At 46.1% G+C, this 106,764-nt stretch overlaps 1 protein-coding gene across 2 annotated transcripts; it reads right to left on the bottom strand.

Moving 5' to 3' along the window:
- Window positions 1-12,048: 12,048 nt before the first annotated feature.
- On the bottom strand, window positions 12,049-100,098 carry col6a2 (collagen, type VI, alpha 2). 2 transcript variants are annotated; one of them, XM_068036126.1, is made up of 29 exons: window positions 99,848-100,095; window positions 87,686-87,815; window positions 83,859-84,481; window positions 72,839-72,859; window positions 71,650-71,715; window positions 70,203-70,256; window positions 70,063-70,107; window positions 68,130-68,156; window positions 66,170-66,196; window positions 65,949-65,993; window positions 60,471-60,524; window positions 57,245-57,307; window positions 55,772-55,834; window positions 52,510-52,563; window positions 50,800-50,835; window positions 50,256-50,318; window positions 49,145-49,207; window positions 48,119-48,181; window positions 45,650-45,712; window positions 40,478-40,528; window positions 39,253-39,288; window positions 38,198-38,260; window positions 37,866-37,928; window positions 33,995-34,030; window positions 32,853-32,898; window positions 31,632-31,784; window positions 29,500-29,952; window positions 29,129-29,167; window positions 12,049-15,309 (listed from the first exon to the last, which is right to left on the bottom strand). In XM_068036126.1, the coding sequence occupies exons 2-29, from the start codon at window positions 87,786-87,788 to the stop codon at window positions 14,702-14,704; spliced, it is 3,081 nt and encodes a 1,026-aa protein (XP_067892227.1). In that variant the 5' UTR covers window positions 87,789-87,815; window positions 99,848-100,095; the 3' UTR covers window positions 12,049-14,701. The 2 variants fall into 2 exon arrangements, with proteins under 2 accessions (XP_067892227.1, XP_067892228.1); XM_068036127.1 differs by lacking the exon at window positions 12,049-15,309 and adding an exon at window positions 23,134-24,705 and having other exon boundaries at window positions 99,848-100,098.
- Between the last annotated feature and the right edge of the window lie 6,666 nt (window positions 100,099-106,764).

The raw sequence follows: 106,764 nt of genomic DNA, 5'->3' as shown, positions 1-106,764 counted from the left end.
CTCTAATCCAGGGCTGGCAACTTGATACTCTGAGGGGTCATCACTTCCACCCATCTCAGCCCACCCCTCCCCTCACAGGGTAACTGGCTACCATGGAATTTTCCAGGGTCCCAAAATTCCTGAATATTGACGGAATTTGCCCCCTGCTATGACCCTTGATTGATGAATCTAGAGCTCTGACCGTCTGAAGCTCAGCCTCTCACGGGTCTCCTCATCGCACGCCCTTCACTCCATGGGCTGTTCACTTCTGCAACTCCCTCCATCCATCTTACGCAAGCTCACTGCTCCTCCAATCACAGCTTCCCTCTCTCCTGTTCTTGCTGCTCCTCCAATCACAGGTTCCCTCTCTCCCTTTCTTGCTGCTCCAATCACAGGTTCCCTCTCTCCTGCACTCGCTACTCCTCCAATCACAGGTTCCCTCTCTCCTGCTCTCTCTCCAGATGCTTATGCTTTTGTCATTGTTACCAGTGACTGCGCACACATGTCAATCCAGGCACCCCCAAAACAACCAGGAGTATTCGTCAACCACAAGGACTCCCACTCCATCAATGTGTAGCTGGTGTGCAACCTTAAAAAGATATTTCTGCAAGTATGAGCAAGATTGCTGGGCAGCTGCCAAGATGATTTCGTCCTGCGGCAGTCCAAGTTCCCTGACGTCTTTGGACCTGGAAGCAGGCTTAAGGGGTGGCTGCTCGGAGACAAGGGATACCCACTGCCAACTTGGCTGCTGACATCTAGCAGAAACCCAACCACTGCAGTCCCACAGCATTACAATGGATGCTACATGGCCACCAGATGTGTGATCGGACAAGTGGTCCAGATGCTCAGAGTGGGCTTTAGGTGCCTGGAGAGACCTGGAGGCATTGTTCAGTATGAAGAAAGCAGGTTTGGACCTGCAGGAGGAACAAGGTGCAGAGCCCACGTCATCTTTTGATGAATCGGAGGAGGAGGAGGGCAATGAATATGCGAAGGAGGAAGGTGGTGACACCAGTGCAGCACCAGCTGCTCACATTGCTGCAAGGAACTCCAGAAATGCTGGCATCCAGAGTATGCAGGACAGTGGAGTCGGCCCACATGGACTCATTTGATTGCCACAATCAACGCTCCCCGCAGAAGACATCGTCGCAATATCTGCGACACCAACCGGCTCATGCTTGGGGTGGACGCGTCCATCTTCTGCAATTGTGGTCAATGTGCATGGAAGGCCTGTCAGTGCATCGCACGTTCTCTGCTGTTCCTCAATGATTCTCCTCTTCATCAACTGCCCCCGGGATACAGCATCTGTGTCCAGCGGAGCAGAATTCGGAGAGGGCTGCGCTTTCTGATGTGGACTCTCCACTGTTCTCCCTGCCACCCCTGTCTGTTCTCGCTCACTTGTGAAATGTGAGTCAACAGTGAAAACCCAACTATTTGTCTACCTGTTCCCAACGAAGTGCGAGTATCTGAGTTGGTGCATGGTAAGCATGAATCCTGTGATGGTGCACCCTCAGAAGGACTCAGCTCCTCTGAGGATTCATCATCCGGGAGGTCCATGGACTGTTGTTGCCAGTGTGAAGGCTCTGGCAGAGACAAAAGATATGAATTAGAACAGCAAATGTAAGTATGTCGCCAATTGTCATGCACAGAACGAACAGTGATGAAATAAACAATGAAATGGAAGAATTATGAATGAAAAAAGTCAACTATTAAACAAAGAACTTGGACACTTGTACCACAGTGAAAATGGCAGTCACAGTCACGTGACCCCTCCCGTACTGGAAATCCACAAACCTTTCTGAAAAGATGGAACTCCTTAACCTCATCTGAAATAATCCTGGGGAGAGCTCCTTTGAAATTGAAAGGAGCACAATTGCATATTAATGATTCTTATTGACATGAATGAACTAACAAAGGATTCTGGAGACAGACTGACTCATAGCCCAAACCACGATGAATGGGTGTGAAATAGTACTGTGTTACCAGAATGGTCCCCATTCAGACATTAAACAATACCATGGTTATCATTGCGTGGTCACACCTGGGGAGAGGGTCATGTGTCTCCTAATAGCAACTCTAACATGATGGATTTTTACCTGAAATAGGTAGCCCTCTGAAGAAAAAGGAGAGATCAAGCCAACACCTTCAGAAAGCAGTCTAGTCAGAGGCTGTGCAAGACATGCAGCAAAGCAAGAGAAACCCTGCTGAATAATAACTGAAGAACCACACAGCAGAGACATCACAAAGTGATTTTAACACTTGACATTTGTGAAGGTAATAAAATTCACACCACCAGCTTTGTGCTGAGTTGTAACCATTATATTTCTACAATACTTCAACAAGTTCAAGACTATAAGCACCCAGGCTTGCACCTTTAAAAGAGACTGTCTTCCTGAGAAGATTCAACAGGATGGAGAAAGACTGCAAAATACTGCAGCACAGAGGGATCTGGGTGTTCTTGTACATGAAACACAAAAGGTTAGTATGCGAGTGCAGCAAGTAATTAGGAAGGCAAATGGAATTTTGACCTTTATTGCTAAGGGGCTAGAGTTTAAAAATAGGGCAGTCTTGTTACAACTGTACAGGGTGTTGGTGAGGCCACACCAGGAGTACTGCATACAGTTTTGGTCCCCGGATTTAAGGAAGTATATACTAGCATTGGAGGCAGTTCAGAAAAGGTTCACTAGGTTGATTCCTGGGATGAAGGGGCTGTCTTATCAAGAATGGCTAAACAGGTTAGGCCTTTATTCAGTGGGGTTTAGAAGAATGAGAGGTGATCTTATTGAAACATATAAGATTTTAAGCGGGCTTGATAGGGTAAATGTTGAGAATATGTTTCCACTGGTGGTGGAATCTCGAACTAAGGGACATAGTTATAGAATAAGGGGGCACACATTTAAAACTGAGATGCGAAGGAATTTCTTCTCTCAGAGGGTGGTGAATCTCTGGAATTCTCTACCCCAGGGAATTGTGGAAGATAGGTCACTAAATGTATTTAAGGAGGAGGTAGATAGATTTTTGAAAACTCGGGGAGTCGAGGGGTATGCGGAGCAGGCCCGAAAGAGGAGTTGAGGCCTGGGACAGATCAGCCATGATCTTATTGAATGGCAGGGCAGGCTTGAGGGGCTGAATGGCCTACTCCTGCTCTTATTTCGTATGTTTTTATGCTTACTGTAAACCACGAAAGCTTATTTCACTTTGAATTACATCCTACTTTTTTCTCTCTATCTAGCTATCCTTGGTGTACGTTTGTGTGAGTGAATGTGTGTGTGGGTGAGGTTGCAACCATTTTGGGAATTGTGTAAAAATAGTTATTTTTTACCTACAAGAAAACCTGTCACTTGGCTGTTTATTTGACCTGAAAGACACTCAGGGACTAACTCATCATTTTTAACAAAACATGATGCTGGTCAATTGGGAGATGAACAGTGGGAACTACCCACACCCCTTACCACTTGTCCGTAACATCATTATAAAGATAAGTAGAAGATTCGCTGCTGAAATCAAGGCAGTGTGACTGAGTGATGTATGACATATGTGTGAATTATATTTAATTGTGCCACCAGGTAGCTGGGAGGTCTCCATCCCCCATTTTCAAAGGCTATTCATGCTAAAATGCCACTGATTTCCCACGATTCCTCCTCTGCAGTTTTCAATTGTGAGGTTCTTTCTCTCTCCCTGCTGCTCTGAGCTCTCCTCCTGTAACAAGGAAAATTACAGTAGGCCTGAGCAACACCTAAAACAGGTACAAAAGCAAAATACTGTGGAGGCTGGAAATCTGAAATTAAAACAGAAGATGCTGGGAATACTCAGCAGGTCTGGCAGCAGCTGTGGAGAGAGAAGCAGAGCTAACGTTTCAGGTTGATGATCCTTCATCAGAACTGGGAGAAGTTAGAAATGTAATAGGTTTTAAACAAGTGAAAGTGGGGGAGGATGGAGAAAGAACAAAAGTTAAGGTCAGTGATAGGGTGGAAGACAGGGGAAATTAAATGACAAAAGGATTACTGGTGCAAGACCAAAGGCAGTGGTAATGGGACAAGTAAAGAAACAAAAGATGTGCCGAGAGGAGGTGTGAATGACAGAGTGAAGAACAGCTGCCATCTGGAAGCAAAAAAAAAGAAAAATGAATGTAAAACCAAAACCTGCAAAGAGGAAGCAAAATGGGAGCAGTGGTTATGATGTGAAATTGTTGAACACAATGTTGAGTCCAGAAAGCTGTAAAGTGCCTCATCATTAGAGGAGGCGGTGTTCTTGGAGCTTATGATGAGCTTGATTGGAACACTGCAGGAGACCAAGGATAGAAAGATCAGTGCAAGAGTAAGGTCTGAATTAAAATGACAGGCAACCGAAAGATCGGGGTCACAAATATTCTGCAAAGCGTTCACTCAATCTGCGTTCGGTCTCCCCAGTGTAGAGGAGACCGCATCGTGAGCAGCAAATATAGTATATTAAATTTAAAGAGACACAAGTGAATTTCTGTTTAACATGGAAGGAGTATTTGGAGCCTTGGATAGTGAGAGGACGTGAAAGGGCAGGTGTTGCACTTTCTGTGCTTGCATGGAGAGGTGCTGTGGGAAGGGGAGGGGGTGTTGGGGATGACTGAGGAGTGGACCTGAGTATCGCAGAAGGAACAGCCCCTTTGGAACGCTGAAAGGGGAGGGGAGGACAAGATGTGTTGGGGGGGGGTGGTGTCACACAGGAGGTGGCGGAAATGGCGGAGGATAATCCGTTGCGAACGGTCCCACGGTTGTTCACAGCAGTGCCTGGGAGATCAATCTTTCCTTCCACAGACGACTGGGCAATCCAGGAGGATTGGCAATCCTAATGAGGGCCCAGGGAGCAGCGGAACAATTTACACTGATCCCTATAGTGGGTGTTGTGGGCAGCAACCCACCGGTTTGATATTCAATTTTGCCAGATTGGCAGCTTCCATTCGGTGGTGACAGAGAGTCTGTTCCCGGGGAGACCAAGCTGGGTTACTGCGGAAAGTGGGACTGGGAAAGGCAATGAGGAGTTGCTTCCTCTGTAATCTCCTCCAGCCCCACTACCCTCCAAGGTCTCTGCACTCCTCCAATTCTAGCCTCTTGTGAATCCCTGCTTTCCAGAAATTTCCAGGGGAGGTGGTGGAGTAGTGGTATTGTCACTGGACTGATAACCCAAAAGCCCAGGGTATTGCTCTGGGGACATGGGTTCAAACCTCATCACAGCAGAAGGTGGAATTTGAATTCAATTAATACATCTGATGGCCATGAAACCATTGTCAATTGTTGTAAAAACTCATCTGGTTCACTAATGTCCTTTAGAGAAGGAAATCTGCTGTCCTTACCTGGTCAGGCCTACATGGGACTCCAAACTCACAGCAATGTGGTTGATTCTTACATGCCCACTGAAATGACCTAGCAATCCACTCAGTTGTATCTAACCGCTACGAAGTCAATAAAAAAAATAATGAAACCGGACAGACCACCCAGCATCGACCTAGGCACTGGAAACGACAATGGCAAACCCAACCCTGCAAAGTCCTCCTTACTAACATCTGGGGGAATGTGCCAAAGTTGGGAAAGCTGTCCCACAGACTGGTCAAGCAACAGCCTGACTTTGTCATACTCACAGAATCATACCAGACACTGCCATCACCATACCCGGGTATGTTCTGTCCCACCGGCAGGACAGAACCAGCAGAGATGGAGGCACACTGCTATACAGTCGGGAGGGAGTTGCCCGGGAGTCCTCAACATCGACTCCGGACCCCATGAAGTCTCATGGCATCAGGTCAAAGATGGACAAGGAAACCTCCTGCTGATGAGTCAGTACTCCTCCATGTTGAACACCACTTGGAGGAAGGACTGAGGGTGGTAATGGCACAGAATGTACTCTGGGTGAGGGATTTCAATATCCATCACCAAGAGTGGCTCAGTAGCACCACTACTGACCGAGTTGGCCAAGTCCTAAAGCACATAGCTGCTAAACTGGGTATGTGGCAGGTGGAGAGGGAAAAACATACTTGACGTCGTCCTCACCAATCTGCCTGCTGCAGATGCATCTGTCCATGACAGTGTTGGTAGGAGTGACCACAACACAGTCCTTGTGAAGATGAAGTCCCATCTTCACATTGAGGATACCCTCCATCGTGTTGTGTGGCACTACTACCATGCTAAATGGGATAGATTTCGAACAGATCTGGCAATGCAAAACTGGGCATCCATGAGGTGCTGTGGGCCATCAGCAGCAGCAGAATTGTATTCAACCACAATCTGTAACCTCATGGCCTGGCATATCCCCACTCTACCATTACCATCAAGCCAGGAGACCAACCCTGGTTCAACGAAGAGTGCAGGAGGGCATGCCTCAAAATGAGTGGTCAACCTGATGAAGCTACAACATAGGACTATCTGCGTACCAAACTGCATAAGCAGCATGCAATAGACAGAGCTAAGCTCTTCCATCCTGCCACATCCAGCCATGAATGGTGGTGGACAATTAAACAACTAACTGGAGGAGGTGGCTCCACAAATATACCCATTCTCAATGATGGGGGAGCCCAGCACATCAGTGTGAAAGATAAGGCTGAAGCATTTGCAACAATCTTCAGCCAGAAGTGCCAAGTTGATGATCCATCTCGGCCTTCTCCTGAAGTCCCCAGCATCATAAATGCCAAACTTTAGCCAATTCGATTCACTCCGCGTGACATCAAGAAACGACAAGGCACTGGATACTGCAAAGGCTATGGGTCCTGACAATATTCTGGCAATAGTACTGAAGACCTGTGCTCCAGAACTTGTCATGCCCCTAGCCAAGCTGTTCCAGTACAGCTACAACACTGGCATCTACCCGGCAATGTGGAAAATTGCCCAGGTATGTCCTGTACACAAAAAGCAGGACAAGTCCAACCCGGCCAGTTACCGCCCCATCAGCCTACTCTCAATCATCAGTAAAGTGATGGAAGGTGTCATCAACGGTGCCATGAAGCAGCACTTACTTAGCAATAACCTGCTCAGTGATGCTCAGTTTGGGTTCCAACAGGGCCACTCAGCTCCTGACCTCATTACAGCCTTGGTTCAAACATGGACAAAAGAGCTGAACTCAAGAGGTGAGGTGAGAGTGACTGCCCTTGACATCGATGCAGCATTTGACCAAGCATGGCAAAAGGAGCCCCAGCAAAACTGAAGTCAATAGCAATCAGGGGGGAAACTTTCTGCTGGCTGGAGTCATACCCAACGAAAAAGAAGATGGTTGTGGCTGCTGGAGGTCAATCATCTGAGCTCCAGGACATCACTGCAGGAGTTCCTCAGGGTAGTGTCCTAGGCCCAACCATCTTCAGCTGCTTCATCAATGACCTTCCTTCAATCATAAGGTCAGAAGTGGGCATGTTCGCTGATGATTGCACAATGTTCAGCACCATTCGTGACTCCTCAAATACTGAAGCAGTCCGTGTAGAAATGCAGCAAGACCTGGACAATATCCAGGCTTGGGCTGATAAGTGGCAAGTAACATTCGCACCACACAAGTGCCAGGCAATGACCATCTCCAAAAAGAGAGAATCTAACCATCTCCCCTGGACATTCAATAGCATTACCATCGCTGAATGCCCCACTATCAACATCCTGGGGGCTACCGTTGACCAGAAACTGAACTGGAGTAGCCATATAAATACTGTGGCTACAAGAGCAGGTCAGAGGTTAGGACTCCTGTGGCGAGTAACTCACTTCCTGACTCCCCAAAGCCTATCCACCATCTACAAGGCAGAAGTCAGGAGTGTGATGGAATACTCTCCACTTGCCTGGATGGGTGCAGCTCCAACAACACTCAAGAAGCTTGACAAATTCCAGACAAAACAGCCCACTTGATTAGCATCCCATCCACAAATATTCACTCCCTTCACCACCGATGCACAGTGGCAGCAGTGTGCACCATCTACAAGATGCACTGCAGCAATGCACCAAGACTCCTCAGACAGCACCTTACAAACCTGCAACCTCTACCAACTAGAAGGACAAGGGCAGCAAATACATCTGAATGCCACCACCTGAAAGTTCCCCTCCAAGTCACTCACCGTCCTGAGTTGGAACTAAATCGCCGTTCCTTCACTGTCGCTGGGTCAAAATCCTGGAACTCCCTTCCTAACAGCACTGTTGTTGTACCTACCTCACATAGACTGCAGCGGTTCAAGAATGCAGCTCATCACCACCTTCTCAATGGCAATTAGGGTTGGGCAATAAATGCTGGCCTGGCCAGCGACGCCCACATCCCATGAATGAATAAAACAAAATCCTCCATCATTAGCAATCGTTTATTCAGCTTAAGACCTTAAGCACTGACATTCTTTCTCGAACCCTCTCCGCCTCGCTACTTCTCTGCCTCTCTACCTTTTTTTCCTCCTTCAGGACACTCCTGAAAACCTGCCTTTTTGACTAAGCTTTGGATCACCTGTCCCAATATCTCCTTATGTGGCTCGATGTCAGTTTTTGTTTGATAATGCTCTTGTGAAGCGCTTTGGATGTTCCACTATTTTAAAAGGCACTATATAAATGCAAGGTGCTGTTGCTTTAAAGTGGGGGAATAGCCTTGTAAAGCTGGGGGTGGTGGACTGGAGAGGCGATTCACATGTTCGCTGATGATTGCACAATGTTCAGCACCATTCGTGACTCCTCAGATACTGAAGCAGTCCGTGTAGAAATGCAGCAAGACCTGGACAATATCCAGGCTTGGGCTGATAATTGGCAAGTAACATTCGCGCCACACAAGTGCCAGGCAATGACCATCTCCAACAAGAGAGAATCTAACCATTTCCCCTTGGCATTCAACAGCATTACCATCGCTGAATCCCCCACTATCAACATCCTAGGGGCTACCATTGACCAGAAACTGAACTGGAGTAGCCATATAAATACCGTGGCTACAAGAGCAGGTCAGACGCTAGGAATCCTGAGGCGAGTAACTCACCTCCTGACTCCCCAAAGCCTGTCCACCATCTACAAGGCAGAAGTCAGGAGTGTGATGGAATACTCTGCACTTGCCTGGATGGGTGCAGCTCCAACAACACTCAAGAAGCTTGACAAATTCCAGACAAAACAGCCCACTTGATTAGCATCCCATCCACAAATATTCACTCCCTTCACCACCGACGCACAGTGGCAGCAGTGTGCACCATCTACAAGATGCACTGCAGCAATGCACCAAGACTCCTCAGACAGCACCTTACAAACCTGCAACCTCTACCAACTAGAAGGACAAGGGCAGCAAATACATCTGAATGCCACCACCTGCAAGTTCCCCTCCAAGTCACTCACCGTCCTGAGTTGGAACTAAATCGCCGTTCCTTCACTGTCGCTGGGTCAAAATCCTGGAACTCCCTTCCTAACAGCACTGTTGTTGTACCTACCTCACATAGACTGCAGCGGTTCAAGAATGCAGCTCATCACCACCTTCTCAATGGCAATTAGGGTTGGGCAATAAATGCTGGCCTGGCCAGCGACGCCCACATCCCATGAATGAATAAAACAAAATCCTCCATCATTAGCAATCGTTTATTCAGCTTAAGACCTTAAGCACTGACATTCTTTCTCGAACCCTCTCTGCCTCGCTACTTCTCTGCCTCTCTACCTTTTTTTCCTCCTTCAGGACACTCCTGAAAACCTGCCTTTTTGACTAAGCTTTGGATCACCTGTCCCAATATCTCCTTATGTGGCTCGATGTCAGTTTTTGTTTGATAATGCTCTTGTGAAGCGCTTTGGATGTTCCACTATTTTAAAAGGCACTATATAAATGCAAGGTGCTGTTGCTTTAAAGTGGGGGAATAGCCTTGTAAAGCTGGGGGTGGTGGACTGGAGAGGCGATTCACATGTTCGCTGATGATTGCACAATGTTCAGCACCATTCGTGACTCCTCAGATACTGAAGCAGTCCGTGTAGAAATGCAGCAAGACCTGGACAATATCCAGGCTTGGGCTGATAATTGGCAAGTAACATTCGCGCCACACAAGTGCCAGGCAATGACCATCTCCAACAAGAGAGAATCTAACCATTTCCCCTTGGCATTCAACAGCATTACCATCGCTGAATCCTCCACTATCAACATCCTAGGGGCTACCATTGACCAGAAACTGAACTGGAGTAGCCATATAAATACCGTGGCTACAAGAGCAGGTCAGACGCTAGGAATCCTGAGGCGAGTAACTCACCTCCTGACTCCCCAAAGCCTGTCCACCATCTACAAGGCAGAAGTCAGGAGTGTGATGGAATACTCTCCACTTGCCTGGATGGGTGCAGCTCCAACAACACTCAAGAAGCTTGACACCCTCCAGGAGAAAGCAACCCGCTTGATTGGCACCCCATCTACAAACATTCACTCCCTCCACCACCGATACACAGTGGCAGCAGTGTGTACCATCTACAAGATGCACTGCAGCAATGCACCAAGGCTCCTTAGATAACACCTTCCAAACCCGCGACCTGTACCAACTAGAAGGACAAGGGCAGCAAATGCATGGGAACACCACAAACTGCAAGTTCCCCAAGTCACACACCATCCTGACTTGGAACTATATCGCCATTCCTTCACTGTCGCTGGGTCAAAATCCTGGAACTCCCTTCCTAACAGCACTGTGGGTATACCTACCTCACATGGACTGCAGCGGTTCAAGAAGGCAGCTCATCACCACCTTCTCAAGGGCAATTAGGGACGGGCAATAAATGCTGGCCTGGCCAGCGACGCCCACATCCCATGAATGAATAAAATAAAAGTGGGAACATGGTTCCTCTGTGTGGGAAGGGCAAGTATGTTAGATTTAGGGTATGGAGACGGATGGGGGCCGGGCGGAGGTGAGTGCCCCTGTGAAAGGATAAGGGGAAGAATTCAAAAGAGGAAAAGTCATTGTTGGTGCAATGCCAATGGAGGAGATATTAGAGCTAGCTTTTAAGGAGTGTGTTAAATCAGGAAAGGTGGAGAAACAGAGGGGTTTAGGGAAGTAATTCCAGACTTTGGGGCTTAGGCAGCTGAAGGCACAGCCACCAGTGCTGGACCGAAGGAAGTGAGAGTGCGTGAGGGCAGAACTGGCGGAATGCAGAGATCTTGGTGGGCTGCAAAGCTGGAGGAGATTACAAAGATAGGGAGGAGATAAAGCACGAGAGGTATTTGAACATGAGGATGAAAATGTTAAAACCAAGGTACTGATGGCCCGGCAGTGTACACAAGAATAATGGTCGAGCAGGCCTTTACAGAAGGTGTAAAGCGGGCGGTGGCCCAGGAGAGCACTGGAATAGTCGAGTCTGGAGGTAACGAAAACACAGATGAATGTTTCAGCAGCAGATGAGTTGAGGCAGGGGGCGGAGGTGGATGATGTTATGGATGCAGAGGTGGGCACTCTTTGTGATGGGAGAGGATATGAGGCCAGAAGCTCAGTTCAGGGTGTGAACAGTTTGTCTCAACCTGCAAAAGTGGCCAAGGAGGGCTGGAGTCGGTGGTGAGGGAACAGAGAGTTTGATGGCAGGGGCTGAAGACAGTGGTTTCAGTCTTCCCAGTGTGTAACTGGAGGAGACAGCTGCCCACCCATGAGCCCGTTGTACTTGCTGTTTGGAGGTTAAGGGTGGAGGGGACAGGAGTTGTGCAGAAAGAAGTTCACTGCAGTGCGCTATCCTTGTTCCCCTGGCTAGTCCTGGAGCAGTGGGCAGTTTTGGCAGAGAACAGTGGGGCCCAATAGCACCCCATACGTTTAACTCTGCACCCTTTGGATTTGAGGAAACAAAGCTGGGGCATTGACAGGACGGAGAAAGAAAGTTGTTAAATGAGGACAAGGGCATCAAAAGGTGGAGGCAAAGGTGCGGTTGAACAGATCGACAGCTGCAGAAGGCGGTTGGGGATCTGTAAGGTGCAGTTGTTAACTGAGTTGGGCACAGTGCGGTGCCACTCACTGAGACAGTGGGGAAGTTGGCTCAACAATTAAACAAACAGCCCCCATAGCAACAAACAGCTCGAGACGAGGCTGTCGCACACCGTGAAGGAATACTCTGAGGCAATAATTCGCCAGCAAATATTCAGGAGGCAACTGCATAAATTATACAAAGTAGATCTGCAGAGATTTTGGAAAATCCATTTATTTTGTATTCAGTACAGATGGTTCAAACTTGGATGTAGCAAACCGTATGAAAAACACATTTGTAGAACGACTGACATGGACTACTTCATCGCAAGAACATTCACTAGAAATATATATTACAAAGCTTTGTGGTTTTCAATACAAGATAGGCACAATTCACCAGAAAGAGGTGACAAACCGTGACTGCTTGCTCTGAAAAGGCTGGACGAGCCTCAGGGTGCCGAGAGGGCCTCGCTGAGTCCAGCACCAGGGCGGAGAGCTGGCCCGCTGACCTTTGACTCTGGCGCCGTCACCTCACATTACAGAGGGTGATGGGAATGTGTGATCCTGTGGCTGATGTCTGGATTCACAACAATGGCTGTAAACACTGGCCACCAAGCTCTGCTGCTCTTCACCGGTGGCGCTGTGACAGCGGGAATGCGGCCCAAGTGTAGATTCAACACTTGACAGGACATCCAAGTGAGGCTCACTCCGGGACAGTGGCTCGCCAATATTTGCTTCGGAGCCGGCGTGGGCCCCATTTACCCTTGGCAAGTACAAGTGTCAATGCAAAGTCCCTGTGCACCGATATATAAACTGGTGTGTACTAAAAGTCAAAAAGAAACAGCAAGGACACTAGCAGGCCCACGGAAGATCCACCAGGGTCTGAAAGGGATAAATATTTAGGTCCAATTTTTCCGTGGAGCGGCTGCCCGGGGATGGTCACAGCCCGCACTTGAACCCCAGCTTTTGCTTTCAGATGCTGGCTGACCTGCTGTGCTCCCTGTTTTTAAGCGGGAGATTTCAAACATTCACCAGCTGTTAGAAAAAACATTTGTTTGAATCTCTTTTAACTGAACTTAAAGAGTCCACTCACTAGAGACAGTGGGTGATAGTGGCCTCTTGCTCCTCACTGTGCAACACCACCACCTGCTGGCAAGAAGGAAACATGTCACAGCATCCTCCCCACCTCCCAAAAAATGATCTCCAGCAAAGGAAAACAACCTCTACTTAGGCCTCCCAATGAAAGCGTGAACTTGGGAACACAGGTCAACCAATCGCCACGTTTAGGGGTCACTTTCCATTCTTTCTCCATCTTACTCAACAGGCCCCACCGCTATAAGCGATTATACACACAATTTGCCCACTGTACCCGATGGCTGGTGTAATGTGGTAGTGCTATTACAGTGCTCTGTTATACAAGAATATTATAGATCACAAATAAACTAGTTTTATTTAAATCATTGTTCAGTACAAACAATAACCCACTTAGAGAGGTTTAGAGGGTATATGTACACAAAAGGTGCACCTTATCAAGGGCAATTTACTTATCTTTATCCACGCATTCAGTGTGAACCACACAGGAAGTCCAGCCACCTCGGCACAAAATAAAACGGAGCAGTTTAAACGCCCCCAACTGGCAAATTTGAAACTGATGTCAATGCGATGGTTAATGGTTATCGCTTTTTGCTCGATGCATGCGACTGTCCGTTTTAAACATGGATGCATTAAGTGGTGGGAACTCTACCCACTTTCTCAGGCCACGCTGCCTGACAGATTGCAGAGCACTTGTTGATATGACATTAAGGCCTCTGTAGCGTGCATGTGGGCAGTGTTAACTATTAACAGCTAAATTCCTTTCTCGGGTCAGTGATTGGGGGTTAGGGGGGGAAGGAATAAGGCACTGGGTTTTGGTGTTGTGTGGTGCACATGTGTGTTTTGCAAGGAGGGTTTAAGGGGAGACAAAGACGAGGGGCAAGAGCAATTTGCTGGTACCTACCAGGAGTATTACTCTTTTACCACATTCCCGCTTGGCGGTGGGGGAGGGGCAGGAAGCTTTAATCCGAGGAGCTGGCCTCCATCCCAGCACTCGGTGTCAAGTGACGCTTCTCAGATCTTCTAGAAAAGACCGAGCATCGTGGCGTGCAAAAAAATTATCAGTGCACACTTCGAAACGATGGAGCTTACAAAACATTGAAAGTAACAAAATGGCCGAGACAGTACTGGCCTAAGCACAAGGGAAAGGAAATGTCTGGTTGTCTGGCAAGCTGGAGGGTTGCCAACTCTCTAGGATTATCCTGGGAGTCTCTAAGACGTCTAGATTTAATCTCCAGAACACTTTTGCAAGTGACCCAGGGGAAAAAATATTCTAGTGGCATTAAAAAAAGATAATTTTCTTTTAAAAGAAAGAAAAATATCCTTGACCACTTTCTATTACTATTTGGAGATGGGAAAAAAACGAAAAGATGTTTGACTGAAAGATCAAGTATCACCCAATCGGGTTATGAGCTGTCTGTTCGCTTTCCCAATTGGCAGGGGAAGGTGGTGCCCTGCCAGGATGAGCATATCCACTGACCAATGGGGTGAGGGTTTGGGAGGTGGGGGGGGGGGGGGGTGCGGGGTGTGGTGGTGGTGGGAAGGTGGGCAGGTCCACCTCCAGGAGCCCATCCAATCAGAGTTGGCAACCCAAGCAAGGCCAAGCAATCTAGAAATGCACAAAAGGAAAAGAAACAATGATTAAAAAATAATTCGATATATATATTAAAAAAGAAGCACCTTGTTTTACCTTTTCCTGAATAACATAGAACTAAAACAAAAAGATATTCAGGGATCGACTTTATGTCCCGGGGAAGAGAGCTGGATTTGAAGTCCTTAACAGATCCACCTGTACAATCTGTCGAAGAAGCCGGGATGCAGGATCTGGGAGTAGTCTGCAGCTCGATAGATGGCTGCCCTCTCCCCTAACCCTATCTGCAGCAGTATATCCATGTCCACTTCCGGCCCAACGGCAATCATTGTGGGTACAACGTTGTGCTTGCGCATGGAGTCCACCGCCTCACCGAGGCTCTTGTTGCCGCTGGTGCCGTCAGTGATGAAGACGAAGGAGAGCTCGGCGCCCCGCCGGGCGGCCTGGGGCGTTGATCCTGGCCTCTGGACCAGGTTGCGGATGCCGTAGATGATGGCGGAGCCCACGTTGGAGGCCGAGTCCAGGTACCTCATGTTGGCCAGGGAGTTGAGGATGGTGGTCAAGTTGCGGCTGAGACCGAAGACCAACTGCTGCTCGTCCTCGCTGCCGTACTGCAGGACGGAAATGCGGGCCCTCATGGGGTCGCTGTTGCTCTTGGCCAGGGGCAGGGTGGTTGCCACCTTCTCGATGAACTCCCGCACATGCCGGAAGTTGGTGTCGCCCATTCGCTCCGAGCCGTCGACCATGAAGACCAGGTCCACCGGGCGTTGCGTGCACGGTGCCACGGCAAGTTCTGGAAAAGACGCCAAGAGTACATTTTATTCAGCTCAGTCTGTCTGGCCTCCTCCTCCCCCCCACTTCTCCTACCATCCCTGCTAGGGAGAAAAAACGGTGACAGAAAATGGACCAGGAACCTTAAGTAAAGCCCAAAGAAATCCAGCCGAGCTCTTGAGGGCCCTAGTGGGTAAGAAAAAAAGACTTGCATTTCTATAGCGCCTTTCGTGACCTCAAGGCATCCCAAAGCGCTTTACAACCAATAAAACACTTTCTGAAATTTGGCCACTATGAAAATACAGGAGCCAATTTGTACACAGCAAGCAATGAGATAATGACCAGATAAGCTATTTTCATGGCCTAGCTCTAATTTTATGATATTTTCTTGTTTCTAGTTCCCCTCACCAGAGGAAATGGTTTCTCCATATCTACATGATCCAATCCAGCAAAACCTTGCTAGCCACTGATCCCAAAGTTTCTGTACATGCCAAAAGGAATTCTCCTCCTTCTGTTAGCTCGCCAAGGTCTGCCCTCGTTTCCCAGGCTAACAAAAATTTACCACGCAGTTCTGGCATTTTCAATTGACCCTCAACCTCAACAGCTTTTATGAGACAGTAAGTTTTAGATTTCCACTACCCTTTGTGTGAAAAAGTGCTTCCTGACATCACCCCTAAACGGTCTAGCTCTAATTTTAAGTTTATGCTCCCTTGTTCTGGGCTCCCTCACAAGAAGAAGTGATTCATCTCCATCTGCCCTATCAAATCCTCTCAAAATCATAAAAACCTCAAATAAGTCACTGCTGAACCTTCTGTATCCCAGGGAATACAAGACTAGTTAATGTAATCTCTTCTCATAATCTAACCCTTGGAGCCCTGGTAACATTCTGGTGAATCTCCACTGCACTCCATCCAAGGCCAATACATCCCTTCTAAGGTGTGGTGCCCAGATCCGTACACAGTACTCCAGATGTGGTCTAACCAGGGCTTTGTATAAATGTGGCAAAACCTCCTCCCCTTTATATTCTAACCCTCTAGTTATAAAGGCTAACATTCCATTAAACCTTTTGATTATTTTTTGTACCCGACTACAACATTCAGTGATCAATGTACACAGACTCCTAAATTTCTTTGGACCTCCACTACTCCTAGCTTTTTACCATTTATATAATACTCTCATCTATACTTTTTGTTGGGTCTGAAATGGATGAACTTACACTTTAACTGCTTTGACATCATCTGCCACAGTTTTGCCACTCACTTAATCTAGCACTGTCTCAATGTAATTTATCCTCCTGTCTGTTAACTATTTACTATGCCAACCTGTCTTTGTTCATTAGCAGACTTGGATATTCAGTTCTCTACTGTGTTATCTAAGACACTAATAAATGTAGTGAATAGTTGAGGCCTCAACACAGATCCTGTGGGATACCACTAGTCACTTCCTTCTAATTCAAGTACATACCCATTAGCCCTAATCTTTGTTTTCTACTGACTCCTAACCAGGTAATTAAGTTGCCTTCAATTCCATGAGCTTTAATTATAGCTAACAGTCTCTTTTGTGGAAACTTATCTACTGCCTTCTGGACATCCATATAAATGACATCCATATGCATTCCCCTGTCCACTACTTACATTACTTGCTCAAAAAATTCAATTAGGTTTGTTAGACATTGACCTGCCCATTTTAAATCCATCTTGGTTCTCTCCGATCAGCTCAAATTTTCTGCCACTTTATCCTTAATTATAGATTCCAATAATGTCCCCACAAGAGATGTTAGACTGACAGGTCTATCATATCCCAATTTCTCTTTCTCACCTTTCTTAAATAATGGAGTCACATTTGCAATTTTCGCAATCTAAAAGGGGCACTTCCTGATTTGAGAGTTTTCAAAGATGATGACTAAATAATGCATCTGCAAAATTCTACACTTATTTCCTTTCAAGCCCTGCTGCTATCGGATAAGGAAAAGCCTACAGATTGTACTGTATTATAACTCTGGGATGCACAACGAAGCAATGGGAAAGGAGATATGGGCCAAACATGAGGTCTTAGGAACATCTGGAAAATGGGCATTGGCTTCAACCGGATTGCATTACGTGCAATACAGTCTCTTCAGCAACTTGTACAAACAGGACCACAGTTCCCAGCATCTAGAAGAAATATATGTCCTCTGCAGGAATCCATACCACAGTTGACATAACCCAGTGACGGCCAGTCAAAGACATTGGATTTAGTCTCGAATAACAGAGCTCATGGAATCGGCCAGTTTGACATTAGGTTCTGAACGTCTCTTCCATTGGGAGAGCAGGTGAACAGCTCAGTGACTTCTCAATAATGGTCACTTTCCTCTGCCTCTCTTCCTCATGAAAGAAGGGCGGGGGCAGTGAGAACATGTCGGACTGTCCCCTCCCCACCATCTCACAAAGGACGTCCACAGTTGGGTTCCATTTGAATGTAGTTGATTTAATAAACAAGGAGGAGCTTTCTTTGCTCCTGGTCATTTCTTGCCTGTTGCTCTCATTTTAAAATAGAAAATATGAATGGACAAATGCAAGAAAGTTCCAGTTGAATCCATTAAGAGATCCAGCAGCATTAGAAGCAATCCCAGACTGGATTATCTCCTCACTCAAAGTCAGAGAATCGTGCCCACTCACTAATGGTTCCAACCATCGATTCAATACAACTCAATCCATTTCAGATGCATCCTTCTGAGCATGGGTTTATTTATTTATTAAACCGGTCTGTCATAGCATTGCTGAAATGACTTACCACTATCTTCCCTCTTCCTGCTTTCAGTGTGCCACAAGCCCTTTAACAGACTCACTGGAGAGCAAACAAGACGGAGGGTTGTTATCGGAGGCAGAGGCTACAGCTCCTTTCTGTTAGTGCAGATGGTGGCAGGGATGCCATTGTTGACAAATTCCCCAAATAAACCACCACCTGATTTGCATGGCTGGTGAATCTATGACATCCATATCAGCATACTAACATAGCGGAGGCGGTAGTGTAGTGGTAATGTCACTAGACTTGTAACCCAGAGCTCCAGGCTCGAATCACATGAGGGCAGAAGGTGGAATTTGAATTCAATTAATAAATCTGGAATTAAAAAGCAAGTCTAGTAGTGATCATGAAACGATTGTCGATTGTTGTAAAAACCTATCTGGTTCACTAATGTCCTATAGAGAAGGAAATCTGCCGTCCTGGCTTACATGGAACTCCAGACCCACAACAATGTGGCTACCTCTTAATGGCCTGTCAAGCCACTACAAAGCCTAGGAAAAGGAATAAAACCAGATGGACCACCCTGCATCGACCTGGGCACCGAAAACGGCAAGCCCAGCCCTGTCGACCCTGCAAAGTCCTCCTTACTAACATCTGGGGGCTTGTGCCAAAAGTGGGAGATCTGTCCCACAGACTAGTCAAGCAACAGCCTGATATAGTCTTACTCACAAAATAATACTTTGCAGACAAGGTCCCAGAGACCACCATCACAACTGGATGTGGCAGGACTACAGAGCTTGGATCTGATCTGTTGGTTGCGGCATCGCTTAGTCCTGTCTATTGCATGCTGCTTCTGCTGTGTATTCTGATGGTGTATTCAACCACCATCACCATACCCTGGGTATGTCCTGTCCCATCAGCAGAACAGACCCACCAGAGGTGGTGGCACAGTGTTATACAGCCAGGATGGAGTTGCCATGGGAGTCCTTAATATCAACTCCAGACCCCATGAAGTCTCATGGCATCAGGTCAAACATGGGCAAGGAAACCTCCTGCTAATTACCACCTACAGCCACCCCCCCTCGGCTGATGAATCTGTGCTTCTCCATGTTGAACACAAATTAGAAGAAGCACTGAGGGTGGCAAGGGCAAAAAATGTACTCTGGGTGGGGGACTTCAATGTCCATCACCAAGAGTGGCTCGGTAGCACAACTATTGACCGAGCCCTAAAGGACATAGCTGCTCGACTGGATCTGCAGCAGGTGGTGAGGGAACAAACAAGAGGGAGAAACCTACTTGCCCTCACCAATCTACCTGTCACAGATGCGTCTGTCTATGCCAGTATTGATAGGAGTGACCACCGCACAGTCCTTGTGAAGACAAAGTCCTGAGGGTACCACCATCGTGTTGTGTGGCACTACCACTGTGCTAAATGGGATAGATTTTGAACAGATCTAGCAACTCAAAACTGGGCATCCATGAGGCGCAGCGAGCCATCAGCAGCAGCAGAATTGCATTCAACCGCAATCTGTAACCTCAAGGTCCAGCATATCCCCCACTCTACCATTACCATCAAGCCAGGAGACCAACCCTGGTTCAATGAAGAGTGCAGGAGGGCATGTCAGGAGCAGCACCACACATATCTAAAAATGAGGTGTCAGCCGGACGAAGATACAACACAGGACTATTTGCATGCCAAACAGCATGCGATATACAGAGCTCAACAATCCCACAACCAATGGATCAGATCTACGCTCTGCAGTCCTGCCACATCCCAGTTGCGAATGGTGGTGGACAATTAAACAACTGACAGGAGACTCCACAAATATCCTCATCCTCAACGATGGGGGAGCCCAGCACATCAGTGCAAAAGACAAGGCTGAAGCATTTGCTACAAATATCAGCCAGAAGTGCTGAGTGGATGATCCATCTCAACCTCCTCCTGAGGTCCCCAGCAGTACAGATGCCAGTCTTCAGTCAATCCGATTCACTCCATGTGATATCAGGAAACGGCTGAAGGCACTGCAAAGGCTATGAGCCCTGAGAACATTCTGGCAATAGTATTGAAGACTATCGTGCTCCAGAACCAGCCATGCCCCTAGCTAAGCTGTTCCACTACAGCTACAACACTGGCATCTCCCAGCAAAGTGAAAAATTACCCAGGTATGTCCTGTGCACAAAAAGCAGGACAAATCCGACCTGGCCCTATCAGTCTACTCCCTATCATCAGCAAAGTGATAGAAGGGGTTGTCGACAGTGCTATCAAGCGGCACTTACCCAGCAATAACCTGCTCAGTGACGCTCAGTTTGGGTTCTGCCAGGGCCACTCAGCTCCTGACCTCATTACAATCTTGGTTCAAACATGGACAAAAGAGGTGAACACAAGAGGTGAGGTGAGAGTGACTGCCCTTGACATCAAGGCAGCATTTCACCAAGTATGGCATCAAGGAGCCCTAGCAAAACTGAAGTTGATGTGAATCGTGGGAAAACCCTCCGCTGGTTGGAGTCGTACCTAGCATAAAGGAAGATGGTTGTGGTTGTTGGAGGTCAATCATCTCATCGCAGGATATTACTGCAGGAGTTCCTCAGGGTAGTGTCATAGGCCCAACCATCTTCAGCTGTTTCATCAATGACCTTCCTTCCATCATAAGGTCAGAAGTGGGGATGTTCGCTGATGATTGCACAATGTTCAGTACAGTTTGCAGCTCCTCTGATACTGAAGCAGCCCGTGTCGATATGCAGCAAGACCTGGACAATATCCAGGCTCGGGTCGATACGTGACAGGTAATATATGCTCCACGCAAGTGCCAGACAATGACTATCTCAAATAAGAGAGAATCTAACCACCTCCGGATGACATTGAATGGCATTACCATTGCTGAATCCTCCACTATCAATATCCTGGGGGTCACCATTGACCAGAAACTGAACTGCACCAGCCACATAAAAGCTGTGGCTAAAACAGTAGGTCAGAGGCTGGGAATTCTGGGGCAAGTAACTCACCTCCTGACTCCCCAAAGCCTGTCCACCATCTACAAGGCACAAGTCAGGAGTGTGATGGAAGTGATGAAATATTCTCCAATGCCTGGATGGGTGCAGCTCCAACAACACTCAAAAAGTTTGACACCCTCCAGGACAAAGCAGCCCACTTGATTGTCACCCCATCCACAAATATTCACTCCCTCCACCACCGACACACTGGCAGCGGTGTGTACCATCTACAAGATGCACTTCAGCAACTCGCCAAGGCTCCTTCGACAGCACCTTCCAAACCTGCGACCTCGACCACCTAGAAGGACAAGGGCAGCAGATGCATGGGAACACCACCACCTGCATGTTCCCCTTCAAGCCACACACCATCCTGACTTGGAACAATATCACCATTCCTTCACTGTTGTTGAGTCACAATTCTGGAACTCCCTTCCTTACAGCACTGTGGGTGTACCTACACCCCAAGGACTGCAGCGGATCAAGAAGGCAGCTCACCACCAACTTCTCAAGGGCAATTAGGGATGGGTAATAAATGCTGGCATAGCCAACGATGCCCACATCCCCCAAACGAATAAGTAAAATATTGTACCATACACAGCCACCCATGACTTCCACCACCCCCCGCCCTCCCCACAACCCAGTGACATATTGTTGAGGCCCTTGAAGCCCGAGCAACTTATTTCTATTTGCGCTTCTGTCTCTTGTCCATTGGTTTGTCCTGTTTGAATTTTGTGGGCCGAGTTTGGACAAGGCCTTTTTCCTAGCACTGTGGTTTCACTGATGGATCAATCCTAGATCAGAATACCAAGATCGGTTAGTATCAGTAACTTCAGATATCTGCACATTGATTGGAACTTGGATTTAAGCTTTATTATACGAGTCTCCCCCACCCTACCCGCAGGCTCTATGGACACACTGCAGGCCCCAAAAACCTGAACACCCCCATCCACCCCGCTCCCCTCCAACGCTGCTCCTCGATGTCAAACAGATGAAGGTGGGGCTGAGTTCAATACGATGTGAAGAAAAAAAACTCAAACACTGGAAATACACACCAGGTCTAAAAGCCTTTCTAAGGTGCACGAGGGAAAGAGAGGTTGACCTTTTTGGTTCATACCCTTTGTCAGATCGGTTCCGATCAATCCTGACAAAACTCTGTGCACCAAAGCTTAACCACTCATTCCCCATTAAAGCTGCTGAGTGATCCACCATGTATTTCCAGCACATTTTGTTTTCTGCTTACACTGTTGTACCATGCAGATTAACAAATGAATGGCTTCTGTAATATTCACAAGGGCCCAATAGATCAGCCACGACCAATGGAGAATAGGGGTGGCGTTTGCACGTGCAATGTCATAGAGCACCAGATCTTGGGGGTTGGTGTCTCAGCCACTAAGGTCTTTGAATGAAAATGTTGCCAAGCTGTGCAGATGCAGATGGATTCACTGGTGTCTCAGCAGGGCAATGTTCGAAAACCTGTTGGCTGGGTCTACAAATGGGACGGCTACCAAATGGGCTGCCCTAAAACCAAAACCCTCCAACTCCGAAGCTTCAGTGGATTGTCAGAGGTTGGGGGCTCAAATCCCACTCCAGAGACTTAAACACATAATTTAGGCTGGCACTCCAGTGCAGTACTGAGGGAACACTGCACTGTCAGAGGTGCCATCTTTAGGATCAGATGTTAAACCTGTCTGCTGGTTCAGGTGGATGTAAAAGATCCCATGTCAGTATTTTGAGGGAGAGAAGGGGAGTTCTCCCCAGTGTCCAATATTTGCCCCTCAACCAACATCACTAAAAACAAAAGATCTGGTTATTATCATATTGCTGTTTGGGGGAACTTGCTCTGAGCAAATTGGCTGCTGCATTTCCTACATTACAACAGGGACTACACTGGCTGTAGTGTGTTTTGACATGCTGAGGTTGTGAATGTGGTTGACTGTTAACTGCCCTCTGAAATGGCCCAGCAAGCCACTCAGTTTTCAAGGGCAATTAGGGATGGGCAACAAATGCTGGCTTTGCCAGCGACGTCCACATCCCATGAAAGAGTAAAAAAAGGAAAAACAAAGAAAGGCGCTATCTAAATGCAAGTTTTTTCTTTCTTCTTTTCCATTAAGACATCAGCCAGCATCCGGGAATAAAATGAAACGTTTATTAAATGATACATGTACAAGTTGAAAACCGCATTAGAAAGGCAGAAGTGTGCGCCACCTAGGCAAGGCAGCAGCAGATACAGGCTCCTCCTCATAACAGCAGCTTGAGTGGGTGGAGAGATGGAGGGGTGAGGGAAAGCTGGAAATCTGAAACAAAATCAGGAAGTGCTGGGAACAAAACACGGATTATCGGCATCCGTGGAAGAGGAAAAGGCAGGTCAACATTCCAGGGGATCCCCTTCATCCCAACTCAACCTCCATTCGGGTTGTCAAACCTCCCATTAAAACTAAAGATCAAGCTCCAGGACATTGCAGCAAGCCACTCCCGGGCCCCCCGAGAAGGAAAATCATAGGGGTATTCAAACAATTTGTGCGCGATTGATTTTTTTCAAACTCTTTTTGAACATTAGTTATAAAAGTATCGAAGACGGGATAAAGAGGGTTGTTTGACTGACAGACAAGCGGGCATCCAATGGGATAAGTAAAAGCCTGCTCACTTTCCGAATGGCTGGGAAGGCAGTGCCCTGTAAGCATGGACGAGTTGGGAAATCAATGGCGGGAGCCTGGGGACGGGGCCGTCGGATGCGGGAGGAGGTCAGATGGATGAAATCTCCAGGAACACATCCAGACTTGGCGACCCCCAATATCCATATGGAGGGTCTCCACTCAGGTTCTTTAGATACCGATTGGCCTACTCTGTACTTCCAGCAATTTCTGCTTTTAGGAACAGTTTTTGTTTCACAGTCAGTCTAGTCAAGTATAGATTTCAGTTGCCCACCACCACCCCATCTCTCCGATTTCAGTTAAATGGACCCTTGTTTGGTCTGGATTCCAGGAGATCCATGAGAGAATTACAATGGCCTTTCCACTGCTACATCTCATTCCCCCTATCCCAGCAGCCGATTCATGGATCCAGATTTTTTTTTTGTTACGTGGATCATGATTCTATTGCTGGTATAAGTGAGCTGGATTAAGGAGTGCAAATGGCTCTGGGAATGGGTCCTGGAACCCGAGCTAAACAAGCGACAGTCTAAAAGCAGCTGCACAAACCTCAGCACTCGAATGGCCTTTCTCGACCCTTTTACACCCTCTAGTCTGCACCGTTAACCAGCTGCAAATGGCCTCTGGTGACACGATATAAGGCTCAGAACACAAAGCTGGGAGACAAGTTGGCTTTCCATCGCCCTTCAATAGCACAGGGCTGGTAGGGATTAGCGTGTTCCGTGAAGCATTAACTGCCACGGAAGCATCACTCAGCCAGTTCTCCTAGCATAGCTCCATTGCCCTGTCAACATTCCCCGTTATATCGCTATAAACCATTTTAAAAGTATCTATGAATAAATCTGTCCAATTTTTTCGCTCCTCTCCGGTGGAGAATTTGGCCATCCCTGCAGTGTAGGCCATAGTCGCTACCAGTTTGGTGTAGGTGTCTGGGTGCCGAGCAGTTTGCATGGCTGATTGAAATTCCTGGATTGTGTGAAACCAGTTATCAGTGTAGGTCTCAGACATGGGGAAGGATGGGAGAGCTGGGTATGCATCGTTACTGCTTAAGATATCTGAAAACGATTAAAAAGAAGAGTTTAGGCTCGCTGGCACTGGCTGACAGAGTGTACCATTCACTCAGTAACTTGTTAACCCACCCAGTCGCCCTCAAAATGCTTCTGACCATGGTTTGCAGTTAGAAGAGCACGTGGACAGGTATATGAGGTCAAGAATCAGCATTGTGACTTTTATAAATAGGAACACAGAATACCAAAGAGGGCCTCATTATGGAAAAGGACAAGAAAGCAAGCAAGAATGATATAGCACTTTCCACTACTTCAGTTTGTCCCAAAGTACTTTGTGAAGTGGGGTCACTGTTGTAAAGTAGGAAACGCGCAAAGCAAGATTCTACAAACAGCAATGAAAGAAATGGCGAGGTCATCTATTTTAGGTGTTGGTTGAGGGACAAATATTGGCTAGGACACTGGCAGAACTCCCCTATTCTTCTTCGAAATAGTGCCCAGGGAACCTTTCTGCCCACCTGAGAGGGCAGATGTCCCAACATCTCATTCAAAAGACAGCTCCTCTGACAGTGCAGCACTCCCTCAGTACTGCACTGGAGTGTTAGCCTGGATTTTGTGCTCAATTCCCTGGGCCTATAGCCTTCTGACTCAGAGGTAATTGTGCTACCACTGAGCCACAGCTGACACTGCATTTACATTCAAACAGAGAAGACTAAGAGGAGAATTAATTGATGTTTGTAAAATTACAAAGGGTTGAAATAGAGTGAAGAGGGAAAGCCTATTTCCTCTGGTCAGGGAGTCAGTGACAGAAGGCTGTCAGTTTAACATTGCCACTGAAGAGAGTCAGCAGAGAGGTTTGTGCTGTAATCAGAATGAAAAAAATAGTGAACATGGCTTTGTAGCACCTGTGCATGCACAAGATTCCTTTCAAAGCCACACTAGCGACTTCTGACTAACTTTCACTCAGTTCTTGTGCATAGGTGGATGTTCTTATGTTGCCTGATCCACTCTATAGTAAATAAATTCAGCCCCGTGACACAGTCTTATCCATTGGGAATGGTTCTATAATATAAACTGGGTGCTAGGCAGGAAAGACAGAAGCGCAAGGGGAGAGCCAACTGTGTAACAGCCCCGACAAACAAATTTTTCTGCAGCACCTGTGGAAGAGCCTGTCACTCTAGAATTGGCCTTTATAGCCACTCCAGACGCTGCTCCACACACCACTGACCACCTCCAGGCGCTTACCCATTGTCTCTCGAGATAAGGAGGCCAAAGAAAGGCAGGAAAGGTCCTTCTGCATAGTTCAATGTATATCTCCCTTCCTATTTCATGCAATCTGTGCTTTGGCCCATACATCTTTTATAATGCTTGGTTCAGACTATACAACCCTGTATTATAATGCACAGTTGTGCCATTGCATCCTTCGCCTTCACAAAGAATAGTTGAGTCCATACAGCATGCCTCTTTTGCTGAATGCATAGTTAGTTCCATTTTTAAACTCCCCTTTCATGCACAGTTCAACCCATCTTCCCATTACCCCAGTGGTCTCAGCTTGTTAAGTGCTTCTGTTTGCTCAGGGGATTGTGAGTGAAGTGATTCATCAGTGTCACCCAACCTGGTGCTGGTCAGTCAGGTTTACACACTGCCATGGCAACCATTCCATCTGTGTCCATGGGTTCATCTGTCCATTCCAATAATGCTCCTAAAGCTATATCCATCCTTGGCGTCCAATTCACTTAAGGTTCGAGGGGCATATCGATTCATAGTGGCCATTGCATTAAAGAAGTTGGTCCCCGTCCACCCCGCACCCCCTTGGTGTGTCTAAAGGAAAACAGGAGTGGGACTTTTGTGACCACGATCACTATCTCCCAGCTATTGCAAGCACACATCCAATGAGCAATTCCATCCAATGATAGAGGCAAGCCAAAAGAGATGTCATTCTGACCGCCAACCCAAAAAAGAAAAAGTAATTCCAAGTCAATGAAGTTGGCTAGCAATTTTCTACAGCCTGTGACCAGTCGACTTCAAGAATTTGGACTGAATTAAATATTGGGAAGACTGAAGCCCTCATCTTCAGTCCCCTCTATAAACTCCATTCCACAGTCACTGACTCCATCCTTCTCCCTGGCAACACGCTGACGTTGAACTAGACTGTTTGCAAAGTTGGTGTCATATTTGACCCTCAGCTGAGCTACCAACCACACATTTGCGCTATCACTAGGATGCCTAAATCCGCCCCTGTCTCAGCTCACCTGCCACTGAAATCCTCATTCATGCCTTCGCTACCTCTAGACTTGACTATTCCACCACGCTCCTGGCCGGCCTCCCACATTCTACCCTCTGTAACCTTGAGGTCATCCAGAACTCTACTGCCCTTGTCCCAACTCTCACTAAGTTCCATTCACCCATCACTCCTCTACTCGCTGACCTCCATTGTCTCCGAGTTAGGCAATACCTTGATTTTAAAATTCTCATCCTTGCTTTGAAATCCCTCCATGGCCTGGCCAGTCCCTATCTCTGTTATCTCCTCCAGCCCCAAAACCCTCTGAGATATCTGCACTCCTCTAATTCTGACCTCTTGAGCATCCCTGATTTTAATCACTCCACCATTGGTGGGCGTGCCTTCAGCTGTCTAGCCCTGAAGCACTGGAATTCCCTCCCTAGACACCTCCACCTCTCTACCTTGCGTTCCTCCTTTAAGACACTCCTTAAAACCTACCTCTTTGACCAAACTTTTGGTCATCCACCCTAATATTTCCTTATGTGGCTCGATGTCAAATTTTGCTTTATAACGCTCTGTGAAGCGCCTTGGGATATTATATTATGTTAAAGGTGCTATATGAAAACGAGTAGTTGTGGTTGATCAGAGTATCCAGTGATAGCTCCCAATTCTGTTATGGAAGGACAAATATACCGCTGTGTAACATGGGTTTGATCTGAGCCAGTCAGTATTCCGACAAGTGATGGCTCCTTGGGGTCAATTTTGACTACCTTGTCCACTGTTAACAGGTGAGGAATGGCCTCAGGAAGGGGCTAGTCTTACTGCCCTGGCAATACCATGGACACAGCTGGCTCCACTGTGAAAGGGGCCTACCGCCAAGTGTCCTAAAGCACCTGCCTCTTTCAGGTGATTGGCCTCTTTCAATATGGGAATTGGATCCTATGACTCAGATTGCTACTTCAGGATGGCACAGGTCAGAGCCTGTGCATTTACACTCTGACCAGTTCCGTGAGCGATGGAAGAGAAAAGGCCCAGCAAAGGTAAGGGTCAAATTATTTTTCTGGGCTCCCCCCCCACAAAGAGCAGTGTTCCTCCAGGGTCCACCAAAATAATCTGGGCCGCAAATTGAAGGCTGTGACCTACCTGAAGATCTTCAGGCTGTCACTATGGTCCCTTTAAGAGCTTCTAGTCAGTGGGGTTCAGGGGCAGACTGCAGAACCAACATTTTTCTGGGTGCCTCTGTGATTAGATGCCCAGAAAAATGGACTTGGGATCAGGAAACGCCCCACTCCTACCTCATTTACATCGCTCAGTCTGCCTTGTGCCACCTTGAGATTTCATAAATTTGCACCCAACTGGCTCATTGGGAGAAAATTTTGCTTTACATGAGATTTATGGGGAGGCAATGGTGTAGTGGTAATGTCACTGGACTAGTAATCCAGAGGCCCAGGCTAAAGCCTTGGTGACACGGGTTCAAATCCCACCACGGCAGACGGTGAAATTTGAATTAAACTAATTTTTAAAAAAAATCTGGAGTTAAAAAGCTGGTCTAATGGTGACCATGAAACCAATGTCGATTGTTGTAAAAACCCATCTGGTTCACTAATGTCCTTTAGGGAAGGAAATGTGCTGTCCTTACCTGGTCTGGTCTGCATGTGACTCCAGACCCACAGCAATGCGGTTATCTCCTACGTGCCCTCTGAAATAACCTAGCAAGCCACTCGGTTTCTCAAGGGCAATTCGGGATGGGCAATAAATGCTGGCCTAGCCAATGACGCCCATATCCCTTGAATGAAAAAAAAACTGGTGTTTCATCATAATTGATGGCCCTCCCACTTTGAATTGGCGGGTTTGACAATTCCAGGCTCCAGTACTCCGTTAGCAATTCCTTTGTTACACAGAAAGACATAGGCATTACCTCAGTTTTATTTTGGTTAAAAAAAGGAATTTCATGCTAAGCTTCTCTACAGTCCCCTATCAATAAGGGGCTTTAATGTTTATATTTCTAGAGTATTCTGCTATTATTTTTCTTCCGGACAAGGCACAGTGGAGAGAGGAGTGGGGGAGAGAAAGACATCCTGTTATTTTTCCTTTTAACAACAATTTTAAACTCTATGTACAATCTACAATATTCATTTTAAATGTGGTCTCTGTATGGGCTAGGTACAGTTTATATAATACAGTCTGCCTACAATGAAACAGCTCTCAGAGTGACCCTGCAGTTCAATGCGTTTTGATGTATTTGTAACCTACCTGTTTTACAGGGGAGATCAGGGCAGATAATCTCAGGGTCTGAAAGAAAAAGCAACAAGTTACACTTGTAGTAAGAAACTAAAAATAAATTTGAAAAAAAGACATATCCTCAGTTAAAGTCATTTGATCCCCACTTCAGGCTCCTCCCTGGAAAGCAGTACGCATCGTTCCCTAACCAGGAAACTCCCTGCTCCGAAGGCCCCACACTTTACCACACTTTATGAAGTTGCCTTGGCAGGGAATTCGGGCTGTGACCAAGATAGTTGGCATTTATGACATCCCCCCCCCCACACCCGTAGATTTGCGCAACGTTTTGAAGTAGAGTTTAAGACCTTTGGGAATGGAGGCCGTTTCCCGTTAGCTGGACCTACCGGGGCACAGCAGATCCTCCATCTGGTCAATGAACTCCTCGGCCACCAGGTCAGCAAAGAGGTTCATCTTCTGCACCCGCCCGTCCTGCTTGCAGGAGATCGACCTCAGCGTTTCGTCATCCTGAGCCCTGGCAAACATGTCCCCGATGCCAATGGCATTGACAATGACGTCGCCCTTGCACAGGGATGTGAGCAGTGAGTCATCATCCCGCGGGTCGTGCCGGCCGTCAGTAATCACCACGGCGAAGACCTTTGCCTTCTCGCGCTTGTTGGCTTTAATCAGCGTGTCGTATGCAAATTTGAGGGCAGAGGGTGTCCACGTCCCGCCTGCTATCCACTCCAGCTTTTTAACAGCCTCCTTGAAAGATGAGAGCGAGCTGATTTTTGGATCATTCAGCTGCACAGCTTCAAACGTTCCCTCATGACTGTATTGAACAACGCCAACACGGGCTCCTGCAAATCAAAGGTCTGCGTGAGTTCAATGCAAAACATGGTCAACTGGAGATTCCACAGATCAGTTCTCAGTGGGCGCTAAACAGAGTAACAGATACCACATATATCATAGAGCTATTGAGTACAAAAGCAGGGAGGTCATGCTGAATCTTTATAAAGCTCTGGTTAGGCCCCAACTAGATTATGGCATCCAGTTCTGGTCATCACACTTCAGGAAGGATGTGAGGGTCTTTGAGAGGATGCAGAGGAGATTTATCAGAATGGTTCCAGGGATGAGGGAATTTAGTTACAAGGTTGGGGAAGCTGGGGTTGTTCTCCCTGGAGCAAAGGAGATTGAGGGGAGATTTGATAGCGTGTACAAGATCATGACATGCTTAGATAAGTTAGACAAGGAAAAACTGTTCTCATTAATTAATGGTACAAGAACTAGGGGACACAGATTGAAAGGCTTGGGCAAGAGATGCAGGGGGAATGTGAGCAAGAATGTTTTTTTTACGCAGTGAGTGGTAATGACCTGGAACTCGCTGCCCATGAGGGTGGTGGAAGCGGAGACAATCAATGTTTTCAAAAGGAAATTGGATGGGTACTTGAAGAAAGTAAACTTTCAGGGCAATGGGGATCGAACGGGGGAATGGGACTGACTGGATTGCTGAGGGAGAGCCAGCAGAGAAACAATGGGCTGAATGGCCTCCTTCTGTGCCATAAATGATTCTGTGACGTATAGAACTGGGGAGGTACAGGGTTCAAAAGGGGTATCAGTATTCTACCTGCAGGGGCTGATCAAATCCCTTTTAAAGAATGGAGTTCACACTTGAGAAGGCACTGAAACAAAGGCTAGGGGGCTAATAGTTCACAAATGAAGGAGATAGACAAGATTGTATGGCACCCAGCAGGACTGAGAGGCTGGCCAATCATGGAGGGCCATGTAGGTCGACACCTGTAACCGGAGGGAGTATTAGCTGGGGATGGGATACGAGTGTGAGCAAGTTGTATGACATGAAATCAACATAAAGTCTGACTGGAGTGTGAGTGCCTGCAATGGTTTCAGGTGTGTGTTCATAGGAGTATGTACGTGAACATGTTGTAGGTCATGTGCAGCGCACCACTGTAGAATTTGAGGGCACACACGCCCAAGAGCAATTTGTAAGGTACAACTGGTTGTTTGCGCATATTTAAGGCAAGGGACGGGTTGTGACATGCTGATGTGGTGTGACTGTTAATAGGTTCTAGGCTGTACACTGCCAGCATACCTGCATGGTGCAGGGTACGGAGAATAGACAGCAATTCCAAAATCACAAAACAAATTCTAAACATGCATCATGTCAGAACAACCTAACTGCGCACAGTGGGTTTCTGCATCTGGGCCGCCATCTTGAAGCTGAGGGTCGTTGTGGCCGCGAGTCTCAGACCCAGGGTTGCCAGGCAACTGTTGCCCTACTTACACATCCTTCAGGGATAGGCCTAATTAGTTTAATAGTACATTATTTAAAATTTTAAAAGAAGAATGATCAAGCTGCATGTATCAAGGTGAAAAATAAAAAGGGGAGTATAAAAGTCCACTTACATCCAAATTATGGAGATGGGTTTCTTTTTTAAGGCATTTAGTGAAGAAAGTTTCCCATAACCCTGAACAGGAAGTAGGGTCATATAAAAGGTTGACCTCTTTCTGAACTGCTGACCTGTTTTAGATTTGGGATCCTTGGCTAATGTGCCCAATCGGCTGACAGTATTGATGACAAAATTCTTTTCCAGCGTAAAGTTGGTCAGTCCAATACTCTCTGAGCTGTCAATCACGAATACAATATCCAGCGGCCCACACTGCTTCTCACAGTCTGAAACAAATGGGAAAAGAGGAAATGGGGAATGGCATTGAAAATAAAGAGGGAGTTTAAGTTGTGCTTATCAATGCTGTTTAGTTTCATACATCGAATGAGGAATCCTGCAGAGCGCTTTGATCAGCTTAGACAATGCAAAATTCAGACTGATCCAAGACTAATTAATCCTCTCTCCTGACCACTTAACTAACGGACCAACTAGTAACTACAGGGATGTAGGTATGTAGCAATTTCTGGATGACAGAAGATTAAGGTTCATCTCATTGGCCTTCTACCATACAGGTAGTCGGAGAATTTGATAACATTGGAGTTGACCATGGCAATCAATCTCGATCAATTAGTCTACAGCAGACCCAGGCATGAAGTGAGGAAAACCATCAGTGACGGAAAGCTTTGGGAATCATAAGTCCAAAGTCACCCATTCCCCCCAAGCCTACTACATTTCCATATATCATGACTATCCTCTTGGGAGGTAGGGGAGACTATGAAGGGTCTCCTTGGGGTTGGATTGGCTCCAAGCTGAAACACCTGATAGTGAGAGTTTGGAAAAGAGTGGACAATCTATGACTGGCTCAGTAATCCAATCCCTGTTTCCACAGTTCTCAAGGGTGCTGTTGATAATTAACCAGCAGGCTGCTTCTTTCATGGGATCTCAGAGGCTACACCAGCCACTGGCAACTGGGATTCTTCTGAGTTGGCTCCAGGTAAAACTATAAGCCAATGCTCTGTGTAGGATCGACAAACAGGAAGCTAACCAGTACTCTAGGCTAGTAAGGCACATAATTCTGGGTGGTTACATTCAGTGGTGCCTTTACATGCCTAATTAGGAGGTTGCTAATCCTGGGGTGTCTGGGTTTAGATTATTGGGTGTCTTTCCAGGAAAAGAATGCGCAGTCCTAAGCAGTTAAACAGAAACTGCTGCACACCTCGCGATTTACTGATATACACTTCTACTGGGCATGGCTTCCTGCTGATATTTTCACTTTGTAGTCAATAAGATCCCTGAACAAAGGCCTCTGAATGTCATCATGTATTAAACGCTTTGACATTAACAAATGGACTTACCACAACATCCACACGTCTCTCTGACGTAAGTCATCACATCACAGTCCTAGGAAATGAAGAGCAGGAAAAGTAATAGAGGAGGGAGACATCACCCTAACCCCGAGCCATACCCAGCAACCCAACAGAGAATCAAGCAGAGGGAGCAAACTGTGAGAACTCACTGAAGAGAAAGACTTTTTGTGTACAGGATCTGGTTAATGGAGACAGCAAAGATGGTTTATTAACACTTTTTGATGCTTCTCCTTTCTGCCGCTGAAGGTGCTGACTCTAGGGTTGCCAACTCCAGTGGGCCGCATCTCTGGAGGTTTCATCGCATGATCTCCCGCCTCAGACCATCCCGGCCCAACACACCCGCCATTGGTCCGTCCTCCAGGCAGACCGTCTTCCCACGGCCAATTGGAAAGGGAACAGACTCTTTGCGGCCCAATCAGATTAATCTTGACTGGTAGTGAAACAGCAATTTCCCTCTTTTCCAATACTTTAACATCTAATAAATGAAAGTGTTCAAAACAAATTTAAAAAAAAATTTTGCTCATTGAGCCCTATGATTTTATCTCTTGGGTTGCTCACAGGGGTGTCCTGGAGATGATTTTTTTTTTAAATTCCTGCAGACTTCCAATCCTGGAGGGCTGGCAACCGTAAATCCTGACCTAAGATAACCCAGATGAGTAGCAAGTTGGACATGGCTCTGTATTAATACACTGAAACTGCTGAGCTTACCAGTTAGTGTTCAGGCTTATAAGTCCCCCCCCCACACAGTTACCCCCCTCTTCCCGGCCTAGCTAATCACACCCGAGCTTGCTTCCAGAGTCACAGAGGCCCGTTTTTCCAGCCGGCTTCGCTGGCGAGCTGCCTGTTACCATCCGCAGCTCCCCCACTCGATGGTAATGTGGCTGAACCCCAATATCGGGTGCACCTCAAGCCTCATTGTTCATCCAGGGTAGGGTTGTGGGACACTGCAAGGATGGACATGTTGGCTGATCAATGGTGGGAGGATGAGGGTGGTGTCATTGCAGTCAGAAGATCATGGGCTGAATCTTCCTGGAATACATACAATTAGAGTTGATGACCCTAGCGGAGGGACAGCTCCCTCGTCCCCGCATGCCCTAGGCCATGAAACATGCTCGACAGATGGCACTTACTGTTAGGCCAGCATCTCCTGGAGGCCCGTGAGTACCCTGAAACCAAACAAGAAGAAACACAATTAGTTCAAAACAATGCTCCTCATTCTTCCATTAATATGGACTCTCCTAATGCTACAATCTGACCGGTTTAATTAGCCTCGCAAAATGCACCCCCAGAGAGCCCCATCAGATTGTAGCTGTATGGCCCTTCTGGTAAACCAATCTTGTCCAATGAGGTTTGGTAACAGACTCAGTTAGATCCTTGGCAAATTTGGCATTTGAGTGTGTCCATCTATTTTCGCCCCTGCTCAGGGGAGGGCTGTAACCCACCATCTCCTACATGCTGAATTTGGAGAGGAGGCCTGAAATGCAACCTTCTGGCCAATGACTGGTTCACTGAATAAGGGCTCCACTGAGCTTTGGTGACCCTGCCGATGGTTAGATGTTGAGAATTTTCATCTGTTGCTTCAGTCCTTTATGATCACAATCCTTAGGGATCCAGGCCTGAAAAATCTGATGAGAACTACCAGGAGGGCTATGTGAGATCCGGAGGAATGGTTTCCCTCTGGAATCTGGGAATCCCTGGAAGTAGTATACTGAGGCTTTGGCCAACTCACACGAATGGCCTCTGTGTATTCGGAGTCTAATAATTAATGGATAATGGATGTTTTTTCGGGCTGGAGGAAGGTTTGTAGTGGAGTTCCCCAGGGCTCAGTGTTGGGACCCTTGCTTTGCCTCATATATATTAATGATCTGGACCTTGGTGTACAGGGCACAGTTTCAAAGTTTGCACCACCTTCTCAAAGGCAATTAGGGATGGGCAATAAATGCTGGCCTAGCCAGCGACGCCCACATCTGATGTATGAATAAAAGATACTAAACTTGGAAAGCACTGTGAACAGGAGGATAGTGTAGATTCAAAAGGACATCGACAAGTTGGTGGAATGGGTGGACAGATGGCAGATAAAATTCAATGCAGAGAAATGTGAAGTGATGCATTTTGGTAGGAAGAACATGGAGAGACAATATAAAATAAAGGGTACAATTCTAAACAGTGTGCAGGAGCAGAGGGATCTGGGTGTATATGGGCATAAGTCATTGAAGGTGACAGGACAGGTTGAGAGCGCGGTTAATAAAGCATACAGTATGCTGGGTTTTATATATAGGGGCATAGAGTACAAGAGCAAGGAGGTTATGTTGAACTTGCATAAGACACTAGTTCGGCTTCAGCTGGAGTATTGCGTCCAGTTCTGGGTGCCACACTTTAGGAAGAATGTGAAGGCATTAGAGAGGGTGCAGAAAAGATTCACGAGAATGATTCCAGGGATGAGGAAGTTCAGTTATGAGGATAGATTGGAGAAGTTGGGACTGTTTTCCTTGGAGAAGAGAAGGCTGAGAGGTGATTTGATAGAGGTATTCAAAATCATGAGGGGTCTGGACAGACTAGATAGAGGGAAACTGTTCCCACTCGTGAAAGGATCGAGAACGAGAGGGCACAGATTTAAAGTATTTGGTAAAAGAAGCAAAAGTGACATGAGGAAAATTTTTTTCATGCAGCCAGTGGTTAAGGTCTGGAATGCGCTGCCTGAGAGTGTGGTGGAGGCAGGTTCAACTGAAGCATTCAAACTGAAATTAGACTGTTACATGAAAAGGAAGAATGTGCAGGGTTATGGGGAGAATGCGGGGGAATGGCACTAGGAGAATTGCTCATTAGGAGAGCCAGTGTAGACACGATGGGCCAAATGGCCTCCTTCTGCATTGTAACAATTCTGTGATCCTGTGAATATTCACGCTCAAATTTGTCACAGTCTTTGTCCTCTTACCCTGCACCTTTATAGAATTCTTAGTCCCCAGTATCCACAGGTGGTTAGGATTGCAGCCCAGATTTTTGCTCCTGCATTCTATGCGAATGCAATTACCCTGCTAGGAGTGAGGACCATGGAATTGACCATCAGACATCCGCAAACTAAGATCTTAGTTTTGACAGATGGGGGTGGAAACAAGACCATGGCCGGAATTTTACGCCGCCCCAGCGGGTCGGTTGGTGGCATGGGGGCATTGTAAAATTGAGCGGCAGGCACTGGGAGGCCTACCCGCCCCGATTCCGCCTCCGGACAAGTTTACGGAGGTCAGGCGGGGGGGGTGGTGTGGGAAACAGCCCGCCCGCCCCGAGACCAATCAAGACCCTTAAGTGGCCACTTAACAGCCACTTAAGGGCCCTCGAATGCCTCCACGGGTATTTTACCCATGGCAATCAGGTGTGCTGGGGACGTGAAAGGCCGCCCAGCGATAGCTGCCGGCCTTTCTGCGCCTCGGGGGGTGGGCATGGCAGTCGGAGACAGGGTTCCCGATTGAGGGCTGCCCCCGCCTCCCACCCCACCCCCGGGACCCCCTCCTCCCAAACGACCCACCATAGCCTCACCAGGGCACGACCGATCCCCCTGGTGAGGCAACCCAAACTTACCCACTCTCTCGGGTCCATGGTGTCGGCTGGGCTGCAGTCCCAGCAGTGGCCACCACTCCCGGTGGCGCTGCTGAGACTAAGAGCTGATTGGCTGGCAGCTCACTGAGGCGGGACCTCCTCCTTCAAGTGGGTGGAAGTCCTGCCTCGGGCCAATTAAAGCCTGGGGATCTGTAAAATACGGGACGGATCCCCAGGCTGGGCCGGAGCGGGTTCATCACTGACATTTACGTCGGCGTCCCCGTCTGCCCACTGTATTATTCCGGCCCATATTTCTTGTCACTTATAGTTACGATTTCCCCAGTTTTCAGTGACCATTTCCTGCAAATATTCAGCATACAGTGGTGACAATTTTTTCTAGGGTGTGGGCCAACCATCTGAGTCACTAAAAGGACCTTGAGAGAAGATCCTGTATCTTCAACTCAACAACTGAAAACCAAACTCTCCTGATGGATTAGGAAGCCTACTCAGGCAGTGCTCAAGCCTTACAGGTCAGAAATGTCCCAGGTTTGATGTCTGGTCTGTGCTGGACAGCAGACCTCAGCTGGTGCAGTGTTAGGGGGATCAAATTTTGCCTTAGTTCTTTTGGAGTAGTGTGAGCCTCTGGTTTAGTGGTAGGATTCCCACCACTCAGTCAGAAGGTATAGGGTTGGAGCCACACTCCTGACACCCCAGAAAGTGGAGACTAGAGTATGGGGCGGAATTTTTCTGAGGCGGCAGAAGTCCCGCCGCCGGAGCCGAAAGCAATGGTGACCCCGCCTCCATGAGCGGCGGGACCCGGGACCACATTTTGCCGGCGGCAGCTACTTAATTGGCTGCCGCCAGGGATGCCGTCCAATCAGAGGGCTGGCAGATCAGCAGCGCCACTGTTAGCGGTGGTCAGCGCTGAGGATGCAGTTGCAGTATGCGGGCAGCTCAATGGTCGGGCACCTTTGAAGAAGGGTCGGTGGGGTTGGGGTAGGTGGGGCCTAGCAGGCAGGCCCCGGCAATCAGGGAGGTGGGTGGGGTGGGGTGGGGGGGCTCGGGGTCACTGAGTGCAAGGGGCACTGTTGCCACAGGGATGGCCACTGCCACCAGGGGCCCCCTCCGTGGGCATGGAGTACTGCTGAAGGAGGGGCTTCACCCTGGAGTCTGCTGGCAGGCTGCCAGGTTTCACTGGGGGTCTTCCACGGGGCGGTGGGCCCACCCGACACGGGCAAAATGCTTGTGGAGGCTGGAGTTGGCTCTTAATTGACCTATCTGCCAGCTTCCCCATGCTGGCAAAATAGCCTGGCGGCAGGAAGATGGCAGGCTCCCCCCACCGATGCTTTGCCATGCCATTTTGCCAGCCTTCCCGCCTTCCAGCTTGTCCCCAAAGTGCTGGTAAAATTCAGCCCATGGTCTGTGTGAATGCTGAACTGCAACATTACTCAGCTAAGTGGTACTTACATCCAGACCTGGGTCTCCTGAGGGCCCTCTCAGTCCTGGCTCGCCCACTGGTCCAGGATCACCCTGAAGGTAAGGAAATGAGCAACACTGTGATTTTTTTTTTTACATCAAAGATGTATCAATATACATGTGATTTATAGTATAATTGCTTCAACATGAAAAGGTATCAAACTGATGACTTGGCCAAGAACTGGCTACTGGCTAGCGATGATAAGGTCGCTAAATGTTGCAACTGATCCAGTGTCCGGGAGGAAGTGTGTTAAAACACTAGTCATCAGTTAACTGTATTCTGAGAAACAAAATTAAATAATAGAGATATGGAGAATACTTACTGGTTCACCAAGGGGACCCTTGGGACCCTGGTCTCCTTTGCGTCCCATTTCTCCTTTGATACCCTGTAGAGAAAAGGCCAGTCTTAATGTTGAACTGATTCAACTTTGCTCTTTATTAAACAGCTACTCTTCATCCCATCTTTCAACACGAAAGACCCCGGACACCCTTTGGGATCTTATCCAAGCAAAAAAATTCCAACAACCTGCTCATCATCACATTGCTGTTTGTGGGATCTTGCTGTGTGCAAATTGGCTGCTGCATTTCCTACGTTACAAGAGCGACTATACTTCCATTGCATAGACTTGTATTCCTTTGACCTTTCATCGACCTGAAACGTTAACTCTGTTTCTCTCTTCACAGATGCTGCCAGACCTGCTGAGTATTTCCAGCATTTTCTGTTTTTATTTCAGATTTCCAGCACCTGCAGTACTTGGCTTTGAGCTTTGAAAGATTATGGCTTAAACATCTGCGATTTCCTCATCTTCTTCCTTCAAAACGTGAATATTTGTGGTGGTGCAAGGGGAGGTTGCGAGAGGAGATTGGGTCCTGTAATGTGGGATTGTGAGGACCGCACCTGATCCTCACGTCTCAACATTCCGGGCAATTACTTGCCTTATTTTTTTTGCAGGCTTGGGTAGCCAATCTTGCAGGAAGGGGTCTCAAACTGGCGTTCAGGGCCTAACATCTGCTTTAGGTGTGGGTAAAGGATGCTTCCTGTTTGGCCTTAAGCAACATGGTGCACAGCGCACTTCCGGACCGAAATATGCACAGGAGTCCTGGGCTAAAGTGTTTGAATGGGTGCTAAAATCTTGCAATTTCAATCTGAGTGCAGCGGAAGCAATTGTCCCATCATGCTTTTTCATGGTTCCAATGAACTTACACCTGTCTTTTAGGTTTTACTGGATTACAATACCTGTTCCAAAGCAAGATCAACCAGAATGTTTGTCATGACCATTGTAGTTTCCTGAACCTTTTGCTTGCCATGTTTCACACTGAACCACATGGCCTCTACACTTGCACATTACCTTGCGCACTGTATCGAACCAGCACTCACCATATATCCATTTGGTCCGGCTGTTCCCTCATCACCCTGAAAAGCAAAGAGACACATAGTAATGCCTGTTTGTTCAGCCTTGGCCCTGCCAGAGATAACATAGTGAAGAAACAAATTGGAAGTGAAAGGCAATAGATTCAGCCAATTTCAGAAGAGAAATAGATTTGCCTGATTGTTAAGTAGTCACGAGGCTCAAGGAGAAAATGATGAATGTGGTTATTTAGGAATAAGGAAGAAATGGATTTGATTGGTTAGGAGCAAGTTGAGTAATGGATTTGTGACTATTTTAAGAAAAAGATACTGTGCTCAGAAATCTAAAACTATGGAAACAGTTAGGGGAATGGTGTGGGTCCAAATCAAATCTTCATGATATTCGATGGGCTGAAATTTTGCTGTGCGATATTTGTATCCAGTGATCAACATACTTGTATGAAGGTCCTATTTCAATGGAAGTGATAAGTGCCTTTGTTAAGCTAACAATCTCATCCAGATCAGTCAACATGCTCATCACAGAGCATTCTACTGATGAGCCCAAGGTCACTTGCCGCCCTGTAGAACAGGATCCATTTTGAGACCGGTTACTGTGCTGCCCGGTTTCGGGCCAAGTTTAAACATGCAGGTCAAGACAGACCAGTGTTCAAGCCCCAGGCCCTGCTGAATTAGCTGATCTCAATCAGGATTTCCTGTCTCCGAAAAATGCAAGGGCAAGGGAGTGGGAGTAATCCAACGGCTCTTTTAAAAAGCCAACACAGGCATGATGGGCTGAATGGCCTCCTGTGCTGCATCATACTATGATAAAGGAGGGATTGTCACGAGGAAGTCCCATTGTGCTACTGTTGGCTTTGTCACAGCAGAGGCATTAATCCATCTGCTATGAAAGGATTAAAAGTTTTCACACTTAGGACGAATGCAACTTGTGTTCATACACCATAATTAGGCAGCAGAATTTCTAATCTTTAAATGTACATTGCATGAGCTGTTAAAATGCCCTTGGATTACACCACTTAGTCTGTAGTTGGCCATATTTTGTTTGAAGAGTTTGTATATCGAGTCAAGGAGCTTTCTGTTTGAAATTATTTGTTCCAAATGGTTTGATTGCTCCAGCCTTGGGCTAAATAAGCAGCTTCCAAACATTCTGAAAATATCTTTTGCAAAAATGTGCAGAACACCACAAATGAGATAGGAAGGAGATGAAAAAAACAGCTGAACAAATAAAATTGTGTACCTGGTCACCTCTGGGTCCAGGGAAGCTGAATCCTTGCCTTCCTTTATCACCCTTAAAATAAATTCATGAAGGAAGTTACATCAACAGTTCAAAGCTATACACTTGAAAGATGGAAAGACTTCCATTTATATAGCACCTTTTGATCTCAGGCCAATGAAATAGGAACATAGGAGCAGGAGTAGGCCATTCAGCCCATCGAGCCTGCTTTGCCATTTAATATGATCATGGCTGATCATCCACTTCAATGCCTTTTTCCCCACACTATCCCCATATCCCTGGGGGTCTGCATGATACCATTCATAAATCCATGTTGGCTGCGCCCAATCAGATCATGATTATCCAAGTGTCCATTTATCACATCCTTTTGAATAGATTCTAGCATTTTCCCTACTACTGACGTAAGGTGAACAGGTCTATAATTCTCTGTTTTCTCTCTCCCTCCCTTCTTAAATAGTGGGGTGATATTTGCTACCTTCCAATCTGCAGAAAGCATTTCAGAATCTACAGAATTTTGGAAAATGATCACCAATGCATCCACTATCTCTTGTCTCTTTCAACACTCTGGGATGTAGAATTATAGGTCCTGGGGACTTATCAACCTTCAGCCCCATTCTCCAAAACAACTTTCTTGTTAATACTAATTTCCTTCAATTCCTCATTCTTCCTAATCCCTTGGATCTCTAATTCTGGGAGTATTCTTGTATTTTCCTCATTGAAGACAAAGTAATCATTTAGTTTCTCTGCCATTTCTCTATTCCCCATTATAAATTCTCCTGAGTCTGCCTGTGATGGACCCACATTTGTCTTAGCCAAACATTTCCTTTAAACATACCTATAGAAGCTTTTACAGTCCGTTTTTATATTTTTTGCTAGTTTACATTCATATTCTATTCTCCCTTTCTTCATCAGTTTCTTGGTCCTCCTTTGTTGCATTCTAAAATCCTCCCAATCCTCAGGCTTACTAATATTTCTGGTAACTTTATAGGCCTTTTCTTTTAATCTTATACAATCCTTCACTTCCTTTGTTAACCAGAGTTGACTGCCTTTATTTTTGGGGTTTTTTGTGACTTGAAGAAATGTATAGTTGCCGTAACCTATATAATAATTCTTTAAAGACTATCCATTGTCTATGCACTGTCATACCTTTTAATGAATTTTGACAATCCACTTCAGCCAATTTGCCCCTCATACCTTCATAATTTCCTTTGTTCAAATTTAACACCCCGGCTTCAGATTGAACTATCTCTCTTTCAAACATAATGTAAAAGTCACTCATCCCTAAAGGTTCTTTTCCAACAAGATTATTAATTAACCCTTTCTCATTACATAATACTAGATCTAAAATAGCCTGTTCTCTAGTAGGTTCCTCTAGAAAACCATCCCTACCACACTCCCGAAACTCATCCACCACAGCATGAGTGCTCATTAGGTTTACCCAGTCTATATGCAGATTGAAGTCACTCATGATTACTGTATTAACCATGCTACATGCTTCTCTGATCTCCTGATTAATACCATGCCCCACACTACCACTACTGTTTGGTGGCCTATAAACAACTCCGAACAATGTTTGCTGCCCCTTGCTGTTTCTTAGCTCCACCCAAACAGATTCCACATTTTGTTTTTCCGATCTGAGAGCCTCCCTTACTAATGTACTGATCCCATCCCATATTATCAGCGCAACACTACCTCCTTTTCCTTTTTGCCTGTCCTTCCTAAATGTCAAATATCCTTGAATATTCAGTTCCCAGTCTTGGTCACCCTGAAGCCAAGTTTCCGTAATGGCAATTGCATTATATCCATTTACCTTTATTTGTGCCTTTAAATCATCTACCTTGTTGCGAATGCTGTGTGCATTCAGGTAGAGTGCCCTTAACTTTGGGCTGAATTTTATGCCACTCCAAAGAGTGAGATGGTGGCGGGGGGGTGGCGTAAAATGGAGAGAGAGGCTCCGGGAGCCCTTCCTGACCTGCTCCCACCTCCACCACCACTTTATGCAGGGTAGCGGCAGCAGAAAATGGCCCTCCCACCCCAGGCCAATCAAAGCCCTTGAGTGGCCACTTAAGGGCCTTCACCCACCTCCACGCGGATTTTACATGTGGCAAGCGAGCGTTCTAGACCTGAGAGAAGCCGCCTGACAAAAGCAGGCGGCTCACGAATGTCCCCGGGAGGAGGGGGGAGCCCTCATGATTGGGCACCCTGTGCCCGATGGAGGGCTGCCCCCGCTACCCCAACCACCCCCAACGCTTCCCCCTCCCCCCAACCGACCACCCTTACTTCGCCAGGGCCCGACCAAATACCCCACAGCGAGGCAACCAAAACTTACCTTTGCTCCAGGCTCCCCGACATCGTCTCTTCACGCTGGGCTGTAGTCCCAGCAGTGGCCATCGCTCCCGGTGGCACTGCTGGGACTAAGAGCTGCCGGCCCGCTGATTGGTCGGCAGCTCTATTAGGCGGGACTTCCTGCCTCAAGCGGATGCAAGTCCTGCCTTACACCAATTGAAGCCCGGCGATCCGCAAAATATGGGTCAGATCCCCAGGTGAAGCGAAAGCGGGTTCACCACCAACTTTTTAGTTGGTGGCTGGCTCCCATCCACCTAAGATAAAATTCCGGTGCTTGTCTTCTTGACATTATTTGGCATTCTAAGCCTAGTTGATGATCGCCTTTGTTTCGCCTGCCTTCTAATGTCACTTGCTACTTTTCTACCTCCTGTTACCAGATTTACTTCCTTCCAATTTGAGCTACCCCTCAGGTTCCCATCTCCCTGACAAGCTCGTTTAGACCCTCCCCAAAAGCACTAGCAAATCTCCCTGCGAGGATATTAGTTCTGGTCCTGTTAAGGTGTAGCCTGTCCTTCTTGTACAGGTCCCACCTGCCCCAGAACCGATCCCAATGCCTCAGAAATTTGAAATACTTTAGAAGTGTAGTCACTTCAGGAAACATGGAGTGCGTGAGGTTTAACTTTAAGAGGGACTGCTGGAGGCCATCACCAAAACGATATGTTTTAAAATGTTCACTTATCTGAATGTAGAGCTGGCAGAATCAGGCGTGTATTTTTCAGCTTCACTGCGATACTGAACACCAAATGCCGATCATACTCGGCCCACTCCCATTGCTCCCTCACTCCCCTGATCGCTTTCCCTGTCTCTTGATTGACCGCATCTTTCCCAATCACTCCCCCCTCCTGATATCACACCCTCCCTTCAGATGCTTTCCCTCCCCACCCCTCCTGATTGCTTCAGGAGAAGGGGAAGCATCGGCCCCACCCGGCTCACCTCCCCAACTCATCCGTCCTTCCGGATCACATCCTCCCCTTTCCCAGGATCCACCTGAGGGCCGTTGCTCAAAACTGAAATCCTCTTCATCAGCAAGCTGCCTGGGGAGACCCAGTGGACTTCAACAGGTCGCCAGCCTCATGTAAATGATGCCTGTGGTCACTATTAAGTGGGCCTTGGTACTACCTGTTCCAATCCAGTGACTATTTCTTGCCTCCAGTGTATGTTGGCCTCTTGGTGTGAACTAATTTCTAGGAAGATGTTAACATCATGATGGGGAAAAGGCCAATTGGCCTATCATGCTTGCTCCCCTAGTATCCTCACCCAACCTCACATCCAATAGTATTTTGAACTCCCCTAACCTCTGACTCCACTACCTGGTAGATCAGTCCAAGATTCATTGCCCTTTGAGAAAGGGAATATTTCTGCAATTTGTTACCATCAATTTGTGTCTTCTTGTCTTGCTGGCATGAGATTTACTTTAATCTTTCCCTTTAGCACATCTCCTTGACTATTGGAATCATACCTAGCGCAAAGGAAGATGGTTGTGGTTGCTAGAGGTCAATCATCTCAGTCCCAGAACATCACTGCAGGAGTTCCTCAGGGTAGTGTCCTAGGCCCAACCATCTTCAGCTGCTTCATCAATGACCTTCTTTCCACCATAAGGTCAGACGTTTGCTGATGATTGCACAGTGTTCAGTACCATTCACAACCCCTCAGATACAGAAGCAGTCTGTGCCTGCATGCAGCAAGATCAGGACAACATTCAAACTTGGGCTGATAAGTGGCAAGTAACATTTGTGCTGGATAAGTTCCAGGCCATGACCATCTCCAATTTGAGAGAATCTAACCATCTCCTTCTGACATTCAATGGTATTACCATCGCTGAATCCCCTACTATCAACATCTGTGACTTACCAGTGACCAGAGACTAAACTGGACCAGTCACATAATTACAGTGACTACAACAGCAGCTCAGAGGTTGGGAGTTCTGTGGTGAATAACTCACCACAGTCCACCATCTACAAGGCACAAGTCAGGAGTGTGATGGAATACTCTCCACTTGCCTGGATGAGTGCAGCTCCAACAACACTCAAGAAGCCTGATACCATCCAAGACAAAACAGCCTGCTTGATTGGCACCCCTCCACAACCTTAAACATTCACTCCCTCCTCCACCGATGTACAGTGGCAGCAGTGTGTACCATATACAAGATGCACTGCAGCAACTCACCAAGGCGCCTTCGACAGCACCTTCCAAACCCAAGACCTCTTCCACCTAGAGGAACAAAGGCAGCAGATGCATGGGAACACCATCACCTGCAAGTTCGCCTCCAACTCTCATATCATCCTGACTTGGAACTATATTGCTGTTCCTTCACTGTTGCTGGGTCAAAATCCTGGAACTCCCTCCGTAACAGCACCGTGGGTGTACCTACCCCAAATGGACTGCAGCGATTCAAGAAGGCAGCTCACCACAACCTTCTCAAGGGCAATTAGGGATGGCAAAGAAATGCTGACCTTGCCAGCGTCGCCCACATCCCTTGAATGAATTAAAAAAAAGATTGGGATCAGTCTTATGGCTGTCCACTCCAATATATGCCCAGATGGTACATGAAACCAAGAGACTGGTAGGGAGAAATTTAACCTACAAAAAATAAACTGATGCCCTAAAGAAGGGCTTCTTTGCCTTATGTAATATAAACATCGAGGACTCCTACCCTTTCTCTTTGTACTTTGTCCAAATAAAATATTGCAACTGATGGCCACATATACAGTCTCTTGTTAGCCATCTTACTTTTCAATCAGTCATGGCGTCCTGCACAACTATTCATCTTTCCCTGTCTTTATTTCATTGCAGTACATAGCTGCAAATTAATGGTACCAGTTTGCCTACCTTAGGGCCTGGTGGCCCTGTATCACCCCTTGATCCAATCTCACCCGCATCTCCTCGTGATCCCTGGGGAAGATAAAAAACAAGTTTTAAACAGGTTGTGGAGTCCCCTGAACCATACAGCCCACGTAACTGCAGCACGCCCATCTGTTACTTATTTGCTGGATAAGGGGAGAACGGACAGCAGCCCAAATGAGATGAGACAACACCTGCAGACTGAGAAGGTTTTTCTTTGTTGCCAATGGCAAGCAATGTCAGTTAAGGCAGGACACGAGTGTAGTGCAGATACCTTCATTACTTCACTATGTGCCTCACCCTCAGAACAATAAGGTGCCACCACATCAGTGTAAATTTCTATTTCTCAATCAATGTTCAGGTGACCCTTCCAACTAACATTTCTGAAGGTGTGGAAGCCTGGCAACAGGTTTTCCACTGTGATAGCAACCTTCACTGGGAATGACAGAACCATAGATGTTTGCAGCACAGAAGGAGGCCATTCAGCCCATCGTGTCTATGATGGCTCTTTGTTAAAGCAATCCAAAATTAAGCCCCGTCCCCCCGGCCTTCTCCCTGCAGCCTTTTGCTTCAATATTTATCCTAGTTAAAGACGTAATGGTTCCTGCCTCAACAACTTCCTCTCACAACTGTGTACAGAAATTTCTCGAAACCGCTCTCCACAGTCTCTTCGTGACAAGTTATAAATTGATGTTCCATTGACATTAACTCCCAGAGATAATCTTTGCCTATCCCCTTTCCTATTACCCCTAATCCTTTGTTTCCTGTCTGTCAACCAATGTTCTATCCGTACTGCTGTTTTCTCTTACACCACATGCCTAAATTTTTGCCTTCTGTAAATTCATAGACACTGCAGCCGCTGCATTCCTATTCAATCTGTCATTTCTTCAAAAAAAAACTCCTTTAATTTGTCAAACATAACTTTCTGTGAGCAAATCCATTTTAGCTGTCCTTGATTAGGCCACAAATTTCTAAATGCTACACATTTAATTTTGAATTCTCTAAGTGTTTGCTCACCAGTGATGCTAGGCTATTGATCTAATAGTTAGCCACTTTGTCCTTCTGTCTCCGCTTGAACCTAGGTGTTACATTGGCCAGTTTCCAGTCTCAGTACAAATTGTATATCTAAGGGGTTCTATCTCTTTTGTTCTCTCCTTATTGATTTCCTCCAATGGCCTGGAATGCATGTCAGCAGGGACCAATGACCTTGCCTTCCTGATGTAGTAGCTGAAACCATGTCATCAGTCCTATCCCCCTCTCACCTTGACTTTTGATGACATTTCTCTGTGGAAATTTACTGTTTCTCCCCTTGTCTAATTCCATTATTGTACCTGTTTCCTCAGAATTGTGAATTATTGGCTGTTTTTTTTTGAGCAGCTGGGCAACTGATGCAGAAATGAAATAAATCAGCACATCGAAACAGTCTCCAAGCAAAATGCTAAGCAATGTAGAGAGTTATCGCCTGCCCAATATCTCAGGTGTACACCTATCATGTTATGCATACTTTCTAACTGGGCAATGAGCTTATCGCAAACTGGTTCTGGCTATTTGTGCAAGATAGAGTTAAGGGGGAGGTAAGCAATAGAATACTTCAGATTTATTGTACAAAAACCACAGCTGGCAAATGGATGAATTACACATGTCTATATTGAGAGGAGGGTGTTGTTCGCCTTTCTTTAGTGCACTTCTGACTGTATTACTGATACATACAGACCCAGAACATGTATGCACATCTAGAATCCATTCCAACCACCTCTTAAAGTAGTCTACAGGGATATACAAAATTCCCTCCCAATAAAGTGCTTGATGATCCAATCATTGGCAAAAGTAAATTGGAGTGAGAGAGAGAGCCTTTGATATATAGAATCACAGAATGTTACCATATTGATACAGTAACCTTTGACAATGGTTCTATTTCAGAGCTGAAGTGCATCGCTGAACAACCCCAATTACCATAGCCTCAATGAACTTCAGCTCTCGGAAGACCAGCATTCTACAAGTAAAAGGATTAGATACTTTGTAAAAGAAGTGTTCCCAAACCCTACTTGTAATGGCCACATTTGTTAAACACGCCAAAAAAGGACCACTAGGAATCAGGGCCACTGCTAGTTTTGTGCATTAATAATAAGATAGGTAAGGGTTGCCAAACTTCCAGGATTGCCCTGGAGTCTCCAGGAATTGATGACTGATTTCCTGAACTATGTTGTGAGGCACTCAGGAGAAAAATCGTAGGAACACTGAAAAATGTGTGAGTTTCTTTCCTAATTTTTTTTTGTGAACACTTTTTTTTAATCAGCTGTAAAAATATTGAAGATGGGGGAGTAAAGCTGAGTGGGCAGGCAGATGGAGTTGCAGGGTCATGTGATGAAACCTCCATGAAATGTCCAACAGGAGTTGGCAGCCCTAAGTTGGGCCATACAGCGCTTGGTACTTATAAGGTCAGAAACGGCAACTTACGTTCAAGCCTGGTCCTCCAGTCAAGCCAGGGGCTCCTCTTGGTCCTGGGAGGCCGATATCTCCCTGTGAACAAAGTGAAGATTTTGATGAATGAGCTGGAATTGGAAGGAAGGCTTTCCTGCACTGGCAAACACAAATCTCAGCACTGCTGGTGGAGGGACCACCTGCCAGTGTTGGCCAAACGGAGATGAAGGGGGCTTCCTTCCTCTTTAGGCCAAGATCTCTATTGCCAATCTTCAGCTTGGCATAGCAACACCATTTAAAAATTTTTTTTAGCTCTCCTCCTCCAATCCTGTGTCAAGCCCCTAATATTAGAATCAGGAGTAGCTTTCATTCATAATAACAGGAGGAGGCCAGTCAGCCCCACAAGCCTGTGCCACCATTTGATTAAATCATGGCTGGGTTGTATCTCAATTCTATTTACCCACCTTGGTGTCATTTTCCTTAATACCATTATCCAACAAAAATCTATCAATCTCAGCTTTAACATGTTCAATTGGCCCCCAGCCTCAACAGCTTTTTGGGGGAAGTGAGTTCCAGATTTCCACTACCTTTTGTGTGAGGAAATGCTTCCTGACATCACCCCTGAACAGTCCAGCTCAAATTAGATGCCTTAAACTTTTTACTCAAGGGAATACAAGCCTAGACTACTATGCAACCTGGCCTCATAATTTAACCTTTTTAGCCCAGTATCATTCTGGTGATTCTGCACTGCACCCCCTCCTAGGCCAATGTATCCTTCCTGAAGTGTGATGGCCAGAACTGAATGCCATACTCCAGATGTGATCTAACCAGAGTTCTGTACGGATGTAACATAACTTGTATTCCAGCTACCCAAGATAAAGGCCAACTTTCCAGTAGCCGTTTCAATTTTTTTTTTGTATATGCCATTTTTAGCGGTTCTGCACTTTGTTCCCTAAATCTGTCTGCTCATCCACAATTCCTTGCCGTTTAGAAAATATTGATTGGGTCAGTTATGAGACTATCATTGCACTCATTTTCTGACATCACAAAGTAGCTTGTTACCTTCTCGCCTTTCTGTCCGGCTTCACCTGGCAATCCTCGCACACCTTCATTTCCAACATCTCCCTTTAAATGGGAAAAGAGCATGGTGAGTAAAGACATCATCATTTCAGGTTTGAGCAGTGCTTGCCGCGATTGCAGCTATTCTGTCATGGATGGGTCAGAGAGCTACCTCTGAGTTAGACGCTCGCAAGAGCAAAACCACCCTGTTCAGTTCTTGCCAGAAATTCTATGCTTGTATCCATTCATGTGCCAAGAATAGCAAAGCAGAATGGCTTCAACTCCTCTAAGTCTTTCCTTACAACCTAAGGTTGCCAACTCTGGTTGGACATATTCCTGGAGGTTTTATCACCTGACCAACTGCCTTCAATTTCTACCCCCACCCACTGTCCAACTGTCCTTATTTCTGGTAGTTATAGAAATATGGGGAGGGGGGGGGGCGGGAAATCAAAGAAAATGGAAAGAAACATAATTTGTTCACAAGCCCCTATGACTTTTCTCCATGGTCACTTGCAGCAATGTCCAGGAGACACCAGGTTGGCAACCCAAAATAACCTTGCTTGACACAAACAATGCCCACCAGCCCCACTACATCATAGCACTGGCTCTGGGGGTGGGCAGTGACGCGATGTAAATGAGGAAGCACTGCCTGCGTCTGAGAACTACCACATGAGAGGGGGCAACACCACCAGCTGGCAAATACAAAGATTGCTGCCAGTGCCAAAGATGCCAATTATTCTGGGATAGCCAGGCTGAGTGAGTCAGTGATCCTGTCACTGGAAGTTTCCAAGCTCCTGGGACAGGATCAACGTGCTGAAAGCAAATGGCAGATTGCAGCCATCAAATATGCATGCACAACGTCACTGGAGCAAATTGGTGGGGTTGGGGAAGGGGTGGTAGGGGGGGGCGGTTGGGTGTAAAGGGTGAGGTGGTTTGAGCTGATTACGGCATCATATCCCCTTCAAAAGGGTTCTGCAATGTAAACGGGGTGTGACTGCTGAACTCTCCTCATGCAGAAAAGCACCTTGAGATTTTGGCAGCCCTTTTCTTTAAGCTCCTCTGCACATTTCACTTGTGTGTTGATAAGAAGGCTTTAAAAAAAACCCAAGCTCACCTTTTCTCCTACATTTCCTCTGGGTCCAGGACCACCTTTGGATCCAAGGTCACCTCTGCGACCCTAATATAAAGATTGAGGAAAAAATAAAGCAAGCTTAGAACTTCCCATTGCATAGGTGATAAGACGTTGCTGCCTCGGCCTAACAGGAAGCCTGCCTGCACTGTGCAAACAGGCTAATCGGTTTTTCTTTTAATTCCAGCAGAATTTATGTGTGTCGACGTACATACCTATATCTATGGTCCCGATTTTAATTCTGTCTAAGTGAATAGGTTTTGAGCGAGTTAAAATTGGGCCCATATTGTATGGGTGTGTCTGCATGTTTGCATGAGCGCAAAATCTCTCATTTACATATGTACGACTGCTCATGCACACAAATGCGTGACGTTTTATGCGTTTGCATCTCTGCTGCATCCCTGTGTAAACAATATTGGGCAACGTTCTATAAGAGCTCTTCGCTTTTGGCTCCATTTCTAAAGTGCACGAGTTTATGACAATGCCTGTAAATAAACTACATACATTTTACAAAGAGAATAAAAATTACCACATCTCCTTTGGGCCCAGAAATTCCTTTGACACCCTGTGGAGTAAAATAAACAAGACATCAATCAGTAAGAAGCTAATGAATGACAGCAATTGCTATTTATTTTATTCAATTTACTATATTGTATTCCCCACTGGCGATGCAATTTCCTTCTATGGTTGGTTGGAAACAAAGGGGGAATTTTATGCTCTCCCTGGTTGCGTAGTCTGGGGTAGACGCAACACGCCAGCAACACCAGCCTCCAACCAGTGGTTAAAGGGGGAACAGCACACAACCCCCCCAGCTAACATGAAGCACCCGGACCAAAGAAAAAGCAACCCCCAAAGGTTATTGGCTGCAATGGCAAGCATAACTCTGGCACACAGCAAGGTGAGAAGCCTTCTGCAACTAATTTCCTTATTCTTGGCAAGGCTTTTCTGGAGCCTCGATGAGAATCACACCAGCTGTTAGCTGGCATAAGCACTGCTGAGGGCCTTTTAAAGACCATAAAGTGAAGAGTTCCTGGAGTCAGGAAATCTCAGACATACCCTTATTGATGCAGTGGGTGTGGTCCACTCAAGGCCAGCCCTGAGGCAAAATGGCTGAAAAGAATAGAATGGGATGGATTTCCTGGTTCCTCCCTATCTTCTAGTCCACTGACTGCTGACCTGCTCGAGTTTCGCCCTGGCCTGAACTGGAATTTTGGAACCATTGGGGTAAAATTTCCATAGGGGCTCCCCCCACTACTGCTTTGACTCAATACATGAGGATTGGTCACATGGGTTTAATGGAAAGGGAGACTGGGCTAGAAAATATAACAGGTGGCCAATTCAAAACCCCTAGAGTTAGGTCCATGTCAACATTAAAATTCCAGCTCGGAGGTGGTAATGATTGAACGGTAACATGCTGTGATTGCCAACCACTGATGTTGCCTTTGAGTTATATTATATTAGATGTGCTCATTTCCAAGTCTTATGTGATGGCATGGAAACAATGAGTTGGAAGCAAGGTGCAAAAAGTAAGTGTTCACTTTAATTCAGAAGCTTTTTCCTTAATAAATTCTGAAATTAAACTTGAGGTAACATTTAAAAATAAACAATAATGGGCAGAGAAAATAAAAGACGAGACATTTTGAAGAAAAAGTAAACAGAAAGACAAATGGGAGAAAGAGAAAGCGAGGTGTAAAAAAGGGATGAAAGAGGGAGCTGGAGAAAGGTCGGGATGGTGCAGAAAGAGAGGAAGTAGAATGGAGATGGAGGGACACAAGAGAGACAGAAAAGGAAGATAGAGATAGAGAGAGGAGGAAGAAAAGCAAATAGAGAACAATTGATCAACAGTAGAGAGGTATGAGAATAAAATATCTAAAGATAATGCAGAATACAACAACAGGAAAGTAGGGAGACAGAAAGAGCGAAGCAAATAGGAAGAGAGGGAGAAAGACAGGAATGAAATAGAAAGGAAAAGGAAGAAATGATGAAAATAGAAAAGACTAGACAGTGAAACGTTCTAAGGAAATAAATATGGACTACAGCTTAATTGACAGTTACTGAATGAAGTTAGAAGAGAAAGAAACAAGAAAATAAAAGAGCAGTGAGAGAGTTTGTGAGAACAGCGGAGAATGGAGTAATAAATAAATTGAACCCAGGACCTAAGGTTCAACTACTAGTGTTGGAAGGCAGTGTAGCACTCTGATCCCTGAGCTATTTTTGTTTTGAAATGAAATAAAATTACCGTTGCACCCTTCTGACCCATTAGTCCCGGACGTCCGGCAGGTCCCAGTGGTCCCTAAGAAAAAAGAAAAACCGGTGATAAAATCACGAGAAGGGACAGCCCAAGAATGTAAACATTTACAATAACATGTTGACTCAATAAATTGCTCCCCATCTTCCTCCTCAGGATGCAGTTCCACTATCACTGTCAGAGGAGAGGAGCACACTTCTTCAGAATGCAGCAGATTTCGAGACAACACAGCACTCCAGTGAGCTGTTCCCTTTCAGAACGAAAGGCTTGTACTTATACAAGGTCTTTCAGGTCCTCAGAATGTCCCAGAGTGTTTTACAGCCAGTGAAGTACTTTTGAAGTGCAGTCACCATTGTAATGTAGGAAATGCAGCAGTCAATTTGCACACTGAAAGATCTCACAGCCATGTGTCAATGACCAAAATATCTGTTTTAGTGATGTCAGTTGAGAGATAAATATTGGCCAAGGCACGGGGAAGAACGCCCCTCCTCTTCTTCAAGTTATGCTACAGGATCTTTTACGCCCAGTGAGAGGGCAGACAGGGCGTTGGTTTAACGTCTCATCCTAAACACGACATTTTCGAGATTGCAGCACTCATCAGCCCAGATTATTTGCTCAAATCTTTGGATTGAGACCTGAACCCACAGCCTTCTGACTCAGAGGCTGCGAAATGAGCCGAAACAATTGGCAAAATGTGGCTAGGACCTTCAAGTGTCAGTTGGCACTCTAACCTACAACCACCAGGTAACAAAAACCACATAATATTAAAACAAAAACTGGGAGTAAGTTCCAACGCCCGGTTTCCTAGCATAAAAAAGACTGTCCGCACATTGTAGAATCTGCCCACTTTTCACTCCATTGAATTTGACAAGATGAAACTCTGGCAGATTATATAATGGTGAGCAATCCACTCTATCAAGACACTGCCCATACAGAAAAGCTGAAAATGACCCCCTCCCCCCGTCTTTATGTTATTTTATTGTTTTCTAATTGCTCTTGTTTTGTTGCAGAATGTACTTAGCTAAGTATCAACCAATCGTGTTACACCCAGATACTTTACACATAACAGCCATTGACGCTTTGGGCCTTGACTAAACCATGAGGATTTTAGTTCTAAGGTTAGGTTGGAAAAGCTGTGTTTGTTCTCTTTAGAACAAAGGAGATTGAGGTTAGATTTAGTAGAGGTGTACAAGATTATGACTGGCTTAGATAAGTTAGGCAAGAAAAAACTGTTCCCATTAACTAATGATAAAAGGACCAGGGGACACAGATTGAAGGTTTTGGGCATGAGAGGCAGGGGGAATATGAGGAAGATCTTTTTATTCAGCGGGTGGTAATGACCTGGAAGTCATTGCCACAAGGGTGGTGGAAGCGGAGATGATCAATGACTTCAAAAGGAAGTTGGATGGCCACCTGAGGGAAATAGACTTGCAGGGCTATGGGGATTGAGCAGAGAAGTGGGACTGACTGGATCACTCCGTGGACATGATGGGCCGAATGACCTCTGACTCTGAAATCCCACCTTGACTACCAGCAGAGGAGCCCACTCTCCAGTGTACTCAGGTTCAGCAGCTCTGAATGGAAACTGGTGAGCAGGTGCTGCAGATGTATGGTGCGCAGCATAATGGACGGTCAGGGTAACACAGCAATAGAAGGAGGCCATTTAGTTCCCCGAGCCGATTCCACCATTCAACTGGACCATGTCTGATTTGTTCCCCAACTCCATTTAGCTGCCTTTGATCTATATCAAAGTGTGAGGTGATTCACTTTGGAAGGAGTAACAGGAATGCAGAGTACTGGGCTAATGGGAAGATTCTTGGTAGTGTAGATGAGCAGAGAGATCTTGGTGTCCAGGTACATAAATCCCTGAAAGTTGCCACCCAGGTTAATAGGGCTGTTAAGGCATATTGTGTGTTAGCTTTTATTAGTAGGGGGATCGAGTTTAGGAGCCACGAGGTCATGCTGCAGCTGTACAGAACTCTGGTACGGCCGCACCTGGAGTATTGCATGCAGTTCTGGTCACCGCATTATAGGAAGGATATGGAAGCTTTGGAAAAGGTGCAGAGGAGATTTACTAGGATGTTGCCTGGTATGGAGGGAAGGTCTTACGAGGAAAGGCGGAGGGACTTGAGGTTGTTTTCGTTAGAGAGAAGGAGGAGAATAGGTGACTTAATAGAGACATATAAGATAATCAGAGGGTTGGACAGGGTGGATAGTGAGAGCCTTTGTCCTTGGATGGTGATGGCAAACACGAGGGGACATAGCTTTAAGTTGAGGGGTGATAGATATAGGACAGATGTCAGAGGTAGTTTCTTTACACAGAGAGTAGTAGGGGCGTGGAACGCCCTGCCTGCAACAGTAGTAGACTCGCCAACTTTAAGGGCATTTAAGTGGTCATTGGATAGACATATGGATGAAAATGGAATAGTGTAGGTCAGATGGTTTCACAGGTCGGCGCAACATCGAGGGCTGAAGGGCCTGTACTGCGCTGTAATGTTCTATGTTCTATGTTCTATCCCTGATACTCATACCTGACAAAGATACAGAAATGCTTGATGCAGAGCTGAAGCTCTCTCTCCTCTGCCCCAAATGAAGTGCCTCTGTCCCAACCAGATCAAGTTCCCCCGATTGCAAGAGTGTCAATTCTCTACTTCCCATACCAGTTATGCATCTCGGCTTCAGCCCATTACCAGGTTTAATGCCAATTTGCTCTCTTTATGCTGTTGATTCAGAGCCATTAGGAGCTAGCATAAGACTCCTCCAACTCAATTCACCACAAGACCTACAGAGAGGAACGTCGTACTCCATCAGTATGGGTTGTAGCTGAACCCAGATCCCAACGATATAAAGGTCAATGTTCTTTCCCAAAGCAGCTCATTCCAGGGACTGCTCTTCTTGGGGATTCCCTTGATGGTGTTGATCTTCTCAGGAGGTTCACTACATTCTAGGGAAAATCTACAACCTTGCATTTGACATCTAATGGGCCAAATGGCCTTTTCTTACTCCATGTTTACACATAGCTAACCCCTGCAGATTTCCAAATAATTCCTGAATGGGTTCAAGAGTTGCATTTACTGTTATGATACCTCTCCTCTAGAAGCAAGCACTTTAATCCATCAGCCTTTCTTCTGTAAAGAACCTAAAAACAGTTATCCCAGTGCCTTGCCTCCTGTACCTTTAGCCAATACTGTACAATACAGCGCTCAGTATCTAGAATGGCCATCCAACAGGTTAAAAATTCTATCACAATCACCTTAGAACCTTTGGCTCCTTGACCACCAGGAGGTCCACTTCTTCCTGGGCGACCAACATCTCCCTGAAAGAAAACACAGCATTACTCAAAGATTCTTCCACTGTGTGACCAACTGGCCCTGATATCAGCTACTGTTACATTTCTGGAAGATTGAATTGGCTCAAAACTTTGCATATAAACAGCTTTTCCAGTGAAAAGAGGCACCAAATTACATAGAATTATATCAAATTCACAGCAGAGAATAACCATTTGACCCAACTGCTACACACGAGCCTCCTCCCCCCCTACTTTATCCAACCCTACCTACATTTCATTCTCTTGGTGCAGTGTGGAGTCTGGGCCTGAAAACAGGCTCAGAGAAATTTACCACCCTATAAGCACCATAGTTTAATGACTGTTGGGGAGGATGCCTAAAGACACCAGCAGTAAGCTCAATTCCATCCTTGGCTGTTTTTCTGGTGATCATCAGGATAAAGGAATTGCTTTGCTGAGAAAGAATGGAATCTTTTCTATGGGTGAAAAACGGGCACAACGAGGCCCAAGTTTGGAGATCAAAATCCCCTGGCCCAAGGATATCTGAAAAATGTCTGAGCTCAAATTGGGTCAAGCTGCTTTTCAGGCATACCCGGAGGCTGCCTAAAAAGAGGCATTTAGGCTCCTTACATATATAAATGGGATGCCTACTGCCTGTTTCAGGTTCCCTCACAGCAATTGGACATGACGAGCAGAGCGGACATACGGACTAATCTGCTCGGGATTTTTCAGAGGCCGTTGCAGCCCGAGAAGCAAAAACGCTCCCCAGACTCCACATTCATTGTGATCAAACCCCCCTCCTTCGCAACATTGCCTGCTCCAAACCCCTCTTCAGGGACTTACCTTCAGTCTGATGCTAACAAGGCCAGTGACCTGATATTTAGCATCTTCAATGTGCAGGTTGCCCGCGGAGGCACGACAAGTAACAAGAACAAATTTCAGGCCGGCCTTGAACCTCTCAGTTGGGGCACACAGTGATTGTGAAGTGTGGAGTCTTCGTCCCGAAAACAGGCCCAGGCTCATTTACGCACCAATATGTTTTTGCTTTCTGCATGTAACATCAGCACCTATTTTCCCTTAGTCTCAGGGCAGCTTTGGCAAAAACTGTAGACACAGGGGTGAGGTGACTGTAGGTTTCAACTGAAGGATGAACCAAACAGTTGTCACCATCTGTGTCATCTTTGTGAGGCACTTGTAGCGTGATTAGACATTGAGTGGAGCTCCATCATCTCTGTATCTTAACCCTAACCTCGGGAGAGCCTGCTGCCACAGTGGGCATTTCTCTATTACTCACGCAGCTGACTTTTGGCCTTGATGTTAGAGGGCCAACTAACGTATTAGCCGCAGGTTAAGCATCTGTTGCTGGCGAATTAGGCTCTTCTTCTTATGTGAATGCTCATCGGTGAACTTAATAATAAAAAAACATGAATACACACAAACCTTAGGTCCAGGATCACCAGAAAATCCTCTGTCACCAGCTTGTCCAGGATAACCAGGGGGTCCCTATGGGCAATTGAATCACAGCCTCATTCGTGCACAGCACACAGGACAATTAATTAGAAGCATCAACCCTATCAATGCTAAATTTCCCACTGCTCTTCGATGAGTTACACCGTGCATCATTGGTTAGAAATTCACAGCTATCTGGTAAATCTTCGGCTACCAGTCAGCTGGGCTACATTTTGAAATGGCAGGAGGTCTTCTGGCCACATCTTTATTCAATAGGATTGTTAAATTATTAAGGTTCTGAGCCCAAAGCACTTTTGGTTGTGTGCTGAAAGAAAGACTTCTACGTCAACAGCGTCTTTCATGACCTCAGGATGTCCAAAGTGCTTTACAGCCAATAAAGTACTTTTGAAGTGTAGTCACTGTTGCATTGTAGGAAATGCAGCAACCAATTTGCACACAGCAAGATCCTTGGCTGCTGACACCTAATGCACTCGTGAAGGCCTCCATCAGATCTCCAATGTGAGTGGTTGCCCAAATATAGTCACCTTTCAGATATATATGTATATATATTAATGCACACACACACATGCAACAGCAACAACTTGCATTTATATAGTGCCTTTAATAAAGTAAAACAACCCAAAATGCTTCACCGGAGTGAAAAATATTGATATCAAGCTAAAGGAAATACTGGTCAGAATGGTTGGCTAAAAGCTGGCTCAAAGGGGTAAGTTTTAAGGAGCATCTAAAAGGAGGATAGAGAAATAGAGCTGTAGAGAAGTTTAGGGAGGAAATTACAGAGTTTAGGACCCAGTCGGCTGAACGGACAGCCACCAATGATTGCGAAAAAGGAGTGGGGAATGCACAAAGGACCACAATTGGAAGAATGCAGAGTTCTTGCAGGGTTGTAAAGTTGGAGGAGGTTACAGAGATAAGGAGGTACGAGGCGATGGAGGGATTTGAACACAAGGATGAGTATTTTTAAATCGAAGCATGATAGACTGGGAGCTAACGTAGATCAACGAGGGTGATGGATGAACAGGGCATAGTGCATGATAGGATATGGGTGAGCTGAAGGTTATGGAGGGTGGAATATTGGATACTGGCCAGGAGAGATATGGAATAGATGCCTCTAGAGATGACAAAAGCATGGATGAGGGTTTCAGCAGCATGTGGGCTGAGGCAGGGCTGTAGATGGGTGATGGGAAATATTAGAAGTGGAAGTAGGCTGTGTTGGTGATGGAGAGGATATGACGTCAGAAGCTCAGCTCAGGTTCAAATAAGATGGCGAGGTTGTGAACAGTCTGGTTCAGCCTCAGACTATGGCCAGAGTGAGGGAAAGGAGTCTGTGGCAGAGGCCAAAGACAATGGCTTTGGTTTTCCAAATGTTTAACTGGAGGAAATTGTGTCAGCGGTATAGATGTGGAACTTGCCATCATGTCCTTGAGGGGCAGTATATAGATTGGTATATTAAGACTCCTTTCCCTTTAGTAGCGTATAGCATGAGCAAATATTATCCCTACGCTGTACTTCAATTAGTTCACACATATTTTCCTCACAGTGTACTATAACTGCAATACATACTTGTTTATTCCTTGCCCTAAATTTGCTCACTTTTGATATATCTACATGATCTATCCTACCTTTAACGAACAGAGCTCTGCTTTTTTTTTTAGAAGATATATATAGACATCAAGGGGCAGCACAGTGGTGCAGTGGTTAGCACCACAGCCTCACAGCTCCAGCGACCCGGGTTCAATTCTGGGTACTGCCTGTGTGGAGTTTGCAAGTTCTCCCTGTGTCTGTGTGGGTTTTCTCCGGGTGCTCCGGTTTCCTCCCACAAGCCAAAAGACTTGCAGGTTGGTAGGTAAATTGGCCATTATAAATTGCCCCTAGTATAGGTAGGCGGTAGGGAAATATAGGGACAGGTCGGGATGTGGTAGGAATATGGGATTAGTATAGGAATAGTATAAATGGGTGGTTGATGGTCGGCACAGACTCGGTGGGCCGAAGGGCCTGTTTCAGTGCTGTATCTCTAAACTAAACAAGGTGAAGGGCCCAGGCCCATAGTACTGGGCTAAATGCCTTGGGACATATTACTACATTGAAGATGCTACTGAAATGCAAGTTGTTGTTGTTGGACACCAAGAATATTGAAAACAGTAAGAGGAGAGGAAGTAAATCAGGAAATAATGTTTGGCTCGGGTTTATAACCGCACAAGGGAGAAGGTCTTGGAAAAGTAATCTGGAGTGGGAGCTGTGATGAGTCTTAATTCCAACACACTAAGGATGCATTGAGGAGGAAATCATTTGCCATTTAGGAGGCACAAGAGGGAAATTTATAGAGTATCATTGGCCAAAGAGGATTTGACAAGCGTTTTTATTTATCCAGTCTTGGAATGTGAGAAAGGCACCAGATATTAGACATCCTGACATTGAACAGAGTTGAGCTTTAGAGAGATTAAGAGTTGGTGAGAAGCATTCAGCCTGGGGCACAAACCAAGCTTCTGGGAGAAATATTTAGTCATCGAAGATATATGGGAGTCCCATTTGAAGTCAGAGAAGCCAAGAACATCAATAGATTAAGGAGGATTGAGGGGAGAGTTCAGAAGGGAGGAGGTGGCGGCTGTTGGTTACACTGGTGAGCTATGAAGGAAATGTAATTTGAAGAAATGAAAGAAATAAGGTTTTAATTGTTCCATTGAATGACCTGAGGGGAATCAAGACACAGCCATGGGAATCAGAAGGCTGGAGCTTTGTCCGCACTGGAGGCATAAGGATCACTGACAAATTATTATAGAAACAAAGGCATCGCAACTCTGAGGAATGAGCCATTTTAAAGGAATATGGTCTGAGAGAAGTTGACTAATGTAAAGTTGAATCAACAGGAAGAATGGGTAGGATTGGACAATGAATGAATAAGGTCAGAGGCATGGAAAGACGGGAAAGGAAGGGTGAAGTTGAGAGGCTGTAAGGTGATCCCCTGTTCTATATTGCTGGATATAGCAGTAGCGTGATTTTAGAATATGTATTTAAAATGGAGGCCCACATTGCGTGCTGCTTTTCAAATTTCCAAAGCTAATCACAAACAGGCTCAAAACACATCTTGGATTAGGAGCAAAAGGTAAACACCCCTTCCCCCATTGTAATGCACTGCATTACTGAAGGTAATGAGCATCAACATGGTTCTACGAAGAACAGCTAATAATTAAGTTACCATGTCACCAGGGTCTCCTTTGCATCCTGGAGGTCCAATACGTCCAAGCTTTCCCTGAATTTAACAACACAGAGACATAACGTTTATCCTGATTCCTCTGAATGATCTAATCTTGTCAACAGCATTCACATTGACTGCGCTACTTGATCCAAATTTATACACAATAAACATTTTGTACTGCATTTTAAAGGTGTAACAACTGGATATATAGCATACACTTTTTCAATGATGCATAGCACAGTCATGATACATCGTACACATTGCGTCACATATAATACATGGGTATATTGTATGCGCTGACACACACTGTATAGCACAGTTATAATAAGAACATAAAAAAATTGGAGCAAGAGTAGACCATACAGCCCTTTAAACCTGCTCTGCCATTCAATAAGATCATGGCTGACCTTGTACCTCAACTCCACCTTCCTGTACTATCCCCATATGCTTTAATTCCCAGTACCCAAAAATCTATCAATCTCTGTCTTGAATATACTCAAAGACTAAGCATCCACAGCTCTCTGGGGTACAGAATTCCTAAGATTCAGTTGAGTGAAGACATTTCTCATCTGAGTCCGAAACGGCCCATCCCTTATTCTGAGACAGTGACTCCGTGTTCTAGATTCCCCAGTCAGGGGAAACATTTTCTCAGTAAGTACCCTGTCAATGCCCTTAAAACTTTTATATGTTTCACCTCCCATTGTTCTAAACTCCAGGGAATATAGACCTAGTGTACTAAATCTCTCCCGACAGGACAGTCCCCTCATCCCCAGAACCAGTCTAATGAATTTCACTGCGCTCTCTCTCTAGGGCAAGTACGCCAGGTGTGGTCTCACCAATACCCTGTATAATTGTAGTAAGTCTTCCTTACTCTTATACTCCAATCCCTTTGTAACAAAAGCTAACATACCATTCGCCTTCCTCATTGCTTGCTGTACCTGCATGCTAACTTTGTGATTTATGTACAAAGACACCCAAGTCTCTTTGAATGCAAACACATCCCAGTCTCTCACCATTCAAAAAATATTCTGTTTTTTTCATTTTTCCTACCAAAGTGGATAACTTCACACTTCGTCACATTGTACTCCATCAGCCATGTTCTTGCCCATTCACCCAACCTGTCTATATCCCTCTGCAGCCTCTTTGCTTCCTCCTCATTGCCTACTTTCCCACCTCACTTTGTAGCATCAGCAAACTTGGATACATTACATTCAGTCCCCTCATCTAAATCATTAAAGTAAATTGTAAATAGCTGAGGCCCAAGTACTGATCCTTGAGGTATCCTGCCAGTTACAACCTGCCAACGCAAAAATATCCCATTTATTCTGTTTGCTGTTCATTAACCAATCCTCAATCCATGCTAATATATTACCACCACTCCCATGAGTCCTAATTTTGTGGAATAACCCCTTCTGTGGCACCTTTTCAAATACTTTTCATAAATCCAAATACACTACATCCACTGGTTCCTCCTTATCCAGCCGACTAGTTACAACCTTAAATAACGCTAACAGATTTATTAAACATGATTTCCCGTTCATAACTCCCTATTGGTCTGCTTAATCATATTATGATTTTCTAAGTGCCCTGATACCACGTGACGAATAATAGATTCTAGCATTTTACCTCTTACTGATGTTAGCTAACGGGCCTATAGTTTCCCATTTTCTCTCTTCCTCCTATCTTAAATAGTAGGATTATGTCTGCTACCTTCCAATCTATGGCAACTGTTCTAGAATCTAAGGAATTCTGGAAGATCAAAACCAAAGCATCCACTATCTCTGCAGCTACTTTTAAATCTCCAGGATGCAGGATCCAGGGGATTTGTCACCACTTAGTCCCATTACTTTCTCCGGTACTATTTCTTTACTTGTACTGATTTCTTTAAGTTCCTGATTCTCGCTAGGCCCTTGGTTCCCCATTATTTGTTTTTTGTATCTTCTACCCGTGAAGACAGGTGCTAAGTACTTGTTTAATGTTTCTGCCATTTCCTTATTCCCCATTATAATTTCACCTGTCCCTGCCTCTAAAGGGCCCATGTTTAATTACACTAATCTTTTCCTATTTACATACCTATCGAAATGTTTACAATTTGTTTTTCTGTCTCTAGCTGGTCTACTCTCATACTTCCTTTTATTTTTCCTTATCAATAGCTTGGTCCTCCTTTGCTGAATTCTAAAATCCACTGAACCTTCAGGTTTATTATTCTTTTTGGTAACATTATGAACCTCTTCCTTTAATCTAATATTATCTTTAACTCCTCTTGTGAGCCACAGTAACCACTTTTTCTGTGAGGTTCTTGTGCCTTAATGGAATGTACATTTGTTGGAAATTATGTATTAATTCTTTAAATGATAGCCATTGCTTGTCTACTGTCATAACTTGTAATAAAAACAAGAAATGCTGGAAATACTCAGCAGGTCTGGCTGCATATGTGGAGAGAGAAACAGAGTTAACCTTCACCTCTGATGGTCACTGACCTGAAACGTTAACTCTGCTTCTCTCTCCACAGATGCTGCCAGACCTGCTGAGTATTTCCAGCATTTCTTGTTATTATTTCAGATTTCCAGCATCTGCAGTATTTTGTTTTTATTTTAGTGTCATATCTTGTAATGCAGTTTTCCAATCTACCTTAGCCAACTCGCCCATGTAGTTTGCTTTCTTTAGGTTTAAGACCCTACTCTCTGACTCAGTTAAATCACTTTCAAAATCAATATAAAATTCCATCATATCATGGTCACTCTTCCCCAGAGGTCTCCTTACTAAAAAGTCATCAATTAACCCTCTCTCATTGCACAATATTAGATCCAAAATAGCCTGTTTCCTGGTTTGTTCTTTGATATACCAATCTAGAAAACCAGTTTGTATACATTCTATGAGTTCGTCCTCCACACTATGGGCTGGATTTTGTGCAGCTGGCGGGGGGACCCCCACCTTGGCCTTTTCGAGGCCCCCCTCCCACCGCCCTGCGATCCTCCATTCTTCCAGAACCTAAGTGTCCGGCACCAGGATCCATGTCCCTTTAAAGACAGGGATCCCGCTGCCAAGAGCTGCTGGCCAATCACAGGGTCAGCAGCTCAACAGTATCAACAGCGCCATTGGGAGCGGTGACCACTGTCGGTACTGCAGAGGCCTTGGACCCAGGCCCAGCATTGGAGACCCAGACCTCAGGTTAGGCCGGTCTGGAAGGTCCCAGTAGCCGGGGGTGGAGGGTGGAGGGTGGTGGTGGTGGCGAGGTGGGGGTGGGACGATGGTTGTGAAGTACAGTAGGAGGATGGTCCAGGGAGATGGAAATTTTTCTGGCGGGGGTCCTCCATGGGCCACAGATTGCCCAGGGAGGTTGGTTCCTCCCCTCCCACTACAAGCCCACAGACAGGGTGCCTCATTTTACAAGTTGCCGTCCCCACATGGAAGAACCCCCCCCCTCCAACCACTGGTTAAATCCCAGCGGCAGGGTGAAGAAGTCCTTCAGCGGCCATTAATAGGCCACTTAAGGGCCTCAGTTGGCATCTGGGCAGGAAGGCCATCATTGGCCTATCCCGCCCCTGGCAAAATTGCTCGGCGACAGGTCCTCCACCTGCTCCTCCCCCCCCACCCCCGCAATTCTATGGGCGCAACCCGCCTCTAACCCCACCTCAGGAGGGCCCATAAATCCAGCCGTTACTGCAAATTTGGTTTGCTATGTCTATATGAAGATTAAAGTCCCCTATGATTACTGTATTACCCTTGTTATATGCACTTCTTAATTCCTGATTTATATTCTACACTCACTACAACTACTGTTAAGGGGTCGGTAAACAACTCTCACCAATGTTTTCTGCAACTTGCCGTTTCTTAGCACCACCCAAACTGATTGTATGTCTTGATTTTCTGAGCTAAGATCCTTTCTCTCTACTGTCTTTATCCAATCCTTTATTATCAGGGCTTCCCCTCCTCCTTTTCTCGTTACCCAATCTCTTCTAAAAGGTAAGTATCCTGGATTATTTATTTCCCAACTTTGGTCACTTTGCAGATAGTCTCTGTAATGGCTATTAGATCAAACCTATTTATTTGTGCTATTAATTCATCAAATTTGTTGGGAATGTTTTACACATTCAGGTATAGTGCCTTTCACTTTAATATTTTTCTCATGTTCCCTGACCTCACCCTAAGTCACTATGCCCTATTACCTTTGTTACTTCCTCTGTCCTTTCTCTGACCCGCTCTGCTTATTTTTACCCAAAACGCTGCTTTGCTCCTCAGCCTTGACATTTCCTTGGCTGCTTTTGAAATTACCCTTTCCTGAATCCTCCCACCCTCTCTTTATTAGTTTAAAAGCCCTGTCAAGCCCCCTAGTTATTCAATTTGCCAAGACAAAGGTTCCAGGCTGGTTTAAGTGGAGCCCGTCCCAACGGAACAGCTCCCTCTTCCCTGAGTACTGGTGCCAGTGGCTCATGAAGTGAAACCCCTGTCTCCCAGACTATTCCTTCAGCCATGCATTTAACCTTCCAAACTGTTTACCCCTATGCCAATTGCCAACAATACATGGGTGCATTGTAGCTATTGATTGTGACATTGCTGTCCTCCTTCTTAAATTGTTAAACATGGCGGGGAGAGTTTTTGACATGTTAGAGTGATTGGTTGCCATGTGGGAGAGTCTCCCAAAGGTGCATTTCATCCAATCAGAACTCTAGCTTCACAAACACCATCGCTATACAGGCAACAATTCTCTCTATGGGTGATCAGAAACAAATCTTCCTGTGTTCATTGAGGTGAAGGGTGTTAGTGCTTGGGGAAGTGGACCATGTCCTTTTCTGAATCTTCACAAGCTCTCATAAGGTGTAACTTAGTCATAAATATATTAAACCTCCAAATATTCTACGCCAGAGCTCTGCAGAGAACACCTCATGTACTAATGCAGCAAATAAACATGGCACTTATCCATTTCCTACACCCCATCAACCATCTTGCATGGTCTCTGAATATGATGGCCAATTTAGTGGTGAAGTTTTAGTGGAGGCTCATTATAACTGAGGTGAACCTGCCGAGACTCATTTCATACATCGCCTCTACAACCATCAAGAACACAGGAACAGGAGCAGGCCATTCGTGCCTTCGAGCCTGTCCTGCCATTCATTGAGCTCATGGCTGATCTGTACCCCTACTCCATTCTCCTACCTCTTCTCCATATCTCTCAATACTCATGGCTTTCAAAAATCTATCAATCTCAGATTTAAAATTACTCATTGAGCTAGCATCCACTGCATTTTGCGCCTAAATCCCCAAATAACAAAAAAAAAAGTCTCTCTCTATCCACCCAATCAAGAGAGCTTTTCAAGCTATTCGGTTCCTATTGGATTTGAATCCAGCTCCTGAAGGTGAGGTGAGTGTCTACCCCTCCCCAGTCAGTTCTCAACAACATTGTTTCACTCTGCACTGCAAACCACACATTCCTAAAACATGGCTGATCTTTACCCCATACGGGATCAAAGAGCTTACCTTCTGTCCGTTAATTCCATCTCGGCCTGGCAATCCAGCAATACCCTGAAGGATACAAGAGAAGTCATGGGATAGCATTAGGGATATGTAAACAGTACCACAATTTAAAAGAGGGAAAATATTAAGCTGAGCTAACGGGGGGGAAAAGAGAGAGAGCGCGCGAGAGTTGGAGAGCGCACGAGAGAGAGCGCACGAGAGAGTGTGGCACTAAGTGATCTTACCTTCTTACCTTCTGTTCCGATTTCACCCTACAATCATAAAAAAGGAACATGTTAGTGACAATATTTGTAATATATTGAAATTGAAGCCCCAGAAAGGATAGGAAGATTTGAAATGACATTGCCCCCGCTTCCCCCTTTCTGCAGTGTTATTTAGGCACCTTTCATTCAATGAAGGATCTTAGGCCATTACATGTAAGTGTGAACAACATGACTGTGGACAAGAACCTCTAAGGCAGGACTGTTGCCCCAAATTCATTCATTTCTGTAACTTTGGGCCAAAGCGGTTTTACTGGCCGGAGTTCAGCTCTGTGACGGGGTTCTTTTATTTTCCCCCAGAGCTCAGATTCCTCTGCATTGTTTCGAGATTTTGCATGCTCTCCTGTGCCTCCCAACTGCGTGATGCTCGCTCCCAACTTGGTGAAAGCAAGGTGCTAGCACCGAGAGCTGATGGGACTGGAATCAATGCTAAGGGGGTGGGCAAGGGCCTCAAACTGGAGTTGGTCAACCTGACGCTCCATTGTCGGCGATGCTTGGGCTGCTACCATTTTGTAATTGCCTGGACGTCTGCTGCACCCGGGTGAACCAGGTGGTAGGAGTCTTACCTTCATCAATCTGGGGTGCGAGTGGCGTGTTAGGACCCCAATTGCAATTTAATAGGATGTGTGCGCAGTAGATCTTAAAGGCAACTGCTGTAATGGCCACAAACACTTCTTTGGTACTTTTACACTGGTGGAGCTGAAGGAAGCAGACGTGTTCCCACCAAGTGCCACAAACGTAGCGTGGGCCCATGCTGACCTGGGCTCACCTCGCCTCTCTGCCCACCCCACCCCAGGTCTTACCTGCACCTGTTGCTCGCACCAAAACCATCGAGCTGTCTCTAGATGACCGTTTGCCCTCCGCAGCTATGCCAGTTGGATCCAAACAAGGACATGGGCCTCAAAACAGTGGCGGCCTTTTCCACCACTGGAAGGGGTGGCTTGCCAGTGCGCACTGGCAAATGGCTTCCCGGAATCTAGCCAAAGCTTTCTGTATGTGCCGGCACGCTGGCACGATATGCACCCCACTGTCAAAACTTTAAACCATTCATTGTCCATTTGAAACATGTAGGAGGGGGCTGGGGGAGGAATATTGTCCGTCAATGCACCTGTTTGTTAGGCCTGAAATCAGTGACATGGAACAGAAAAATTAGGGCCATGGTCTCACATGCCAGAATGACCAGGGAGTGTGTCTCAAGCAAAACAACTCTTAGTTGCATGGGCGTCTGCCTGATACAGGCTGATTCGGTCCCATACCGGCTGTTGGTGTGAAACTGGACAGTTCCTCCAGCTTTAGATTGGATTAAGCGGCCAGTCCCTGCTCTGGGAGGCAAAAATAGGCCTGAAACTGTCGTAAATTTTCATAATCTCTGGAGGAGGAAAGAGGAGTGCTCCCCCTGCTGGCCCCACAAAATAACTGCAGGCCACTGCCGGTCCCCGTCTCGCCCCCGCCCACCACCGCCACCCCCCAGCATTACCTTTCCCTGCCACCCGAATCCCACAACTGCCTCCCCACTTTAAAATTGGAAGGAAATTCAAGTTTCTGCTCCACGGTGAGTTGCTTTTGGGTGGCTGTCTTGTGGTGTTGGAGCCTCCCGCGATGGACCTGGAGCCACTGCTACCAATTGGTGCCCCATAACAGGCCCAACTTGCTCTCTGGATGTCCAGTTGGCATCCACAGCTTACCGGTGAAATGCAGATAAGGTATGCCGCCAAATCTGGCACAGACCACATGCTGCCAAGGCCCGTCGAGGGTTGCTGACTTGCCACCCTTTTTGGAACAGGGGTCTGATGTCCCCACCCAGGTTTCGGTCACCAAACCTTCGAAAATGTGTCAACAATGTCACCCAGCTTCGAATACGCCCTTCTTCATGTCAACACTTGTATTTGAACATAAGAGATGGAAATTTAAAAAGATGCCTCACCTTTTCACCCATCAAGCCTGGATAACCCTGGGAAAGGAAGAAAAAGGAAATGACATGAGCACAACCAATCAGAGCACAGGTTACTGGTATGTTTCAAATCGAGGGAGCGCAAAGTGTCCGACCCACGTGCGATAAGTTGCCAGCGTGATTTAAAGCATGATGCACTGATCGATTTGTAAGATGTTGTGCTGGGGGATGAAATGTTTTACATTTAGATACCTTACTCACCTGGGCACCAAGCCGGCAGAGTGAGTCACCCACCCATCGTAGAACCTGCCAGATTTTCACACCATTCAACTCAATGGAATGAAAAACCGGGCATGTTCTTCAACCAGATTACCACCCAGGCAGCAATGGTGGCAACCTTGCCCTCATCACCAGTGCCAGCATTTAGCCCCTCCCTGGTCAGATGCAACATACGTAAATGCCAAGTGTAGGGATGATCTTCCTTCTCTGGGCCTCTGACTGGCCCAACATACTGGAGTGGCGCTGTTCCCGTGAGGAGCAGCAGTCCCATAATTCACCGGGCCCGAGTCAGCTGCATGATGCAGGCACACACCTGAGCGGAGGTGGGGCCTTCCGCTGGGATTAGGGATAGAGGCCTGTAGCTGCTCTGCTGACCACCAGCCACAGGACCTTCCATCTGGTGGAGAGCAGAACTCAGAGACCCTGAAGCTTGAAATCCTACTTGAGTGGTCGGGCTCGAGTGGGGTGGGGTGGGGTGGGGGGGGGGGTGGTGGTGGAGGGTGGTGGTGGAGGGTGTCGTGGTGGGGAATGGTTAATACTGTCCAAGCGATGCCCTTCCGACCTGGTTAACATTTTGACACTGGGCATGTTCCTACTCCATGTCTGCGCTCAGTTACATGGTCCAGGGAAAGCTCAGAGAACATAAAAGCTTTAAGGGGAAGCTAAACAAACACATGAGGGAGAAAGGAAGGGAAGGACATGCTAACAGGGTGAGATGAAGTCGGGTGGGTGGAGATTTGTCTGGAGCATAGACCTGGTGGCAGAACGTCCTGTTGCTGTGCTGTAAATTATATTTGAAGAACTGCAGGGAAAATGTCCTGGGGCAGCACACCCTTTGTGTTTGCTTTCTGTCCAGCTTACCCTCTTTCCTGTAAGCGAGGAACTAAGCATTCCCCAATATGTATCAAAAAGAGCACAGCTCCCCTCTACTCTGCCTAGAATATGCCTCAGCACCCTTGGCTCAAGCCTCAAAGTAGCACTCCCTGCAGTAGCCACGTGAATTTTCTCGAACTTGCGTACCAGCTCTCTGGGTGAGACTGCCAGGGTAGGTTGGAACGAGGGGAGGTTTTTGGAGCTGTGAGCTCACATCCGCTGGGCCGAGACTAACTTGTATTTACATATTCCACGGTTGTGTTACTGGACTCGAAATTCAAAGGCCTGGACTAATAGTCCAGAAAAAAAAACGTGAGCTCACATTCCGCCATGGCAGTTTGAGAATTTGAATTCAGTTTAAAAATTAAAGTATTTTAGTGTAAAAAAAACCCATTTAGTAAACAGACAGGCCAACACCTCCATGAAATTTCAAGTATGTACACACGGCCATCACTAACATCTGACAGTGAGATTTCAACCTCAAAGCTGGCCATATAATTCATCTATATGATGTACAGTACATATGGCCTACATCCACTCAAGACTGTATTATCACCACTTCTCCCCACCCACTCACCTCCCCCCAAGCCAGGAAGTGGCAAAGGTACTGGGGCAGAGGACATATGTTTTTGCAACTGAAAAAAATTCATGGACAGAAAAGCTTAATAACTAATTCCCCAGGACTCGGAGGGATAAAAGGATTCGGCTCTCCTCGGGCCTGCCTGGATTTTTCAGGTTGGGAAATGGGAGTTGCTGAAATCCTGGAAGACCCGCCAAGCCAGCAAAGCAGCCAACCAGCAGATGTGCCTCTTACCTTAGGACCAGGGAATCCAATGGGGCCTTCGATACCAGGATCGCCCTACACCAAGAAGAAAAGGAAATTTTATTCACAAATGTGAAAAAAAAGTTAAAGCTGGTGTTTTAAAAAAGATCTCTTGATAAAATGACGCTTACTTGCCGTCCCATTAGGCCTGGATCACCGATGTCACCAGTTCTTCCCTTTTCTCCCTATAAAGACAAAGGTTATATATAGTATTGTTTCACATATCTCTACTTGAGAAAAGAAAGACTTGCATTTAGATGGAACTTATCATGTTTCTCAGACATGTCTCAGAGTGCTACACATACAGGAAATGACAGTGCAGTTATTGTCAGATAGGCAAAAACAACAGCCATTTGATATTAGCGGTGTGCCACAATCGTCAATGATAAACAACCAGTTATTCTGCTGCTGACTAAGGGATGAGTGTTGGCCAGGAGACCAGGGAGAACTAACTTCCCTTTCTTTGAGGAGTGCCTCGACTTCTATTACCTCCACCGAAGAGAGCAAATGGGACCTCTGTTTAATACCTCACCCAAGGAACGACTCCTCCGACAGTGCAGTACTCCGCCAGTACTGATGTGCCATCTAAAAACATGTCCTCAACGAGAATTGGAGTAGAACGTGAACCCATGACTTAATTTAGGAGGTAGGTGTGTCACCTACTGAATTAAGTTGGCAACCAAAATTTTCGAAGCTTGCTTGTAACAAGGCTCCTACTAGTTATCCGCTTTGCCCTCTCCTCTGCTCTGCTGAACCACTGACTCTCCCCTGGGACCTTGTCCAACGAGCCATTTAATCTGTGCGAGTTTAGACAGAGAGAGCGTACAGGCCATTAATCCATATGGGCATCAGAGCTGAACACAACCTCACACCAACAGCCACACTCAAGGCAAACTGCAGGGCCCTCTTGTTGGCCTGGGCGAGGTCAGTTTGCTCAGCATGGAGCTGAGTTCTTCTTGGCTTGTATGGCTCTGCAGCTGAAATTGGGGTAGACCCAGCAGTGGGGGGGGGGGGGGGGGTGTGGGGGGAGGAGGGGGTGGAATTCTGCTGAAGACTTTCCATGCAAACTAACAACATATTATTTCACTACCAGAGGCTGGAGGGCCTCCAGCATTTGTAGCTTTTCATTGACCACGCTTGTCCCTAGATGATCTTTTTGACACCAGGCACAAGCCGGCACAGGCAAGTGAGAGAGACACGTGCTTCCTCCCTCCCCCAGCCTCGTTGTTCCTGCTGACTACACTCCTGCAGGATTCATTCGACAGAAGTGGAAGTCCATGGAGAGGAAGTGCATTCCCTGCAGTGCACCATGCCACCTCACCACCATTCTCCTGGAGCAGGGAAAACTTTGCAAACCAAGACCAGGAGGTCAGTCAAGACAGCCAGCTCCACAGATATCACCAATGTTGAGGAGCAAACAACCCAGAGGACATTGAGTCCCACCCTTCCTTGATGACCAAGGGAGTCAACATACTAATGTCTAGTGCCATGAAGACACATGCTGAAGCCTCTTAGTCTGGAGTCTAAAGTTCCTGTATTGGTTTCAAATGAAATACAATAATGTTTGATTCTACTCACCTTCCGCCCTTTGAATCCCTTTAAGCCAATGCCACCTGGATATTCCAGACACTTCATCTTATAACACTGTAAGTCACAGAGTGTAATGGTTAATGAAGGAAATGTTTAATCATATATCAATATTCAAACAAAGGCTAAATTTTTATTTAATAGTTATTACTCAATCATAATAGGAGACAGAAAGCTCAGACTAAAAATATTAGTCTCTCCTGTCTTTCTTTCAATATAAATACTGTTAACTAAATTCTCTCAGTTACAGTGTACAAAAAGATTCTATAGGGTGTCAAATGGCAGCAACATTCAGATCCCCAGGCACCAAGTTCAGGAAACAGGGGCGTGGTCTCCATCACTTCTGCATTGCCGTGGCATCGTCCGATATCACGAGCAACAAAATTTAATAACAGTGCCAAGACATACTGTCACAATAACATTGGGATCACGGCATGCTAAAATTGACCAGTTCCTTCTTGCTTTCCCCATCTCACGCTCTTCCTACTCCCTTACCCCTCCGGGTTCCATTGACAGCACTCACCCAAACCACTCCAATCTTTGGCTCAATCTGGTACCCAAGGATGCCATTCAGCTGACTGCTCTGGTGCTAGCTCCACATCAAAGCCATCTGTGCTAATCCCATTTGCCCTACCCTTTAATATTTCTTTGTCAATATTTATTCAACCCCCTTTGTGACTGACACATGTTCAGTAGCCTGTTCCTTGCGAGGAACAATTCATATCATAAAACTACAGCAGAGTACTTGGAACTCTTAAAGGCCAAGTGTACCATGCTGTTGTGGAGATACAATTTTCTTTGCTAGTGGGGTGGGGGTGTTGGGTGGTGGGAAGGGGAAGAGTCTGGTGAACTGCCACAAGGTGGCAATGCAAACTGAGGGGGGCGGTGGCAGAATAACTGGTATAATGTGAATTCGCTAAACCCCTAAAGAGGTGGACAACCTCCCTCCCAGAGACCTTGCCTCCGTGCCCACCAAGTGCTGGATGAAACTAGGAATTGAGGTTGGCAAAAGGAATCCCATCCAAGTTGGACTTTTCAACCAATAAGCTGTGAGGTAACATGGCTTTAAGAGCCACTTCTCCCACCGAACGTGCAAGAATTAACTATTGCTTATGGATCAGACAGAAATATGGTTTAACTTGAGTAGAATGGTGTTAAACAGAAATGTAATCACACTCACCTCATTAAAGGCCTCTGTTTTCTGTAAAACATAAGTCAGAAGAAAACACAGTCAAAGGAGCTTACAATAAAACAGTTCCACAGACACACAGATCAGAATTGAACACGGCAGCACTGAAGGAAGCAGTCAGCACAATCGTAACTACCTACACATTGCAGTTCTGAAGCTGAGACTGAGTAAAGTCCCAACACCTCTCTTCATGCTCCCCCTCCCAACCCTAACAGAAAAGGGATGAGTGTTACACATGGTGGGCTGAATTGTATTCGGGCACCGTGTTCCGCAGTGGTGCCCTTTAAACTCAGCGGCCGCCGAAGAGCCCCCATGATATTTCATGCAGGGGCTCATTTATTTAGTGGGGGTGGACCGCCCGCCCCTGATGACATGTGGGGGCAGCCGCTGCGTCCCTGGCAACGGCGTCCGGCGCCACTGCGCAGGCACCGGTGACATTTTTAAAGGGCTTTGAGCCCTTACAATTAATTTTAATTTTTAAAGGCAAAACGTAAGTGAATGTTACTAAATAGAAAGGTAAGTAATGGCGGCCTTTCCCCAACCCCACAATGGTCATTTCATTGCCTGAAATGACCATCCATTGATTTTTCAAATACCCGAACTTTCCCCCCAACCTTCGATCTTTTGCCCTTCAACCCCTTCCCACCGTCACATCCAATAAAAATTGACTAGCCCGCTCCTCCACCCCCCCACCCAAAATTTTTATTACTCCCCCCCACCCCCTCCCCACCAGGTTCTCGCCTCGGAAATCCGTGCGGAGTTCTGAAGGTGCGCAAAGGCTGAACGGAGGCCATAAAATTGGCGTGTGACGGCAGGTCAGTTATTTTTAATATATTTATTGGCAATCTGCATATGGAGATGAAAGGCCCGTTGCCAGGCGTTGGGGGTGGGGGATGCACTGAGATCCCCCCGCTGCCGGCAATACATGGTGGGCCCTTCTCGACGTCGTGGGTCGAGGCAGGCTTCTCCCCGCAGAATTTTACTGGCCGCCGCACTTTGACCCACGGCATTGAGGGGCCGGTAGAATTCTGCCCGATATATCAAAACTTGGGAAATATTTTTAGGGCCTTTTGCTTCTATGAAAGTGGACTCCTTCTCTGTGAGTAGAGTATTATTTGCTTTTGGTCCAGGCACTGAAAAAGCTGGAAATATTGGCCTAGATTTTCCTGATCATCATTGATGCTGACCAAGCAGGGAAGGATTTAATCCCCTGCCTCATTAGCATTTGAGAATCACGTGGAGGCCTGAGCTCCTAATTCATGTTAAACTGCACCTGAGAATGCAGAAGCATCACTTTATCAGGGATTTCCCTGTCCCCTCTCTTTCACTGTGTTGTGATCTTCAAGTCACATTGGAGTTTCATGGACTAAAGTGTGGCTTTAAAATGGGTTAACAGTGTACTTTTAAGCTACCAAGCAGGACTGATGTGTTCCTCATTGACAATTCTAAAGTTACGCCTAGTGCCATCAGTCAGACTACTCTTGGGAGTCTCAGATTGCCACATCCCAAAAAGAGGACATGCAAAGGCTGGAGGCCACGGAGAACAGGGTCGCAAACCTGCCGGGACAACCCAGGAGAAAATTCATAGGGATATTAAAAAAAAATCATTTCCTTTATATGATGTTGTATATTAGTTAGAAAATTGTGGGGTTTGGGGAGGAAAAGGCTGTTTGGCTGACAGTTAAGAATCATCTATTTAGGTATCAAAGATTCTGTTTGCTTTCCAATTGCTGTGAGAATGGACATGTTGGACAACCAGTGGAGGGAGAGGGTCATGTGATGAAACCTCCAGGAATACATATGGAATCTTTTCCTTTATTAGCCGAGGTATAGAATACAAGAGCAGGGAGGTTATGCTGGAACTGTGTAACTCATTGGTTAGGCCACAACTTGAATACTGTGTGCAGTTCTGGTCACCTCATTACAGAAAGGATGTAATTGCACCAGAGAGGGTACAGAGGAGATTTATGAGGATGTTGCCAGGACTGGAAAAATGCAGCTATGAGGAAAGATTGGATAGGCTGGGGTTGTTCTCCTTGGAACAGAGAAGACTGGGGGGAGATCTAATTGAAATGTACAACATTTTGAAGGGCTTGGATAGAGTGGAGGTGAAGGGTCTATTTACCTTAGCAGAGGGGTCAGTGACGAGGGGGGCATAGATTTAAAGTGATTAGTAGAAAAATTAGAGGGGAGATGAGGAAAAGTTTTTTCACCCAGAGGGTGGTGAGGGTCTGGAACTCACTGCCTGAAAGGGTAGTTGAGGCAGAAACTCTCAACTCATTCAAAAGGAGTCTGGATATGCATCTCAAGTGCCGTAAACTGCAGGGCTACGGACCAAATGCTAGAAAGTGGGAGTAGAATGGGTAGATCGTTTTTCAGCCGGCACAGACACGATGGGCCAAGTGGCCTCTTTCTGTGCCTTAAACTTTCTATGATTCTTTGATTCTGATACATCAAAAACAGAGTTAGCAACCTTAGTGGAGAGAAGAGAAACAGGAGTGATTCCAAATGTAAAGGGGAGACAGAGGTACAGAGCGGCCTCTTATCTCAAATTACTCATATTCTGTATCCCAAAATGCTCTTTCCCGAAAGAGATCGAACTAATTTGAGTGAATGAGGACGAGCTTCTGCCACTGACTCCCTTGGCAGCCTGTTCTATCAAACAAACACTTAGGAAGTATGATCCCAAATTATCTGAAGAGCGGTGTATTACAATGAAAATTGAAAAGTACACAGGAGAATTAAAGAAGGGAACAAAAGGAGCAAAGCGAGGATATGAGAATAGATTATTAGTGAACATAATAGGGAACCCAAAAGTCCTTTATAAACATATAAATAGTAAATGCTAGTTAAAAGGAAGGGTGGGGCCAATTAGGGACCAAAAGGAGATCTTTTGGCGAGACAAAGGGCATGGCTGAGGCATTTTGTATCTGCCTTCATTAAAAAAGAAAATGCTTCCAATGTCACAGTAAAAGAGGAGGATGTAGAGAAATTGGACAGAGTAAACATAGATAAAAGGAGGTTCTTAAAAGCTTGGCAAAACTCAGAGTAGAAAAGTCATCCGGTCCATATGGGTTGCACCCTAGGTTGCGTAGGGAAGTAAGGGTGGAGATAGCAGAGGCTCTGACCGCAATCTTCCAATTCTCCCCAGATACGGGGGAGGTGCCAGAGGACCGGAGGATTGCAAATGTTACACCCCTGTTCAAAAAAGGGGAGAGTGAAAAACCCAGCAACTACAGGCCAACCAACCAGTGGGGAAACGTTTAGAGACATTAATCCAGGACAAAATTAATTGGCACTTGGAAAAATATGGGTTAATAAATGCGAGGCAGCATGGATTTGTGAAAAGTAAATCATGTTTGACTAACTTGATTGAGTTCTTTGAGGGAGTAACGGAGAAGGTTGATGAGGGCAATGTGGTTGATGCTGTGTATTTGAATTTTCAAAAGGCGTTTGATAAAATATCACATAATAGACTTGTTAGCAAAATTAAAGTCTATGGATTAAAGATGCAGTGGCTGCATGGATACAAAACAGGCTAAGGGACAGAAAGCAGAGTATTTTCAGACTGGAGGGAAAAGTGCAGTGGTGTTCCCAGGGAGTCAGTATTAGGGCCACTGCTCTTTTTGATACACATTGATGATCTGGACTTGAATATACAGGACATATTTCAAAATTTACAGATGACATGAAACTCAGAACTGTTGTAAACAGCATACCGAATCCTTAGCGTTATAAATAGGGGCATAAAAGCAAGGAAGTTATACTAAACTTTTGTAAAACACTGGTTAGGATGCTGCTGGAATAATGTGGTCAATTCTGGAGAGCTCCCTCCAGGGATGAAAGACTTCAGTTACAGATATGAGAGCAACTGTTCTCCTTAGGTCAGAGAAGGTTAAGGGGAAATTTGATAGAGGTGTTCAAAATCAGGAAGGGTTTTAATAGTGTAAATAGAAACTGTTTCCAGTAGCAGAAGGGTCAGTAACCAGAGGACACTGAGTAAAGGTAAAAAAAAACCCAGAGGAGACGCGAGGAATTTTTTTTTACATGGTAAGATGTTATAATCTGGAATGCACCGCCTGAAAGGCTTGTGGAAACATATTCAATAAAATCTTGCAAAAAGAAAATGGAAAAAGACTTGAAGAGGAAAAATTTGTAGGACTGCAGAAAAGAGCTGGGAGTGGGACCAATTGCAGAGTTCTTTCAAATAGCTGGCACAAGCACAATGGGATGTGTGATCTCCTCCTGTGCTATATCATTCCATGATTCAATGGACGGTATTTTATTTTAGCAATGGGAGTCTCGGCCACCGGCTGAAAAGCTGGCGAGAACCCCACATCGCCTCTTTGCGGAAAGGCCAAAAAACATTACGTGCCAATCAGGCACTTAACTGGGCAGCAGCAGGCCTTCCCTGGCATTAAGGACCCCAGCGACAGAAGTCCTGCCAGATTAAATGCTTTCACCACCTTCAAGCCCACCACGGGGGAGAGAAATGAAGAGGCATGTAGGAACAGGCGGGTCTTACATGGAATGTGAGGGATAGGAATAGGTGTGTACCACACTGAATGTGGGGGATATGAACAGAATGTAAGGGATAGGAATGTGTGTGCTACATTGGACATACTACTCATTCAGTAACTCTCTCTTTAGTGCCTGTCTATTTGATTCGAACAGGGAAAGCCAGATGCATGAATGAGGGGCAGATGATGCAATATTACTCCTTACAGGCCATTTTCTCCCGTCGCCTCCTGGATGTGACAGACCATCAGTGGGTTACCGTCCCACTCGCTCATCCCAGATCAGGTATACCTATTGTTGCCAATCCTCCAGGATTTCCCTGGAGTCTTCAGGAATTAAAAAATAATCTCTTTGATACTGCTGTGAGCAACTCAGGAGACAAATCATAGGGGTGTGTAATAATTGTGTGCTTTTATCATTTTCTTTGAACACTGTTTATTAATTATAAAGGTACTGGAGATTTAAAATGGGTCCTTTACTGGATTGGGCAGTAGGTGGAGGAAGGAGGTTGAGTGATGGAAGCTCCAGGAATATGGCTAGCAGAGTTGACAACTCTGGGTATAATAATGGTCAACATGCAGAGCAAAAGGTCCCTCTGTTCTGCCTCAACGTTATACAATATATGATTGGGGCTGTTTTCTCATTAGAACAACACAGATTAAAGGGATGTATGATAAAAGTTTTTAAAGTTGCGAAAGGAAGGGACAGGGTATAAAGAAACTGATTCCTGTAATTGAAGCCTCGAGAATAAGGGGCCATAGATACAGGATTAAATGTAAGAGCCTTGGAACAGAGAGCAGGAGAAACGTCTTCACACAGAGGGAGTTGAGAGGATGTGGAAATCACTCCCAGGGTTAGTGATTAAGACAGAAAGATTGTCAATATTCATGATTAGATAGGTGAATGCAGGAGGAGGGGTAATGAAGGGATATGGGAAGATGCCAGGAAAACATAACTGGAATTATTTGCTCACGTAAAGAGTAAACACAGAAAAACCTCTTGAGCGGAATGACCTACTTCCATACTTTATCTTCTGTGTATCGGTCATTAGGTCACTAAATTGCAAGATAAGTTAGTGTGAGGGTGGCCTGTGTGAGGGAGTTGGAGGCCCATTTGAGCTGTCTGATCCTAACCAGTGTTATCCACATTTCAATAGTAACCCACCCTCACCCAGCCTCCCCACCCTGCCAGCCATGGTTGGGTAAAGTGACAAATTTCGCTCCTCTTTGGTCCCAAGCTTGACAGTGCCCACAGAAATAAATTCAGCTCGCATGCTGGTCAGGTTCACTTCAAAACAACATTAAAAGGATGACAGTGTCCCAGGAACAAGTTTGGAAAATCCTAGTTACTGGGAAGCAGGAATACACTGAAGAAGTATTTTAATCATTAAACAGGAGTCCTTCCTTAACCTTGTGTGATTGTCAGTCATGACAGAAAAGCCATCAAAAACCTGAAACGTTGACTCTGTTGCTCTCTCCACAGATGCTGCCTGACCTGCTGAGTATTTCCACCATATTCTCTGTTTTTAATCTCAGACTTGCAGTATCTGGAGCATTTTGCTTTTGTGTCCTTCCGTTCCTAATCCTGTCAAACTGCCGATCCTTAACCTGTAGAACAGCAAGTGCTCTCACTGCAACAACAACTTACATTTATAGAACACCTTAACGTTGTAACGCCCCTGTGAAGTGCCTTGGGATGTCTTATCAAACAAAATTTGATACCGAGCCACATCAGCAGCCATTAGGGCAGGTGACCGAAAGCTTGGTCAAAGAGGTAGGTTTTAAGCCGTACCCGTCAATGGTGGAACAATTAAAATAGGTGATGCGCAAGAGGCCAGAATTGGAGGAGCACAGAGATCTTTGCAAGTTGTAGGGCAGTTGGAGGTTATAGGGATGGAAGGAGTGAGGCTATGGAAGGATTTGAAAACAAAGGATGAGAGTTTTATAATTGAAGCCAATGTAGGTCAGGGAGCACAGGGATGATGGAGGAACGGAACTCAGTGCGAGTTAGGGCACGGCAGCAGAGTTTTGGATAAGTTTAAGTTTGTGCAGGGTGGAAGATGGAAAGCCGACCCTCCAAGCATTGGCATAGTCAAGCCTACAGATAACAAACCATGGTTGAGGGCTGCGGCAGCAGATGAGTTGAGGCAGGGGCAAAGACATGGGGGAGGAAATAGGCGGTCTTAGTGATGACACAGATATATGGTTGGAAGCTCATATTGGGTTAAATATGACATCAGAGTTGCGAACAGTCTGGTTCAGCCTCAGACTATTGCCAGAGAGAGGGATGGAGTCGGTGACTAAGGAACAGAATTTGTAGCAGGGACCAAAGACAATGGCTTCAGTCTTCCCAGTACTTAATTGGAAGGAATTTCTGCTCATCTCGTACTGGATGTCGGACCAGGCAGACTGACAATTTGGGGAGTGTGGAAGGACTGATTGAGTTGATGTCGTCAGCACACCTCTGGAACTTGACACGTTTTTGGATACTGTTGCCGAGGGGCAACATGTAAATGAGAAATAGGAGGCGGCTTAGGATAGATCCTTGAGGGACACTAGAGGTAATGGTGTGGGAGCAGGAAGAGAAGCCACTGAAGGTAATTCTTGGGCTACGATTGGATAGATAAAAATGTAACCAGGCGAGTGCAGTTCCACTCAGCTGGATGACGGAGGAGAGGCGTTGGAGGAGGGTGGTGTGGACATCCATGTCAAAAGCTGCAGACAGGTGGAGAAGGACGAGGGGGAATAGTTAACCACAGTCACAGTCACACAGTATGTCATCTGTAACTTTGGTAAGAGCTTTTTTGGTACCTAGGCAGGGATGGAAACCCGGATTGGGGAGGGGGGGGATAGATTTGCCCGGATTTCAGAGGGGACAGCACGTTCAAGGGCTTTGGAGAGGCAAGCGAGCATGGAGATGGAGCAGTCATCTGCAAGGACAGAGGGGTCAAAAGTGATTTTTTTTTCAGGAGAATGGTGATGACAGCAGATTTGAAGGAGAGAGAGAACTGTTAACAATGTCAGCTAACGTGAGAGCCAGGAAGGAAAGTTGGGTCGTCAGCAGCTTAGTGGGAATAGGATCGAGGGAGCAGGGTCTCATGGTCAAATTGAGCTCGCCGAGGTCATGAGGAGAGAGAAACTAGAGAAAGATCAGAGTTCAAGGCTAAGGCAGCGGGTAGATTTAGAGGAAGTTTGGCCAGGTGGGTTAGGAGAAAGGAGGGAAGCAGCAGAGGCAGCTGATTGGATGGTCTCGATCTTAGTGACAAGGAAATCCATGAGCTCCTCACACTTGTTGGAGGTGAGAGTGGAGGGGACGGGGAGAGGAGTTTAAGAAAAACAGTTTGTAGTCGAGAAAAGAAGCCAGGGGTTAATCTTTGCACTCCAGGGTGATCCTGGAAATAGTGAGCAGGACACAGCAGTGCTTTATGTATCCAGCTAGATCTGGCTATGAATGGCTAAACCAGTTGTCCACCATATCCGTTCCCGTTTGTGTCCATTGGACTTAAGGGAGCGAAGAGAAAGGCCGTACCAGGCAGAAAAACCTGGGTGAAAGATTAACGTTTTAAAGAGACTCAGACATCAAAGATATAGGTGAGGATCTGGTTGAATGGATCAGTCGCTGCAGATATTCGTGGTGAATGAAAGACCAAAGGCTAGCCAGTTGGAATTTTTGAAGTGCAGTTGTAGTGAATCGGGAGAATGTTTTTTGCCAGCAGCCGACATAGAATGAAGTAGAATAAAAGCAAAATACTGCAGATGCTGGAAATCTGAAATAAAAACAGAAGTGCTGGAAATACTCAGCAGGTCAGGCAGCATCTGTGGAGAGAGAAGCAGAGTTAATGTTTCAGGTCAGTGACCTTTCATCAAAACTGGCAAAGGTTAGAAAAGAATTAGGTTTTAAGCGAGTGAAGAGTGGGGGGAGGGTGTTGATGTGGAAAAACAAAAGGGAAGGTGTGTGATAGGGCAGAGGGCAGGAGAGATTAAATAACAAAGCTGTCCTGGAACAAAGGTTCCTCCTAGGGTTGGAGGATGGGAGATGGGGTGGAGAGCGATATACAAAAGTGATCAGAGATGGCATTATGTGCGACTGGCACGATGGAAGTAACTAGCAATCCTTGACCCTGTAGAGTTGTCAATCCTCAACTCTGTAGAACTTTTAATCCTTAAACTTGTAGGACTCTCCATGCTTAACTTTGTAGAACTGTAAATCATTAACCCTGATGAGCTGTCAATCCATAACTCTGTAAAAACTTTCTATGCTTAAAATTGCAGAATGGCCAAACTTCAATGCTGAAGAGTTGTCCATCCTTAATCCTGTAAAATTATTAACACTGTAGGATTTCCATCCTTAAGCCTGTAGAACCATCAATCCTTAACCTTGCAGAACTGTCAATATTTAATCTGGATACATATCAATCTTTAACCTGTAGAGTTGTCAATCCTTAATCCTGAAAAACTCTCCATGCTTAAACCTATAGAACTCTCAATCCTTAACCCTTTATAATAGTCAATCCTTAACCTTGCAAAGCTGTCCATATTTAATCTGATACACATCAATCTTTAACTGGGTACAACTGTCAATTCTCATCCTTGTGGAACTAACAATCATGTGAATTTCCATCCTTAACACTGTAGAACTGTTAAACCAAAATCATGTCAACGTTTCCATCCTTAAGCCCGTAGAAGTGTCAATCATAAACTTTATGTTGAACTTTTTATGCTTAACCCTGTAGGACTGTCAATCCCCAACATTATAGAACTGTGAATCCTTAACCCTATAGAACATTCAATCAAAACCTTTTAGAATTGTCAAACTTTAAACCAGGTTAATCCTTAACTCTAATAATGTCTATCTTTGAAACTGTGGAACTGTCATGCCATAACTCTGTAGAAATGTCTTTATCCTCACAGAACAATTATTCTTTAACCTCATAGAATGGTCAATACTGATCTCTGTAGTACTTCCAAGCCTTAACTCTAGACAAATGCCAATCTTTAATGCTGTAGTGTTGCCAATCCTTAACCCTGTAGACCCATCCGTCCTGAACCCAGTAGAACTGTCAATTCTTAAAGCTTTACTATGGCCTGTCCTCCATCCCAGCTCCACGGCTCGCCCTCCACCTGCAGAACTCTTCATCCTTTATCTATGATTTGGGCCTTAGAGTGCAGTTACGGCCCCATTTATATCACTGTAAGTCATCTCCACTCTGGTAATGTGCAGGGGAGATTTGCTAAGTCTGCTCTTTCGGTCTGACATTATCTACAGAGAGCAGCAGACAGGACCAGAGTTATACCGTTGGCTGTGAATCTGCATTGCCACTAGGAGAAAGCTGTGCTCACATGAACGCACATAGTGAGATGCCTCACCCGTCAAAACTGCATGGGGTCTGTGCTGGTAATTTTCATTGTGTGACAACACTGGGCATTGTACTATTCTGTGGACTTACTCATATTGCAGAAGTTTGGTCCCATGTTGATAAAAAGAAAGGAGTTGCATTATTATAGTGCCTTTCAGGACCTCAGGATGGTCCATGGTGCTTTACAGCCAATGAAGTACTTGTTTGAAGTATAGTCATGTAAGAAATGCAGCAGCCAATTTGTGCACAGCAAGATTTGACAAAGAGGAATGTGATAATGACCAGATCATCTGTTTATGTGATGTTGGCTGATGAATAGATATTGACCAAGACACCATGAAGAACTCTCCTGCTCTTTTTCCAAACATACTGTGATACCTTCTACATCTACCTGAAGGGGACAGGCGGAGCTTCGGTCTAACATCTCATCCGAAAGATGGCATCTCTGACAGCGCAGTGCTCCCTCAGTGCTGCACTGGAGTGAGTATCAGCTGAGAGTTTTGCTTAAGTCTCTGGAGTGGGACTTGAACTCACAATCGTCTGACTCAGGAGTGTGGGCGCTCCCCACTGACACTCAACACAGAACACAGTGGTGTGCCTATCTCACACAGCTTGGGGTGGGCACTGCAGTAGCTTGTCTAATGGGGTTGCACCTCCTGGGCACTTTATAAAGTGTGAACCACAGAGCTTCTTTAAAGAATGGTTTCAAGAGTGAAGACCACCTGCAGTCTCAAAACCTGTGACATTTATTGGCCGGAAATAAAGCTCTGCCCAAGTGCAGGAATGCAGATTCATAGCACACAGTATAACTCTGGTGCTGCCAGCCTTCTGCAGTCACTACTCTCAAACTGATCGAGCAGCATATACAAGAACTTGCATTTATATAATGCTTTTGCGTAGCAAAATGTCCCCAGAATACGTGCAAAGTAAGACAGCACAATACTCATAACAGTAAATATCTGATGGTTTTAGGGCCCAGCACTGTACCCATAATGTAAGATGTCTGGTGATCATAAGACCCAGCTACACCTGAGAACAGGACAGCTCTACATAGATAAAACCTACAGTTTAATTATATGATGAAAATAAAAAAAAAGCAATTCAAAGAACAAATGCTTTAAACCAAAGAGCACTTACCATAACTTGTATGATTCGATCAATTGTTGTGGTTGGTAGTACGTTATCAACTGCAGATGTTGCTGCATAATGGTTCCGGTAGAGCTCGTGTGGGAAGTTGGCAATGGTCTTGAGGCCCTGCTCGTATCGCAGGTCCTGCTCGTTCCTGAGGTCATCAGCAGACACAGCGAACACCTTGATACCAGCGTCCCTGGCTCTCTCCGCCATGAGCTGCATGCCGCCGCAAGGGTTCCCCGTCACGTGACCATCGGTGATGACGATGGCAAAATGGATCCGGGAATCGTGCCGGGACTGCTGCTTTATATTGTCCGTCATTTCTTTCAGGGCACAGTCTGTGAAAGTGCCGCGGCCTATGTAACTAATACTTCTCAGGGCATCTAAGAAGTCACTTTTGCTGGAGGTTATCTGGCTGAATTCCACCACCCGGTCAGAGAAGTGTAAGCCCCCGAGCTCCCAGATGATTTTCACCCTGTTCTTGAATGCTCCATTCGCCAACTTATCTACAAAGTCCTTGGTGAAGCTTTTGATATTGGTGACCAGGTCGCCATGGATACGGGTCTGCAGGGCGACACTCTCCGAAGTGTCAAGGACAAAATACACGCTCACCGGACATTCCTGCTTCCCTGAAAGACAACCAAAAGCAGCACAAAAAGGACGTTCAGAGACATTTAAAAAATAAACATAATGAGTGATTAGGATCTGGAACGCACTGCCTGAGAGTGTGGTGGAGACAGATTCAATCGGGGCTTTCAAAGGGGAATTGGAGAATTATCTGAAGAGAAAAAAAAATTCAGCGCTATGGGGAAAAGGCAGGGGAGTGGGACTAGGTGAGTTGCTTGCACAGAGAGCTGGCATGGACACAACCAGCCAAATAGCCTGCTGTGCTGTGACCATTCTATGATTCCATAAAAGGTTTTGAACGTCTGAAGAAATACTTAAGAGCAGAGTCCTCTCCTACCACTTATAATGGGCACGGAGGCATTAATGTGATTTGCTCGCTATAAGTGGTGGATGCTAAAGGTAATTACCAATGCTGCAATCCCTTGCAGGCTCTTCTGCTCACTGGGCATGGGATGCAGTACCCATTCAGTTCCTGTTTCAACCAGGGAAGCAGCGACACAAAATGCCAGTCTGCCAGCCAAGGGGAGAATTGTGGGTTAGACACAGACATCAAAAACTGAGCACCGCACATGGGAAAGTTCAGTACAGGCTTAACGATGTGTGAAGAACTGGTCGCCAATAAGCAATATGTTTTACGCACTGCCTTTGTAATTGCCTTGAATGATACAGGAAAATGCTTAGCATTATTTGCCAAATATAGGGAACTGCGTAAGTGAGGATATCACATGCGGTGGGGGTTTGCAAACCCGTTGGGCTGCACACTAACTGTGGCCCAAGGGTGGGTGAGGACGGAGGTAGGATTTGCTGATCTACCTCATAGCTTTCCTCCAAGATACAGTAGAGTCAGGTTAGGAGAAAGGTTAGGAAGCTGACTACAATCAGAAGGAAAACCACAATACAGATCACAAACTCATTAATACACAAATATTATTCTCATTCATTCTTGGGACATTGGCACTGCTGGCTTGGCTGACATTTATTGCCCATCCCTAATTGCTCGAGATGGTGGTGGTGAGCTGCCTTCTGCAGTCCATGTGCGGTCGTTACACCCACAGTGCTGTTCGGGTCGGAGCTCCAGGATTTTCACCCAGTGAGGATGAAGAAATTGATAATATATGTCAGGATGGAGTGTGACGTGGAGGTGATGGTAGATTTATTTTATTTTTCTTTGAACACATTTATTTATTGGTTTAAAAAATCGGCTATGGGTTAAAAAAGTTGGAGATGAAAGGACATATGATGAAGCCTCCAAGGATACAAACAACCAGAGTCAGCAACCCTACTCCACCTGAAGAAGGATAGGCAACAAATTTATAAATCACACAGCTAACTACAGCCCATATCAGTCAACTGTAGGCTGCAGTTTCTAAAGCAGCTTGAGAAATGCCCCTTAAGAATGGGCTGTGGATGTGAGGGGGACCCTACTTTGGTTGCATGTGATTGGCCTAACAGGATTTCCCTTTAGCCTTCACCATAACAAGTGCTCCACCTAGTGGTCTGGAGAAGAACTGGAGCAGCCCATGCAATGGAGGGTAAAATTTGCTGCCAGGCCTAGGCTTTGTTTTTAAACCAAGGCACTTTTGGTTGGGAGTTCAGTACTCATGTCACCAGAATGACTAGAATTTATAGTTACCCCTGGGTGACTGTGTATGCACCAACCTGAAATGGCTCTTTGGCCATTGAAAGCAACTGTCCAATTCTAAACCATTTTATTTCAAACCTCTTCCCTCCCCACTCCACTTTTCTGAAGGCACTGGGGTGGATTTTCAACTTACTGTCCAGGTGCAAAACTGGGACTCTGGATCGCCCGACCATTATAGTAACTGTCCAATTATCATTCCCATTTGATTTTGATAGAATGAAGATTGGGTGATTTTCACGAGGGGAGGTCGATCCACACAGCACGTTTCGTATGCGAGTGACATGTTAACAATGACTCCACTGGCTGATGCTGGGGTTCAGTACGGTGGCCAACCTTCAATGATAGTCCTGGAGTCTCCAGGAATTAAAGATCAATATCCAGGTCACTGCTACGAGCAGCAATATAGGAACATCTTTAAAAACAATGGTGACGTTCTCAATTTCTTTGAATGCTTTCATTTATTAGTGATAAAAATATTGAGACAGGATAAAAAGTTTGTGTGTCATCCAATCAGGTAACTAAGAGCCTTTTTGCTTTCCAATTGGCTGGGAATTGGGGGGGGGGGGAAAGAGGTGGGCGGAGAGGTTTGATGCAGGAGGTCATATGATGAAACCTTCAGGAATACATCCAGAGTACACAAACCTAGTGTCGACCGCCGCAATCTTTAATCCAAAGGGCTATTCCCCGTGTGGATGGTTTCAGCCAATCTGACTCACTTGATGTGACATCCAGTAACCATTGAATGGACTGAATACAGCAAAGACTACCGGCTTCAATGTTCCCTCTAAGCTATGCGAGCGCACGGCCATCTGGAGAGCACTGCACAGGGAACAAACAGGCCATTCACAACCAGCAGTCCCTTTAAGATGTGACATGGGCAGCCTTGCGGCATTCTTAAAGGGACCACAACAAACAGGCCATGCATGGCAAAGGGAAATTAGAGGGAACATTGTGACCGGGTCCTAATGATATCCTGGATATAGTGCCAAAGACCTGAGCTCCATCACTAGGCAGAATCTACAGGATTCACAGCAGCAACTTGCTGAGGATTCTACAACAAGTCCTGTCCCACCTAGCATAAGGGCAGCAGGAGCATGAGAACACCATCACTTGCGAGTTCCCCTCCAAGACACACACCATGCCAACTTGGACATTTATCGCCGTTCCTTCGTAGTCACTGAGTCAAAGTCCTGGTACTCCCTCCCTGATAGCTCTGTGTGAGCAAGGCAGCTTATCACCACCTGCTCAAGAGCGACAGGGATGGACAACAAATTCCAGGGCCACACACACACACACACACACACACACACACACAATCAAGCACGAGTCACTGGATAGCTAGTGAGACGCTGACGACAAATCTAGTACCACAGAAAACTGCTGCTCTGGGTCTGGATCAGCTGTGCTGGGAATCGAACCTGGCATCTCCGAGTCAGTTGGTTTGGCACCACACAGGGCATTGCCTTCACCCCACTCTGTTGAAGCGTTCATGATTATGGTGGGAACGCCCAAGTGATCAAAATGCACTGAGAGCAGCAAACCTCAGGGGTTCCTCATGACCTACCTGTACACCCAGCTGGACTTGGAGTAGGTTCGATCAACTGTCCTCTCACAGGGTCAGTGAGTCCCCAGGTGATCAGCAGCAATGCGAGAAACGTTGGAAGCATTTTCGGTCTGTAGCTCAGCAACAACGCCTGGTGAACACAGCAAAATAAACCAGAGTGTAAGAGCCTGGAACCAGGAATATGCTTTACCATGCAACAACAACAAAACCAGACACTTGTCTTTATTCAAAGCCTTCAACGATAGTTCCAAGGCAATAATGCTTCATAGAGGCGTGAATGGAAAAAAATCAACCTTGAGCCAAAGGAGGAGAAATCAGGAGGGACGACCAAAAAGATGGCTTTTAAAGAGTGTCTTAAAAAGGAGCAGAGAGAGGTGAAGAGGTTTAAGAAGGGAATTCCAGAGCTTTGGTCTAGACAGCTGAAGGCAGGGCTGCCCATGGTGAAATGTACAAGACGCCAAAGGAGGAACTGAGACTTTGGAGTGGGAGAGAGGAGTTTTGCAGAGTTAGTGGAGGTTACAGCGATCAGGAGGGGAAAAGCCATGAGATAATTTAGACACAAGGATGAGAATTTTAAATTAGAGGCATTTGGGGACTAGGTGCCGATTTAGGCCAGCAAGCACAGTGGTGATGGGTGAATGCACAAGGACTCTATTCCATTCTCCCAATTTATCCATCTCCGTCACATCTGCTCTTATGATGCAACCTTCTAGCACTTTCGATATGCCTTCCTTTTCCCTCAGCTGAGCAATTCTGCCCCCTCCCCCACCACCACCGCGGGTGATAGGGCCCTCGATCATGTCAGTCCCATTTCCTGCACTTTTGCTGTCACCCCTTCCCCTCCCTCCCAGAACAATGATAGGGTTCCCCTTGTCCTCACCTTCCATCCCACCAGCCTCTGTATTTAACAGATCATCCTCCACCATTTCAGCTACCACCAAACATATCTTCCCCTCCTCTCCCCTCCTCAGCAATCTGAAAGGGCCAATCCCTCCGCGACACCCGGGTCCAATCCTTGTCATCCCCAATGCCTCCCTACTTTCCTATGACACCTTTCCATGCAAGTGCAGAAGATGCAAGACCTGCCATCCTCCTCCCTTCCCACTGTCCAAAACTCTCCTTCCAAGTGAAACAGCGATTTACTTGTACTTCTTTCAATTTAGTATAATGTATTTGCCACTCACAATGTGGTCTCCTCTACCCTGGGGAGACTAAACACACCTGGGTGACCACTTTGTGGAACACCTCCATTCAATCCGCAAGCGCCACCCCGAGCTTCCTGTCACCTGACCTTTTCATTCTCCACTGTGCTCCCACTCTGACCATTCTGTCCTTGGCCTGCTACAGTGTTCCAATGAAGCTCAATGCCAGCTCAAGGAAAAGCACCTCATTTTGTGAATGGGCCTTCTGGACTCAACACCGAGTTCAATAATTTTAGATCATAACCTCTGCCCCCAGTTCATTTTGTGTTTTCCTGCTGTTTGGTCTTTTCTCTCATTTCTTTCTTAATTCTCTTACTTTGCATTCAGACGGCTGCTATCCTGCCATTCACACCTCCTCGAGACACATCTGTTTCTTTACTTGGCCCATTACCACTTCCTTTGGCCTTGCACCATGAAACCTTTTGTCATTTAATCTCTCCTGCCCTCCACCCTATCACAGAACTCCCCTTTTGTTCTTTATCCCACCCTCCCTCCTTTTACTTGCTCAAAACCTATTAGATTTCTAACTAGACTCAGTTCCGGTGAAACGTTAACAGTTTCTCTCTCCACAGTTGCTGCCAAATCCAAGAACATAAGAAATCGGAGCAGAAGTAGGCCATTCGGCCCACCGAGCCTGCTCTGCCACTCAGTACTATCATGGCTGATCTTCTACCTCAACTCCACATTCTCACCCGCTCCACATATCCCTTGATTACCTAAGACACCAAAAATCTGAATATATTTAAGGCTGAGATGGGCACCGATGAAGCATCCACTACTCTCTGGGGTAGAGAATTCCAAAGAATCACAACCCTCTGAGTGAAGAAATTTCTCCTCATCTCAGTCCTAAATGATTGACCCCTTATCCCGAGACTGTCCCCCTGTGTACTAGATTCCCCAGTCAAGGGAAACAACCTCTCAGTGTCTACCCTGTCAAGCCCCTTCAGAATCTTGTATGTTTCAATGGGATCATCTCCCATTCTTCTAAACTCAGCCGCTCATCATAGCACAACCTCTCACCCCAGGAACTAATCTGGTGAACCTTTTGCTGTACCACCTCCATAGATATGGATACCAAAACTGCACAATACTCCTGGTGTGGTCTCATCAAAGCCCTGTACAACTGTCGCAAGACTTCCTTATTGCTGTACTTCAATCCATTTGCAATAAAAGCCAACATGCCATTTGCCTTCCTAATTGCTTGCTAACTTTGTGTTCTTTCTACGAGAACACCCAAGTTCCTCTGAACATCAGCATTGAGAAGTATTTCTAACATTTTCTGTTTTTATTTCAGATTTCCAGCATCTGCAGTATTTTACTTTTGTGCGGCTGAATGGGGCTTGGTCGGACATAGGAAACAGGCAGACAGTTTTGGATGAGTTGAAGTCCACAAATGGTGGAGGATGGGAGATCGGCCAGGAAAGCATGGGAATAATCGAGCCGGCAATGTGACAAAGGCATGGATGAGGGATATTTGCAGCAGTTGGGCTGAGGGAGGGGCGAAGACATGTGAAGTCAGAAGCTGGAAGTGGTCTTTCCGATAGAGAGGACACAGGGCTGGAAGCTTCGCTGAGATTGCGAAATGTCTGCTTCAACCAAGGGGGTGAAAGGTTATCAGGGGTAGGCGGGAATGTGGAGTTGAGGTTACAATCAGATTAGCCATGATCTTTTGAATGGTGGAACAGGCTGGAGGGGCCGAGTGGCCTACTCCTGCTCCTAATTCGTATGTTTGTATGTAACCCCACAGAGGGGGCAGGCAGGCAGATGGAGTTGGTGGCGAGTGGATGGAGTTTGTGGTAGGGTTTGAAGATGATGTCCTCAGTCTTACTAATTGACTGTTTCAGTGTCCTCCCGTGACTAGTTGTGGGTCAGTATTTCTTAACAAATTACTATTCTGAATGTATCTAACTCTTTGAATGGTACGAGACATCTTCAATAAGAAGCTACATGGTTTGATGCCCTGTCTCACTTGGCACCCTTGAAATATTGCCTACTTTGCAAAGTATGCGCTAAGGTCAAGATTGTGGCATCTTTATGTGTCTCACTGTGATACAGCAAGCATCCAGTCAATGACAACAACAACTTTCCATCGTCTAACAGCAGATCTCATCACAATACTGTGACGGGGCCCACCAATTCTCCCGCGCGCACTACTGCTCTGCAGGCTGGGTTAGCGCTGTCCTAATAGCCACTCAATTAATTACTTTAGAATTGCAGGAACTGTTAATATGTAAGGAAGTGCAGCAGCCAATGTGCAGCAACACCATCTCAAAGACTGCACCCACTTCCAGGTCACCTTCAGCAATAGACATATGCAGAGTGGAACTTGTGAGTGTATTGTCTCAAAGGACAGGGAGAGAAGGTCTATGGGGGACAGGGCTTACCCAGCATGCAGAGCAGTAGTGAAAGCCCTCTATCGGATCGCCTACAGGCCATTTCCTTAGCCTCTCTGGCTCTCTGTTGCTCCAGAAATGACAGCAATTACTACCACAACCCACGAGCCTGCGAGATCACCGTTTTTTGGCGAGACAGCAAACTTGTGGGCGAGTCTCGCATTGCATGCCGGAGAATTGGTGGGCCTGGGCACATCACGTTGGGACCTCCCATCAGAAGATAGGGACTGGTTGTTGTCACTAGCTAGATGCTTGCTGTGCTACAGAGAAAGAAAAGATGCCAGGGTCTTGACCTCACCACATAGCAAACAGCTCATAGCACCATTTCAACTAATGGTATTTAATCATGATTACAGTTTATATCTGCACTGGAACCAGAGCAATATGTGCACATTATTGTTGAGAAATTCCTCATGGCTTCACCTCCAGTTTCACAGTGGAAGCAGCTCCATTCAGCTCTTCTGTCCTGTATGCAAGTTAATATGGAGAATATACATTTATGCCGCACCTTTAATATGGAACAAATGTCTTACAGCACTTCATAGGCGCGTTCTCAGACTAAAACTGACACTGAGCCACTTAAGTGAGAATATAAGGGCAGATGACTCACAGAGGTAGGTTTTAAGGCAGGTCTTAAAGGAGAAGAGACAGGTAGAAAGGCAGAGAGGTTTAGGGAGGGAATTCCAGAGCTTGTGGCCCAGGCAGCTGAAGGCACGGCCACCAATGGTGGAGTGGTTAAAATGGCAGATGCTCAAGAGGTCAGAATTGGAAGAGCGCAGATATCACAGAAGGTTGAAGGGCTGGAGGTGATTTACAGAAATAAGGAGGGGGTGCGACCATGGAGAGAGTTGAAAACGAGGATGAGAAGTTTAAATTGGAGCCAGTGCTGTTCAGAAAGCACAGTAGTGACGGGTGGATGAGAACTGGTGCACGCTAGGATAAGGGCAGCAGAGTTTTGGATGAACATAAGTTTACAAAAAGGTGCAAGGTGGAAGGCTGGCCAGGAGATGGTTGGAATAATTTCATTTAGAAGGCATGGAAGAGGGTTTCGGCAGCAAATGAACAGAAGCAGGGGAATGTTAGAGGCGGAAGCAAAGCTTGGTTGCCTTTCATGTTCTGAGCTAGGTCCATGCCTGCTCTGCTTATTAACCTGACTGGCTAGGCCTGGGTCTCAAGTGTATCCTATCTCAGCTAGACAGTTCACTTCCTGACTTCCATGCTCCTTATAAATTTGCAGTCAGGATCCTTTGCTGCCCAGTATAGGATGACCAGCCAGCAGAAAGGCTTCATGAATGGGATCCTCCTGAGCTCTTTCATGTCCTTTCTGGATTTTAACAGAGAGAGAGACAGAGAGAGAGACAAAGGGTCTGACTTGCTAAGCACAATTAGGGGTCTGATCATGGGGCCCTACCTCCCATGGCTTATTACATATCTGACAGCTCGACTGAGAACAACAACTCTCTTTCACCACCCCCATCCCTATCCCCAGGGGAAGCCAGTTTCCACACAGGCTAAGCCTCCTGATCTGTGAACGGTCCAGGAGAGAAACACAGCGACAGCCAGCTTTCCCAAAAACTTCACATGGCATACGTCATGGGAATTTGCACCAAGTCCTATTCATCCATCATCCATGTCCTCACTGAACTACATTCACTCCCAGCCTAACAACGCCTAGAATTTTAGATTGTCTTCCTCGTGTTCAAATCCCTCCGTGTCCCCGCCCCTCCCTATCTCTGTAACCTCCTTCAGCACCACAACCCTCTGAGATCTCCCTGATCCTCTATATTGGCCTCTTGTGCATTCCCGATTCCCTTCGTCCCATTATTGCTGGCCGGTCTTTAACCGTCCAGGTCCTAAGATCTGGAATTCCCTTCCTAAACCCCTCTGCCTCTGTCTCTCTCCCTCTCCACAATTTTTTTGTTGCTCGTAGTAGATTACCCTGTAGACCAAGGTGAGCCACTCCTCCGGTGTTTAGGGAGAAGCGTGAAGTGTTGAGTAAAAGGGACTAGACAAACACTCATGTATTGTGATAATATTGTTTGCAGAGTGTTCCAAGTATCACTCAGGCTATTGCCCAGAACACGTGATTGTCTTTTGGACACCAGGCTCAACCTGTGACATAACATTAATGAAGATCCAAAACTGTACGGACAATTGTCGGCTGTTGCTCGTTGGTTGCTTGCTGGTGGTGCCAGATTCTCTCTTTTGGCTTGATTGGCAGGATTAGGAGCCAGCAGGAGTTGCCGAGTAACAGAAGAGGGGAAAGGCTGCTACTCTCAACAAGAAGGCTAGGATGAAGGAGGTAATGGATGGGGTATGCTCGGCCACTTGGATCCAACCAGTGTCTATGACCAAATGGCCAACCCCATCTGGTTCCCTCCTACCACCCAAGGACAGAGCCATCCACTGAAAATCAGGGGAATTGGCTTTTAAAGAGTGGCTGATGATAAGAAAGCACCAGTGAGTTCTAACCACCCAAAACCAGTAGACGGACATCTGGTTGCGGCACATCCTGAAAGGCAAGCAGATAATAAAGAAAGACTTGCATTTATGTAGTGCCTTGAAATGACTGTAGAGTGCGTTGAGACAAAGATGTAATATAGGAAATGCGTTAGCCAATTTGCACACAGCAAGCTCCCACATACAGCAATGAAATAATGACAAGATAATCTGATTTTTGTTTGTGACATTGTTTGAGGGGCAAAGACAGGTCAGGACTCCAAAGAGAACATCCCTTTGCTTGGGCAAGATAGCACCATGGGATCTTTCAGGTCTACCCGACAGGGCTTCAGTTTAATGTGTCGCATCTGAAAGACAGCGCCTCTGACAGTGCAGCATTCCTTCAGTACTGCACTGGGAGTGTCAGCCTAGATTTTGTGCTCAAGTCTCTGGAGGGAGACTTGAACTCATAACGTTCTGACTCGGAAGCAAGAGCATTACCACTGAGTCATGTCTGACACCTTCCTGAAGAAGAAAGGAACAAGCGCTGCTTCCGTTTGAAGATTTACAATGTGACAAGATTCAGACTGCACTGCTCCTTGGTTACATGGGGCTCATAGCATGCCCCATTCTTTGGGACTGTAGCAGCACCTAAATGCCTGGCTTGATGCAGAGTCAGTACTGACTGAAGTGTTCTTAAGTGCTCCTCCTGGTCTTCATAACGAGACAATTTGTCATGACCTGAAAATGAGCCAAAGGAATGGAATAAGCAGGGCAGCTCGTGCAAAGCTCTGTCCTTCGGCCTCGAATAAGTTGGGGTTATTTAGAAATTATAGCACAGAAACAAGCCCAACTAGTGTTTATGCTCTCATACTATCAACATATCCTTCAATTCCTTTCTCCCTCATGCACTTACCTAGCCGCCCCTTAAGTGCAGCTATACTATTTGCCTCAACTACTCCTTGGGGTCGCGAGTACCACATTCTAACCACTCAGTAAAGACATTTCTCCTGAATTCCCTATTGGATTTATAAGTGACTATCTTATAGTTATGGTCTTCCCCACAAGCAGGAACATCTTTTCTACGTCGACCAAGTCAAACCCGTTCATCGCTTTGAAAGACCTGTATCAAGTCACCGATCGGCCTTCTCATTCCTCAAGAAAAGAGCCCCAGCCTGTTCAATCTTTCCTGGCAGTTACAGCCTCTCAGTTCTGGAATCTTTTTTGCACTTTCTCCAGTGCTTCTAGATCCTTTTTTAAATATGGAGATCAATATGGGTTCAGCAGCAGTCAGAGGGCGGGAATTTTAAGGCTCTCAGTCAAAACGTATCCCAATATGCTTGTCACAGGAAATGGACGTCTGGCACATTCACCAGGAGCTTGGAGATACGATGGACTTCTTTGGAAATCATGAGGATCTATGTAAGTCTTGAGAACTGCATCCAGGAATTGGGGTCCAACACCATCTGGGCGGAGCCACAGAGGCAGACAGACTGGGGCGAGGACAGACCACCACTGAGCTGAACTGGAATTAAAGCAAGTCCAGCAGCTCTCACTGGCTGGACATGGCCAGGAATTGAAGGAAGTTCAAATCGAACACAAGTCCTTCCTCTATCCCCTGCTCTGACCCCAATCATGATTAGCAGAAACACCAAGGAATGGGGAGAACACCATCATGACCAGGCCCCAATAGGAGAGGATCCAAAGTGGGCGAAGAGCAGCAATACCCAGTCAGGGTGATGAAACAAGACAGTGTGCACTTCCATAGCATCCTTACAACAGCTGACAGGAGGATCCTTTGCAAAGGAACAAAGAGGGCCTTCCTGAGCAGCAGAACCCCTCCCATTCCACACTCCCCCGACCCCCACGGTTGATGGAAAAAGAAACAGTGAATCTTCCACCTGGTTCCAAAAACAAGGCCACTATTGCCCAGAATTGGCCCGAGAGGTGAGCCAAGAAGCACATTATTTGCAGCAGATGCTGGAATAGGCCAGACACTACTTCAGCCCAACCCACGACAACAGACTCAAACCACTGGCCCGTCTCCGGTTTGATAACAGCCTCAAAGTGGGCCAGAGTGCAGCAGAGAAATGGATTGATTAGAGGTTGCTCAAGGTGACAATTGGGATATGCGACGCATTCCTTGAGCGTGTCCTTTACACGAGGTCCCTGCCAGAAACCTACAATCGAGCCACAGTCGGACAGGGAGGCTTACGATCGTCTCTATCTGGTTGAAGCTGATTGTCAGGTGGTTCAAGGTTATTCTTAGGAAGGCGCAGTCCAGAAATGAAGGGATCTGCTTTTCGAGAATCAAGAAAGCTGATATGGTAAACACATTCCAGGATGGTCAGTGAGGGAGGGCTGGGGCAAACTCTCAGTGCTATTTACTAATGACCCTGATCAGGCACTGCAGAAGGTCACGTCAGTTACATGAAAGCCAATGACAACTCTGCAAGAATGGCGATTACATAGGAACATAGGAACAGGACGAGGCCATTCAGCCCTTTGAGCCTGCTCCGCCATTCAATTAGATCATGGCTGATCTGTATCTTAACTCCATTTACCCACCTTGGTTCCATATCCATTAATACCCATAACTAACAAAAATCTATCACTCTGATTTTTGAAATGTTTTATTGACCCCCAACAAATTTTGGGGGAAGAGAGTCCTAGATTTCCACTTCCCTTTGTGTGAATGCTTCCTGACAACACCCGAATGGCCCAACTCTAATTTTTAGGCTATGGTCCTTTGTTCTGGACTCCCTCACCAGAGGAAATAGGGTACTTGTTTTTTTATTTGTTCGTGGAATGTGGGCATCGCTGGCCAGGCCAGCATTTATTGCCCATCCCTAATTGCCCTTGAGAAGGTGGCGGTGAGCTGCCTTCTTGAACCACTGCAGTACAGTGCTGTTAGGAAGGGAGTTCCAGGATTTTGACCCAGCGACAGCGAAGGAACGGCGATATAGTTCCAAGTCAGGATGGTGTGTGACTTGGAGGGGAACTTGCAGGTGGTGGTGTTTCCATGCATTTGCTGCCTTTGTCCTTCTAGGTGGTAGAGGTTGTGGGTTTGGAAGGTGCTGTCTAAGGAGCCTTGGTGCATTGCTGCAGTGCATCTTGTAGAAGGTACACACTGCTGCCACTGTGCGTCAGTGGTGGAGGGAGTGAATGTTTGTGGATGGGGTGCCAATCAAGTGGGCTGCTTCGTCCTGGATGGTGTTGAGCTTCTTGAGTGTTGTTGGAACTGCATTCATCCAGGCAAGTGGAGAGTATTCCATCACACGCCTGACTTGTGGCTTTGGGAAGTCAGGAGTGAGTTACTCACTGCAGAAATCCTAGCCTCTGACCTGCTCTTGTAGCCACCGTATTTATATGGCTGCTCCAGTTCAGTTTCTGGTAGAGAAACTATCAATCGCGTTTTTTTTGTGGGATGTGGGCCAGCATTTATTGCCCATCCCTACTTGCCCTTGAACTCAAGAGGGCATTTCAAAAGTCAACCACATTGCTGTGAGTCTGGAGTCACATATAATCCAGACCAGGTAAGGATGGCAGATTTCCTTTGTCCCCAGAGCATTAGCCTGGGATCTGGATGATTCGACTAGTGACATTACCACTATGCCACCGCCTACCCATTTTAATCCCTTAATCTTCAATACTCAAAGGAATACAAGCCCACTCTTTTCAACCTGTCATCATAATTTAACCCTTTGAGTCCCAATTCAGAAGAGTCTGGCTGTCCGGGCTTTATCAAGTCAATGGCGATGCAGGGACACTTACGTGACCTCTTATGAATGTGCACAAGGGGTTGTGTATCTGAGTGACAGAGATTGCAGCAATGATCTGGAAAGGCTCCCTGCTAAGCTGTACTGTACTTGGTTAAAACTAGACCTGGAGACAGAGGTAGATGTTCCCTTCACACCCAGAGGTACGGGTGGGGTTGGAGTGAAAAAAAAATCAGTGTGGGAGCAAAAGGTGCGATCCAGAAATTGGAAGAGTGCCCGTTGCCCAGATACCCATCATGGGCACATCAGTGGTGGCTCATTGGCGCCACTCTCGCCTCTGAGTCAGAAGGTTGAGGGTTCAGGTCTCACTTCAGAGACCTGAACACGAAATCTCGGCTGCCACTCCCAGTGCAGTACTGAGGGAGTGCTGCCACATCAGAGATGTCATCCTTTGGATAAGACGTCAAAACGAGGGCCGAATAAAGGTGAACTTAACAGATCTCCAGGCACTATTCTGAAGACGAGCAGGGGGGTTCACCTCACTGTCCGGGACAATATTCATCCCTCAACCAAAAATCACTAAAAACAGATTATCTGTGCACTATCTCAGTGCTGTTTGTGGGATCTTGCTGTGTGCAAATTGGCTGCTACGATTCCTACATTACAACAGTAACTACACTTCTAAAAATGCTTCATTGGCTGTAAAGTACTTTGAGAGATTGTGACAGGTGCTATATAAGTGCAAGTTCTTTCTTTCATGCCAGCAGGGCTAACTAGGTGACATTAGAAGGGACAACCTGACCCCAGATCCCTGTACATGCTCATGTGGTTCCAACAGAACCAGACCTCACTTAGTACCCTGAGGACTGTGGGTACACCAATAGCCAATCACCTAACAACCATGGTGCCTGCTGGTATTGTTTTGTGTTAGCTGCAACCTCATACACGTCACCCACTGTACTTCTGAGTCAATGTAATGGCAGGACACACTGAGACTCCCACCAGGGAGTTACTGACCTGCTTTGTCTTCTAAATGTCTGCCCTTATGGATGAATATGTGGACGACCGGAGCAGTTTACAGATGCAAGACCTGCTTGAGGTGGGAGCTCATGCTGGGCCAAGGTCAGAGGCAAGAGACTAGGTGACACTGGAAGTGTCTCCTTGCAACCAACCACCAGGCCTCAAAACTGACAGTGCCTGGGGAAGGAGTTCTCTCCTCTCCAACTCTCCCATCTGGCAAAGAGACTGGCATTTATCACAGAGCTGCAATAGCATTGGTAATAACACAATACTGCGAATAAAGCTGAAGTCCTAAGATTCAGAATAATAGAAATATTTCAATAATCAATAGAATATTAAATTAACAACCCTCGTCCTTTTGCCCCTGCAGTTCATAATGAGTTAATAAAGTGCGGTAATAAATGACGTGCTTTAGAGCTGCACTGCACAGTGAAAACGCGAGGGGGCGCAGATCGCCAGGAAATGTCCCTTCTGCAGCCCAGAGTAATTATTTTAATATGAACCTAACTTTTTTAAAAATTGTTTCAAAAGGATGTGGGCCAGATCCACAGAACTGACTGAGTGGTTTGTTGGAATCATACATCGCGAATCTTCCCCTTCACTGTGGCATTAATTAAACCCATTCAGACACCTAAAGAACTTCAACAAGAAAGATGTAAAATGGTCCGGACGCGAAATGCAATAACCGTTCGTCACACTAACTCCTGAGAAACATTCTGAGAAGTTGTTTAATTGCTTTTCCAGATCCTGTATTTCAGCACTTAAAGAAGATTTTAAAGGGGCAGGCAAAACCTTCAATATGCTTTAGGGGGATGAAACTGTAAACTGGTATTTCTGTGTGATTTACACTTGAGCAGGACAAGTGCAGTTTGTATTCAACCCAAAAAGAATTGGGGCGTTTTGTGCCATTAATAATTGTGCCAATTATTGAAGGACGGAGTTACGGTACCGCTTGACGAGAGGGGCACTGTAACTGACATCTTCCAGTGGCCCTTAAAGGGTTAAGGCGACTGAAAAAGGGCAAATTTGTAACCGGTAAAAAAATAACGCAAATTCTTCAAACAAAATTACAGTATTTAACAAGACAAAAAAAAAAGCAAACTGTCAACATTTCGATTCTTCAAAAAAAGAGTAAAATTGGCCGCAAGGATCATTATGGAGGAATGAATTCGAACTGTGACAAAAATGATCAATTCGAGAGATAGAATCCTTCATTTATATCATAGATTCAATTTCATTCCACCCACCTTATAAATCTTCCTTTCCACTTCTGTAAAAATGTCTACAAACTGTTCCAGGTTTTGAAGCTGAAAACTTACTGTTTTTTTTAAAGTAACTTTCAGTAAAGTTTCGGAACTGCACACACACAGACAGAACAAGGTTTACTACCTGCCAACGGTCTCTCAAAAGGCGATGAAATCTTCAAAAGAAAAATCAATGTTCCTTCAGACGTCCGCCCTTGCTTTATTTTGACATGATCCACCAGCAGCTAAAAATGAGAAATGGGAACTGTACGATTTTTGGGGGGATTTTTTTTTTTTTTGCAAGCGAGGAGGAATGCATCCAGCGTGAAGTTGGGCGTCTCTAGACTGGGAGGACCTGAAAAAATAAAACTCAGCCCCCAACTTCTCTTGCAAAAGGAACTCAATGCTCCCAAACTTCCTTCCAGGTTCCATCCCCGATCCTCCCTCTCAAACCCCCCGTCCAGGGTCCCAATCCCTCCCTGGCGATCCTGTTTCCTCTCATCGGGCGGCGCTGTTTCTCCAGCCATTCGCCCCCATTTGTCAGCTCAAAATCTATTACTTTCCGTAAATTGGCTTCAACAGCACTCTGAACGTTGTCTTTCAAAACAGATACGACGAGAGCTGCTAAGAGAAAATGTCTTCTGCTGTTTCTCAAAGTCATGTGGTGTCAGTGTTCAGTACAGTACGGGAGGGTGTGCAAACAGCAAAAGACCCAAATTTGTTCGGCCAGCTTGCTTGACCTTAAATGATTTTTTCCCCTTAATATATTAAGAACTCACGAAAGTGTCACTGCAAACGGTTCTGGGGATCCAGTCCTGGTATCATAGAACAAAAAAAGGCCATTCAGCCCATCGTGCTTGTGCTGTCTCTGTGAAACAGCCAATTATGTCTCGTCTCACCACCCCACCCCGCCTGCTCTTCCCCCATATCTCTGCAAATGTTTCCTGTTCAAGTATTTATCCAATTCCCTTTTGAACGTTGCTATTGAATCTGGCTTCCACCGTCTTCAGGCAGCACATTCTAGATGGTAACAACTTGCTGAGTGAAAAAAGAACTTATCCCCTCTGGCTGTTTTACCAATTAGCTTAAATCTGTGTCCTCTGGTTACATTTTCTCCCCAGCTACTCGACAAAAACCCACTTCGTGATTTCAAACACCTCGATTAGCCGGGTTAGCATTTTTTAAAAGGTACCTGCTCATTATTTCTGACAGCCCAAGTTAAATTCCTTTGCATTCTGAGATATTTCCTGTTATCTTGGGAATTCCGTGGTTCCGCCCCCTTTGGGTGGAAACTATGGATCAGTCGGATCGGTAGACTATTTGCCTAAAACATACCATGCTGATTTCAGGAATTCACCTTCCCAGTTTCTCATTGAGGTCCCAGTCACTGCCCCTGAACTTCACTGAGTGGATAAGTGAATAAGTCATGCTATTAAAGACAGTAGACGTATCAGTAAGGTTGACAACCCTCTAGGATTGCCCTGGAATCTCTAAGAAGTAAAGACTATTCTGCCACACACTACCCAAATCAGCCCAGGGTGAGAAATCATCAAGGCATTAAAAAAGGTTTTGATTTTTGTATTTTAGTTATAAAAATATTGAAGGTGGAGTTGTGTGTGGGGGTGGGGGGGGGGGGAGGCTCGTTGATTGGCAGTCACGAATCAACTAATCAATAACAAAATGTCTCTTTGCTTTCCCAATCAGCATGGGAAGGTGGGCCACAGTGGGCATGGGCATGTTGGGTGACCAGTGGTGGGCTTGGTGGGGGCAGCTGCAATTGGAGGCAGGAGGTCATGTGATGAAACCTCCCAGAATGTATCCAACCAGCATTCAACCACACACTATCAGTCACTCCCAAGGTGGGTATGGATGAGCCAGGCCATTCAGCCCATCTATTTGGAAAATTTCCACCGTGGCATCCAAACATCTCTGAAATGAATCCAGGCTTCATGAATCTGTGATGCTGACCAAATCCCTATTCCCTGCACCGATCACTCCCCATGTTTGAAGAACCTCCTGACACCAATGCTAAATTTCCTTCAGGTTTCCTGGTAATGTGTGCATTTTTTTTTATTTGTTCATGGGATGTGGGCGTCGCTGGCCAGGCCAGCATTTATTGCCCATCTCTAATTGCCCTTGAGAAGGTGTTGGTGAGCTGCCTTCTTGAACCGCTGCAGTCTTTGGAGTGTAGGTACACCCACAGTGCTCGCCAGGGAGGGAGTTCCAGGATTCTGCCCAGTGACAGTGAAGGAATAGCGATATAGTTCCAAGTCAGGATGGTGTGCAGCTTGCAGGGGAACTTGCAGGTGGTGGTGTTCCCAAACATCTGCTGCCCTTGTCCTTCTAGGTGATAGAGGTCATGGGTTTGGAAGGTGCTGTCTAAGGACCCCTGGCGAGTTGCCGCAGTGCATCTTGTAGATCCCATGGCACTATTTCTGAAGAAGAAAAGGAGAGTTCTTCCTGGTGTATTGACCAACATTCATCTCTCAACCAATATCGTCAAAAACAGATTATCTGGTTGTTTATCTCTGTTCATTGTGTGCTGCATTTCCTACATAGCAACAGTGACTACACTTCAAAAGTACTTCATTGGCTCTGAAGACTCGGAGACATCCTGAGGTCAGAAAAAAAGTGCTGTAGACACAAGTTCTCTTTTCTTAGAATGGTGAGAATTCACCACACAGTGCAAACTTAACCAAAGGTAGCAATTAGTATACATGGTCTTACATAGAGCAGCTGGCACATAAAGTATTCACTTAGGTTAACCAGTCACGACCATTATATGGTTGAAATTGTCATTATAGCTTGGTGTAGGTGGAATATTCCCAAAGAGACACAACTATCATTCCTTTCTCTTGGTACATTTTTTCCTCCAATCTCATAAAGGGCTCATACCTCAATAGTCTCCTGGAACTGGAAGAAGAGCTAAGCAGCAGTTGGTCAAGAACTGCACGTGGGCCAGCCTGTGTCCTTTGCCCGGAGAGTGGCGGCAGCGGCCTCTGCCCAAGGGTGACTGTGCACGCCAACTCTGCACCGGGCATTTCTCTTCAAAGTGGCACGTTCCATTGGTCACTTGGTCCAAGAGCTGTTGAACGGAGGCACAGCGTTGAATGTGATTGGCTGACTTCAACAGATCGCCCAGCTTTAAAGGGCACCCATAAATAAATCATAAGCCTGCCTGGGAAACTTGTTCATTGTTCAATAGAACTGCATCTGCTACGTGATTCAGTGGGGTATCCTGTATTATATATACATTTGAGGCTGGGGTTAGCTGTGGCTCAGTGAGGCGCATGCCCACATTGGAGTCAGAACAGTTGTAGATTCATGTCCCACTCTGGAGACTCCAGTTCAACAGTCTAGGCTGACACTTCAGTGCAGTAGTGAGGGAATGCTACATTGTCAGAGATGCTGTCTTTCAGATGAAATGTTAAACCCAGGTCTTTTCTGCCTTCTTAGGCAGGCAAAACACATACAATTTTGAATTCAAGGAGTGTTCTTCCTGGTGCCCTGGTTAATATTTATACCTCAATCACCATCACCTAAAACAGATTATCTTGTCATTATCACATTACTGTTTGTGGGAGCTTGCTGTGTGCAATATTGACTGCTGTGTTTCCTAAATTACAACAGTAATTGCATTTCAAAAGTACTTCACTGGCTGCATTTCTAGAGTGCATTTGGATGTTCTGAAGTCTTAAAAGGCACTCTAGAAATGCAAGTTCTTTCTTTAAAAAATCTCCATTTTCACCTCAGAGACCTCAATGAAGCAATGCCACATTGAGATCAGCTTTGTCACTATTGGCTATGGGGGCGGGGGGAGGGGAGGGGTGCTCAGTTGGTTTCACAGTTTGCCTTATGAGTACTGTAGAGTTCACAAAGAACACAGGGCAGCTGCAAATCCTCTGCTTTTTCCTACATCTGTTTAAGAGGCAGGCAGTGATTTATTGAATCATAAATATTAGTAAGTAGTGAACACTCGACTTAGACCAGAACTCTGGACAATTGGTCAATGCACTGCAGTTGAGTAACCTGTAAAAACAAATGTTCCCAAAGTGAAGCCAGAATATTTTGGAAAATGAATCTTTACACAAGGAACTAAAGAAACAGACTTCACAAAGGGCGACTAGGGGATCAGTATACTATTGCTGTAAACTACTCCCGACCATGTATCATCTATAGACAGCAATGCTTGCCAAATTATGTTCTGTTTTTTTAAATAACTATCTTCAATAGATGTTCATTGGGTGTTAAGATTGTTGGATCAATGGGCTCCATTGATCATCGGAAATGACTTAAGGAAGTTAGTAAAATAGCTATTTAGAGACTATTGAAGTTGGAAGTGAGGGATGACATTTGAGTGCCTTTGAGATGCCCTTGATTTCATATATCCTTGGGGTAACATGACTGTACAAGTAACGATAGATCCCCATATCCACTGGATACTGTGACTGTACGGGTAATGATAGATCCTTGTATCCTCGGGACACTATGACTGTACAGGGTAATGATAGATCCCCGTATCCTCGGGACACTGTGACTGTGCGGGTAATGATAGATCCCCGTATCCTCGGGACACTGTGACTGTGCGGGTAATGATAGATCCCCGTATCCTCGGGACACTGTGACTGTACGGGTAATGATAGATCCCTGTATCCTCGGGACACTGTGACTGTACGGGTAATGATAGATCCCTGTATCCTCGGGACACTATGACTGTACAGGGTAATGATAGATCCTCGTCTCCTCGGGACACTGTGACTGTGCGGGTAATGATAGATCCCCGTATCCTCGGGACACTATGACTGTGTGGGTAATGATAGATCCCTGTATCCTCGGGACACTATGACTGTGTGGGTAATGATAGATCCCTGTATCCTCGGGACACTATGACTGTGTGGGTAATGATAGATCCCTGTATCCTCGGGACACGGTGACTGTACAGGTAATGATAGATCCCCGTATCCTCGGGACACTGTGACTGTGTGGGTAATGATAGATCCCTGTATCCTCGGGACGCTGTGACTGTGTGGGTAATGATAGATCCCCGTATCCTCGGGACACTGTGACTGTGTGGGTAATGATAGATCCCCGTATCCTCGGGACACTTTGACTGTGTGGGTAATGATAGATCCCCGTATCCTCGGGACACGGTGACTGTGTGGGTAATGATAGACCCCTGTATCCTCGGGACACTGTGACTGTACAGGTAATGATAGATCCCCGTATCCTCGGGACACGGTGACTGTACAGGTAATGATAGATCCTCGTATCCTCGGGACACTGTGACTGTACAGGGTAATGATAGATCCTCGTATCCTCGGGACACTGTGACTGTACAGGGTAATGATAGAGCCCCGTATCCTCGGGACACGGTGACTGTACAGGTAATGATAGATCCCTGTATCCTCGGGACACTGTGACTGTGTGGGTAATGATAGATCCCCGTATCCTCGGGACACTGTGACTGTGCGGGTAATGATAGATCCCCGTATCCTTGGGACACTGTGACTGTGTGGGTAATGATAGATCCCCGTATCCTCGGGAAACGGTGACTGTGCGGATAATGATAGATCCCCGTATCCTCGGGACACTGTGACTGTGCGGGTAATGATAGATCCCCGTATCCCCGGGACACTGTGACTGTACAGGTAATGATAGATCCCCGTATCCTCGGGACACTGTGACTGTACGGGTAATGATAGATCCCTGTATCCTCGGGACACTATGACTGTACAGGGGAATGATAGATCCCCGTATCCACTGGATACTGTGACTGTGCGGGTAATGATAGATCCCCGTATCCTCGGGACACTGTGACTGTACGGGTAATGATAGATCCCTGTATCCTCCGGACACTATGACTGTACAGGGTAATGATAGATCCCCGTATCCACTGGATACTGTGACTGTGCGGGTAATGATAGATCCCTGTGTCCTCGGGACACTGTGACTGTGTGGGTAATGATAGATCCCTGTAACCTCGGGACACTGTGACTGTACAGGTAATGATAGATCCTCATATCCTCGGGACACTATGACTGTGTGGGTAATGATAGATCCCTGTATCCTCGGGACACGGTGACTGTGCGGGTAATGATAGATCCCTGTATCCTCGGGACACTGTGACTGTGCGGGTAATGATAGATCCCTGTATCCTCGGGACACGGTGACTGTGCGGGTAATGATAGATCCCTGTATCCTCGGGACACGGTGACTGTGCGGGTAATGATAGATCCCTGTATCCTCGGGACACTGTGACTGTACAGGTAATGATAGATCCCTGTATCCTCGGGACACTGTGACTGTACAGGTAATGATAGATCCTCGTATCCTCGGGACACGGTGACTGTGCGGGTAATGATAGATCCCTGTATCCTCGGGACACTGTGACTGTGCGGGTAATGATAGATCCCTGTATCCTCGGGACACGGTGACTGTGCGGGTAATGATAGATCCCTGTATCCTCGGGACACTGTGACTGTGCGGGTAATGATAGATCCCTGTATCCTCGGGACACGGTGACTGTGCGGGTAATGATAGATCCCTGTATCCTCGGGACACTGTGACTGTGCGGGTAATGATAGATCCCCGTATCCTCGGGACACTGTGACTGTACAGGTAATGATAGATCCCCGTATCCTCGGGACACTGTGACTGTGCGGGTAATGATAGATCCCTGTATCCTCGGGACACTGTGACTGTACAGGTAATGATAGATCCTCGTATACTCGGGACACTGTGACTGTACAGGTAATGATAGATCCCCGTATCCTCGGGACACTGTGACTGTGCGGGTAATGATAGATCCCTGTATCCTCGGGACACTGTGACTGTGCGGGTAATGATAGATCCCCGTATCCTCGGGACACTGTGACTGTACAGGTAATGATAGATCCTCGTATCCTCGGGACACTGTGACTGTGCGGGTAATGATAGATCCCCGTATCCTCGGGACACTGTGACTGTACAGGTAATGATAGATCCCCGTATCCTCGGGACACTGTGACTGTGCGGGTAATGATAGATCCCTGTATCCTCGGGACACTGTGACTGTGCGGGTAA

Source organism: Heterodontus francisci, chromosome 7 (assembly GCF_036365525.1).
Source record: "Heterodontus francisci isolate sHetFra1 chromosome 7, sHetFra1.hap1, whole genome shotgun sequence".
NCBI lineage: Eukaryota > Metazoa > Chordata > Chondrichthyes > Heterodontiformes > Heterodontidae > Heterodontus > Heterodontus francisci.
Note: the sequence above shows the minus strand (reverse complement) of the source record. Positions and strands in the feature narration are given on the sequence as shown.

Coding starts and splice junctions, on each gene's coding strand:
- col6a2 (XM_068036126.1), bottom strand. CDS start 87,788: ATGCTTCCAACGTTTCTCGCATTGCTGCTGATCACCTGGGGACTCACT. Junction 70,108..70,202: donor CAGGCCTAATGGGACGGCAA/GTAAGCGTCATT, acceptor TTCTTGGTGTAG/GGCGATCCTGGTATCGAAGG. Junction 45,713..48,118: donor CTGGAGGACCAGGCTTGAAC/GTAAGTTGCCGT, acceptor TATCTTCCCCAG/GGATCACGAGGAGATGCGGG.